General features: G+C 46.6%; 3 protein-coding genes, 1 non-coding gene and 1 pseudogene across 10 annotated transcripts; 1 reads left to right on the top strand and 4 right to left on the bottom strand.

Annotated features, from left to right (window-relative positions):
- Nucleotides 1-11,643: 11,643 nt before the first annotated feature.
- Nucleotides 11,644-50,022, bottom strand: ZBTB8OS (zinc finger and BTB domain containing 8 opposite strand). Of its 5 annotated transcripts, XM_074380463.1 has the most exons (8): nucleotides 49,496-50,022; nucleotides 31,168-31,192; nucleotides 30,357-30,478; nucleotides 28,959-29,041; nucleotides 21,105-21,109; nucleotides 20,728-20,811; nucleotides 20,455-20,491; nucleotides 11,644-13,052 (listed from the first exon to the last, which is right to left on the bottom strand). In XM_074380463.1, the coding sequence occupies exons 1-8, from the start codon at nucleotides 49,590-49,592 to the stop codon at nucleotides 12,966-12,968; spliced, it is 540 nt and encodes a 179-aa protein (XP_074236564.1). In that variant the 5' UTR covers nucleotides 49,593-50,022; the 3' UTR covers nucleotides 11,644-12,965. The 5 variants fall into 5 exon arrangements, with proteins under 5 accessions (XP_074236564.1, XP_039330218.1, XP_039330220.1 ...); XM_039474284.2 differs by lacking the exons at nucleotides 20,728-20,811; nucleotides 21,105-21,109 and adding an exon at nucleotides 25,842-25,894 and having other exon boundaries at nucleotides 49,496-50,007; XM_039474286.2 differs by lacking the exons at nucleotides 20,728-20,811; nucleotides 21,105-21,109 and adding an exon at nucleotides 25,842-25,894 and having other exon boundaries at nucleotides 49,492-49,527.
- A 199-nt stretch (nucleotides 50,023-50,221) lies between these two features.
- Nucleotides 50,222-76,609, top strand: RBBP4 (RB binding protein 4, chromatin remodeling factor). Of its 2 annotated transcripts, none has more exons than XM_039473777.2 (12): nucleotides 50,222-50,390; nucleotides 50,972-51,119; nucleotides 56,632-56,777; nucleotides 63,721-63,894; nucleotides 64,232-64,347; nucleotides 64,465-64,625; nucleotides 64,727-64,853; nucleotides 64,975-65,052; nucleotides 67,570-67,646; nucleotides 67,748-67,805; nucleotides 68,219-68,329; nucleotides 75,628-76,609. In XM_039473777.2, the coding sequence occupies exons 1-12, from the start codon at nucleotides 50,375-50,377 to the stop codon at nucleotides 75,691-75,693; spliced, it is 1,278 nt and encodes a 425-aa protein (XP_039329711.1). In that variant the 5' UTR covers nucleotides 50,222-50,374; the 3' UTR covers nucleotides 75,694-76,609. The 2 variants fall into 2 exon arrangements, with proteins under 2 accessions (XP_039329711.1, XP_074236562.1); XM_074380461.1 differs by having other exon boundaries at nucleotides 50,975-51,119.
- Nucleotides 76,610-77,480: 871 nt separating this feature from the next.
- On the bottom strand, nucleotides 77,481-103,039 carry SYNC (syncoilin, intermediate filament protein). Of its 2 annotated transcripts, XM_039473775.2 has the most exons (5): nucleotides 102,878-103,035; nucleotides 91,830-93,009; nucleotides 81,837-81,961; nucleotides 81,590-81,666; nucleotides 77,481-77,978 (listed from the first exon to the last, which is right to left on the bottom strand). In XM_039473775.2, exons 1-5 carry the CDS (start codon nucleotides 102,928-102,930, stop codon nucleotides 77,968-77,970), a joined length of 1,446 nt encoding a protein of 481 aa, XP_039329709.2. In that variant the 5' UTR covers nucleotides 102,931-103,035; the 3' UTR covers nucleotides 77,481-77,967. The 2 variants fall into 2 exon arrangements, with proteins under 2 accessions (XP_039329709.2, XP_039329710.2); XM_039473776.2 differs by lacking the exon at nucleotides 81,590-81,666 and having other exon boundaries at nucleotides 102,878-103,039.
- Nucleotides 103,040-108,019: 4,980 nt separating this feature from the next.
- Nucleotides 108,020-108,126, bottom strand: LOC120366125 (U6 spliceosomal RNA). Its single transcript, XR_005580875.1, has one exon. It is a non-coding gene; the product is annotated as a U6 spliceosomal RNA (small nuclear RNA).
- A 57-nt stretch (nucleotides 108,127-108,183) lies between these two features.
- On the bottom strand, nucleotides 108,184-109,075 carry LOC104652849 (large ribosomal subunit protein eL6 pseudogene; annotated as a pseudogene).
- Nucleotides 109,076-121,896: the final 12,821 nt, after the last annotated feature.

Consider the following 121,896-nt stretch of genomic DNA (forward strand, 5'->3'; position numbering starts at 1 on the left):
GAAATAGGACAGTTATCCCACACAAAAGGTAAAGAAATTGAGGCTTGGAACAGTAAAGAAACCTAAGGGTCAGGTACAGTGGCTCACGCCTGTAATCCCAGCACTTTGGGAGGCCCAGACAGGTGGATCACCAGAGGTCAGAAGTTCGAGACCAGCCTGGACAATATAATGAAACCCCATCTCTACTAATAATACCAAAATTAGCCAAGCATGGTTGTAGGCATCTGTAATCCCAGCTCCTCCAGAGGCTGAGATGAAAATTGCTTGAACTCAGGACACGGAGGTTACAGTGAGCCAAGATCATACCACTACACCCAGGCTAGATGACAGAGCGAGACTCTCTCACAAAAAAAAGGCGGGAGGGAACCTAGACAATCCAGTGAAACAGCAGTAGCAAAAATAGGAAAGAGAATGATCACATTTTCTGAATCCTAGAACATGAGCTTAATTCACTGAAGTGTATTATGTAACACTCTATTTTATAGATTATTTTATACAAGTAACAGTGGATTGTTTTACAGCTGACGTCATTGTATGTGGATAAATTCTATATAGAATAAACGTTATGTAAAGGATGTGACTTTAGTTATGTCACAGGATCCTTAGGGTGTTGCTTGGCCACCAGCTGGAAATCTCTTGGCTGGCGGCACCTCTGCTTGGGTTTTGCTTGAGCCTGCTGGACTCCTTCTACCCACATGGCATGGCAGGCTGTGCTCCACTGGTGGTATCAGCCTGGATCTCACGTCTGCTGAGGGAGAGCCAGGCACAGAGTGGCAGGTATGTGAGTGAGTGAGAGTGGGGTCCAGCCACTGCACACAACCAGGCACACCAGCTGCAGCAGAGTGGACACCTCTAGGCGCTGGCACAGGCATCAGCTCCATGCAAGGCTGCAGACATACTGAAAGCAGCTTCCGCTGCAGGCACCAGCATCTGGACAAGGGGAACACAGTGATGCCTGAAAGTTCAGAGATATCAGGAACCTCAGAGCCCCAAAGAGCGTATTATAGCATGTCACAGCCCTGGCTCAGGGAGCCCCAAGGTCTGGCCTCAGCTCTTCTCTCCTTGTCACCCACAACATGGTGAGTGGGAGGCATGTTTCAGCCCTGCTTGAGTTACAACTCTTTCAGTCCACCATTCGGTGAGTTCTTTTCCTGCATCCTAGAAGAATGAGATATGCAGACAACTGGAGGGTGAGCAAGGCGGAGAGGAGCTTCACTGAGCAACAGAACAGCTCTCAGGAGACCCGAAGTGAGTAGCTCCTTTCCACAGGGCAGAGAGGAGATTCACTCAGCAGCAGAACAGCTCTAGGAGACCGTAAGTGGATAGCTCCTTTCCACAGGCAGGTCAACCCACAAGTGTCCAGACAACCAGCTCAGAACCGAAAGGATACCTGCAGGCAGGTCCTTTTAAAGAGACCCAAAGCTCTGTCCTGCAGCTGGTAGTCCTGACAGCTGGCTTAGTCTGGCTGAGTCCAGGGATTTTTACAGGCTCAGAAGGGAAGAAGTGCATGCTGCTTGGTCCATGGGTGTCCATGGGCATCCCAGAAAACACCGCAAGTTCTCACTCCAGCCCTGGACTCCCATCAGGAACTGGCAGCCCGGTCCCCAGGCTTCAAGCGGTCCCTGGCTTGAATGTGGTATTTCACTGGGAACCCACCCTTTTCATCCAGGAGCCTGTCTGCCTCCTGCCATCAACATGCCCTCCATGGCACTCAGGTTGTTTGTGCCGAGGGGCACCTGCAGGCCTGAACCAGCCACTCTCATCACCCCCGACTGGCCTCCCTCCCACGCACATGGGCCCCCAAAGTCTAGAGGGGGCTGAGGTGGCAGGGGGCTGGCATGTCAGTGCCATCTCAAGCATGTTCAACCTGGGCAGGTCACAACAACACCTGGGTTTGGCCACAACTTTGCTCTGCAATAAAGTTGCAGAGAGAGGTGCCAGGAGCAGAGAGGGGCCAGGGAATGGGAGCAGCACTTCCAAGCCTATAGGGGCCGGGAGCTTCCCAGGCCCCAAAGAGTGCAGGGATGCCCAGGTCTGGAGCCACAGCTGGGTGACTGCAGCTGTGCCCAGGAGTTTGGGGCTCTAGCCCCGTCGACTCAGTAGGGGCAGAGCTCCTGCCTGTTCCCACCCACCACGGGCTCCCTGGAGCATGAGCCCCAGCTGCATTTTCCCCGCTGCAGCTGGCCTTGAGGCAGCGCTATTACAGATGGGCCACCGATGCCATTAGTTAGAAGAGTTTTAATGATAAAATTCAGTTTATCACAGAAATGCCAGTATATAGCCAGCTGTTTTACATACTGTGAAGTATACATAACATAATTTTGATACAGAAGTTTAACTATTCCTGCTAATGGAGCCATGAATAGGCCAGTAAAATGAGATCCACCAGGATCTATAAACTTCATTTTATGTCAGCCTTCTTCAGAACTGTATTAATGCCACCAAAAAAGTAACATATATAAGTATAATGTCAACAAGTAATAAGCCACACACAGCAAGAGAAGCAAAGCGACTCTCGAAGTCAAAATATTTTGCAATTACTGAAATAGTAGGATAACACTTTTCCCTACACCTTTTTTTTTCTTTCACACCGTCAAAATCCATTGCATACTTTATCATCTTTATATTTATTTATTTATTTATTTATTTATTTATTTTGAGATGGAGTTTTGCTCTTGTTACCCAGGCTGGAGTGCAATGGCACGATCTCGGCTCACTGCAACCTCTGCCTCCTGGGTTCAGGCAATTCTCCTGCCTCAGCCTCCTGAGTAGCTGGGATTACAGGCACGCACCACCATGCCCAGCTAATGTTTTGTATTTTTAGTAGAGACGGGGTTTCACCATGTTGACCAGGATGGTCTCGATCTCTTGACCTCGTGATCCACCCGCCTCAGCCTCCCAAAGTGCTGGGATTACAGGCTTGAGCCACCGCACCCGGCCTTTATCATCTTTAAATCGGAAACCAGAGGCCAGGTGTGGTGGCTCACTCCTGTAATCCCAGCACATTGGAAGGCTAGGGCAGGCAGATTATTTGAGGCCAGGAGTTTGAGACCCAGCCTGGCCAACATGGTAAAACCCTGTCTCTACTAAAAATACAAAAATTATCTGGACATGGGGGCGCACACCTGTATTCCAGCTATTCAGGAGGCTGAGGCACAAGAATTGCTTGAATCCAGGAGGTAAAGGTTTCAATGAGCGGAGATCAGGCCACTGCACTCCAGCCTGGGCGACAGAGCAAGACTCCATCCCAAAAAAGTAAATAAATAAATAAATGAAGAAACCAGAGACCAGGGAAATGCCAGTCACCCCTTTACCTCTGTGCTTAGCTAGACCATTTGCAAGCATGATTTTATACTTTGCCTCCCTCTTTCAGATTTCCAGATACAAAATTCCATTATATGGTTTCTTGATTTTCCCATTGGGAAAACCTTTTATTTCCTTGTTGATGTTACTTACAACTACATATTTCCTTTATTAAAGAGAAACTTATTTTTATTCAGCCCACAAGTGGAAAAGGGGAACAACATTTCTGCCTAGACCAGGGATCCTCAACTTTGGCTACACATTAGAATCACCTGTGGAGCTTTTAAAATACAGATGCCAGCTACGCTTGGTGGGTCATGCCTGTAATCCCCGCACTTTGGGAGGCTGAGGCAGGTGGATCACAAGGTCAGGAGTTCAAGACCAGCTTGGCCAATATAGTGAAACCCCATCTATACTTAAAAAAAAAATTAGTCAGGTGTGGTGGCACACACCTGTAGTACCAGCTACCAGGGAGGTTGAGGCAGGAGAATTGCTTGAACCCGGGAGGCAGAGGTTGCAGTGAGCCGAGATCGTGCCACTGTACTCCAGCCTGTGCAACAGAGCAAGACTCCATCTCAAACAAACAAACAAAAATAGATGCCTAGGCAAATCAATCTCTGGAAGGTGGGGCTTGGGTGTAAGTATTTTTTAAAAGCTAGGCTGGGTGCAGTGGCTTATACCTGTAATCCCAATACTTTGGGATGGAGGTAGGAGGATTGCTTGAGCCAAGGAATTTGAGACCAGCCTGGGCAACATAGCAAGACTCAATCTCTACAAAAAAATTTAAAAATTAGGTGGGCGTGGTGGCACATGCCTGTAGTCTCAGCTACTCAAGAGGCTCAGGTGGGAGGATCACTTGAGCCTCTGGATCACTGAGCAAAGGATGCAGTGAACTATGATGGTGCCACTGCACCCCAGCCTGGATGATACAGCAAGATCTTATCTCTTAAAAATGAAAAATAAAAGCTTCCCATTGTTTGTGACATGAAAAATAGGCCCCATTGAAGATTTCCCTCTGCCATCCCCATATGGATGCTAGGGAGAGGCAATAGGACCATTTAACCTTCCAGTTCACTGGTTTTCAATCATATCACTAAGGATTTTTTTTTTTTTTCTTCTTGAGACAGCGTTTTCACTCTTGTTACCCAGGCTGGAGTGCAGTGGCGTGATCTCGGCTCACCACAACCTCCGCCTCCTGGGTTCAGGCAATTCTGCCTCAGCCTCCTAAGTAGCTGGGATTACAGGCACGCACAAACATGCCCAGCTAATGTTTTGTTTTTTTAGTAGAGACGGGGTTTCACCATGTTGACCAGGATGGTCTAGATCTCTTGACCTCGTGATCCACCCGCCTTGGCCTCCCAAAGTTCTGGGATTACAGGCATGAGCCACCACGCCCAGCACTAAGGAAATTTTTAAAAATAGAGATGCCCAGTCCAGGAAAATATTTATTTTTGTAAAATTTCAAGACACAGTGCATGTTTCATTATCTAAAGTTTTTAATAAAGACAAGTAATATTGATACTCTAATAAAATAGTGAGTAGTCTTAAAATAGCCCATTTTTACTTCGGGATGTATTTGCATTTTAGATTATGGGTATTGCATTCTGGGAATTCACACAGTACTTCAAACCAATAAAAGAACTATACCGTATGATGTATATATGACTGAAATACTACATCCTGAAATTTTACAAGCTTCAATATTTTCTTTCTTTTTTTGTTTTTTCATCATGTTGGTCAGGCTGGTCTTGAACTCCCGACCTCAGGTGATCCGCCCGCCTTGGCCTCCAAAGTGCTTGGATTACAGGCGTGAGCCACCACGCCCGGCCCAATATTTCTTTTAAAACAAAGGAACCAGAACATTCCAAGTACTGTAAAAGCTCAATTGCTGCATAGAGTTCCATAAAATAATTGAACTAAGTCATTCTTTAGTTCCAGTTAAATGGAATACTAGAGAGGCAGGAAAATACTACAGACAAGTTTGGAAACAAAGCAAATTTCTCTTTTGATTTCTTCAAGAATCACCATTTAAAAAAAAAAAAAGCTTTGAAAATAAAACACGACTTCTGGATAGAGTACCATTCTCATTTCTACCTTGAAGGTTATGTTTGCAGTCCATTCATGAGAAGTATATCTCTTCAGTCTCCTAAAGAAATGAATTTTTTCGGGGGAAGGAGAGGGGTCAGGAAAATTTTTTTTTCCAGTGACAAAATGGTACTTTCTTGCGGTTTTTTCTTTTTTTTGAGATGAAGTCTCACTCTGTCACTCAGGCTAGAGTGCAGTGGTGTAATCTCGGCTCACTGCAACCTCTGTCTCCCGGCTTTAAGTGATTCTCCTGCCTCAGCCTCCAGAGTAGTTCAGATTACAGGTATGTGCCACAGGGCCTGGCTAATTTTTGTAATTTTAGCAGAGACATGGTTCACCATATTGTCCCTGACCTCAGATGATCTGCCAGCCTCAGCCTCCTGAAGTGCTAGGTGGTATGAGCCACCACAACTGTTCCATAATTTTTTTTTTCCTTTTACTTTCTTGAATAATGTTAAAAGGTTACATGCTGGGGCCAGGTGTGGTGACTCACACCTATAATCCTAGCACTTTGGGAGGCCAAGGCAGCTGGAACACTTGAGATCAGGAGTTTGAGAACGGCCTGGCCAACGTTGTGAAACCCTATCTCTACTAAAAATACAAAAATTAGCCTGGCACGTTGGCACACATCTGTAATCCCAGCTACTCAGGAGGCTAAAGCAGGAGAGTTGCTTGAACCCAAGAGGTGGAGGTTGTAGTGAGCTAAGATTGAGCCATTGCACTCCAGCCTGGGCAACAATAGCAAAACTTCTTCTCAAAAACAAACAAAATGGTACTGTGCCTTTTGTTGCCCATTTGAATTGATTTAAAAACTTTTTCTATATACTGAGGAAGAAGTCCACAAGAAACCCAGGCATGGAAAACCCCACCTAAAAGTATTAGCACCACCTGTTAAAAAATGAAGGCCTTGAGATATGGCCACATTGACTCACTCCTGTAATTCCAGTGCTTTGGGAGACTGAGGTGGGAGAATCACTTGAGGTCAGGAGTTTGAGGCCAGCCTGGGGTATCAGAGACATCTCACCTCTACAAAGAAAAAAAAAAAAAAAAAAAAAACCCTAAAAATTTAAATTAGGCAGGCATGGTGGCACTGGCCTGTAGTCTCAGCTATTTGGGAAGCTGGGGCGGGAGGATTGCTTGAGCCCAGGAGTTCAAAACGGCAGTGAGCTATGATTCCACCACTGTATCTCCAGCCTGGGCCACAGAGTGAGACTCTGTCTATTAAAAAAGTAACAAATAGGCTGGGCGCGGTGGCTCACGCCTGTAATCCCAGCACTTTGGGAGGCCGAGACGGGTGGATCACGAGGTCAAGGATCAAGATCATCCTGGTCAACATGGTGAAACCCCCGTCTCTACTAAAAATACAAAAAAAAAAAAAAAAAAAAAAATTAGCTGGGCATGGTGGCACACGCATGTAGTCCCAGCTACTCAGGAGGCTGAGGCAGGAGAATTGCTTGAATCCAGGAGATGGAGGTTGCGGTGAGCCGAGATCGCGCCATTGCACTCCAGCCTGGGTAACGAGTGAAACTCCATCTCAAAAATAAATAAATAAATAAATAAAATAACAAATAAGGCCGGGCGAGGTGGCTCATGCCTGTAACACTAGCACTTTGGGAGGCCGAGGTGGGTGGATCACGAGGTCAAGAGATGGAGACCGGCCGGGCGCGGTGGCTCAAGCCTGTAATCCCAGCACTTTGGGAGGCCGAGGCGGGTGGATCACGAGGTCAAGAGATCGAGACCATCCTGGTCAACATGTGAAACCCCGTCTCTACTAAAAATACAAAAAAACTAGCTGGGCGTGGTGGCGCGTGCCTGTAATCCCAGCTACTTAGGAGGCTGAGGCAGGAGAATTGCCTGAGCCCAGGAGGCGGAGGTTGCGATGAGCCGAGATCGCGCCATTGCACTCCAGCCTGGGTAACAAGAGCGAAACTCCGTCTCAAAAAAAAAAAAAAAAAAAAAAAGAGATGGAGACCATCCTGGCCAACATGGTGAAACTCCGTCTCTGCTAAAAATACAAAAAAGTAGCTGGGCATGGTGGCACATGCCTGTAATCCCAGTTACTTGGGCGGCTGAGGCAGGAGAATCGCTTGAACCTAGGAGGCGAGGTTGCGGTGAGCCAAGATTGCGCCACTGCACTCCAGCCTGGGTAACAAGAGCAAAACTCCGTCTCAAAAATAAATAAATAAATAAATAAGTAACAAATAAATAGAAAAGGAGGCCTGGGTTTTTTCTCCCTAAACAATGGATATCACGTTCAAGCAAGTGACCCCTCTATAAGCCCTGATTTTATATATTATTTTCAAGGATGACTACACCAGTGAGCAAGATTAAAGAGTAGGAACTTTTCCTTTTCAGTCCTGTTTTTCCTCACAACTACATTTCCTGGAAAGTATTCAGAGTCTAACAGCTAGACACGGCCCCCTCACCCCCGGGAGAGTCCTCCGATTTACCAGACACCCCTAAAGCTAGATTAGCTAGACTCTGGGGGCGGTAGGGGGAAATAGACATTTTTCTGTCCTATGTAGTGGACGCCTTATAAAAAGCCCACATTTGCCAGGCACCAACTAGATCCAGCAATGTCCTCATTTAAAACAGTTGGAGGGAAAACAACAACAACAACAACAACAAAACAAAACAGTTGTTGGCTGGCCGAGGTGGCTCACCCCTGTAATCCCAGCACTTTGGGAGGCCGGGGCGGGCGGATCACCTAAGGTCGGGAGTTGGAGACCAGCCTGACCAACCTGGAGAAACCCCCGTCTCTACTAAAAATGCAAAATTAGCCGGGTATGGTGGTGCATGCCTGTAATTCCAGCTGCTCTGAAGGCTGAGGCAGAATTGCTTGAACCTGGGAAGCAGAGGTTGCAATGAGCCCAGATAGCTCCATGAGTTGGGGGTTTGTGCAGTGGAATGACTAACCCGGAGCCACGCCACGACTCAGGGGCGGTGAGGACTCGAAACTCGAACCCACGCGATCAGATGTTGCGGCAGGTGCCTAAGACCTCCACCTGGAGCCGAGAGCAAGCCTGTCTTATCCTGACTTTAGGAAAAGTTGTTGGGTGTTACTTAATGTTATGACATTAAAAAAAAAAAAAAAAAAGTAGTCCGGGCGTGGTGGCTCATGCCTGTAATCCAAGCACTTTGGAGGCCAAGGCAGGCGGATCACTTGAGGTCGGGACTTAAAGACCAGCCTGACCAACATGGTGAAAACCCCGTCTTTAAAAAAACAAAACAGGCCGGGCGCGGTGGCTCAAGCCTGTAATCCCAGCACTTTGGGAGGCCGAGGCGGGTGGATCACAAGGTCGATAGATCGAGACCAACCTGGTCAACATGGTGAAACCCCGTCTCTACTAAAAATACAAAAAATTAGCTGGACATGGTGGCGCGTGCCTGTAATCCCAGCTACTCAGGAGGCTGAGGCAGGAGAATTGCCTGAACCCAGGAGGCGGAGGTTGCGGTGAGCCGAGATCGCGCCATTGCACTCCAGCCTGGGTAACAAGAGCGAAACTCCGTCTCAAAAAAAAAAAAAAAAAAAAAAAAAAAAATCCCAGGGTGAGATGGAGGAAATGTTATGACATTGTCACTTGCGTCTCCGACACCCCCAACTCAGCTGTGACTGTGCCGGTGCACTACTCCCCGGCCTCGCCACAGAGGCCAGTAGGAGGTGTCGTCGCCCCAGGAGTCTGCGCCGAGCCAATGGGAGCCGCGAGACGTCCCAGGGCGGAGCCTGGACGCGCGGTGCCAGGGAATCACTCCCGTGGGATTTGGCCAGAGACCTCTGACTTCCTGTCGCACAGGCTGGAGTGCAGTGGCGCTCTCAGATCACTGTGACCTCTGCCTCCCGGTCTGAAGCGATTCTCCTGCCCCAGCCTCCTGAATAGCTGAGATTACAGGCGTGAGCCACGTGCTTGGCTAATTTTCTGTATTTTTATTAGAGACAGGGTTTCACCATGTTGACCAGGCGGGTCTCAAACCCCTGGCCTCAGGTGATCCACCCTCCTTAGCCTCCCAAAGTGCTGGGATTACACCACACGAGGCTAATATTTTGTATTTTTAGTAGAGACGGCGTTTCACTATGTTGGCTATGCTGGTCTCGAAATCCTCACCTCGGGTGATCAACCTGCTTCAGCCTCCCAAAGTGTTGGGATTATAGGCATGAGCCACTGTGCCGGCTTTCATTAACTCTATTTCCTGCTAAATACCCATAGAAAAATAATTGCTAATCCGTTCCTTTTAAATTTACCATACTATGATATTTAGCACCACCCAGTGGCAATTTTTTCTTATGTTCATGTGAAAAAACAGCAATTTTGCAAACTCTTGATCTCAAAAGAGAATACCTCAATCAACAGAAACAAGAAAAAAGGTGCGAATCAAACAAATAATTTCTTTTCTTTTTTCTTTTGAGATGGAGTTTCGCTCTTGTTACCCAGGCTGGAGTGTAATGGCGCGATCTCGGCTCACCGCAACCTCTGCCTCCTGGGCTCAGGCAATTCTCCTGCCTCAGCCTCCTGAGTAGCTGGGATTACAGGCACGCGCCACCACGCCCAGCTAGTTTTTTGTATTTTTAGTAGAGACGGGGTTTCACTATGTTGACCAAGATGGTCTCGATATCTCGACCTCGTGATCCACCCGCCTCGGCCTCCCAAAGTGCTGGGATTACAGGCTTGAGCCACTGCGCCCGGCCTCATTTTTTTTTTTTTAATTTTTTTAAAAGATGGGGTTTCACCACGTTGGTCAGGCTGGTCTTGAACTCCCGACCTCAGGTGATCCGCCCACCTTGGCCTCCAAAGTGCTTGGCTTACAGGCGTGAGCCACCACACCTGGCAATAATTTCATTTTAAAATAGTCATCTGCTTTTAAGAGTTCAGATCGGCCAGTCACGGTGGCTCACGCCTATAATCCCAACACTATGGGAGGTCAAACTGGGTGTATCAGCTGAGGTCAGGAGTTCAAGACCAGCCTGGCCAACATGGTGAAAACCTATCTCAAAAAGAAAAAGAACACACACACACAAAAGAGAAAAAAACAGAAACCCCGTCTCTACTAAAAATATGAAAATTAGATGGACACAGTGGTGCACACCTGTAATCTCAGCTATTCGGGAGGGTAAGGCAGGAGAATCACTTGAACCTGGGAAGCAGGGATTGCGGTGAGCAGAGATCGCATCACTGCATTCACTCCAGCCTGGAGGAGAGTGAGACTCCCTCAAAACAAAAACAAAAACAAAAACAAAAACAAAAAACAGAGTTCAGATCATTTTAAGGTTGTCTTCCTGGCCTCTTGTCTTCTCAAAGACAAACACCTAGGCCGGGTGCTGTGGCTCACACCTGTAATTCCAGCATTTTGGGAGGACAGACAGGGCAGATCAGGAGGTCAAGAGATCGAGACCATCCTGGCTAAGATGGTGAAACCCTGTCTCTACTAAAAATAAAAAAAAAAAATAGCTGGGCATGGTAGTAGGAGCCTGTAGTCCCAGCTACTCAGGAGGCTGAGGCAGGAGAATCGCTTGAACCCAGGAGGTGGAGGTTACGGTGCGCCGAGGTTGCGCCACTACACTCCAGGCGGGGCAACAGAAGGAGACTGTGTCTCCAAGAAAAAAAAAGACAAATAGCTAGATCAGGTACAGTGGCTCTCACCTGTAATCCCGGCACTTTGGGAGGCCAAGGTGGACAGATCACTTGAGCACAGGAGTTCAAGACCAGCCTGTACAACATAGTGAGACTTCATCTCTACAAAAAAATTTTTTTGAGATTGAGTCTCCCTCTGTTGCCAGGCTGGAGTGCAGTGGCGTGATCCTGACTCACTGTAACCTCCGCCTCCCGAGTTCAAGTGGTTTTCCTGCCTCAGCCTCCCGAGTAGCTGGAATTACAGGCACATGCTACTACTCCCAGCTAATTTTTGTATTTTTAGTAGAGATGGGGTTTCACCATATCAGCCAGGATGGTCTCGATCTCTTGACCTTGTGATCTGCCCGACTCAGCCCCACAAGTGCTAGAATTACAGGTATGAGCCACTGCACCCAGCAAAAAAATTTTAAAAATTAGTCAGGTATGTGGTGCATACCTGTCGTTCCAGCTATTTGTGAGGTTGAGTTGGAAAGACTGCTCGAGCCCAGGAGTTCGAGGCCACAGTGAGCTTTGATTGCACCACTGCATTCCAGCCTGGAGGACAGAGCAAGATACTGTCAAAAAAAAGAAAGAAAAAAGAAAAAAGATGAATAGCTTAGGTAGTTCAACAACAACAACAACAAAGAAATTTTTCAAAAATTCTCCTTTTATTCTCTAGTTACATATATATATACTAGCTTCCAAACAAAGTTCTGTATTACAAGGAAAGGTCTATTTGTAAGGCATAGTATTGACTTTTTCTTCTGAGAAAACAGGAAATGTCATCAGTGCTTTTAAAAACGTGAAAGTGGGCCGGGCACGGTGGCTCACGCCTGTAATCCCAGCACTTTGGGAGGCCAAGGCAGGTGGATCACGAGGTCAAGAGATTGAGACTATCCTGGTCAACATGGTGGAACCCTGTCTCTACTAAAAATACAAAAAATTAGCTGGGCATGGTGGCGCATGCCTGTAATCCCAGCTACTCAGGAGGCTGAGGCAGGAGAATTGCCTGAACCCAGGAGGTGGAGGTTGCGGTGAGCTGAGATCGCGCCATTGCACTCCAGCCTGGGTAACAAGAGCGAAACTCCGTCTCAAAAACAAAACAAAACAAAAAAAAAAACGTGTGAGAGAAAATCAGGGCTCTATTTAGAGAAGTCTAATTGTCTCTCTGAAAAAACAATGAATACAGGATAGCTCTGTCCTAAAGCAATCTAAAATACAACCTCCCTGATGTACATACAGAAAATATATGTCTTAACCAACTTGGAAGAAAAACAAAATTCTGGGTATGGAAATATATTTTCTCAAGTTATTCTTTTTTCTTTTTTTTTGAGATGGAGTTTCACTGTTGTCGCCCAGGCTGGAGTACAATGGTGCAATCTCAGCTCACCACAACCTCCACTTCCTGGGTTCAAGTGATTCTCCTGCCCCAGCCTCCCAAGTAACTGAGATTACAGGCATGCACCAGCATGCCCAGCTAATTCTGTATTTCTTTTAGTAGAGACAGGGTTTCTCCAGGTTGGTCAGGCTGGTCTGGGAACTCCTGACCTCAGGTGATCTGCCCGCCTTGACCTCCCAAAGTGCTAGGATTATAGGTGTGAGTCACCATGCCCAGCCACTTTTTTCAAACTGGATTCAGCCCTAGGCTGCTGCTGACATCAGTGCTCCTCTCTGGGGCAAGGCTGGAGGGCTTGCATTGCACTGTAAGGGCATGAGGCACCTGCTGCCACAGCAGAGAATCAGATGAAGGACCATTAACTGCCCCTTGGGGACTGGAGAATTCTTTAAAGTCTGAATACTTAGGGAACACACCAAGGCCCTGACTTTCCATTTCTGGAAAAAATTTCTGTTCCACAAATTTCCATATATCAAAAGATGCTGTAGAATTTAATTCATGGTGTCTTCTCAAGAGGAAGAGGGAAAAAAAAAAAAAAAACCGTTCTTCATAGGATTCTTTTCTTTTTTGGTGTCTTAAATGTCAATGATCACGAAAACTTCTGGCTTCTCTTCATTATAGACCTGCATTGCTGAATATGTTATTGCTTTGACTTCTGTTCCCTAAAGTTGGGGTGAGAGAAAAAAATTAAGTAAACAAGATATTGAAATCGTAATCATTAACTCTAGGAACAATTGGCTGAAAGTCAAAATTTTAACATTTTGAAAATGAAAAACTCACAAGAAACGGTTATCAAATTAGCACAGTATACATGCATCCAAGGAAAATGAGAGGTAACACATGCGCAGGGTAGTAGGGGCACGACACTCTAATCTTGGCTTTGTTTCCACCTGGGTATGGAAACAGTCTGGCCTGTCTGGACATTGGTTTTTCATTTATAAAATGGTTGAATCACATAAAGACATATGCATGGGTATGTTCACTGCAGCACTATTCACCATTGCAAAGACATAGACTCAACCCACATGCCTGTCAACGGTAGACTAGATAAAGAAAATGTGATACATATACACCATGGAATACTACACAGCCATAAAAAAGAATGAGATCATGTCCTTTGCAACAATGTGGATGGAGCTGGAGGGCATTATCCTAAGTGAATTCCTCCTGCAGGAACAGAAAACCAAATACCATGTTTCCACTTATTTTTTTTTTTTTAAGACTGGGTTTCACCATGTTGGTCAGGCTGGCCTTGAACTCCCGACCTCAGGTGATCCGCCTGCCTTGGCCTCCAAAGTGCTTGGATTACAGGCGTGAGATGTTTCCACTTATAAGTGGGAGATAAACACTGAGTACACGTGAACACAAAGAAGGAAATGAGACACTGGGTCTACTTGAGGGTGGGAGGAGAGTAAGGACTGAAAAACTGCCTATTAGGTATTATGCTGATCACCTGGGTAACAAAATTATCTGTACACTAAGCCCCCACAACACGCAATTTACCCATGTAAAAAACCTGTACATGTGCCCCATAAACCTAAAAATAAAAGTTGGAAAGAAGAAAAGTAAAAAGCAGCTGGGCTCACACCTGTAATCCCAGAACTTTGGGAGGTTGAGATGGGAGGATCACGATGTCAGTAGTTTGAGACCAGTCTGGCCAACATGATGAAACCCTGTCTCTACTAAACATACAAAAAATTAGTTAGCTGGGCGCGGTGATGCATGCCTGTAATCCCAGCTACTTGGGAAACTGAGGCAGGAGAATCGCTTGAACCCAGGAGATGGAGGTTGCAATGAGCCAAGATCGAGTCATTGCACTCCAGCCTGGGCGACAGGTCAAGACTCCGTCTCAAAAAAAAAAAAAAAGAAAAAAAGAAAAAGAAAAAGAAAAAAGCTTTTGAGGATGGTTGAAAACAATGGGTTGACTCAAAGAACACAAGCTTTTCTACTATTTAGCTCAGGGCTCTTCCTGAAACCCAAACCATTTCCTTATACTCTAATGTAGGCCCTAGGAACTCAACCTATTCTCTTCTCCTCAGCTGCCAACACTCACTTCACCTCTTGGGACTCTTCTCTTTCCAAGTCTAGCTGAAGAGTAAGATATAGTTTCCCAGGTCAAAAGCTCTCCACATGTCTCTGATACGTGATACTCTGCCCAACCCTGCCCCAGTTTAGAACCACAGGATTAGATGTTCTCTTATGTTCTTTCCAGCTCTAAAAAGAATTTACAATAATTCTGTGCACCATAAAATGTATCACGCATTAGGTGAATGGTATTTGCTAGCCCTACACCTTTTTGTAGCCCTTCCTACAAAAAGGAAGATTTCACAGAAGGATATGAGCAGCAATGCCGTTGCTTTTTCTCCTATGCTACAATCACCCGGCAAAACCACAACCTAAATCAAATTCAACTGTCTGCTTATGGCAGCATACACCATACTAACTGGTATCACCCTAAGTGAATGTCCACACATCTCAAACAGGAATTCAGCAAGTGCAGTAAAATCGCACAATTACCAACACATTCCCCTTTTCACTCTCTGAGACAATTCTTTCTCTAGTGATCATTCCTCTCTCATTCTCACTCTCTATCAACTGTGCTTCCTAGAGAAAGTAAGAGCAAATCAGTAAGAACTGACTCATCTTCCTGCCAAATCTACCATCAATCATGCTGTATCTGTACTCACCCTAGCCTCTCTGGTTGCAATGAATGGCCTGTCCCTGTTCCCAACTCCTATACATGAGTACTGGATCCTATACCCCCTTACCAACTTTTACCAAAGAGGCTGTGGCCCTATCTCTACAACCTTATCTCCTACTACTATACCTTCACTCTCTTAGCTCCACCTTGCTGTTCCCTGAACATAGCTTATCTCATTTCAAGGCCTTTACACCTGTTTCTTCAGCCTGGAAAGTTCTTCCATATTTCTGCTCACTTCTCATCTCTCTTGCCTCTACCCAAATATCACTTTCTCAAACATACTGATATGGTTTGGCTGTGTCCCCACCCAAATCTCATCTTTAATTGCAGTTCCCACAATCCCCATGTGTTGTGGGAGGGACCAGGTGGAGACCATTAAATCATGGGGGCAGTTTCCACCGTGCTGTTCTAGTGATAGTGAGTTCTCAGGAGATCTGAGGCTTTTCTAAGGGGCCTCCCCTTTCCCTCAGCACTCACTTCTTGCCACCATGTGAAGAAGGAAGTGTTTGCTTCCCCTTACACCATGATTGTTAAGTTTCCTGAGGTCTCCCCAGCCATGCTCAACTGTGAGTCAATTAAACCCCTTTCCTCTATAAATTACCTAGTCTCGGGTACGTCTGTATTAGCAGCATGAGAAAGGGTTAATACACATACATTTTCTGACCCCTCATACCCTCCTCTAACCACTCTTACCTTATCCTGATGGCACTGTTCACTGTCTGAAATTATATGTTTACATGTTTGTCGGGCCCACTTCCCACTACATTTTAAACTCAGTGATGGCAGAGACGTCACTTGTCCTATTATGTTTCTACCTCGAGTGCATAAATAAAATGTCTGAAACACTAGAGGCACTCGATAAGTATTTGCTGAATGAATGCATAAGGTCATGGACGGATGGAATATGGATTCATGGAGAGACGATAAGGACAACATTAAAACCAGGAAGGTATTTTTAAACCAAGAAATATTCCAGGAACCGCTGGGCGCGGTGGCTCACGCTTGTAATCTCAGCACTCTGGGAGGCCGAGGCAGGTAGATCACTAGGTCAAGAGGTCGAGATCATCCTGGTCAACATGGTGAAACCCCGTCTCTACTAAAAATACAAAAATTAGCTGGGCATGGTGGCACAGCCTGTAGTCCCACCTACTCGGGAGGCTGAGGCAGGAGAATTGCTTGAACCCAGGAGAAGGAGGTTGCAGTGAGCCGAGATCGCGCCATTGCACTCCAGCCTGGGTAATAAGAGCAAACCTCTGTCTCAAAAAAAAAAAAAAAAAAAGAAAAGAAAAGAAATATTCCAGGAACCACATGTTTTAATAAGCTACTTATAAAACATTCCTTTTTGCTTTGAAAAGCTGTTTCGCTGGGCCCAGTGGCTCACACCTGTAATCCCAGCACTTTGAGAGGCTGAGGCAGGCAGATCAAGAGTTCAAGACCAGCCTGACCAACATGGTGAAACCCCATCTCTACTAAAAATAGAAAAATTAGCCAGTGTGGTGGTGTGCATCTGTAGACCCAGCTACTTAGGAGGCTGAGGCAGAAGAATTGCTTGAACCAAGGAGGCAGAGGTTGTAGTGAACCGAGATCCCTCCTGACACTGCACTCCAGCCTGAGCAAGACTTCCTCTCGAAACAAAACAAAACAGAAAAAAGCAGCACTGGCCGGGCAATGTGGCTCATGACTATAATCCCAGCACTTTGGGAGGCTGAGGTGGGTGGATCACCAGGTAAAGAGATCGAGACCATCCTGGTCAACCCTGTCTCTACAAAAATTAGCTGGGCGTGGTGGCACATGCCTGTAGTCCCAGCTACTCGGGAGGCTGAGGCAGGAGAATTGCTTGAACCCAGGAGGTGGAGGTTGCGGTGAGCCGAGATCACGCCATTGCACTCCAGACTGGGTAATGAGTGAAACTCCATCTCAAAAAAAAAAAAAAAGCAGCACTATAGTTGCTATACCATTTACAGATAACTGGAATCAAACAAATGATGGATTATTTACTCTTTTAAAAAATTTGTGACATACAATCATAGGGGAATCCCAAGTGAAAAAAACAAGAAGGAAACATTCTTATTTTTTGTCATGTGTAAAATACATCTTTTGTTAATATGCATATAATTAATAGTCAAATACTCTGAGACTACTTCTTTTGCTTTTTAAACTGTACATTTTTCAAAATAAATAATTTCACTTCATCTTCTGTATTCAGAAGCCTAGCCATATTCATTAAAGTTCAACTTTATATCAAGGCTCCAATGTTTAAAGTGATTCTATTAGTCTTTTCATATTTACATTTGCTTTCTTTTTTCTTTTTATTATTTTATTTTTTTTGCTTTCTTTTTTCTAAATTAAAAAATTTTTTTAGTTTTGTAGAGACAGGGTCCCATCATTTTGGCTAGGCTGGGCTCAAACTCCTGGCCTCTTCCCACTTTGGTTCCCAAAGTGCTGGGATTAAAGGTGTGAGTCACTGAACCCTGCCTTCTCTCTCTCTACATATACATATATATACATATATATGTATACACACACACATACTTTTTTTTTTTTTGAGACAAAGTTTCCCTCTTGTCACCCAGGCTGGAGTACAATGGTACGATCCTGGCTCACTGCGACTTCTGCCTGGGAGGTTCAAGTAATTCTCCTCCCTCAGCCTACTGAGTAGCTAGGATTCCAGGCAGCACCCGTACCCCCACACCCACACCCAGCTAATTTTTTTTTTTTTTTGAGACGGAGTTTCGCTCTTGTTACCCAGGCGGGAGTGCAATGGCGTGATCTCAGCTCATCGCAACCTCCACCTCCTGGGTTCAGGCAATTCTCCTGCCTCAGCCTCCTGAGTAGCTGGGATTACAGGCATGAGCCACCATGCCCGGCTGATTTTTTGTATTTTTAGTAGAGACGGGGTTTCACCATGTTGACCAGGATGATCTCGATCTATTGACCTCGTGATCCACCCGCCTCGGCCTCCCAAAGTGCTGGGATTACAGGCGTAAGCCACCATGCCCGGCCCTAATTTTTTTTTTTGAAACAGAGTCTTGCTCTGTTGCCCACTAAAACCTCTGCCTCCCAGGTTCAAGTGATTCTCCTGCCTCAGCCTCCCAAGCAACTAGGATTACAGGTGCAGGCCATCATGCCCACCTAATTTTTGTATTTTTAGTAGAGACTGGGTTTCACCATATTGGTCAAGCTGGTCTTGAACTCCTGACCTCAAGTGATCCGCCCAACATGGCCTCCCAAAGTGCTGGGATTGCTAGGCGCGGTGGTGAGTGCCTGTAGTCCCAGCTACACGGGAGTCTGAGGTGGGAGGATTGCTTGAGCCCAGGAGTTCTGGGCTGCAGTGCTCTATGCCGAATCGGGTGTCCGCACTGAGTTCGGCATCAATATGATGACCTACTGGCAGTGGGCGACCACCAGATTGCCTACGGAGGGATGAACCAGCCCAGGTCAGAAATGGAGCAGGTCAAAACTCCCATGCTGTTCAGTAGTGGGATCTCGCCTGTGAACAGCCACTGATCGTACTCCAGCCTGGGCAACTGAGTGAGATCCCATCTCTCTCTCTCTTTTTTTTAATTAATAAAGATGGGGTTTCACCATGATGGCCAGGCTGGTCTTGAACTCCTGACCTCAGGTGATCCACCCAACTTGGCCTCCCAAAGTGCTAGGATTACAGGCGTGAGCCACCGTGCCCGGCCTTTTTTTTTTTTTTTTAAATAAAATAGAGACAAGGTTTCACTACCACATTGGCCAGGATAGTCTCGATCTCCTGACCTTGTGATACGTCCGCTTCGGCCTCCCAAAGTGCTGGGATTATAGGCGTGAGCCACTGCACCCAGCCAAGAGACCCCGTCTCTAAAAAAAAAAAAAAAAGGCTGGGCGCGGTGGCTCACGCCTGTAATCCCAGCACACTTTGGGAGGCTGAGGCGGATGGATCATGAGGTCAAGACATTGAGACCATCCTGACAACATGGTGAAACCCCGTCTCTACTAAAAATACAAAAATTGGCCGGGCGCGGTGGCTCAAGCCTGTAATCCCAGCACTTTGGGAGGCCGAGGCGGGTGGATCACGAGGTCAAGAGATCGAGACCATCCTGGTCAACATGGTGAAACCCCGTCTCTACTAAAAATACAAAAAACTAGCTGGGCGTGGTGGTGCATGCCTGTAATCCCAGCTACTTAGGAGGCTGAGGCAGGAGAATTGCCTGAGCCCAGGAGGCGGAGGTTGTGGTGAGCCGAGATCGTGCCATTGCACTCCAGCCTGGGTAACAAGAGCGAAACTCCGTCTCAAAAAAAAAAAAAAAAAAAAATACAAAAAATTAGCTGGGCATGGTGGCGCGTGCCTGTAATCCCAGCTACTCAGGAGGCTGAGGCAGGAGAATTGCCTGAACCCAGGAGGCGGAGGTTGCGGTGAGCCGAGATCGCGCCATTGCACTCCAGCCTGGGTGACAAGAGCAAAAATTCCGTCTCAAAAAAAAAAAAAAAAAAAAAAAAAAAAACAAAAATTAGCTGGGCATGGTGGCATACGCCTGTAATCCCAGCTACTCAGGAGGCTGAGGCAGGAGAATTGCTTGAACCCAGGAGGCGGAGGTTGCGGTGAGCCGAGATCGCGCCATTGCACTCCAGCCTGGGTAACAAGAGTGAAACTTCATCTCAAAAAAAAAGGTGCTGGGATTACAGGTGTGAATCACCACACCTGGCCTAATTTTTACATTTTTAAATGGTTGAGGGCTAAAAAATCAAAACAATGACATTTTGTTACATTTGAAAAGAGTAAGAAATTCAAATTTCAATGTTCATACGTAGGTTTTACTAGAATACAAGTGAACTCATTCATTTAAGTATTATCTATGGCTGCTTTGGTGCCACAACTGAAGCACTGAGTAGCTGCTCTTCTATCATTCTTGGCCCACAAATCTTAAAACATTTATTATCTGTCCATTTTATAAATAAAAGCTGCCAACTCCTGTTCCAATAGATTTTCCTATCATACAGTGAGGCCGTACAGGTTGGCAAATACAGAATCTAGAGACACACAGAAAGTAGAAGGTATGTTAGAGAACATCTAGTCCAATATCTTTATTATAGGAGAAGAAATCAAAGCTCAAAAAGCAAAGGGAATTTTAAATCCCACAACAATCTAAACAAACTTGAGCCCAATGCTGACTAGAGCCCAATGCTGACTCCTCATCCACCAAATCAGGTGTGTATTATATCACAGGATTTTAAAAAAATATATCCAGACAGGTCAGAGAAGTCTGAGAAAAACCTATGCCTTTACACCAGTTAAAACTAAATGAAGTTTAGTGTCACATATATGAACTTTAGGGTAAGGCAATTTTTAATGTTCTTAATGGCTGGATTTCAAAACATACCTGAGGGTGCTTGGACAAGGAAAATTCTTCTCCCCACCTTGAGAATACAAATTAAAACATGATTAAGATTTGTTCTCTCTTTATATATTTTAAAATAAGCCTTGTAAGTGTGGTTAAGATGCTAGAAAACCAAAAGAGACAGGAGGAGTCAGGAAGCTGTAAGCTTCATTTTGATTTGTCAGAAGATACAGTTTGTTGAGGGACCTGTGTGCAGTGGTCAGTCATCATTTGCTCTCAAGGTAGACAGTTAAGGCTGGGCGTGGTGGCTCACACCTATAATCCCAGCATTCTGGGAGGCCAAAGGGAGGATCACTCGAGCCCAGGAGTCTGAGATCAGCCTGAGCAACATAGGGAGACCTGATCGCTCCAAAAAATAAGAAAAATTAGCTGGGTATGGTGGCACATCCCTGTGGTCCCAGTCACTCAAGAGGAGGAGGTAGGAAGATTGCTTGAGCCAAAGGTCAAGGCTGCAGTGAGCTGTGATTGCACCAGTGCAGTCTAGCCTGGGTGTCAGAGCAAGACTCTGTCTCAAAAAAATTTTAAACAATAGTAGCCAGGCACAGTGGCTCCCACCTATAATCCCAGCACTTTGGGAGGTAGAGGTAGGTGAATCCAGGAGTTCAAGATCAGCCTGGCCAACATGGTGAGACCTCATCTCTACTAAAAATACAAAAACCAGGCAGGCATGGTGGCAGGCACCTGTGATCCCACCTATTCAGGAGGCTGAGGCACAGGAACTGTTTAAAATTTGGGAGGCAGACATTGCAGTGAGCCAGATCACACCATTGCGCTTCAGCCTGGGCAACAGAGTGAGACTGTCTCAAAAAAAAAAAAAATTTTTTTTTAACTTAAAAAAAGGTTGATAGTTAATCTCAAAATAAATGAGTCCCAATATAGTATACCTATAGTGGAATCTCAATAAACATTGTTTAATAAATATTGTTTAAAAACAGAGTAACATATTCAAAATTTTTACTCTCCTCAGAGTTATGAAACTAGTTAAATAGGCTAGGTGCAGTGGCTCACACCTGTAATCTTGGCACTTTGGAGACTTAGGTGGGAAGATAGCTTAAGCTCAGGAGTTCAAGACCAGCCTGGGCAATGTAGTGAGACAAAAAATAATAAAAAAAAAGAATTAGCTGGGCACATGGTGCCATATTCCTATAGTCCTAGCTACATGGAGGCTGAAGTGGGAGGATTGCTTAAGCCCAGGAGCTGCCATGATTGTGCCACCGCTTTGTCCAAGCTGAGTGACAAAGGAAAATCCTGTCTCAAAACAAAACAACAAAAACAAAACAACAACAAAAAAAACTAACTGAATAATATCTCCCATTGGATAAAGCAAGTCTGAGTACCACAAGGCAAAATACTAGACTCTGTAAAGCAGTCTGAACTTGGTTTGCATTTTATAACTTTTCCAAAAATTTCCACAATCTGTATATAGAAGTCCCTAGGAAAGTAACCTAGAACTTGGGATCAGTTTCCTCTCTGTCTTTGACACTAAAGTGACTGAAGATCACAACGTGGTATAGTAGAAAGAGCAAAGTTTTAAACTTATGTTCAAACACATATTAGTAAGTACTTTTAGACAAGCCTGTTTTTTTGTTTGTTTTGTTTTGTTTTGTTTTTGAGACAGAGTTTCACTCATGTTGCCCAGGCTGGAGTGCGATGGCATGATCTCGGCTCACCGCAACCTTCACCTCTTGGGTTCAAGCAGTTCTCCTGCCTCAGCCTCCCAAGTAGCTGAAATTACAGGTATGCACCCATCATACCTGACTAATTTTGTATTTTTAGTAGAGACAGGGTTTTTCCATATTGGTCAAGCTGGTCTTGAACTCCCGACCTGAGGTGATCTGCCCTCCTCGGCCTCCCAAAGTGCTGGAATTACAGTAGTGAGCACTGTGCTCGGCCTTTTTTTTTTTTTTTTGAAACAGGAGTCTTGCTCTGTCACCAGGCTGGAGTGCAGTGGCACGATCTCAGCTCACTGCAACCTCCGCCTCCCAGGTTCAAGCAATTCTCCTGCCTCAGCCTCCAGAGTAGCTGGGACTACAGGTGTGTACCACCACGTCTAGCTAATTTTTGCATTTTTAGTAGAGACAGGGTTTCAGCATGTTGGCCAGGATGGTCTCCATCTCTCGACTTCATGGTCTGCCTGCTTCAGCCTCCCAAAGTGCTGGGATTTACAGGCGTGTGCCAGCGTACCCAGCAAGCCTGTTTCTCTACCCATTAAAAAAAATAAAAATCATGGTCTAGGAAGAAGATTCTTAAATGAAACAAAAAAAGTAAAAAAGAAAAAAAAATTTTTTTTTAAGAAAAAAAGAAAAAAAAGCAGAGGTGAAGATAATAAAAGATCTCACTTTACAAAAAGAAGTTAATGAAATTCAACATAAAATGGAGCCACAGGAGTTGGAGACCAGCCTAGCAACATGGGAAGACACCCTTTCTTTTTTTTTTTTTTCTTTTGAGACAGAGTTTCGCTCTTGTTACCCAGGCTGGAGTGCAATGGTGCGATCTCGGCTCACCGCAACCTCCGCCTCCTGGGTTCAGGCAATTCTCCTGCCTCAGCCTCCGGAGTAGCTGGGATTACAGGCACGCGCCACCCTGCCCAGCTAATTTTTTGCACCTTTAGTAGAGACGGGGTTTCACCATGTTGACCAGGATGGTCTCGATCTCTTGACCTCGTGATCCACCCGCCTCGGCCTCCCAAAGTGCTGGGATTACAGGCTTGAGCCACCGCGCCCGGCCGGGAAGACACCCTTTCTATAAAAAATTAAAAATTAGCTGAGATTAGCTGGGCATGGTGGCAGGCACCTATAATCCCAGTTACTGGGGAGGCTGAGGCAGGAGAATCATTTGAACTCCAGAGGCAGAGGTTGCAGCAAGCCAAGATTGTCATATTGTACTCCAGCCTGGGCAAGAGAGCAAGATTCTGTCTCAACAACAACAAATTCACTGGGCATGGTAGTGTGCACCTGTAGTCCCAGCTACTCAGGAGGCCAAGGCAGGAGGATCACTTGGGCCCAGGAGTTGGAGTACGCCTGGGCAACATAGTGAAATGAGAACCTTTTTCTAAAAAAATAAATAAGAGGGCCGGGAGCGGTGGCTAGAGCCTGTAATCCCAGCACTTTGGGAGGCCGAGGCGGGTGGATCACAAGGTCAAGAGATCGACACCATCCTGGTCAACATGGTGAAGCCCCGTCTCTACTAAAAATACAAAACATTAGCTGAGCATGGTGGCACGTGCCTATAATCCCAGCTACTCAAGAGGCTGAGGCAGGAGAATTGCTTGAACCCAGGAGGCAGAGGTTGCGGTGAGCCGAGATCGTGCCATTGCACTCCAGCCTGGGTAACAAGAGTGAAACTCCGTCTCCAAAAAAAAAAAAAAAAAAAATAAGGCCAGGCACGGTAGCTCACACCTGTAATCCCAGTACTTTGGGAGGCCAAGGTGGGCGGATCACCTGAGGTCAGGAGTTCGAGACCACTCTGGCCAACATGGTGAAACCCCGTCTCTACTAAAAATACAAAAAATTAGCCGGGCATGGTGGTAGGCACCTATAATCTCAGCTACTCAGGAGGCTGAGGCAGAAGAGTCACTTCAACCTGGGAAGTGGAGGTTGCAGTGAGCCAAGATCATGCCACTGCACTCCAGCCTGAGCAACAGAGCAAGACTCTGTCTCAAAAAATAATAATAAGGGCCGGGCGCGGTGGCTCACGCCTGTAATCCCAGCACTTTGGGAGGCCGAGGTGGGTGGATCACGAGGTCAAGAGATCGAGACCATCCTGGTCAACATGGTGAAACCCCGTCTCTACTAAAAATACAAAAAATCAGCTGGGCATGGTGGCGTGTGCCTGTAATCCCAGCTACTCAGGAGGCTGAGACGGGAGAATTGCCTGAACCCAGGAGGCGGAGGTTGCGGTGAGCCAAGATCGCGCCATTGCACTCCAGCCTGGGTAACAAGAGTGAAACTCTGTTTCAAAAAATAATAATAATAATAATAATAATAAAATAAAGAAAAATAAAATTTAAAAGCTAGTAAAAGTAACCTAGGAGTGCCAGGCATGATGGCTAACGCCTGTAATCTGAGCACTTTGGGAGGCTGAAGCCAGAGGACTGCTTGAGCACAGGAATTTGAGACCAGCCTGGGCAACATGGAGACACCCATCACTTCAGAAAACAAAAAAGTCAGCCAGGCATACTGGTGCACTTGGTGGCCCCCGCTACTCAGGGGGCTGAGGTGGGAGGATCTCTTGGGCCCAGGAAGCTGAAGCTGCAGTGAGCCATGACCACACCACTGTACTCTAGCCTGAGTGATAGACAGATCAAGACCCTGTCTCAAAAAAAAAAAAATTGCCGGGCGCGGTGGCTCACGCCTGTAATCCCAGCACTTTGGGAGGCCGAGGCGGGTGGATCACAAGGTCAAGAGATCGAGACCATCCTGTTCAACATGGTGAAACCCCGTCTCTACTAAAAATACAAAAAAAAATTAGCTGGGCATGGTGGTGCGTGCCTGTAATCGCAGCTACTCAGGAGGCTGAGGCAGGAGAATTGCCTGAACCCAGGAGGCAGAGTTTGCAGTGAGCCGAGATCACGCCATTGCACTCCAGCCTGGGTAACAAGGCGAAACTCCGTCTCAAAAAAAAAAATTAAAAAACCTAAAAAATTTAATTAAGTGACTAAAGAAACCTAGAGAAACAAGTCCAATCAAAGTGACCTAATCAGGTGTTTGCAAACTCTGAAAGGAAAAGAAAAGTATAATTCGCTAATAGAGGGAACTGATTTAAATAGGTCTAGAAGTGAGAATGTATGAGAAAAATGTGTTTCCTAAGCTGGGCTTTATGCTGTGCCATTTAGCAATTATATATACTCTCTCTAAAAATCAGCAAATTGGGAATCAGATTTAACAATTAAAATCAGCCGGGCGCGGTGGCTCAAGCCTGTAATCCCAGCACTTTGGGAGGCCGAGGCGGGTGGATCACGAGGTCAAGAGATCGAGACCATCCCGGTCAACATGGTGAAACCCCGTCTCTACTAAAGATACAAAAAATTAACTGGGCATGGTGGCACGTGCCTGTAATCCCAGCTACTCAGGAGGCTGAGGCAGGAGAATTGCCTGAACCCAGGAGGCGGAGGTTGCGGTGAGCCGAGATCGCGCCATTGCACTCCAGCCTGGGTAACAAGAGCGAAACTCCATCTCAAAAAAAAAAAAAAAAAAAACCAATTAAAATCAACTTTATTTTGATAAGTTTCTGGTCTTTCCAAGCCCTTAGGCATCCCACAAAGCTTAATCTGCAAGTCACCCTCAGATTTATGTTTCCATCTGTTTCCGTGCCCATTGAATTCAATGAAGAATATAACTTTAACTCGGTACTTAAAAGTTTCAACTTACCCAATTGATCGTAGTTTGAAATTCCTTTGATCAATACTAATTACTTTCACTTCCTAGAGAAGAAAAAAAATTTTTTAATTAAAAAAAGTTGATAATAAACCATCTTTTTTTTTTTTTTTTTTTTTTTTGAGAAGGAGTTTCGCTCATTACCCAGGCTGGAGTGCAATGGCGCAATCTTGGCTCATGGCAACCTCCAACTCCTGGGTTCAGGCAATTCTTCTGCCTCAGCTTCCTGAGTAGTTAGGATTACAGGCACGAGCCATCATGCCCTGCTAATTTTTTGTATTTTTAGTAGAGACGGGGTTTCACCATGTTGACCAGGATGGTCTCGATCTCTTGACCTCGTTATCTACCCGCCTCAGCCTCCCAAAGTGCTGGGATTACAGGCTTGAGCCACTGCGCCCGGCTTTTTTTTTTTTTTTTTTGAGACGGAGTTTCGCTCTTGTTACCCAGGCTGGAGTGCAATGGCGCGATCTCGGCTCACCGCAACCTCCGCCTCCTGGGCTCAGGCAATTCTCCTGCCTCAGCCTCCTGAGTAGCTGGGATTACAGGCACACGCCACCATGCCCAGTTAATTTTTTGTATTTTTAGTAGAGACGGGGTTTCACCATGTTGACCAGGATGGTCTCGATCTCTCAATCTCGTGATCCACCCGCCTCGGCCTCCCAAAGTGCTGGGATTACAGGCTTGAGCCACCACGCCCGGCCTTTTTTTTTTTTTAAGACGAGGTTTCAGGCCGGGCGCGGTGGCTCATGCCTGTAATCCGAGCACTTTGGGAGGCCGAGGCGGGTGGGTCACAAGGTCAAGAGATCGAGACCATCCTGGTCAACATGGTGAAACCCCGTCTCTACTAAAAATACAAAAAATTAGTTGGGCATGGTGGTGTGTGCCGGTCATCCCAGCTACTCAGGAGGCTGAGGCAGGAGAATTGCTTGAACCCAGGAGGCGGAGGTTGTGGTGAGCCGAGATCGCGCCATTGCACTCCAGCCTGGGTAACAAGAGCGAAACTCCGTCTCAAAAAAAAAAAGAAGGCTGGGCACGGTGGCTCAAGCCTGTAATCCCAGCACTTTGGGAGGCCGAGGCGGGTGGATCACGAGGTCAAGAGATCGAGACCATCCTGGTCAACATGGTGAAACCCCGTCTCTACTAAAAATACAAAAAAATTAGCTGGGCATGGTGGTTCGTGCCTGTAATCCCAGCTACTCAGGAGGCTGAGGCAGGAGAATTGCCTGAACCCAGGAGGCGGAGGTTGTGGTGAGCCGAGATCGTGCCATTGCACTCCAGCCTGGGTAACAAGAGCGAAACTCCGTCTCAAAAAAAAAAGACGAGGTTTCACCTTGTTGGTCAGGCTGGTCTTGAACTCCCGACCTCAGGTGATCTACCTGCCTTGGCCTCCCAAAGTGCTGGGATTACAGGCGTGAGCCACTGTGCCCAGCCTTTAGAACCTTTTCTAGCAAACAATAGCATACAACTTCTGTGAAATAAAGAAAATTAAAATGGTAACTAAAACAAGACAACAAATTAGATATATATACATATAGTTTTTCTGGGTTTTTTTGAGACAGAGTTTTACTCTGTTGCCCAGGCTGGAGTGCAGTGGCATGATCTTGGCTCACTGCAACCTTCACCTCCTGAGCTCAAGCAATCCTCCCATTCCAGCCTCTGGAGTAGCTGGGACTACAGGCATGTGTCACTGTGCCCAGATAATGATGGTTTTTTGGTTTTTCTTTCTTTTTTTTTTTTTTTTTGAGAGAGGGAGTTTCGCCATGTTGCCCAAGCTGAGTATTAAATATATTTCAAGGAAATAAGTTTTTTCTTACAAATTCAAGGGCAGTATTCTTGAAAAATGTACAATCTAAAAATATGAGTCAAAAGAATTTCTCTGCAAGATATATGGTAGAGGGCTACTCCAGGCACACTGCCTGTAGGGTAGCCCTGCTCTGCAAGGAACAGTACCTCTGGCTGCTGCTATAGACTGCCGCTTCAATAAAAGTGGCTGTTTAAGACCGGGGGATAAAAAGATACATGGTGGAGGAGGAGGACATAGGATTTCAATCACTCTGAGCCTAATAAAATACTGGTAGGCACTTGAACTCTGCAGGGTGAGTGACTCAGTTGATAGAATATATGTAGTGAAGCTGGTAACGGAGAGAATGGAAGAATTATAAAAGCAGAGAGTGCCATCTCTGTTAGTCAACAATGACATTGCAGATGTGTTCCCTTCTAAAGGATGACAGCAACAAGCAATCTCCACTTGACTTTTCCTTTTTTTTTTTTTTTTTTTTTGGTTTTTATTTGAGACAAGTCTTGCTCTGTCACCCAGGCTAGAGTGCAATGGCGTGATCTTGGCTCACTGCAACCTCCGCCTCCCAGGTTCAAGTGATTCTCCTGCCTCAGCCTCCTGAGTAGCTAGGATTACAGGCACCTGCCACCATGCCCGATTAATTTTTGTATTTTTTAGTAGAGATAGGGTTTCACCATCTTGACCAGGCTGGTCTTGAACTCCTGACCTTGTGATCTACCCGCCACGGCCTCCCAAAGTGCTGGGAACACAGGCGTGAGCCACCGTGCCTAGACTGGCTATTCCTTTTTTCATATTAAGGAAAACTAAAAGTTGCAATTGTTTAACTTAGGCCAATGTGACAGAGCTATTAAATTTCAAATGAAACAAAAGGAACAAGGGATGGACATATATATAGCTTAAACTTTGGAAATAAAAAAGTGTGGATGAGGCTGTGTGCAGTGTTCACACCTGTAATCCCAGCACTTTGCAAAGCTGAGGCAGGAGGATTGCTAGAGGCTAGGAGTTCAAGACCAGTGTGGACAACACAGCAACACCCTGTCTCTACCAAAAACAAAAACAGAAAAAAGTGTGGATGAAAACTGTAGGTACATTTTTATCACACAATCCTGATTAGTGACAAATACATGAACTCTAAATACAAAATGTTCACACACAGGCAAAGTGAGGTTAACCAGGAAGTGCCCATGGTCATTACAATTTCTGCAAATCAGTATCATCTTATTTGTATGGATTGGTTTTGTTTCACATGTCCTACTTTAAATCATCTGCCTAAGAATCCATTTGCTCAGTAAAAAAGAAAAATCCTTGCTTACCCGGGGTATGAAGAATTCATCAGCACTGAACTTATAAAGCCACTCATCCAAAAAGTGAAACAGAAGAGACTGTAAATCATCTCCTACACAGGATCAAAACAACCATAATAGTATGTTTAATAATTCTGGTCTCTAAAAACATACTTGAATTTAAAAGTGCAATAAATTTCTTAGGTCAGTTTAAAGAGGAAGAAAAGACTCATTAATTTTCTGGTTCTTTTTTTTTTTTTTTTTGAGACGGAGTTTCTTTCTTGTTACCCAGGCTGGAGTGCAATGGCGCGATCTCGGCTCACCGCAACCTCCGTCTCCTGGGTTCAGGCAATTCTCTTGCCTCAGCCTCCTGAGTAGCTGGGATTACAGGCAGGCGCCACCATGCCCAGCTAATGTTTTGTATTTTTAGTAGAGACGGGGTTTCACCATGTTTGACCAGGATGGTCTCAATCTCTTGACCTCGTGATCCACCCACCTCAGCCTCCCAAAGTGCTGGGATTAAAGGCATGAGCCACCACACCCGGCTATTTTCTGGTTCTTATTGTGAAAATATACTCAGATAGGCCGGGCGCGGTGGCTCAAGCCTGTAATCCCAGCACTTTGGGAGGCCGAGGCGGGTGGATCACGAGGTCAAGAGATCGAGACCATCCTGGTCAACATGGTGAAACCCCGTCTCTACTAAAGATACAAAAAAATTAGCTGGGCATGGTGGCACGTGCCTGTAATCCCAGCTACTCAGGAGGCTGAGGCAGGAGAATTGCTTGAACCCAGGAGGCGGAGGTTGCGGTGAGCCGAGATCGCGCCATTGCACTCCAGCCTGGGTAACAAGAGCGAAACTCCGTCTCAAAAAAAAAAAAAAAAAAAAAAAAAAGAAAATATACTCAGATAATGCAGAATACTGTACAATTCTTTTTTTTTTAAAGACGGGGTTTCACCATGTTGGTCAGGCTGGTCTTCAACTCCCAACCTCAGGTGATCTGCCCGCCTTGGCCTCCAAAGTGCTTGGATTACAGGCATGAGCCACCACGCCTAGCCAACACTGTACAATTCTTTTTTTTTTTTTTGAGACGGAGTTTCGCTCTTGTTACCCAAGCTGGAGTGCAATGGCGCGATCTCGGCTCACCGCAACCTCCGCCTCCTGGGTTCAGGCAATTCTCCTGCCTCAGCCTCCTGAGTAGCTGGGATTACAGGCACACGCCACCATGCCCAGCTGATTTTTTGTATTTTTAGTAGAGACGGGGTTCCACCATGTCGACCAGGATGGTCTCGAACTCTCGACCTCGTGATCCACCCGCCTCGGCCTCCCAAAGTGCTGGGATTACAGGCTTGAGCCACCGCGCCCGGCAACACTGTACAATTCTATACGATACTGTATAACAATTTCTTCCTTGTGAATAAATAAATTACCTTGGGTTTCTACTTCAACTGTCTGGAGGGGCTCCACTGTCCCAGTATCTGTCATGTAACCAAACATGGCCATAGCACATTGCTCGAATGCTTCCTCCAGAGTATCTCCCCATGCGTGTAACCTAAAGAAGCATAGTCATGCTCCGTGTAATATAATCTACTGTGAGAAAGAAAACTTGATAGCAAGCAAAGTCAAAGTAAACTCAGTATGATAAATACAAATTTTAAGGCCTCAAACAATTTAATAGCACTAAAACTGGGTGCTTTTATTTTTATTTTTAGAGACAGGGTCTCTCTCTGTCACCCAGGCTAGAATGCAGTGACGTGATCATGGCTCATTAAGCCACTGCATCCACAAAACTGGGTGCTTTTAAACCATCATTGTATTTTTTTTTTTTTTTGAGACAGAGTTTTGCTCGTTACCCAGGCTGGAGTGCAATGGTGCGATCTCAGCTCACCGCAACCTCCGCCTCCTGGGTTCAGGCAATTCTCCTGCCTCAGCCTCCTGAGTAGCTGGGATTACAGGCACACGCCACCATGTCCAGCTAATTTTTTCTATTTTTAATAGAAACAGGGTTTCACCATGCTGACCAGGATGGTCTCGATCTCTTGACCTCGTGATCCACCCGCCTTGGCCTCCCAAATTGCTGGGATTACAGGCTTGAGCCACCACGCCTGGCTAAACCATCATTTTCATGTTGCGAAGGAATCAAAATGAGAGGAGAAAAATTAAAGATAGGGATACCAAGATTAAAACATTCAGTCTTCCCACTGACATGGTTTCAAAGGAATGAACTCCTACTATACTCACTGGACATCTGCTGTATGATCCAAATCTAAGGGAGAGAGGGAAAAACACTTATAAGACACTAAACTTGACTCTCAAATCCCACACACAAAATAACTCTAGTCCTTATTATTAAGAATATCATTTTTAAAGAGCAAGAAAATGTGGGCCAGTCTATCCATACCTTTCGATATTTACTCAACAAAGCTAATTGCTTTGTTGGAATCTTTTTTTTTTTTTTTTTTTTTTTTGAGATGGAGTTTCGCTCTTGTTACCCAGGCTGGAGTGCAATGGCGCGATCTCGGCTCACCGCAACCTCCGCCTCCTGGGTTCAGGCAATTCTCCTGCCTCAGCCTCCTGAGTAGCTGGGATTACAGGCACGCGCCACCATGCTCAGCTAATTTTTTTTGTATTTTTAGTAGAGACGGGGTTTCACTATGTTGACCGGGATGGTCTCGATCTCTTGACCTTGTGATCCACCCGCCTCGGCCTCCCAAAGTGCTGGGATTACAGGCTTGAGCCACCACGCCCAGCCTTAAGAAATGAAGTTTTTTTTTTGTTTTTTTGTTTTTGTTTTATTTTGTTTTTTTGAGACGGAGTTTTGCTCTTGTTACCCAGGCTGGAGTGCAATGGCGCGATCTCGGCTCACCGCAACCTCCGCCTCCTGGGTTCAGGCAATTCTCCTGCCTCAGCCTCCTGAGTAGCTGGGATTACAGGCACGTGCCACCATGCCCAGCTAATTTTTTGTATTTTTAGTAGAGACGGGGTTTCACCATGTTGACCAGGATGGTCTCGATCTCTCGACCTCGTGATCCACCCGCCTTGGCCTCCCAAAGTGCTGGGATTATAAGCTTGAGCCACCGCGCCCGGCCTTGGAATCTTTTTTTTTTTTTTTTTTTTTTTTGGAGACAGAGAGCCGAGAGTGCACCACTGCACCCCAGCCTGGGCAACAGAGCGAGACTCTGTCTCAAAAAAATAAATAAAATAAAATTCCAGCCAGGCACAGTGGATCACGCCTGTAATCCTAGCACTTTGGGAGGCCTAGGTGGGTGGATTTCAAGGTCAAGAGATCGAGACCATCCTGGCTAACACAGTGAAACCCCGTCTCTACTAAAAATACAAAAAGTTTGCCAGGCGTGGTGGCGGATGCTTGTAGTCCCAGCTACTCAGGAGGCTGAGGCAGGAGAATTGCTTGAATCCGGGAGGTGAACGTTGCAGTAAGCCGAGATGGTGCACTGCACTCCAGCCTGGGCAACAGAGCAAGTCCGTCTCAAAAAAAAAAATTCCAAGTTTGTCTCACTTTTTCTTTTACAGCTAACCTAATCCCAGATATCAATTTAGAAAATAAACTCCGCAATATATATCATGAACTTTTTCCTGATATTTCCACAGAAAAACCAGAAACTAACAAATGCTACTACAGCACACTCCAATTGGATCTGCCATCTCAACATTTTCAAAGTCTATTCTTCATCCATATCATAATTTTTTCTTTTTTTTTTCAGACAGAGTCTCACTGTTACCCAGGCTGGAGTGCAGCGGTGCAATCTTGGCTCACAGCAGCCTCTGCCTCCGGGGTTCAAGTGATTCTCCTGCCTCACCCTCCCAAGTAGCTGGGATTATAGGTAAGCACCATCACACTCAGCTAATTTTTATATTTTTTGTAGAGATGGGGTTTCACCATGTTGGCCAGTCTGGCTCCTGACGTCAAGTGATCTGCCCACCTAGGCCTCCCAAAGTGATGGGATTACAGGCCTGAGGTACCATGCCCAGGCCACATCATGACTTGCATCAATTTTTCCCACTTAGGATCACAGAATATTTGAGCTAGAAGGAATTCTTGGAGATCATTAGTATTATTCCTTCACTTGGAATTGCCTTTGCAAAATTGTAACTGAGGCAATTATGACAGTGAAAGAAATCAGACCTAACTAACTCTCTCTTGCTTCTAACCTTTAAGCTGTCGTTTTTCATTTCTAGTGGGGCTAACTAACTTTGGGAAGGAATTCAGTTTAAGGTTTGACTCTGAAATAAAATTGATAACAGCCCTTTCCAGAAAAGACCGCCTTCTTGCTTGGGGACCAGTCTGCCTTTGCTGGACTAACAAATTAGCTACAAGATTAGAAATTACAGTTTAGGGGTCGTGCAGTCTCTGGCTCCAAGAGTCTGAACCTCTCCAAATTATGCCTGGGGATAACATCACTATTGTAAAACCTAAGATCAATGCTTGAGATATTTTGCAGACCCTGTACTCAATGGGATCACTGACACCATCCAGACTGGTGATCTGGCTCAATCAGTTTTTCCATCCCACCCAGGAATAGAAAACAGCAAGAAAACCTTACTTCAATCCCCAATGATTCCATCTCCAACCTGACCAATCAATAGTATTCACTTCCCAAGCCCCTACCCACCTAATTATCTTTAAAAACTCTGATCCCCAAATGTTCAAGGTTCAGGGAGACTGATAAGAGTAATAATAAAACTCCCGTCTCTTACACAACCGACTCTGTATAAATTAACTTTCTCCATAGTGATTCCCCCGTCTTGAATTGGCTGTCTTGGCAGTGGGCAAAGTGAACCCATTGGGCAGTTACACTTATAAGAAAAAACTTGAAATCCAGAGACAGTGTGTGACTTGTTCAGGACTACACTGTTGATTAGAGGCAGAGCTAGGACTAATAAGGTTTTCTGGCTCCCACTTTAGTGCACTTTGCACAATAACACATTATCTCCTGGTGGCACTCAAGGTTCAAATTCATCTCTAATTCTCTCAGAAATATTACTGAAAACTTCAATAAGTTTTAGGCGGGAGGCCGAGGCGGGTGGATCACGAGGTCAAGAGATCGAGACCATCCTGGTCAACATGGTGAAACCCCGTCCCTACTTAAAAAAAAAAAAAAAAAAAAAAAAAAAAAAAATTAGCTGGGCATGGTGGCGTGTGCCTGTAATCCAAGCTACTCAGGAGGCTGAGGCAGGAGAACTGCCTGAACCCAGGAGGCGGAGGTTGCAGTGAGCCGAGATCGCGCCATTGCACTCCAGCCTGGGTAACAAGAGCGAAAACTCCGTCTCAAAAAAAAAAAAAATAATAAGTTTTAGGCACTAAGGGGCAATGATTAGCAGAGATCACAAAGAATAAGAGTATTAACTCTAGAGAAATGAAGGCATGTGTTTGTAAAAAGACATAGAAGACAGTTCACAGCAATTTTATTTCAAAAAATTAAAAATCCAAGCCAGGTATAATGGCACAAGCCTGTGGTCCCAGCTATTCGGAAGGCTGAGGCAAGAGGGTCACTTGAACCCAAGAGCTCAAGTCCATCCTGGGCAACATAGCAAGACCCTGTCCCTAAAAATAAGAAATTTTTAATTAAAAACAATTTTTTTTTTTGAGACAGAGTCTTACTCTGTCGTCGCCCAGGCTGGAGTGCAATGGAGCAGTCTCAGCTTACAGGAACCTCTGCCTCCCAGGTTCAAGTGATTCTACTGCCTCAGCCTCAAGTAGCTGGGATTACAGGCGCCTGCCACCATGCCTGGCTAATTTTTGTATTTTTAGTAAAGACAGGGTTTCACCATGTTGGCCAAGCTGGTCTCGAACTCCTGACCTTGTGATCCACCTGCCTAGCCTCCCAAAGTGCTGGGATTATAGGTGTGAGCCACCGTGCCCAGCCTAAATTAAAAAAATTTAAAACCTAGTATCCATCAATAACAGAACAGATAAACAAAGCAAGGTATAATCATAAAATAGAATACTACTCAGCAATAAAAAAGCAGGAACTTAAAAAAAAAAAAAAGCAGAACTACTGACACATGCATTAACACAAATCTCAAAACATAAAGCTGAGTGAGAACTGAACTGGAGAACTGTTCCATCTGAACCTCTGTACCAGGTCAAATATTAGCATGACTTTTAGAAGAATAAGGTCATAGGCCAGCCTGGGGAAGAGGGAGACTCCATGTCAAAAAAAAAAAAAAAAAAAAAGGCCAGGCATGGTGGCTCACACCTATAATTTCTGCACTTTGGGAGATGGAGGCGAGTGGGTCACCTGAGGTCAGGAATTTGAGACCAGCCTGGCCAACAAGATGAAACCCCAGCTCTACTAAAAATACAAAAAATTGGGCGTGGTGGTACATGCCTATAATCCCAGCTACTCAGGAGGCTGAGGCAGGAGAATGGCTTTAACTCAGGAGGCAGAGGTTGCAGTAAGCCAAGATCAAGCCACTGTATTCCAGCCTGGGCAATAAGAGCAAAACTCTGTCTAAAAAAAAAAAGAGGTCAGGTCCCTAGGATGACCCTTAACCCTCTGTCCGCCATTAAAATGCCTGCCTAAGAAAAAGCATCATGGCCAGGAGAATGTTTGTTCTAGCAAACACCTTATATAGGCCACTGAACTTCCTTACTTAGAGATGTACTAAAAAGGGCTGGCAAATGTGAATAGTTATCTCTTACTACTCAGAAGCGTCTTTCTCAAGAACCCAAGAGACACTCCTTTGAAATGTAATCAACGGGAAGGATGGGGCCTTTGACTCCCAGTCTCTGAGGGAGGAAAGAATCCTAATTTCCATAAATGTCAGCTATCAGACACAGCTATACTTATCACATTAACACTGATCAAACCTTTGTACTTTTTCACTTTTCTGACTCTACTAAGCCCCAGCTCTCTCCTTTCCCTTTAAAATGTCCAATCATCCCCCACACAAATCAGAATGGAGCTCAGCTCTTTTCCCTAAAGTCAGTAGTTACTAAATAAAACCTATTTTCACAGCTCCAAGTAATATCCAGTTGTATTTACCTTTGACATGAAGAAGCCAGACACAAAAGAATCTATACTGTATGGTTCCATCTCATATGAAACTCTAAAATGGGCAAAATTAAGCTATGGTGATTGTCTCAAGGCAAGGGAGTGGAGGATTGACTAGAAAAGAGCAAAAGGGAACCTCCTCTGGTGACGGACATGTGCTATAGATTAGACGGAGTACTGGTTACACAGATGTATCTCTTTATCAAAACTCAGCAGACTTTATCCTGTAAGGTCTGAGCAGTTTACACATGTATAAGAGACAAATTTTTTTTTTTGCGGGGTGGGGGCAATCTTGCTCTGCGGCCTAGGCCAACATGCTAAAACTCTGTCTTTACTAAAAAGACAAAAATTAGCCAGGCGTGGTGATGCGTGCCTGTAGTTCCAGCTACTCAGGAGGCTGGGACTGAATTGCTTGAACCGGGGAGGCAGAGGTTGCAATGAGCTGAGATCGTGCCACTGCACTCCAGCCTGGGCAACAGAGCAAGACTCCATCTCAAAAAAGAAAAAAGAAAGAAAAAAAGGAAAAAAAAAAAAAAGATGGAGTTTCCCTATGTTGCCCAGGCTGAAGCGCAGTGGCTAGTCACAGGCATGACCATAGTACAATATATCCTAGTACTCCTGGGCTCAAGTGCTTACCACCAGCCTGGCCATGCATATTTTTATGAAAAGTAACTATACTGTCAAAAAATTTAGCTATGCCGGGCGCGGTGGCTCACGCCTATAATCCCAGCATTTTGGGAGGCTGAAGCGGGTGGATCACGAGGTCGAGAGATCGAGACCATCCTGGTCAACATTGTGAAACCCCGTCTCTACTAAAAATACAAAAAATTAGCTGGGCATGGTGGCGCGTGCCTGTAATCCCAGCTACTCAGGAGGCTGAGGCAGGAGAATTGCCTGAACCCAGGAGGCGGAGGTTGCAGTGAGCCGAGATTGCGCCATTGCACTCCAGCCTGGGTAACAAGAGCGAAAATCCGTCTTGAAAAAAAAAAAAAAATTTAGCTGGTCATGGTGTCTCATGCCTGTAACCCCAGCAACTGAAGACTCTGAGGCAGGAAGACTGTAAGGTCTGACCACGCCATGAACAGCATGGTAATCTCTGTAGTTCCTGAGAGAAACCATCAACCCCTTCAGCGCCTAATTTGAGACATTCTTCTATTGTTTTCTTTTTTTTTTTTAAAGACGGGGTTTCACCATGTTGGTCAGGCTGGTCTTGAACTCCCGACCTCCGGTGATCCGCCTGCCTTGGCCTCCAAAGTGCTTGGATTACAGGCGTGAGCCACCATGCCCGGCCGTTCTATTGTTTTTTATTGCAGGATCAACTGATAAGGCCATTGGACTCTGTAACCGACCTTGGTCAACCTCCTGATTCCACAACCTACAATACCCTCCCAGCTTGCAAAAATCCACCTAAAGTTACTTCTGTAACTTTCCACTGCCCACCCCAAACCTATAAAACCAACTCCTATCCCTCAGCTCTCGCTTTAGCCCTTTTCTGCCTCAGCCTGCCTGTACCCAGGTGAATAAATAGCCATGTTGCTCACACAAGGCCTGTTTGAGGGTGGGTCTCTTCATTCAGAGCATGCTTTTTAACAAGGACAGCTTGAGGGCAGGAGTTCAAGACTAGCCTGGACAGCATAGTGTGACTCCATCTCTTTTTTTTTTTTTTTTTTTTTTCAGACAGAGTTTCACTCTTGTTACGCAGGCTGGAGTGCAATGGCGCGATCTCGGCTCACCGCAACCTCCGCCTCCTGGGTTCAGGCAATTCTCCTGCCTCAGCCTCCTGAGTTGCTGGGATTACAGGCACACGGCACCATGCCCAGCTAATTTTTTTTGTATTTTTAGTAGAGACGGGGTTTCACCATGTTGACCAGGATGGTCTCGATCTCTTGACCTCGTGATCCACCCGCCTCGGCCTCCCAAAGTGCTCGGATTACAGGCATGAGCCACCGCGCCCGGCGACTCCATCTCTTAAGAAGTTTTTAGGCCAGGCGCAGTGGCTCACACTTTTAATCCCAGCACTTTGGGAAGCCAAGGTGGGCGGATCACCTGTGGTCAGGAGTTCAAGACCAACTTGGCCAACATGGAAAAACACTTTCTCTATTGAAAACACAAGAATTAGCTGGGCATGGTGGCACGCATCTGTAATCCCAGCTACCCAGGAGGCTGAGGCAGGAGAATCGCTGGAATATGGAGACAGAGGCAGCAGTGAGTTGAGATCGTGTCACTGCACTCCAGCTTTGGTGACAGAGCAAGACTCTCAAAAAAAAGTTTTAAAAAACCAGGTGTGGTAGTGCATGCCTGTAGTCCCAGCTACTTGGGAGGCTGAGGTGGGGAGGACTTCTCGAGCCTAGAAGCTGAGGCTGTAGTAAGATAAGAGTGCAGTGAGCTGCACTTCAGCGTGGGCAACAGTCCCATCTCTAAAAAAAAAGTAAAAGTTATTAATTAAAAAAAATTTAGTGGAGACTGGCGCTGTTTTGCATGTTTTCAAGTATTTTAAAAGTCTCGCAATATATTTAGTTGGAGTGCATAAATAAAATCCAACCTCATAAATATGCAGAAGGAAAACAGGAGCATATTAATAGCTTTTTCAAATAATTGTGGATAGGCTGGTCCAAGTGCAGTGATGTTTACAATTAATTCATCATAACCAGTTATAGATTTCTTTGTTCCTTCTCCACTCCCACTGCTTTACTTAACTAGCCTTAAAAAAAAAAGATAACAGTCTTCTTTGATATTATACCAAAACTGAAAACATGGTAGTTTTTTCAAGGTTAGTTGCAACGTGGAATCCGAAACCTTAACAATGAACTTACCATACTGTAAAATGAAAATCCATTGATCTATTATTTACTTAGAATGAATCTTTTTTTTTTCCTTTTTGAGACAGAGTCTCACTTTGTCATCCAGGCTAAAGTGCAGTGGCTCGATCACAGCTCACAGCTCACAGCTTTGACCTCCCAAGCCCAAGTGATACTTCTGCCTCAAGTCTCCCAAGTAGCAAGGACTACGGGCATGTACCACCACACCCAGTTAATGTTCTGTAAGAGACAGGGTTTGCCACCACATTGCCCAGGCTGGTCTCGAACTTCTGGGCTCAAGCAATCTGCCTGCCTTAGCCACCCAAAATGCTGGGATTTAGCTCAGCAGGCCCATAAATTCTAATTTCACTTGAAAGCTTGAATTTTATCATTAAATACAAAAAAAATTTAGCTGGTCATGGTAGTGGGCACCTGTAATTCCAGCTAATTGGGAGACTGAGGCAGGAGAATCCCTTGAACCTGGGAGGCAGAGATTGCAGTGAGCTCAAGCCACTGTGTACCCATAGAGCCAGCCAAATACTCAAATCTGAATAAAAATAGTATGTCTTTCATTTTTTTTTTTTTTTTTTTTTTTTTTTTGAGACGGAGTTTCACTCTTGTTACCCAGGCTGGAGTGCAATGGCGCGATCTCGGCTCACCGCAACCTCCGCCTCCTGGGCTCAGGCAATTCTCCTGCCTCAGCCTCCTGAGTAGCTGGGATTACAGGCACGCGCCACCATGCCCAGCTAATTTTTAGTATTTTTAGTAGAGACGGGGTTTCACCATGTTGACCAGGATGGTCTCGATCTCTCGACCTCGTGATCCACCCGCCTCGGCCTCCCAAAGTGCTGGGATTACAGGCTTGAGCCACCGCGCCCGGCATGTCTTTCATTTTTTCAAGAAAAAGTGTTCCATGAAAAATGCAGCTAGTTCAGCTCACACTTCAGTTACACAAGTTCCTTACCACTAGTAATCAACACTTAACATCCCGCAAAAACTTTATACATACTTTCAATTTTGTTCAACAGAATATTATGAGGACTAAATTCTGACTTTTTTTTAATCTTGCCCAAATTTCTGTTGAAGGTGTCTGGGGAGTCATGCCGTACAAATCATAAATTCTCATAAGATGGTTTTTATTTAACCTGACTTTGGCATAACATTAAAAGACAAGAAAGAGGCCGGGCGCAGTGGCTCACGCCTGTAATCCCAGCACTTTGGGAGGCCGAGGCGGGTGGATCATGAGGTCAAGAGATCGAGACCATCCTGGTCAACATGGTGAAACCCCGTCTCTACTAAAAATACAAAAAATTAGCTGGGCATGGTGGTGCGTGCCTGTAATCCCAGCTACTCAGGAGGCTGAGGCAGGAGAATTGCCTGAACCCAGGAGGCGGAGGTTGCGGTGAGCCGAGATCGCACCATTGCACTCCAGCCTGGGTAACAAGAGTGAAACTTCATCTCAAAAAAAAAAAAAAGACAAAGAAAATAAAAATATTTTATCCCAAAACATATTTCTTTGCCATATCTTGTAATGGCCCTGCAAAGCTGTTCTCTGTGGGGGAGAATTTGCATCCGTAAAGATCTCTATTAACACAATCTTTTTCTTCTAGACCCTCCCAATCCTAAAGAGATTAACTAAAATCTGAAAGGAAACATTTGTCTTCTGTTGTTTCTAAGGGCTGCCATTATAAGAATTCTAAAGAACTTTGTTCTCCACAATCTTTTATCTTAACCAGAACATTCCCTTTCTATATCAATCCCAGGTCTTTAGACACATTCAACCAATTATCAACCAGAAAATGTTTAAATTCACTATCGCTTTAAAGCTCCCTTACCCCCTAACCCTCCCACTCCCCTCACCCCCTGGCTTTGAGTTGTCCCACCTTTCTGGACCAAACCAAATTATTTCTTAAATGTATTTGATTGATGTCTCATGCCTGTCTGAAATGTATAAAACCAAGCTGTGCCCTGACCACCTTGAGCACACATTCTGAGGACCGCCTGAGGGCTATGTCAGGGGCCATGGTCACTTAAATTTGGCTGAGAATAAATCGCTTCAAATATTTTACAGACTATTTTGTTGACAATTAAAAAGGTACATATTCAGAATATTAAAAAGTTAAAATTTAATAACATCAATAGTTCTTACTGATTCATCATGGATATTCTTTTTCTTTTTTTTTGAGATGGAGTTTTGCTCTTGTTGCCCAGACTAGAGTGCAATGGTGTGATCTCAGCTCCCCACAACCTGTGCCTCCCGGGTTCAAGCGATTCTCCTGCCTCAGCCTCCTGAGTAGCTGGGATTACAGGCATGTACCACTATGCCCAGCTAATTTTTGTATTTTTAGTAGAGACAGGGTTTCCCCAAGTTGGTCAGGTTGGTCTCGAATTCCCAACCTCAGGTGATATGCCCACCTCAGCCACCCAAAGTGCTGGGATTACAGGTGTGATCCACCACTATGCCCAGCCAAGGATATTCTTTAAAAAAAAAAAAATTTTTTTGAGACAGTGTCTCCTCTGTCGTCCAGGCTGGAGTTCAGTGGTACAATCTCAGCTCACTGCAACCTCCACCTCCCGGGTTCAAGTGATTCTCCTGCCCTCAGCCTCCCGAGTTGTTGGGATTACAGGCATGTGCCACCATGCATGGCTAATTTTTTTTTTTTAAGACAGGGTTTCACCATGTTGGTCAGGCTGGTCTTGAACTCCCGACCTTAGGTGATCCACCCACCTTGATTTCCTAAGTGCTTGGATTACAGGCGCGAGCCACTAAACCTGGCCTAATTTTTGTATTTTTAGTAGAGGCAGGGTTTCACCATGCTGACTAGGCTGGTCTCAAACTCCAGACCTCAGGTAATCCACCCGCCTCGGCCTCCCAAAGTGCTGGGATTACAGTCATAAACCACTGCACCCGGCCTTCAGGTTTTTTTTGTTTTTTTTTTTTTAAGAAATGGGCACACACTATCTACCAAGATGGAGTATAGTGGCACAACCATGGCTCACTGCAGCAGCCTTGACCTCATGGGCTCAAGAGATCCCTCCTGTCTCGGCCTCTAAGTACCTGGGACTTCTGGCATGCACCAACCACCATGCCCAGCTAATTTTTTTTTTCTTTTTCTATTAAAAAGATGGAGGTCTCATCAGGTTTCACAGGTTGGTCTCAAATTCCTAGCTTCAAGTGATCCTTTCACATTGTCCTCCCAAACTGCTGGAATTATAGGTGTGAGCCACTGCTCCTAGCCTAAGGATGTTCTTTTGTCTTTTGGAGTCAGGGACTCTGTTACCCAGGCCGGAGCATAGCAGTATGATAACAGCCCACTGCCACCTTGAATTCCTGAGTTCAGGCAATCCTTCTGGCTCAGCTTCCCTAGCAGCTGGAACTACAAGACTACAGGCACATGCCACCATGCCCAGCTTTTATTTGTGTTTTTTTGAGATAGAGTCTGGCTCTGTCACACAGGCTGGAGTGCAATGGCGCAATCTCGGCTCACTGCAACCTCCACCTCCCAGGTTCAAGTGATTCTCCTGCCTCCCTAATTCAAGCAATTCTCCTGCCTCAGACTCCTGAGTAGCTGGGACTATGGCTGCGTGCCATCATACCCAGCTAATTTTTTGTATTTTAGTAGAGACGAGGTTTCACCATGTTAGCCAGGATGATCTGGATCTCCTGACCCCATGATCCACCTACCTCAGCCTCCCAAAGTGCTGGGATTACAGGCATGAGCCACCGCACCTGGCTTTTTTTTTTTTTTTTTTTTTTTTTGATAGAGATGTGTCTCACTCTGCCACTCAGACTTATCTGGAACTCCTGGGCTCAAGAAATCCTCCAGCCTAGGCCTCCCAAAGTGTTAGGACTATAGGTGTGAGCCACCTCTCCCAGCTATCATTGTATAATTTACTACCCTGTACTTAAAATCAAAAAAAGAAAAAAAGTCATTTTACTGAAGAATGTCCTTAGGGCTAGGTGCAGTAGCTAATGCCTGTAATCCAAGCACTTTAGGAGGCCAAGGCAGAAGGATTGCTTGAGGCCAGGATTTGAAGACCACCTAGGCAACAGGCAAGACTGCATCTCCACAAAAAATAGTTAGGCGTAGTGGCCAGGCATAGACAGTCGGCCCAGCTACTCAGGAGGCCGAGGTGAGAGGACAGCTTAAGCCTAGGAGTTCAAGGTTGCTGTGAGCAATGACAGTGCCATGGTACTCCAGACTGGAAGACAGAGGGAGACATTTTCTTTTTTTCTGAGACAGAGTCTCGCACTGTCGCCTGGGCTGAAGTGCAGTGGCACAATCTTGGCTCACTGCAACCTCCGCCTCCCAGGTTCAAGCGATTCTCCTTGCCTCAGTCTCCTGAGTAGCTGGGACTACAGGTGCATGCCAGCATGCCTAGCTAATTTTTGTATTTTTAGTAGAGATGAGGTTTCACTATGTTGGCCAGACTGGTCTCAAACTCCTGACCTTGTGATCTGCCTGCCCTGGCTTCCCAAAGTGCTGAGATTACAGGTATGAGTTACCTCGCCTGGCCCAGGGAGACCCTTTCTATCATACAGTTTGGTGCTTCTGCCTGAATTTGTGCTAAGGGGCCAAAAGCTTTTGTTTTTGCTTTTTCTTTCACAGACACGGTCTCACTATGTAGCCCAGGATGGAGTGCAGTAGGAGGAATTATAGCTCCAAAAGATAGAACCTAGCCTTGCTCTGTAGCCCAGGATAGAGTGCAGTGGTACAATTATAGCTTCAAAAGACCAAACCCAGTCTCAAACTCCTGGGTTCAAGTGATCCTCCTGTAAGGTCTGACCACACCGTAGACGGCATGAGGATCCCCATGAACCACAGGTACACCTCTGGAGTGCCTTCTGGAATCAGAAAACATGAAGTAGCTGGAAAGTCAGGAAAAGAGTAAGAAACAATCAACCCCTGAGGCGCCTACCTAACTTTAAGACATTCTCTATTGTTTCTTATTCCCGCCTCAAATGACAAGGCCATTAGACTTTGTAACTGACCTTGACTCCACACTCTACAACCCCCTCCCAGCTTGCAAAAAAATCACCCTAAAGTAACTTTTGTAGCTTTCCACTGCCTTCCCCACAACCTATAAAACCAACTGCTACCCCACCGCCCTTTGCTGATCCCCTTTTTGGCCTCAGCCCACCTGTACCCAGGTGGATAAACAGCCATGTTGCTCACACAAAGCCTGTTTGGGGAGCCTCTTCATTCAGCTCCTGCATTTTAACACTTCCCACCTCAGCCTCTGGAGTAGCTGGGATTACAGGCTGGGGCCAGTTTTATCAACCATTGATTTTGCCCCACCAGTACAAAATACCAACGCAGTGAAAACAATAACATCTCAGTATTATTGTGAAAATAGTTTTGACGCCAGGTGCAGTGGCTCACACCTGTAATCCCAACACTTTGGGAGGCTGAGGCAGGTGGATCATGAAGTCAGGAGATGGAGACCATCCTGGCCAACACGTGAAACCCTGTCTCTGCTAAAAATGCAAAAATTAGCTGGGTATGACAGCTGACCTCTGTAATCCCAGCTATTCGGGAGGCTGAGGAAGGAAAATCCGCTTACATCCAGGAGGCAGAGGTTGCAGTGAGCTGAAATCACGCCACTGCACTCCAGCCTGGCGAAAGAGTGAGACTGTCTCAAAAAAAAAAAAAAAAAAAAAAGAGAGAGAGAAAATAGTTTTGACATCACAGACCCTCTGGAAGGGTATGGGGAATCCCAGGAATGCAGAGATTACATTTTGGAAACTGCTATTATACTAATTACACAAGTATACTCAGTTTCTGAAAATTCACTTATGACATGGGCACCGTTCTGTAAGTACATTATACTTCAATAAAAGATGTATTTTGGCCGGGTGCATTGGCTCAGGTCTGTAATCCCAACACTTTGGGAGGCCAAGGCGGGCAGATCACTTGAGGTCAGGAATTCGAGACCAGCCTGGCCAATGTGGTGAAACTCCATCTCTACTAAAAATTAGCTGGGTAAGCTGGTACACGCCTGTAATCCCAGCTACTGAAGAGGCTGAGGTGGGAGGATCACTTGAGTCCAGGGGCAGAGGTTGTAGTGAGTCGAAATCTCGCCACTGCACCACTTCAGCTTGGGTAGCAGAACGAGACTCTGTCTCAGGGAAAAAAAAAATTTAGATTTTATTTTATTTTTTGAGACAGAATCTTACTCTTGCCCAGGCTGGAGTGCAATGGCACAATCTTGGCTCAAGGCAAACACCACTTCCCGGATTAAAGTAATTCTCCTGCCTCAGTATCCTCTGTAGCTGGGATTACAGACATGTACCACCACACCCATCTAATTTTTATTCTCTTTTTTTTTTTGAGACGGAGTTTCGCTCTTGTTACCCAGGCTGGAGTGCAATGGCACGATCTCGGCTCACTGCAACCTCCGCCTCCCAGGTTCAGGCAATTCTCCTGCCTCAGCCTCCTGAGTAGCTGGGATTACAGGCATGTGCCACCATGCCAAACTAATGTTTTGTATTTTTAGTAGAGACGGGGTTTCACCATGCTGACCAGGATGGTCTCAATCTCTTGACCTCGTGATCCACCCACCTCGGCCTCCCAAAGTTTTGGGATTACAGGTGTGAGCCACCGTGCCCAGCCTAATTTTATTCTTTATTTTATTTATTTATTTTTGGGGTGGAGTCTCATTCTGTCGCCAGACTGGAGTGCAGTAGCGCGATCTCAGCTCACTGCAACCTCCAACTCCCTAGTTGAAGTGATTCTCCTGCCTCAGCCTCCCAAGTAGCTGGGATTACAGGCACGAGCCACCATGCCCTGCTAATTTTTTTTGCTTTTTAGTAGAGACAGGGTTTCACCATGTTGGCCAGGATGGTCTCGATCTCCTGAGCTTGTGATCCATCTGCCTTGGCCTCCCAAACTGCAGGTATTACAAGCATGAGCCACGGCACCCAGCCTAATTTTCATACTTCACTGTAGAGACTGGGTTTTGCCATGTTGGCCAGGCTGGTCTCCAACTCCTGGCCTCAAGTGATCCACCTGCCTCAGCCTTCCTTCTGTGCTAGGATTACAGTTGTGAGCCACCAGGCCTTGCCACAGGTTATTCAATAAAAGTTTTATTTTCAAATGTATATAAGGAAACACAGAAAAATTATTTTAAAATCTCAGAGTGGGCAACACCTTCCTCGAGTATGACATCTTATCTTATCTTAGAAATCATAAAACAAAAGGTTGGCCAGGCATGATGGCTCATGCCTGTAATCCTAGCACTTTGGGAGGCTGAGGTGGGTGGATCATTTGAGGCCAGGAGTTCAAGACCATCCTTGCCAACATGGTAAAACACAAAAAAATTAGCTGGGCATGGTGGTGGGCCCCTGTAATCCCAGTCACTTGGAAGGCTGAGACAGAATCACTCGAACCCAGGAAGTGGAGGTTGCTGTGAGCTGAGGTGGTGCCACTGCACTCCAGCCTGGGTGACAGAGCAAGACTCTGTCTCTAAAAAAAAAGAAAGAAAGAAAGGAAAAAAAGGGTTGGGCGGGTGCGGTGGCTCATGCCTGTAATCCTAGCACTTTGCAAGGCTGAGGCACGTGGATCACCTGAGGTCAGGAGTTTGAGACCAGCCGGTTCAACATGATGAAACACTGTCTCTACTAAAAATACAAAAGAAATTAGCTGGGCATGGTGACGGGTGCCTGTTATCCCAGCTACTTCCGAGGCTGAGGCAGGAGAATTACTTGAACCTGGGTGGTGGAGGTTGCAGTGAGAAGAGATCGTACCACTGCACTCTAGCCTGGGCAACAGAGTGAGATTCCATCTCAAAAATAAAATAAAATGAAATAAAGGGTTAAATAAAGGGGGGTCTCCAACCCCCAGGCTGGTACCAGTTGGTAGCCTGTTAGGAACCAGGCAGCACAGCAGGAGGTGAGCTCACAAAGCTTTTTCTGTATTTACAACAACTCCCCATTGCTCACATTACTGTATGATCTCCGCTTCCTTTCATATCAGGCACAGCATTAGATTCTCAAAGGAGCTTGAATTCTACTGTCAACTGCACATTCCAGGGATCTAGGCTGTGTGCTCCTTATGAGAATCTAAAGCCTGATAATCTGTTACCCCCAGATGGGACCATCTAGTTGTAGGAAAACAAGCTCAAGCCTTCCACTGATTCTGTATTACGGTGAGTTGTAAAATTATTTCATTATATATCACAATGTAATACTAAATTATGGTGAGTTGTAAAATTATTTCATTATATATCACAATGTAATACTAACAGAAATAAAATGCACAGTAAATGTAATGTGCTTGAATCATCCTGAAATGATCCTCCCCAAAAACCCCTGTTGATGGAAAAACTGCCATCCATGATACCAGTCTCTGATGCCACAAAGGTTGGGGACCACTGATTAATGAACCGCACTACATAAAAATACTTTTTGCATAGTAAGAAAAACCAATAACCCAAAGGAAAAAAATAACCTAAGAGAAAAAAGGGCCAAGAATATTAACATGCACACCTAGAATGGGAAATACAAATAGCTTCCAAAACGCTAAAATATTTTCAGCTTCACTTATAATGAGAAAAATGAAATATGCAAATTGGAAAAGACCAAAAAGCATGGTAACAATTAGTAAAAGTGGGAAGAAAGAGGCACATTCATACAATACTACTTAAAGTATAAACTGGTACAACTGCTGTAGAGAGCAACTGTCCAAGTTAAAAATACATACATCCTTTTAAAAAAATGCTTGAGTCTTAACAGTGGAAACAAAAAAAATACATATATCCTTTGGCAAAGCCATTTAATTTTGAGAACTTGATTCTACAGCTGCATTTGCATATGTACAAAACAATGGATGTACAAGTGTATTCAATGCTGCACTGTTCCTAACACCAAAAGAGTAGAAATAGCCTAAATGTCCATCAACTGAAAATTGGTTAAAGACTAGAACATGTAGGTATGTATATGTAAGAAAAAGGTAACAATGACTGCTCTACAGAGGGGACTAGGTGGTTGGGGATCCGGGCTGCTAGAGTTACTTTTCACTGCATATGTTATACTTTTTGAATTTCAAATCAATATATGTGACCTATTAAGAATAATTTTTTTTTGAGACTGAGTCTCACTCTGTCGCCCAGGCTGGAGTGCAATGGCAAGATCGTGGCTCACTGCGACTTCTGTCCCCCAAGTTCAAGCAATTCTCCTGTCTTCGCCTATCTAGTAGCTGGAATTACAGGTGCCCACTACTTCGCCTGGCTAATTTTTGTATTTTTAGTAGAGACAAGGGTTTCACCATGTTGGCCAGAATGGTCTCGAACTCCTGACCTCAGGTGATCCGCCTGCTTTGGCCTCCCAAAGTGCTGGGTTTACAGGCGCGTGAAAAGAGATATGCTAGGGAGGTATGCCAGGTCCAGAAAGCACAGAACCTAGAATGCTATGGTAAATAAGCAGATTTTACAGAGGACGATGAGAAATTAGTTTTGTGATGATACCACTAATATGGTATCATCACAAAATACTGCCAATGAATCATCAAATGCATTAAAAAGAAAACATGAAGATGATGATGATGATGATGACGATGACTATGATAATTTGTAATCTAGCCTTGCTGCATGTAACATGTATACTTGGTCTTGAATTTATTGTACTGATATTAAACAGGCATGCTGGATGTTTTCAAGTTGTGTTTTAGAAAACTTTAATAATATTTAATGAGTAAATACAATTATCATACTTTTCAATTTAAATGAAGGTTCAGCCTTAAAAGTGTAAGAAAAATAAAGCTGTCATTCATTAACTTGAAAAAAAAAAAAAAAAAAAATTTTTAGCAGATAGTCAGATTTGCGCTCCACAAACCCCGCCAACTTTAGGGATGATGATAGCTTAACCTTTAATACAGATTTTTTTTTTTTTTTTTTTTTTTGAGACAGAGTTTCACTCTGTCGCGAGGCGCCAGGCTGGAGTGCAGTGGCACAATGTCGGCTCACTGTTACCTCCACCTCCAGGGTCAGCCGCCCAAATAGCTGGGATTACAGGCGCACGCCACCACGCCCAGCTAATTTTTGTATTTTTAGTAGAGACGGGGTTTCACCATGTTGGCCAGAATGGTCTCGATCTCTTGACCTCGTGATCCGCCCACCTCGGCCTCCCAAAAGTGCTGGAATTACAGGCATGAGCTACCGCGCCCAGCCTAGATTTTTTTTTTTTTTTTTTTTTTTTTTTTGAGACATTGTTCGCTCTTGTTGCCCAGGCTGGAGTGCAAATGGTGCGATCTCGGCTCACGGTGTGTGAGCCACCGTGCCCGGCCTAAAACAATCATTTAAAAAAATAATTGTCATAAATAAATGTCAAAACCAGGTCTTTTTACTAATATGACCAAGGTGAAACGTCAAGTTAGATATCCCCTAATTAGCTTTCTGAGTCCTCTAACCTGGCACACTCTATCTCACTGTTGGGAGATACAAGGGGGCAACAACCTTTCAAAAGCCGGAAAATATAATTATCTTTAGAAATCACCAAGATAAATGTGATCAGGCACATGTGGAACAGGTTCAAGAGACTGCAAATGTGGGAGGCCAGGTTTCGCGACTATTAAACCAGGTGGCTTTTTACTGCAGCATCTCCAGGACAAGTACGAACGAGACTACAGTACGGGACACAATGGGATCATGCTTGAGGCACCCGTGGGGCAAACCAGAAGCAGCAGGAGGAAGCCGCGGGTAAGGAGAGGGGATGCCTGTGTGCCCACGTCTGAAGACAGAAGTAAGCCACCTACTCACACTCGTACTTCCTATTGACTGGCGGATACTTGGCCTTGATCGCCTTCTGTTCCTCAGTCAAATTGTAATCTCTAACATCTTCCTCTTCCTGCGCCATGACTGCCAGGATTAGACATTCTTACTTCCGCCCTTCATCTGCGGGACTTCGGCCCGTTACTACTTCCGCTCTAGACTCCGCCTCTTGGCAGACATCCTTAAAGGGCCACACACCGTTTTCAGACTTGACTGTCGACCTACTTTAGTTCCTACCCTGCCGCTTGGATGACATGTTTAAAAGGCCAAAACCTCATCTTCTGCGCTTCCTTCATTACTAGTTCCTTCTAAAGACTAAGGAAAAGCATTTGAAGGGCACCTTGAATGAAACCCTTCTGGGTCTGAATGGCGAGGTTCTTTTCTCCCTGTCACCCCCAAAATTGATCATTAGACCCAAAGGCATTCTAGATTTTTAATCTCAGTACTCTGAAAGGTTCGTAAGCTTAACAGCCTTCAAGAAAATGGCTGCCCTCGGGCAGCGGGAGTGTGTGGACTAAACCTCTCACGTGATCCTGGCCGGGAGCAGTCCCGTCAACCCCGGCGCTTGCAGTCGCTGGAAGTCGGCTCTGGGAGGCGTGGGGGGAGGGGGGGAGGGGCGGAGAGCGCGCCTCGGTCCCGCGGTACGCTACTCCGCACGTCTGGATAGGTCGCGAACACGGCTTCCCCGCCCACCTGGCCGTTAGGAGCACTCCGATTGGCTGATGTTGGCGCGAAGGTGCGCGAGTCGGACCTTACGCAGGGGGCGCAGGAAACAATAGAGGCCCCGCGCGTAGAGCGAGCGCTTTCAGCCTCCCCGCCCCTCCCGCAACGCTCGACCCCAGGATTCCCTCGGCTCGCTTGCTAGCCATGGCCGACAAGGAAGGTGAGGGTACTGGGACCGCCCGAGGAGGGCAGGGGGAGCCGGGACTGCGCCGCGGCCTCGACACGGCCTAACAGTGAGGGCAGGCCTGAGTTTGCCGAGTGCAGTCTCCGGTACCGAAGGCGTGAGGAGAGAACTCCCCTCCGGGCGGGCTAACGGCGCGCCGGTTCCCTGGGACCGTTGTCTGTCGCCGCTGGCAAAGCCGGCGGTGGGGTCCCCGGCGGGGTGTTTGTTCCTCCTCCCGTCCCCGAATTCGGTCTCTCGGCCTCTGTCCCGATCCTTGGGACCCCGCTTCCTACCTACAAGGCTCGGAGCTCCGGCCTCCTCGTCGGGCTTGTGAGTTTCTGCGCGCGCGAGCGTGCTCGGAGGGCCTGGCGCCGTGGCCTGGAACGGGTAACGGAGTGTCTGGCGGGCATAGCCCGAGTTCCGGCGCCGCGAAGGTGGAGTGTGGGTGTCCGCGCCGTAGGGATTTAGACAAATCCCCTCCATTTCAGAGTCAGGATGTAGGAGTCGTGCTGGTAGCTTTGCAGATGTTTACTCGGCTTCCGTTTGTTTGCTGACTTAATTTGTTTGAAAAATTTTAGCAGCCTTCGACGACGCAGTGGAAGAACGAGTGATCAACGAGGAGTACAAAATATGGAAAAAGAACACTCCTTTTCTTTATGACTTGGTGATGACCCATGCCCTGGAGTGGCCCAGCCTAACTGCCCAGTGGCTTCCAGATGTAACCAGGTGACATGACTCTCCTGAACGTTATTTTGATGTGTCTTCAATGTAGATTTCTCATATTGATTTTCTGTTTTCCGTTCTTCAGTCACCCGGAGAGACCATGTGATCAAAACCTCTTGGTGAAATTTTTTTTTTTCTTTTTTCTTTTTAAAAGATGGGGTTTCACCATGATGGCCAGGATGGTCTTGAACTCTTGACCTCAGGTGATCCACCCACCTCGGCCTCCCAAAGTGTTAGGATTACAGGAGTGAGCCACCGCGCCCGGCCTTGGTGACACTTTTTCTAGGCTGCAAAGTAAGGCAAAATAATGATTTTGTAATTTATCTGAGACGAGAAAACATGTTGGCTTTTCTCAGATACTGAATTGAATAGCTGTAGCTGACCAAATAATAATACAAAACTTGTCAGCTTTCAAGAAGCATTAATTACTGCCAGAAGCAGTGACTCACACTTGCAGTCCGAGCACTTTGGGAGGCCCAGACGGGAGGCTTGCTTGAGGCCAGGAGTTGGAGACCAGCCTTGGGAGCATAGAATCCATCTCTTACCTAGCTCTCCAAAAAAAAAAAAAAAAAAGTGTTACCATGAGTCCAGTCCTTCCAACAAACTTTTTTTTTTTTTTTGAGACGGAGTTTTGCTCTTGTTACCCAGGCTGGAGTGCAATGGCATGATCTCAGCTCACCGCAACCTCCACCTCCTGGGTTCAGGCAATTCACCTGCCTCAGCCTCCTGAGTAGCCGGAATTACAGGCACACACCACCATGCCCAGCTAATTTTTTTGTATTTTTAGTAGAGACGGGGTTTCACCATGTTGACCAGGATGGTCTTGATCTCTTGACCTCGTGATCCACCCGTCTCGGCCTCCCAAAGTGCTGGGATTACAGGCTTGAGCCACCGCGCTCGGCACAACAAACTTTTTTAATTTTTAGAGACGAAGTTTCACCATGGTGACCAGACTGGTCTTGAATTCCTGGCCTCATGATCCATCCACCTCCACCTCCCAAAGTTCTGGGATTATAGGTGTGAGCTGCTATGCCTAGCCCTTTTTTTCCCCGCTTCTTCAGGCCAGATGGAGTTTTACTTTGTTGTCCAGGCTGCAGTGCAGTGGTGGGATCTCAGCTCACTGCAACTTCCGCCTCCCAGGTTCAAGCGATTTTCCTGCCTCAGCCTTCCAAGTAGCTGGGATTGCAGGCACCTGCCACCACGCTCAGCTAATTTCTTTTGTATTTTTTTGTAGAGACAGGATTTCATCATGTTGGACAGGCTGGTCTCCAACCCCTGACCTCTGGTGATCCACCTGTCTGGGCCTCCCAAAGTGCTGGGATGACGGGCATGAGCCACTGCACCCGGCCTCAACAAAACTTAATTTGAATTCTCATAGAATGTCATGGTACCTGCCTTCAGGGAACACAGTGTCTAATTGGAAGTGGCAGATATAAACTAATAATTATAGTGATAGGTGATGACAGTAGTTGTAGAGAGGAAGATTCCTCAGCCTCCCGAGTAGCTGGAATTACAGGCATATACCACCACGCCCCGCCTCCCCAAGCAATTCTCATGATGAATTGAATGTGGAACTCCTGGTCACCATAAAGAAGCTTCTGGGCCTGGCATGGTGATTTCACTCCTGTAATCTCAGCACTTTGGTAGGGGAGGTGGATCACAAGGTCAGGAGTTCGAGACCAGCCTGGCCAACGTGGTACAACCGTGTCTCTACTAAAAGCACACACAAAAAATTAGAAAGGCATGGTGGTTCATGCATGTAACCCCAGCTACTGGGGAGGCTGAGGCAGGAGAATCGCTTGAACCCAGGAGACACAGGTTCCGGTGAGCTGGAGCGCCAAGAGGGAAACTGCGTATCAACAACAACCAAAAAACTTGCTTTGGAAATCCAGGATAATTGGAGTCATTCCTGTCACGTGTTTTCAGTGGTAATTCGAACCATTTAATAACTTATGTCCTGGGCATAGTGGCTTATACATGTAATCCCAGCACTTTGGGAAGCTGAGACAGATGGATTGCTTCAAGCCAGGAGTTCAAAACTAGCCTGGGCAGCATGGTAAAAACATATCTACTAAAAATTTAACTCTTATCAGGGCATGGTGGTGCACACCTGTATTCCCAGCTCCGCAGCAGGGGCTGAGGCAGGAGGATCACCTGAGCCTTGGGAGAGCAAGGCTGCAGTGAGCTGTGATCCTGCTACTGCACTCCAGCTTGGGCTAGAGTGCCACCCTGTCTCAAAGAAAAAGAACTTGTGACAGAGTACTTGATGAGAAATGTACTTGAATGGTGATTCCAGATTTACTATGGTCATATGCTAAATTTTGCTTCTTGGACTAGTGGATCACAAATATTGGCCACCCCATACCTACTAAACACTCTTTTTTTTTTTTTTTTTTTTTTTTGAGACGGAGTTTCGCTCTTGTTACCCAGGCTGGAGTGCAATGGTGCGATCTTGGCTCACCGCAACCTCCGCCTCCTGGGTTCAAGCAATTCTCCTGCCTCAGCTTTTGTATTTTTAGTAGAGACGGGGTTTCACCATGATGACCAGGATGGTCTCGATCTCTCGACCTCATGATCCACCCGCCTCGGCCTCCCAAAGTGTTGGGATTACAGGCTTGAGCCACCGCGCCCGGCCAGTAAACACTCTTGAACCCCTATTTTTCAGAAGCTTTCCAGGTAATATAATGGAATGACTAGCTGCTAGCCTATGGAAGCAACAACAACAAAAAAAAATAAAAAAAAAAAATAGAATGACTAGCTAGGTTTAGAAAGCAAGAATTAAGTACTTAATTCCCCAAGGCTGAAATCTGTACTGTCATCTTAGTTTTTTGCTTTAGCAAATCTAGATAATGAGAATTGTTTCTTTGAGATGGAGGCTCTTGTTCCCCAGGCTGGAGTGTAGTGACACGATCTCAGCTCACTGTAACCTCTGCCTCCCGGGTTAAGCAATTATCCTGCCTTCAGCCTCCCAAGTAGCTGGTATTAACCGGCACCCCTGCATCATGCCCAGCTAATTTTTTGTATTTTTAGTAGGGACAGGGTTTTGCCGTGTTGTCCAGGCTGGTCTTAAACTCCTGACCTCAGGTGATCATCCACCTCGGCCTCCCAAAGTGCTGGGATTACAGGTGTGAGCCACCGTACCTAGCTGAGAATTGTTTTTAAGGCAGGACCTTGTTCTGTGGCCCAGACTGGGTTGCCATGGCACAATCAGAGTTCCCTGCAGTTTTGACCTCCTGGGCCAAGGGATCCCCCTGCCTTTGCCTTTGGAATAGTTGGGACTACAGGCACACGCTACCATCTCTAGCTAATTTTTGAAAAAATGTTCTGCTGTGTTGCCCAGACTGTTCTTTAACTTCTGGGCTTTAGTGATCCTTCCACTTTGATCTCCCCAAGTGCTGGGGTTACAAGCTTGAACCACAGTGCCTGGCCCTATTTTTGTGTTTTTTCTTTTTTTTTGAGATGGAGTTTCGCTCTTGTTACCCAGGCTGGAGTGCAATGGCACGATCTCGGCTCACCGCAACCTCCGCCTCCTGGGTTCACGCAATTCTCCTGCCTCAGTCTCCTGAGTAGTTGGGATTACAGGCACGCACCACCATGCCCAGCTAATTTTTTGTATCTTTAGTAGAGACGGGGTTTCACCATGTTGACCAGGATGGTCTCAATCTCTTGATCTCGTGATCCACCCGTCTCGGCCTCCCAAAGTGCTGGGATTACAGGCTTGAGCCACCGTGCCCGGTCTATTTTTGTGTTTTAAGATGAGGTTTATGTACAAGCAAGCAGCCCTGATGGCAGTGTTTACTTTTGGGTGTGTTCTTATTCTGGTGTTTATTCATATCCATTTCCCCCTTTAAAAAAAAAAAGAAAAATCACAATTGTAGTTCTATAGCATTGTCCTCTGCTTCATTCTTCTTCTGGTTCTTTGTCTAACCTTCTACATGCAGGTAATTCCAATTTGCTATTCATATCCCTCTTTTTATCTCTTTTTTTCTTTCTTTAAATTTATTTCACGGATCATAGGAAACAATTATTTCTGTTTTTTCAATGTATGGTAGATGTTCTCAAAGCTTTGCCTGTCACATCTGTGCAGAAGAATTCCTATTGGTATCTTTAGAACTAACTTCTCCAGAGCTTTTCCTGATTTTTCATCTGCTTGCTGGTATCTTCCCTGATGTATCTTACTGGCTTTCCCTATTAGACATGTTGTAAATGGAATAATTCCTTCCATGAAGATCTTACCCCAACATTCTCTTCATATTTTTCCTATTTCTTTTTATCCTAATTGGCATTTGTTTTTCATTTTCTCTTTCTCCATTTTACAGGCAGTCAATTTATAAAGCTCAATGAATTCTGCTTGTGTAGCGTCTTTCCCATCTCTACCAGGGGTTCTCAAAATTTTATATGCATCATAATCAGTTGTCAGTATTGTGAAACATAGTTGTGCCCCGCCTTCTAGAGTTTCTGATTCAATAGGTCTGGAGTAGATGGGAGAATCTGCATTTCTAATAAGTTCCCAGATGGTGTGGATGCCCTTGGCCCAGTATGGAGTACAGAATGTCTTAAGATTGCGTTCAGGACACTAAAAAGTCAGTTTTAATCAGCTTTCTCTTGCAGTGTGCTTTCCCATATCAAAAGTCAGATTTGGACTTCAGTATACTTCTGCTACTTAGTAGCTATGTGATCTTAGGCAAATTTTAAAATTCTCTCTCTCTCTCTCTCTCTCTCTCTCTCTCTCTCTCTCTCTCTCTCTCTCTCTGTCACCCAGGCTGGCGTGCAGTGGCACACTATCCGCTCACTGCAACCTCTGCCTTCTGGGTTCAAGCCATTCTCATGCCTCAGCCTCCTGAGTAGCTGGGATTAGCCAGCTGAGGGTTTTCTAAGGACAAAAATCATGTTTTAATCATCTTTGTACTTCCATAGCATTTGGAGCAATGTGTCTGTTAATTAGGTATTTAGTAAATATCTGAAAAATTGGTTTGCTTAATCTAATTTTCTCTTTTCCCTTTTTTCATTTTTTTCTATGGATTTCCTTTGCACCCTTTCCCCTTTTTCCTTTTTAAATGAAAGTTTTAGTAAACAAAATTATTAGCATAACCAACAATGGTTTTCTTAACCTCTAACCTGTTGTAGTGAGTGAGTAGTTAATTCATATTTTATTCCATTAAACGTTTTACTTTTTCTCCAGAGTAATTAAGTAGAAAATAAGGCTCCTGGCTGGGCACGGTGGCTCTTGTAATCCCTGTAATCCCTGCACTTTGGGAGGCTGAGGTGGGTGGATCACTTGAGGCCAAGTGTGGTGGCAGGTGCCTGTAGTCCCGGTTACTTGGGAGGCTGAGGCACGAGGATAGCTTGAACCCAAGAGCTGGAGGTTGCGGTGAGCCAAGATTGCACCACTCCATTCCAGCCCCGGGTGAAAAACCCTGGTTGTAATAGTGCTTTTTACATAACATGTATATTGTTGACTTCGTATTTTCTTGATGTTATTAATTTGAATTGTGACCGTATATTGCTGTTACAGACCAGAAGGGAAAGATTTCAGCATTCATCGGCTTGTGCTGGGGACACACACATCGGATGAACAAAACCATCTTGTGATAGCCAGTGTGCAGCTCCCTAATGATGATGCTCAGTTTGATGCATCACACTACGACAGTGAGAAAGGAGGTAGGAATCTTAAAGGTGAAGGAAGTAAACATATATGGAGCATATCTTTCATGTCTTTGAATTGTAAAAGTTATATATTTAGTTTTATAAAGTAATCTCTGACTTTAGAAATAATATTTAAGCTTGGGGGAAAGCCTGAATTTGCAGTGATAGACTTGTAGATGTCAGAAGAAATAACTCAACACATCCTTGGTTCTACCTTTGCAATAAACTTTTCTCAACTGGTACTGGCAGAGGAAATTTCTGTAACTGAAAGAAGGAAAAATATACCATATATTATTGCTGTACTTTTATTGGTAGTGTTTTTTGTTTGTTTGTTTTTTGTTCCTGAGACGGGAGTCTTGCTCTGTCATCCTGACTTGCAGGCAGTGGCGTGACCTTGGCTCTCTGCAACCTCCATTTCCCAGGTTCAAGCAATTCTTTTGGCTTAGTGTCCTGAATAGCTGGGATTATAAGTGCCCACCACCACGCCTGGCTCATTTTTGTATTTTTAGTACAGACGGGGTTTCAACATGTTGGTCAGGGTAGTCTTAAACTCGGGTGAGCCACTACACCCGTCTTTATTTTATTTTTTTATTTTTTAGAGTCTCGCTCTGTTGCCCAGGTTGGAGTGCAGTGGTATAATCTCAGCTCACTGCAACCTCTGACTCCCTGGTTTAAGCAATTCTCTTACCTCAGCCTCCTGAGTAGCTGGGATTACAGGTCCCTGCCACAACACCCAGCTAATTTTTCTGCATTTTTAGTACAGACAGAGTTTTTCCATGTTGGACAGGCTGGTCTGGAACTCCTAACCTCAGGTGATCCACCGCCTCAGCATACGAAAGTGCTGGAATTACAGACATGAGCCACTTCGCCTGGCCCTATTTTAAGTTGTTTGAGAAATCTCCACACAGTGCTTTTCACAGTGGCTGAACTAATTTGCATGTCCACCAACAGTGTGTAACGTTCACTTTTTCTCGGCAGCCTCACCACGTTATTTTTTGATATTTTAATAATAGCCATTCTTACTGGTGTGAGAGGCATCTGTTTTGATTTGCATTTCTCTGATAATTGGTGATGTTGATCTTTTTTTTTCCACGTTCGTTGCCTACTTATATGTCTTTTTTTTTTTTGAGAAGTATCTGTTAAATCTTTTTTTTTTTTTTTTTTTTTTGAGACAGAGTTTCGCTCTTGTTACCCAGGCTGGAAGGCTGGAGTGCAATGGTGCGATCTCGGCTCACCGCAACCTCTGCCTCCTGGGTTCAGGCAATTCTCCTGCCTCAGCCTCCAGAGTAGCTGGGATTACAGGCACGCGCCACCAAGCCCAGCTAATTTTTTTGGATTTTTTAGTAGAGATGGGGTTTCACCATGTTGACCAGGATGGTCTCGATCTCTTGACCTCGTGATCCACCCGCCTCGGCCTCCCAAAGTGCTGGGATTACAGGATTGAGCCACCGCACCCGGCAAATCTTTTTATATTTAGACAGAGTTGCTCTTGTTGCCCAGGCTGGAGTGCAGTGGCACAACTTTGGCTTACTGCAACTTCTACCTCCTGGGTTCAAGCAGTTCTTATGCCTCAGTAGCTGGGATTACTGGCATGCCCTGCCATGCCTGGCTAATTAGTAGAGATGGGTTTCACCATGTTGGTAAGGCTGGTCTCAAACTCCTGACCTCAGGTGATCCGCCTGCCTCTGCCTCCCAAAGTGCTGAGATTCCAGGTATGAGCCACCGTGCCTACCGTAATTTGCTTTTTTGAAAAGGGGCTGGGGCAGTGGCTCAAGCCTGTAATCCCAGCACCTTTGGTAAGCTGAGGTGGGCAGATCAGAAGGTTAGAAGCTGGCAACCAGCCTGGCCAACATGGTGAAACCCTATCTCTACTGAAAATACAAAAAATTAGCTGATCATGGTTGCACTCACCTGTAATCCCAGCTATGCAGGATACTGAGGCAGGAGAATTGCTTGAACCCAGGAAGCAGAGATTACTGTGAGCTGAGATCGAGCCACTGCACTCCAGCCTGGGTGACAAGAGCGAGACTTCATTAAAAAAATAAACAAGTAAAAAGTGATATCTCTAATTTTTAGTCTGAATTATATATGATGAACTATTAATTTAATCATGATCAAATAATTTCTATGATTTACTCAATCTGGTAGAACTTATTTGTAGGCCGGGCGCGGTGGCTCACACTTGTAATCCCAGCACTTTGGGAGGCCGAGACGGGCGGATCACGAGGTCAAGAGATCGAGACCATCCTGGTCAACATGGTGAAACGCCGTCTCTACTAAAAATACAAAAAGTTAGCTGGGCATGGTGGCACGTGCCTGTAGTCCCAGCTACTCAGGAGTCTGAGGCAGGAGAATTGCCTGAACCCAGGAGACGACGGAGGTTGTGGTGAGCCGAGATTGCGCCATTGCACTCCAGCCTCGGTAACAAGAGCAAAACTCTGTCTCAAAAAAAAAAACTTATTTGTAAGGTTTATGGGCTCAAAAAGTGGCTCAGTGTAAAAGTTACAATGGTGAGCCGGGCGCGGTGGCTCAAGCCTGTAATCCCAGCACTTTGGGAGGCCGAGGCGGGTGGATCACGAGGTCAAGAGATCGAGACCATCCTGGTCAACATGGTGAAACCCCGTCTCTACTAAAAATACAAAAAATTAGCTGAGCATGGTGGCTCGTGCCTGTAATCCCAGCTACTCAGGAGGCTGAGGCAGGAGAATTGCCTGAACCCAGGAGGCGGAGGTTGCGGTGAGCCGAGATCGCGCCATTACACTCGGTTACTTGTTTGAGGACATAGTATTGACTGGGAAGGATACAGGTTGTGCCTTCTGGGGTGATGGGAATGTTTTATATGTTGACCTGGTGTATACATACGTATAAATGCATCAAGCTACAATGATTTGTTCACCTTTACTATATCATGTTATACCTCAAGCTTGTTTTAATAATATTTATGTGGAGAGAAGCCCAAAAAATAGGAAAGCAAGTTGATAGCTTAGCCTTTCTACTTCAAATTGCCTTTTTCATATATCAGCTTCAACAGCTATTTATTCATTTATGTTATATTATTATATATGTATTTTTTTCAGACAGTGTCTCACTCTCTTGCCTAGGCTAGAATGCAGTAGCATGATCACAGCTCACTGTAGTCTCAGCCTCCTAAGCAGCTAGGACTACAGGCATGTGTCACCGCACTTAGCCCCCAAAATGTTTTTTAAATGGAATTTCCCATTTTTTTAAAGCCCCGCCAAATTTAACCGTGAGGGGTATATGCAACTTTAGTGACACTAATAATAATAAGTTCTGATAACCCAGTAACATTGGGCCAGTCCAGTTTTCAACTTTGAATACATGGACTTCTTCTTATTGTGGTTTTCTTTATAGTTAAGGAGGCCTACATTTAATATATGCCCAATACTGAAATAACCGACATTATGTAGTGTTTACCCCTTGTTCTGTTGGCTCTGTGCCCCCCGTAGCTGCTTCTTTGCTATTAGTGCCTTCTGGTTTTTATTTTATTTTATTGAAACAGAGTCTTGATTTGTCACTCAGTCTAGGGTGCAGTAGCGCTATCTCTCACTGCAACCTCTGCCTCCCAAGTTCAAGCTGATTCTCCTGCCTCGGCCTCCTGAGTAGCTGGGACTACAGGTGTATGCTACCATGCCCAGCTAATTTTTGTATTTTAGTAGAGATGGGGTTTCACCATGTTGGCCAGGATGGTCTTAAACTCCTGACTTCAGGTGATCCACCCACCTTACACTATACTACACCTTACTACACTATACTGCAGTCTCCTAAGTATGCAATAGCATTATGTCTTTTTTTCTTTTTTTTTTTTTTGAGGTGGAGTTTCGCTCTTGTTACCCAGACTGGAGTGCAATGGCACTATCTCAGCTCACCGCAACCTCCGCCTCCTGGGTTCAGGCAATTCTCCTGTCTCAGCCTCCTGAGTAGCTGGGATTACAGGCACGTGCCACCTTGCCCAGCTACTTTTTTGTATTTTTAGTAGAGACGGGGTTTCACCACGTTGACCGGGATGGTCTCGATCTCTTGACCTCGTGATCCACCCGCCTCGGCCTCCCAAAGTGCTGGGATTACAGGCTTGAGCCACCGCGCCCGGCCGCAATAGCATTATGTCTTAAAAACAATGTACATACCTTAATTTGAAAGTACTTCATTGTTTTAAAAAAAATGCTGCCGGGCGCAGTGGCTCACGCCTGTAATCCCAGCACTTTGGAAGGCCGAGGCGGGTGGATCATGAGGTCAACAGATTGAGACTATCCCGGTCAACGTGGTGAAACCACGTCTCTACTAAAAATACAAAAAATTAGCTGGGCATGGTGGCGCATGCCTGTAGTCCCAGCTACTCAGGAGGCTGAGGCAGGAGAATTGCCTGAACCCAGGAGGCGGAGGTTGCGGTGAGCCGAGATCGCGCCATTGCACTCCAGCCTGGATAATGAGCGAAACTACGTCTCAAAAAAAAAAAAAAAAAAAAAAAAAAAAATGCTGACAGACACCAACTGAACACATGTTGGGAAAATGGCACTAATTTAATCAACACAGGGTTGCTATAACCTTCAATTGGGGAAAAAAATATATCTGTGACGCACAATAAAACGAGTTATGCCTGTACTTAGACTGAAGTTTCTTGAGATACATACCATATATGCCTTTTTTTTCATAGATTGTATATGCTTGTGGGCTGTAGTTATGGAAAAATTGGTTTAATGTGGGATTTTTTTCTCCTTTACAAACTATCTTGAATTTTTATTTTTAGGTTTTTAGCCTGTGTGAAACATTTGCTTTTCAAAAGTTATTTTGAAGTTGAAAGTTATCTAATATGAAAAAATGGAAGTTATCTAATATAACAGCCATATCATCCATGTATGTCCTTGCTTTCTGAAAAGATGTTTGTCCTTAAGAATAACACTAAGCTGGGTGCAGTGGCTCTCTCGTAATCCCAGCATTTTGGGAGGCTGAAGTGGGTGGATTATCTGAGGTTAGGAGTTCAAGATCAGCCTGGCCAACATGATGAAACCCATCTCTACTAATAATAACTCAAAAATTAGCTGCACGCAGTGGCACATTCCTGCAGTTCCAGCTGCTGGGGGGTGCTGAGGCAGGAGAATTATTTGAAGCCAGGAGGCGGAGGTTGCCGTGAAAAAGAATTAACACTATATAGCAATGCGATTGACCGTATTTTTATTTATGAGTTACTAATGGATAAGATATTTGAGGCTCAGAGAAACTGAAGGCTTTCCCTGAATCATCAAACTAAGTAAGTGGCGGAGCCACTTAGGCCTGGATCTGACTCTTACTTAGGACTTGCAGTTATATCGTGCTGCCTTCTGTTATTCTTTGATCATTAAGTATCTTGGTTTATATATTGCTTTGCCAAGATTTACATAATCACAAATTATATTGTCATGCAAATGATACTTGGTAGAACTCTTTTAAGTGCATATAGTAGTCAAGTGTGAATAAAAAATGTTTTCATCTAGTTGTTGCTTAACTGGTTTATTTCAACCAGGGACTTTGGTTGGCACATGTAAATGGGGGTAGCAAAATGGAACTGGCTGCTGTGGCTCTGTTTTTCCTCATTGAAACACTGTAGGGAGAACATAAACAAACGGTATATTGGTGTTTCAGAACATTCATCCCAAACTAGAGCTTCAAACAAGTGATGCAAGAAGGACGCTTGGGTGTCTGGCACACTGTGTACTTGATATTCATTATCATAGTAACATTGATTTTATTCAGCATACTTATTTGTACTTAAATATTTGAAACGCCGGGCGCGGTGGCTCAAGCCTGTAATCCCAGCACTTTGGGAGGCTGAGGCGGGTGGATCAGGAGGTTAAGAGATCGAGACCATCCTGGTCAACATGGTAAAACCCCGTCTCTACTAAAAATACAAAACATTAGCTGGGCATGGTGGTGCGTGCCTGTAATCCCAGCTACTCAGGAGGATGAGGCAGGAGAATTGCCTGAACCCAGGAGGCGGAGGTTGTGGTGAGCGGAGATCGCGCCATTGCACTCCAGCCTGGGTAACAAGAGCGAAACTTCGTCCCAAAAAAAAAAAAAAAAAGATTTGCTTTTGAAGTAGATTTCTAGTTTTCCTTAATTTCAACAGTGATATAATACAGCCATCCCTCAATATCTGTGGGGAATTGGTTTCAGGACCTCGTTTGGATACCAAAATTCACAGATGCTGAAATCTCTGATACAGCATGGCTTAACGTCTGCACATAACCTATGCAGATTTTCTCATACTTTAAAACATCCATCTAGATTATGTGTAATACCTAATACAATGTAAATGTTTTATAAATAGACTATTGTTCAGGGAATAATGATGAGGGGGAAAAGTCTGTACATGTTCAATACATGTGCAGTGTTTTTCTGAATGTTTTCAATCCATGGTTGGTTGAATTCATGGATGCAGAACTCACTGATATGGAGGGCTGACCATCTTTCTTTTTTTTTTTTTTTTTTTTTTTGAGACGGAGTTTCGCTCTTGTTACCCAGGCTGGAGTGCAATGGCGCGATCTCGGCTCACCGCAACCTCCGCCTCCTGGGCTCAGGCAATTCTCCTGCCTCAGCCTCCTGAGTAGCTGGGATTATAGGCACACGCCACCACGCCCAGCTAGTTTTTTGTATTTTTAGTAGAGACGGGGTTTCACCATGTTGACCAGGATGGTCTCGATCTCTCGACCTCGTGATCCACCCGCCTCGGCTTCCCAAAGTGCTGGGATTACAGGCTTGAGCCACCGCGCCCGGCTGACCATCTTTCTTATTAGGTATTTAACTACCTGGAGTCACAAGGGTAGGAAAGGACTTTAGTGCTAGCAAATGTCTGGATTACATCTAGCACATCTGCTAAGGAAAAAAAAAATCCTTTCCTATGTTCTTATACTCTGGGTAACATAGAGTAACTCTTTGTCCTCATTTGCAATTGATTTATTTACAGAATTTGGAGGTTTTGGTTCAGTTAGTGGAAAAATTGAAATAGAAATCAAGATCAACCATGAAGGAGAAGTAAACAGGGCTCGTTATATGCCCCAGAATCCTTGTATCATTGCAACAAAGACTCCTTCCAGTGATGTTCTTGTCTTTGACTATACAAAACATCCTTCTAAACCAGGTACGTGCCCATTTCTATTCAAATACAAATGAGACTATAGGAATTCTTAGTTGCACTCACTCTGAGTTTAATTGCATGTTACTCTGTATAATTTAACATCTTGGGATTTGTTTTGCTAGGTGGATACTTTTCTTCATTTTGCCTGCATGAAAAGTAATGTTATTTTTACGTAGAGCAAAATATAAGTGCTACTTAAGTATTATCTATTTGGTATAACGGTTCCTGTATCATTTATAAACATTAAGCGCTTTAGACATCTTGATCAAAATTCCGTTATGCTCAGTAGGCCCAGAGAGCCACTGGACTGGGTAGTCTTGATGTGTCTGTCACTTTGCAGATCCTTCTGGAGAATGCAACCCAGATTTGCGTCTCCGTGGACATCAGAAAGAAGGCTATGGGCTTTCTTGGAACCCAAATCTCAGTGGGCACTTGCTTAGTGCTTCAGATGACCACGTGCGTATCCTACCCATTTTGAAGCAAATCTGGGCTACTTACCAGTTGGTTTCTTTTTTGGGGTGTGTGGGGAGGTGAGAATCCTCCTTTTATATAATGGTTAATTTTACATTTAAGACCATCTGCCTGTGGGACATCAGTGCCGTTCCAAAGGAAGGAAAAGTGGTGGATGCGAAGACCATCTTTACAGGGCATACAGCAGTAGTAGAAGATGTTTCCTGGCATCTGCTCCATGAGTCTCTCTTTGGGTCAGTGGCTGATGATCAGAAACTTATGATGTGAGTAGAATCCATTCAGAATTTTTTTCTAAATATATTATCTAAGTTTTAAGTTTAGTCACCATTTCAAGATTTTTTTCCTTTATTTCTTTCCACTGAAGTTGGGATACTCGTTCAAACAATACTTCCAAACCAAGCCACTCAGTTGACGCTCACACTGCTGAAGTGAACTGCCTCTCTTTCAATCCTTATAGTGAGTTCATTCTTGCTACAGGATCAGCTGACAAGGTCAGTTTGGTTTATTTTAAAAGAAAACATAATTTCTCCAGTTTCTTTTGAATTGCAGAGATATTTTATTTAAAGTATTTTTTCTTATTTTAAAAAACTGATTACTCTTTTCTTTTTGTAGACTGTTGCTTTGTGGGATCTGAGAAATCTGAAACTTAAGTTGCATTCCTTTGAATCACATAAGGATGAAATATTCCAGGTAAGAGAAACTAATGTTACTAATTTTGTTTTGTTTTGTTTTAAGAACCTGAATGTGTGATGGGCACACATGTGCTGTATGCTGTTGGTAAAAATGGAAATCTGTATACCTATGCTACTTTCTTTGGGAAATTTATTTCTTTGTTATTTCTATAGTTTTTCATACTGGTTATTGACCACCTACATTCTACAGATACTAAGAAAACTAGGCCAGGTGTGGTGGCTCATGCCTGTAATCCCAGAACTTTAAGAGGCTGAGATGGGCAGATCACTTGAGGCCAGGAGTTTGAGACCAGCCTGGCCAACATGGGAAAACCCTGTCTGTCTGTCTTCGTGTCTGACAGACAGACACACACACACACACACACACACACTCTCTCTCTCTCTCTCTCTCTCTCTCTCTCTCTCTGTCTCTGTCTCCCCCCTCCTCTCTCCTCTCTCCTCTCTCCTTCCTCTCTCCTCTCTCTCTCTCTCTCTCTCTCTCTCTCTCTCTCTATATATATATATATATATATATATATATTTGTTTATTTATTTTGATACAGAGTCTCGCTCTGTTGCCAGGTGCCAAGTTGGAGTGCAGTGGCTTGATCTCGGTTCACTGCAACCTTTGCCTCCTGGGTTCAAGCAATTTTCCTGCCTCAGCCCCCCAAGTAGCTGGGACTACTGGCGTGCACCACCATACTCAACTAATTTTTGTATTTAAGTAGAGACGGGGTTTCACCCTGTTGGCCGGGATGATCTCGATCTCTTGACCTGGTGATCCGCCTGCCTCGGCCTCCCAAAGTGCTGGGATTACAGGTGTGAGCCACCGCATCCAGCCTAATTTCTATTTTAGTTTTTTTGAGGAGTCTTGCTGTGTCGCCCAGGCTAGAGAGCAGTGGTGCAATCTTGGCTCACTGCAACCTCTGCCTCCTGGGTTCAAGTGATTCTCCTGCCTCAGCCTCCCGAGTAGCTGGGACTACAGGTGTGTGCTACCATGCTTAACTAATTTTTTGTATGTATTTTTAGTAGACGGTTTCACTGTGTTGGCCAGGATGGCCTCAATCTCCTGACCTCCCAAAGTGCTGGGATTACAGGCGTTAGCCTCCATGCCCAGCTCCTGTCTCTGTATTTTTTGTTTTGTTTTTTTCCTTTTCATTTTTAAAATTTTATTTAAAGACAGGGTTTCACCATGTTGGTCAGGCTGGTCTTGAACTCCTGACCTCAGGTGATCCGCCCACCTTCAAGTCCAAAGTGCTTGGATTACAGGCGTGAACCACCGCGCGCAGCCCTATCTCTATATTTTTTAATAAAAATTTAAAAAGAGAAAAACTAGTGCCTGATTATTTTTTTTCAGCCTTGCTTCTGGCACTCAGTGGTCTCTTCCCTTGTTCCAATATATTCTTCATCCTTCATTGAATGCCACATTATTGGAACACTAAGCATGTGGGAGTTGTTTATCCTACTGCTCAAGGTCATCACCAAGGTCTGATTGCAAGAAATAATTGTTACACTATGTTCAAAGCCTGTTGCTAGGGTACTATGAGAGATTACATTGTAGTCTTTGATGTCCAAGAGCCCTCCTCCCACCCACTGTGGCCCGCCCCGCCTTTCTTTTCTCTTTCTTTTTCTTTCTTTTTTTTTAGATGGAGTTTGCTCTTGCTGTTCAGGTTGGAGTGCAGTGGTGCCATGTCAGGTTGAAGCAGTCCTCCCGCCTCAGCCTCCTGAGTAACTGGGATTACTGGCGCGTGCCACCACAACCAGCTAATTTTTGTATTTTTGGTAAAGACAGTTTCACCATTTGGTCAGGCTGGTTCTGGACTCCTGACCTTAAGTGATCCACCTGTCTCACCCTCCCAAAGTGCTAGGATTACAGGCATGAGCCACCACCATGCCCACCTGTAAAATAAATTCTTTTGGCTCTTAATTTTTTTAAATTAATTTTTATTTTTATTTTATTTAAAAAGAATAGTCAAGTGCAGTGGTGAAAAGGGGGGAAAGAGTAGAACAAGGAGTTCGATCTGTAACTGTGAACAATCAATTGAGATAACTCATTACCTTTGGACCAGCCGTGGCTCTTAATTTTAACAGTAGTGTCTATAATACTTTGACTTCCTCTTCCCTTTTATTTACGATTTTTTTTTTTTTTTTTTTTTTTTTGAGACAGAGTTTCGCTCTTGTTACCCAGGCTGCAGTGCAATGGTGCGATCTTGGCTCACCGCAACCTCCGCCTCCTGGGTTCAGGCAATTCTCCTGCCTCAGCCTCCTGAGTAGCTGGGATTACAGGCACGTGCTACCATGCCCAGCTAATTTTTTGTATTTTTAGTAGAGACGGGGTTTCACCATGTTGACCAGGATGGTCTCGATCTCTTGAGCTCATGATCCACCCGCCTCAGCCTCCCAAAGTGCTGAGATTACAGGCTTGAGCCACCGCGTCCGGCCTGAAATTTTTTAATTGTTAAATATTTTGTGATTTTTTTTTTCCCCTGTATTTTCTGATTCATGGCTTTGCTGTTTCTTTAATTCCTATGTGTAGGTTCAGTGGTCACCTCACAATGAGACTATTTTGGCTTCCAGTGGTACTGATCGCAGACTGAATGTCTGGGATTTAAGGTAATTCATGTATTCATTACTCTGTATATATAATTATTTCCTTTATTGACACTTGGCAAAGGTAATCTGTTTTAACTTTTTAAATTATGCTTTTGTGCTAGTAAAATTGGAGAAGAACAATCCCCAGAAGATGCAGAAGATGGGCCACCAGAGTTGTTGGTATGTTACAAGCATTGGACAGTACTTAAATAGTCTATATATATATTTTTTTTTTTTTTTTTTTTTTGGAGACGGAGTTTCGCTCTTGTTACCCAGGCTGGAGTGCAATGGCGCGATCTCGGCTCACCGCAACCTCCGCCTCCTGGGTTCAAGCAATTCTCCTGCCTCAGCCTCCTGAGTAGCTGGGATTACAGGCACGCGCCACCATGCCCAGCTAATTTTTTGTATTTTTAGTAGAGATGGGGTTTCACCTTGTTGACCAGGATGGTCTCGATCTCTCGACCTTGTGATCCACCCGCCTCAGCCTCCCAAAGTGCTGGGATTACAGGCTTGAGCCACCGTGCCCGGCCAATAGTCTATAATTTAATGTTCTCTCTCTGCATTTGACATCTTTATTTTCTTCCTTCTTACAGTTTATTCATGGAGGTCACACTGCCAAGATATCTGATTTCTCCTGGAATCCCAATGAGCCTTGGGTGATTTGTTCTGTATCAGAAGATAATATCATGCAAGTGTGGCAAATGGTAAGGGTCATTTATTTGGGGGAGTTGAAATGAGAAAGCCATTGAATCAATTTACATTTATATATTTTATGATTACAGCTACCATCTGTGTTCATTTTACTCCCAGGTGTGATTTTAAGGCTTGTCTATACTTTGTCATTTTTGACTGCCTACTTGTATTTGGTTATCCCACTGGTATTTTAAATTCAGCTAAACAAAACTGATTCTCTCTCCCACTTCTCTTTTCTCCTCTTTCCTCCTCCTGTCTTTATTTTTGTTTTGTTTTGCTTTGATTTTGAGACAGAGTTTAGCTCTTGTTGCCCAGGCTGGAATGCAGTGGCGCTCACTGCAACCTCTGCCTCCTTGGTTCAAGTGATTCTCTTGTCTCAGCCTCTTGAGTAGCTGGGATTACAGGTGCCTGCCACCACACGTGGCTAATTTTGTATTTTTGGTAGAGACGGAGTTTCTCCATGTCGTTCAGGTTGGTTTTGAACTCCTGACCTCAAGTGATGTGCCCGCCTTGGCCTCACAAAATGCTAGGACTTTCTTCTTTTTTTTAACATGGCTCCAATATTTTCCCAGCTAACCAGACTGGAAAACTCAAGAATTTTTCATGTCCTTTCACCTTTAGTTCTAGTTCATTCCCAAATTTCATACCATCTGTCTGCAGTGTTTCTCCTATCTTTCCTCATCATCTTACAAGTACAAATTTACATACTCAGAGGAGGTGTGTCATCAAAGCATCAAATACTACCATTTCTCCATGAAACCTAGCTAGATTTCAAAAATATTCCTTTATCTCTACCTCAAAGAAGGTAGTCACCCTCTTCAAATTTTCAAAGCACTTCAGTTTAATAAAAATAACTGGTGTCTCATATTAATATTAAAAAATAGTTACATTCTGGAGATGGTGGTTATGGTTATACAATGTGAGTGTACTTAATGCCACTGAACTGTACACATAAAATAGCTAAGCTGTTAAATTTTATGTTACTTGAAGTTTACCACAGTTTCGGGGTGGAAGAAAAATTCTTCCTCTTTTGTCCAGGCTGGAGTGTAGTGGTACACCTCACTGCAGCTTCCACTTACCAAGCTAAAGTCATCCTCCTACCTCAGCCTCCCTAGTAACTGGGACCACAGGTATGTACTACCTGGCCTGGTTAATTTTTTAAGATTTTGTAGAGATGGGGTTTGCAATATTTCCCAGGCTGGTCTTTAACTTGTGAGTTCAGGCAATTTGCCCACCTCCCAGAGTGCTGGGATTACAGATGTGACCCTGGCCCACAATTTTTTTTAGGGATCGCATAACTTGATGGTTGTCTGGTAAATGAAAATAATTCAGAAGAAACTGTAGATATAGTACCAGAATAGTTTTTGACTCAGCATGAGGAGGGTGGATATTTTAGTCAGTACTTTAATAAAATGGAATAGCACTATTAATTGAAGACCGAAATAAAATGTTTGTGGCCTGCCAGATTAACAGATTGTACTACATCCATACTTTTACCTCCAAATACCATCATAATATCTATACTTTGTAATATTACTATCAGCTTATCAAAAAGAAAGATGATTAGGGACTGTGCTCAGTGGCTCACACCTGTAATCCAAATACTTTGGGAGGCCCAGGCAGGAGGATCACTTGAGGCCAGAAGTTCTAGACTAGTCTGGGCAACAAAGTAAGATCCTGTCTCTTTAAAAAAAAAAAAAAATCGCCGGGTGCGGTGGCTCAAGCCTGTAATCCCAGCACTTTGGGAGGCCGAGACGGGTGGATCACGAGGTCAAGAGATCGAGACCATCCTGGTCAACATGGTGAAACCCCGTCTCTACTAAAAATACAAAAAATTAGCTGGGCGTGGTGGCGCGTGCCTGTAATCCCAGCTACTCAGGAGGCTGAGGCAGGAGAATTGCCTGAACCCAGGAGGCGGAGGTTGCAGTGAGCCGGGATCGTGCCATTGCACTCCAGTCTGGGAACAAGAGCGAAACTCCGTCTCAAAAAAAAAAAAAAAATCAAAAAATTAGCTGGGCACGGTGGCTCACGCCTATAATGCCAGCACTCTGGGAGGCCGAGGCAGGCAGATCACAAGGTCAGGGGTTCAAGACCAGCCTAACCAACATGGTTAAACCCGGTCTCTACTTAAAAATACAAAAATTGGGCCGGGTGCGGTGGCTCAAGCCTGTAATCCCAGCACTTTGGGAGGCCGAGGCGGGTGGATCACAAGGTCAAGAGATCAAGACCATCCCGGTCAACATAGTGAAACCCTGTCTCTACTAAAAATACAAAAAATTAGCTGGGCATGGTGGCACGTGCCTGTAATCCCAGCTACTCAGGAGGCTGAGGCAGGAGAATTGCCTGAACCCAGGAGGCGGAGGTTGCGGTGAGCTGAAATCGTGCCATTGCACTCCAGCCTGAGTAACGAGCGAAACTCTGTCTCAAAAAAAAAAAAAAAAAAAAAAAAGACAAAATTTGGCTGGGCACGATGGCTCACACCTGTAATCCCAGCACTTTGGGAGGCCGAGGCAAGTGGATCAAGAGATCGAGACCATCCTGGTCAACATGGTGAAACCCCGTCTCTACTAAAAATACAAAAAATTAGCTGTGCATGGTGGCACGTGCCTGTAATCCCAGCTACTCAGGAGGCTGAGGCAGGAGAATTGCCTGAACCCAGGAGGCGGAGGTTGCGGTGAGCCGAGATTGCGCCATTGCACTCCAGCCTGGGTAACGAGCGAAACTCTGTCTCAAAAAAAAAAAAAAAAATTAGCTGGGCCTGGTCGTGCATGCCTGTAATCCCAGCTACTCAGGAGGCTGAGGCAGGAGAATTACCTGAACCCAGGAGGCGGAGGTTGCAGTGAGCCAAGATTGTACCATTGCACTCCAGCCTGGGTAACGAGTAAAACTCCACACCGCACCCCCCCCGCCTGCAAAAAAAAAAAAAAAAAATTAGTCAGTCTTGGTGGCATGTGCCTGTGGTTTCAGCTACTTGGGAGGCCAACGCAGGAGGATACCTTGAGCCAGGAGGTGGAGGCTGCTGTGAGTCATGATGGCATGTGCATTTAGTCCCTGCTCTTTGGGAGGCTGAGACAGGAGGATCCCCTGAGCCCAAGAGTTTGAGGCTACAGCTAGCTGTGATTACACCACTGCACTCCAGCTTGGATAACAAAGTGAGACCCTGTCTGTAAGACCAAGAAAGAAGTAGGGTTAAGGCTTAGAAGGTATTCATGTCATGTTGCTAATAGGTGAAAGCAGACTGAAGAATAGCATGATGGTATTCCTTATTTTAAAAATTTTGTGTATTGGCCGGGCACGGTGGCTCAAGCCTGTAATCCCAGCACTTTGGGATGCCTAGGCGGGTGGATCACGAGGTCAAGAGATCGAGACTATCCTGGTCAACATGGTGAAACCCCGTCTCTACTAAAAAAAAATACAAAAAATTAGCTGGGCATGGTGGCACGTGCCTGTAATCCCAGCTACTCAGGAGGCTGAGGCAGGAGAATTGCCTCAACCCAGGAGGCGGAGGTTTTGGTGAGCCGAGATCACGCCATTGCACTGCAACCTGGGTAACAAGAGTGAAACTCCGTCTCAAAAAAAAAAAAAAAAAAGCCGGGCGCGGTGGCTCAAGCCTGTAATTCCAGCACTTTGTGAGGCTTAGGTGGGTGGATCACAAGGTCAAGAGATCAAGACCATCCTGATGAACATGGTGAAACCCCGTCTCCACTAAAACTACAAAAAATTAGCTGGGCATGGTGGTGCATGCCTGTAATCCCAGCTACTCAGGAGGCTGAGGCAGGAGAATTGCCTGAACCCAGGAGGCGGAGGTTGCAGTGAGCCGAGATCGCGCCATTGCACTCTAGCCTGGGTAACAAGAGCGAAACTCTGTCTCAAAAAAAAAAAAAGAATGGCCCCTTGGCCAGGCGTGGTGAATCATGCCTGTAATCCCAGCACTTTGGGAGGCCAAGGCAGCTGGATCACAAGGTCAGGAGATTGAGACCATCCTGGTCATCATGGTGAAACCCCGTCTCTACTAAAAATACAAAAGCTGAGGCAGGAGAATTGCTTGAACCCAGGAGGCGGAGGTTGCGGTGAGCCGAGATCGCGCCATTGCACTCCAGCCTGGGTAACAAGAGCGAAACTTCATCTCAAAAAAAAAAAAAATTGTGTATCTAGGCTATATTTAGAAAGCTGTTTGCTAGCCAGGCTCATGCCTGTAATTCCATCATGCCTATAATCCCAACACTTTGGGAGGCCGAGGTGGGCAGATGATGTAAGGTTAAGAGTTCGAGACCAGCCTGACCGACATGGAGAGACCTCATCTCTAAAAATACAAAATTAGCTGGGTGTGGTGACGGGCACCTGTAATCCCAGCTACTTAAACCCAGGAGGCAGAGGTTGTGGTGAGCCGAGATCTCGCCTTTACACTCCAGATCCTGGGCAATAACAGTGAAATTGTCTCCAAAAAAAAAAAAAAAAATGCTGTTTGTTAAAATGCTGTTGTTTTCTTTTTACCATTCTGTATCGTGGTTTTTTTTTTGTTTTACAAAAAAGATACGTTAAATGTGTAACAAGAAAACAGAAAATTCACCTCACTCTCTTTGTAATAAATCTATTCAGTATTAATACAAAAACTTAATAGCTGGGCATGGTGACACACACCTGTAGTCCCAGCTCATTGGGAGCATGGCATGACCCCAGGAGGCAGAGGTTGCAGTGAGCTAAGACTGCACCGCTGCACTCCAGCCTGGGTGACAGAGGGAGACCCTGCCTCAAAAAAAAAAAAGAAAAAATTAGATTCAAGGTTAAACTAGATCGCTGCAAGGCCATCACCCCCATTCCGGGTTGTTAACTTTATTTGGTGTTTTTAACATTGTGGTAGATTAAGTAAATGTTTGGTCTTTGTCCCACTTCTTGGAAAAGAGCTCCTCAAAAACACTTCGAGTTTGCAGAGTGCTAGGAGTGTCTGTCATTCCTAATGATCCACTCTGGACCACACCTGAGTTTGTTCTACTGTGGGGTGATTTTTGTGGGGCCCTTAGATAGCCTCATAGTGGGTTTAATCAGAAAGGCCAAATACTTGATTTGAGAGTAAAATTTGTTGGCACCACTCATCAACCGTGGGATCGCAGGGCTAGAGATTGAGCTCTATAAAAACTCTTAATTTGGGCTGGACATGGTGTCTCACACATGTAATCCCAGCACGTTGGGAAGCTGAGGCAGGCGGATCACCTGAAGTCAGGAGTTTGAGACCAGCCTGACCAACATGGAGAAACCCCATCTCTACTAAAAATATAAAATTAGCCAGGCGTGATGGCACATGCCTGTAGTTCCAGCTACTTGAGAGGCTGATGCAGGAGAATCCCTTGAACCTGGGAGGCAGAGGGTGCGGTGGGTGGAGGTTGCAGTGAGCCGAGATCTGAGCCATTGTGCTCCAGCCTTGGGCAAGAAGAGTGAAGCTCTTTTTTAAAAAAAATAATAATAATAATTTGATGAGCTTCCAGGTTGCTGAATAACTCATTGACATGCTAGGAGGGTGGTGTGCCTGGAGACTTCATAGAAACTCTGCAGCCCCTCCCTACCTTGCACTATGTACATCTTTCCTGTGGTTCCTCAGTTGCATCCTTTATTTAAAAAACAGTAATAGTAAAAAAGCTTCTGGATTCTATGAGTCATTCCATCAAATTTTTAGACCTGAGGAGGCAGTAGTGAGAACCCTGAAATTTGTAGCCTGATGGGATACAATGTATAGGTAGCCTGGTGTCAAGGACTTGTAACTGGCCTCTGAAGTAGGGACAGTCTTGTCCAAAGCTAACTTGAGGTAGTGTCAGAATAGAATTGACTTGTACTCCCATTTTAAGTGTGCAGTTCAGTAGTCTACAGTGTATTTACAGTTGTGCAACTATCACCACAATTTGAGAAAATTCATTTTAAAAAGAAACCCTGTACGCATTAGCCATCATTTCCTCTTTTGCTCATATTCCCCCAGCCCTAAGCAGCCACCAATCTGGATTTGCCTATTTTGGACACCTTATATAAATAAAATCATAAACTATGTAACTTTTTTTTTTTTTTTTTTTTTTTGCCACACAGTCTCACTTTGCCGCCCAGGCTGGAGTGTAGTGGTGCAGTCTTGGCTCACTATAACCTCCACCTTCCAGCTTCAATCAGTTCTCATGCCCCAGCCTTTCACCATGTTGATCCGGCTGATCTCAAACTCCTGACCTGATGTGATCCATCTGCCTTGGTCTCCCAAAGTGCTAGGGTTACAGGCGTGAGCCACCGTACCTGGCCTGACTGGCTTTTTATTGCCAAATAATATTCCCTTATATTGGATTCAATATATTATTTATACATTTGTTAGTTGATGAATATTTGGATTGTTATTACTTTTTGGTTCTTATTAATGATGTCTGGTTAGGCCAGGCACAGTGGCTCACTCACACCTATAATCCCAGCACTTTGGGAGACCAAGGTGGGCAGATCACCTGAGGTCAGGAGTTTGAGACCAGTCTGGCCAACATGGTGAAACCCCATCTCTACTAAAAATACAAAATTGGGCCAGGCGCGGTGGCTCACGCCTGTAATCCCAGCACTTTGGGAGGCCGAGGCGGGTGGATCACGAGGTCAAGAGATCGAGACCATCCTGGTCAACATGGTGAAACCCCGACTCTACTAAAAATACAAAAAAATTAGCTGGGCATGGTGGCACGTGCCTGTAATCCCAGCTGCTCAGGAGGCTGAGGCAGGAGAATTGCCTGAACCCAGGAGGCGGAGGTTGCGGTGAGCCGAGATTGTGCCATTGCACTCCAGCCTGGGTAACGAGTGAAACTCCATCTCAAAAAAAAAGAAAATACAAAATTAGCCAGGCATAGTGGCATGCACCTGTAATCGCAGTGACTCGGGAGTCAGGCAGGAGAATTGCTTGAACCCAGGAGGCAAAGGTTGTAATGAGCTGAGATTACGCCATTGCACTCCAGCCTGGTCTACAGAGTAAGATTCCATCTCAAATAATAATAATGTCTGGTTAAAGAACTCAAGAATGTTGGTTATGAAGACAAATAGTATCCACACTTCGGTTTTGTGGGAATATCCCAATCTGGCCTGTGGACCAGCTGTCTTTTTATTGGAACATGGTCATGCTAATTAATATTTCATACCCATTGTAGGTTGCTTTCGTCCAACAACGGCAGAGTTGAATAGTTGTAACACAGACTGTGTGGCCCAAAAGCGATATTTATCGTCTGTTTCCCTAGCCTAATCTGTTGTTGAAACCTTGATTTTATGAAGTCTTCATGTTTGCTAAATTCTTTTTCTTGTTTTTGGGCAGGCAGAGAACATTTATAACGACGAAGACCCTGAAGGAAGCGTGGATCCGGAAGGACAAGGGTCCTAGATATATATGTCTTTACTTCTTGTGATTTTAGACTCCCCTTTTTTCTTCTCAACCCTGAGACTGATTTAACACTGGTTTTGAGACACAGACTTTGTTCAGCTATCCCTCTATATAATAGGTACCACCAGTAATGCTATTAGCCCAAACAGTGGCTGTTTTCTAAATATTAATGGGGGAGGGGGGTTTGATTCAGCAAAGCCACAGACTTACATTGAAATTTTCTTCAGGAATTTTCTAGTAACCCAGGTCTAAAGTAGCTACAGAAAGGGGAATATTATGTGTGATTATTTTTCTTATGCTATATCCCCAAGTTTTCCAGACTCTAAGTAAAGGCTAGAATGAATAAGGAATAGAGCCAAATGAGCTAGGTGTCTGAGCCATGAAGTATAAATACTGAAACTTGTCACTTTTATTCAGGAAATAGGGGAGATTCGAGTCGTAGATTCCTACTCAAATCTTGACACCTGACTTTGCAGGATGCACATTTTCATACGTAGACCAGTTTCCTCTTGGTTTCTTCAGTTAAGTCAAAACTACACGTTCCTCTTTCCCCATATATTTTTGCTCGTTAGTGTATTTCTTGAGCTGTCTTCATGTTGTTTCTTTCCTTTCTGTGAAATGGTGTTTTTGTTTTTAACTTGGGACCACCAAGTTGTAAAGATGTATGTTTTTACCTGACAGTTACACCACAGGTAGACTGTCAGGTTGAGAAGAGTGAATCAATAACTTGTATTTGTTTTAAAAATTAAATTAATCCTTGATAAGAGTTGCTTTTTTTTTTAGGAGTTAGTCCTTTACCACTAGTTTGATGCCATCTTCATTTTGGGTGACCTGTTTCACCAGCAGGCCTGTTACTCTCCATGACTAACTGTGTAAGTGCTTAAAATGGAATAAATTGCTTTTCTACATAACCCCATGCTGATGGGTTTTATTTAGTTTAAAACATCCATCAAACACCAGTCTCTGGCTTTAGAAGAGTCATTCAGGTGAAAGACATAAAACAGTGAATCAGAAGTGGCACAGATTAGTCTTTGTTAAGGTAACATTTCTTTGAAGTCCATCTCTAAAGAACTACATGGGCTTTTCAGGAGTGTCAAAGGCAGTTTGGTAGAGAGAATTTAAGGCAAAATTTAAATTTGGAAAAGGTGCTTGAACCTCCCCAGCATGTTTTTCACTGGGGCCTTTACTTAGAGGTTAGAAATAATAGGCTTTGAAAGCCTTTATCACCAGATGCAATAACCAGATAAAATATCTGGTTCTTTACAGTCATGTAGTTTTTTGTTGTTATTTAACTGAGCAGATCATTCTGACCCAAAACCACTTTCATGAGGTAAGATCTTTGGGAAAATCTGAATAGCCGTAACCATTAGGTTCAAATCTCGATTGCTTGCTTTCTTTTAAGTTTAGTTGTTTCAGAGTATAGTGAAAATTACCCTGACACAATTTTTTTTTTGAGACGGAGTTTTGCTCTTGTTGCCCAGGGTTGCAGTGGCGCTATCTTGGCTCGCCGCAGCCTTGCCTCCTAGGTTCAAGCGATTCTCCTGCCTCATCCTCCCAAGTAGCTGGGATTACAGGCATGCGCCACCATGCCCAGCTAATTTTGTATTTTTAGTAGAGACGGTTTCTCCATGTTGGTCAGGTTAAAGTGTCAAACTTCCAACCTCAGGTGATCTACCCTCCTCCGCTTCCCAAAGTACTGGGATTACAGCTGTGAGCCACTATACCCAGCCACCTTAACACAATTTTAAGAGTAAACTATTTGAGTCAGCATATCCTTTAACAAAAAGTAAACTTTGTAAAAGTATTCATTTAATTTATAACGCTCAATGGCACAAAAGAATGCAAAATTGTAAGCCCATGTGCAATGGAAATATGCCTTTTGACTCCACATGTGCCCCTCAATGTTTTTGGTTTGGGTCAACATAAACATTCTTTAAAATACTCCAAGATGCGTCCATACATTGATCATTTACTCAGCACATATGTATGTGAGGATTGCTGCTGGAAGACAGAAGGCTTGTTTTTCCTTTCCTTGATGCACTGAGATTAGTACCAACAGCAGATGAAAAAGAATCCAGGAAAGAGTTGACTGGTGTTCTGCCTCTGGCCAACTCCAGAATCTTTTAAGTAGGTCAGCCAGTATTTGCAACGTTCACAGGATGATTGCTTGCCAAGTTTCTGGCACTCTTGTCTGTTTAGTACGTCCAAAGGGTACTTAGTGACCTTCTAAGAAGTTTTTTGGTGTTTCTGGGTTACAGATTTGGCCATATGTTTCTAAACAGCCCCTGTAAGGTTGAAAGAAAAAAAGTAAGTTTATACTTTCTGCAAGTTAAAATAATACACTAGAAAGTTTGTAACATCTGAAGTTTAGTTAGTACAGGCTTTGTTGAGATTGTTAGCAGTGTGATTTTTGGATGATCAGGAATGACTTTCCCCTAGCGAATATTTGGATGCCTCCTATTTATGAAGTAGAATGAATGGTAACCTGTGTGATGGTGATGGGTGGGATAGTTACATGTTTTCTCTGCTAGATTAACTCCTTAAAGGTGTTACAACGCCTAAAATCCTGTCATTTCGGTTCTTTGGATTAGTCATTGTCTTTTCTGTATTGCCTTTTTTTTTTTTTTTTTTTTTTTTTTTTTTTTTGAGACGGAGTTTCGCTCTTGTTACCCAGGCTGGAGGGCAATGGCGCGATCTCGGCTCACGGCAACGTCTGCCTCCTGGGTTCAGGCAATTCTCCTGCCTCAGCCTCCTGAGTAGTTGGGATTACAGGCACACGCCACCATGCCCAGCTAATTTTTGTATTTTAGTAGAGACGGGGTTTCACCATGTTGACCAGGATGGTCTCGATCTCTTGACCTCGTGATCCACCCACCTCGGCCTCCCAAAGTGCTGGGATTACAAGCGTGAGCCACCGCGCCCGGCCTGGATTGTACTTTTAACCTGATCCACACAAATGCATTTAGCAGATCATTGTCTCAATTGCAAGGTTATAATTTCCCAAACATTAAGCGTAGTGTCAGTCATATGTGGATTAAAACACAGTGTAGGCTATGCTTGGTGACTCACACCTGTAATCCCAGCATTTTGGGAGGCCGAGGTGGGTGGATCACCTGAGGTCAGGAGTTCGAGAATAGCCTGGCCAACATGGTGAAACCCCATCTCTACCAAAAATAAAAAGTGAACTGAATGGTGGCACATGCTTGCAGTCCCAGCTACTCTGGAGGCTAAGGCAGAATTGCTTCAACCCAGGAGGCGGAGGTTACAGTGAGCCGAGGTCCCGCTAGTGCACTGCAGCCTGAGCAACAGGAGTGAGACTCCGTCTCAAAAACAACAACAAAAAACAAAAGAGGCCGGGCGCAGTGGCTCAAGCCTGTAATCCCAGCACTTTGGGAGGCCGAGGCGGGTGGATCACGAGGTCAAGAGATCGAGAACAGCCTGGTCAACATGGTGAAACCCCGTCTCTACTAAAAATACAAAAAATTAGCTGGGCATGGTGGTGCGTGCCTGTAATCTCAGCTACTCAGGAGGCTGAGGCAGGAGAATTGCCTGAACCCAGGAGGCGGAGGTTGCGGTGAGCCGAGATCGTGCCATTGCACTCCAGCCTGGGTTAACAAGAGCGAAACTCCGTCTCAAAAAAAAAAAAAAAAAAAATCCTCGAGGCCTGGTATGGTGGCCCATGCCTGTAATCCCAGCATTTTGGGAGACCAAGGCCGGCAGATTACTTGAGGCTAAGAAATGGAGACTAGCCTGGCCAACATGTGAAACCCTGTCTACTAAAAATACAAAAAAATTAGCCGAGTGTGGTGGTGTGCACCTGTAATCCCAGCTACTTAGGCTGAGGCAGGAATACCACTTAAACCCAGGAAGGGTAATTGCAGTGAGCCCAGATCATGCCACTACTCCAGCCTGGGCAACATAGCAAGACCCCCTATCTCTACTAAATAAAAATAAATTTAAGGCCGGGCGAGGTGGCTCAAGCCTGTAATCCCAGCACTTTGGGAGGCTGAGGCGGATGGATCACGAGGTCAAGAGATCGAGACCATCCTGGTCAACATGGTGAAACCCCGTCTCTACTAAAAATACAAAAAATTAGCTGGGCATGGTGGCGCGTGCCTGTAATCCCAGCTACTCAGGAGGCTGAGGCAGGAGAATTGCCTGAACCCAGGAGGCGGAGGTTGCGGTGAGCCGAGATTGTGCCATTGCACTCCAGCCTGAGTAACAAGAGGGAAACTCCGTCTCAAAAAAAAAATAAATTTAAAAAGAAAATCCTAGACTATTAGAACAACAATTAAATAGTTGCTTGTGAATTTGATGTAAATTTAAGAAAAAATTTACAGGGCCAGGCGCAGTGGCTCAAGCCTGTAATCCCAGCACTTTGGGAGGCCGAGGCCGGTGGATCACGAGGTCAAGAGATCGAGACCATCTTGGTCAACAAGGTGAAACCCCATCTGTACTAAAAATACAAAAAATTAGCTGGGCATGGTGGTGTGTGCCTGTAATCCCAGCTGCTCAAGAGGCTGAGACAGGAGAATTGCCTGAACCCAGGAGGTGGAGGTTGCGGTGAGCTGGGATCGTGCCATTGCACTCCAGCCTGGGTAACGAGCGAAACTCTGTCTAAAAATAAATAAAATAAATTTATAGGCATCTGTATAATGTACAGCTTAACATGGACTTTATTCTTAGTTTCAGGGACTCTGGGACTTTTTATGAGAACATAACAGTAAAATATTCCGGGAGGGATCCTCAATAGGTGATTGGTCAGAAAGATGCCTTCAGTTTTGTCAGTGTCTGAAAGTGAATCTGTGTAATATGAACATCTCTGCTTCCACCCAAAACCACAGCGTTTGAATATTATATAAGGAAATTAATGGATAGATAATGTTGATTGTTTTTGATAACACAACTGCCTGCTATTTTAAGGAAGCTGAAAATAGCAGGTGGGTAGGGTAGGGTTAGGAAAGTATGCCCAAAGCCTAGATGCCAAAGAATTCCTGGTGATAATAAGGCATATTTTGAGTCCTACTAGAAACTGAAACATTCCAAATGAACTTCTGAATGCCTGACTCAGGTATTTTGGAGATAGGGGTTATCCCCTTGTCATTAGGCACACACTTAGGGTTTTTTTGTTTTTGTTTTTGTTTTTGTTTTTTGAGACGGAGTTTCGCTCTTGTTACCCAGGCTGGAGTACAATGGCGCAATCTCGGCTCATCGCAACCTCCGCCTTCTGGGTTCAGGCAATTCTGCTTCAGCCTCCTGTGTAGCTGGGATTACAGGCACGTGCCACCATGCCCAGCTAATTTTTTGTATTTTTAGTAGAGACGGGGTTTCACCATGTTGACCAGGATGGTCTCGATCTCTTGACCTCGTGATCCACCCGCCTCGGCCTCCCAAAGTGCTGGGATTACAGGCGTGAGCCACCGCGCCCGGGCAGGGTTTTTTGTTTGTTGTTTTTGAGACAGTCTCAATCAGGCTGGAGTGCAGTGACGAAATCTCGACTCACTGCAACCTCCACCTCCTGGTTCAAGCCATTCTCCTGCCTCAGCCTCCCAAGTAGCTGGAATTATAGGCACCCACCACTACACCAGGTTAATTTTTTTATTTTTAGTGGAGATGAGGTTTTGCCATGTTGGCCAGGCTGGTCTCAAACTCCTGACCTCAGGTGATCCACCCACCTCAGCCCCCATCAACGTGCTGGGATTATAGGTGTGAGCCACCGTGCCAGGCCTGGTTTTTTTTTGTTTTGTTTTGGGTGGTTTTTTTTTTTGTTTGTTTTGTTTTTTTGTTTTTTGTGTTTTTTTTTGTTTGTTTGTTTGTTTGTTTTGCGTTAATTAGTATTGTTAAGCTAGGAAAGCAGTAACAATGCAAACACCACTCTTCTCTCCACAAGGATCACCTTGAGACTTTGTCTCCATTCCACCTGCCTGAGAAGTGGGAGCATCAGCCTGTTCCAGGTTCTTGGGTAGCATAGCCCTTTAATAAAAAGAGAGCCATTTTCCATGTGTTTGTGTATAAGCACAATGTGAAAATCATTTCCCAAATCCATTTTTTGTTTTTGACTCTAAAGTAAAATTTCCCCTAAGCCCTTCCCACCATCCCCTCAGCCAGTGTTGGATGAGATTTGTGTAGCCGCAGAAACTGACTTATAAGTAGAGAGCTCTTCAGCAAGACTGAGCCTTAGCTGCTCCATCTCTTTGTTTTTCTGTTGCTGGAGTTGCACCCCACTTCTTAACTGCTTCTGGCGTTCTTCCATTTCCTCCAGCTGTTCCTGCATGAGATGGCCAAGAAAATTTCTAATGAACGAAACAATAAAAACCTGATATTGTCCACTCTTACTTATAAAACACTTTTGTTCATTGTTTAATCTTCATAGTAGTATTGAGGCTGGTATTTATATAGCCTCACATAGGTTCCAAAACAGGTTCAGAGAGGTGTCTTGGAAAAAAGTGACAATGCTTTTGAAAATGGTGACATAAAAGGAATCTTAAATGTTTGCCACAGCTTGCTTAGTAGAATTCTGAGAAGGTGATCAGGCACTCAGAGGGACTTTTTAGTATTACAGCCTTAACTTGTCATTGAGGAGGATTTTGGTCTTGAAGTGAGTTGAGAGTTTCATACACCTCTCCATACTGCAAGTTTCTTTTTGGTAAGATAATTGGTAGGGTTTTTTTTGTTTGTTTTTAAGTATATGTGCTGATCAGGTGAGCATGATAATTGGTAGTTTTTTATAAATACTAAAGTTGAAATTAAAAAGTCTTTGTGGCCAGGCGCGGTGGCTCATGCCTTTAATCCCAGCACTTTGGGAGGCCAAGGCGGGCGGATCACGAGGTCAAGAGATCAAGACCATCCTGGCCAACATGGTGAAACGCCATCTCTTAAAAAAAAAAAAATAAAAAGTCGCTGCCGGGCGCAGTGGCTCAAGCCTGTAATCCCAGCACTTTGGGAGGCCGAGGCGGGTGGATCACGAGGTCGAGAGATCGAGACCATCCTGGTCAACATGGTGAAACCCCGTCTCTACTAAAAATACAAAAAAACTAGCTGGGCGTGGTGGCGCGTGCCTGTAATCCCAGCTACTCAGGAGGCTGAGGCAGGAGAATTGCCTGAGCCGAGGAGTCGGAGGTTGCGGTGAGCCGAGATCGTGCCATTGCACTCCAGCCTGGGTAACAAGAGCGAAACTCCGTCTCAAAAAAAATAAAATAAAATAAAAATAAAAAGTCATTGTGGCAACAATTATTAAATATTGGCTAGAATTCTAGGAAAGTTAGAAAATAATTGGCTTGCTGGGTGCTGGGGCTCACACCTGTAATCCCAGCACTTTGGGAGGCCAAGGCGGGTGGATCACCTGAGGTCAGGAGTTCAAGACCAGCCTGGCCAACATTGTGAAACCCCCATCTCTACTAAAAATACAAGACATTAGCTGGGCATGGTGGTGGGGGCCTGTAATCCCACCTACTCAGGAGGCTAGGAGGCACGAGAATTGCTTGAACCTGGGAGGCAGAGGTTGCAGTGAGCCAAGATCGCCATTGCACTCAGCCTGGGCAACAAGACCAAATCTGAGAGGAAAAAAATAAAAAAAGAAAAGAATTGGCTTGTTTAAGGAAAAAGTTTTTGTTTCCAAAGTTCCTTAAAGTCAGATAATTTGTATTTAGTACTTAACTTCATATGCAAATTGATGCTTTAGTGAGGGTGTTGGCTGTCTTAGTTGTTAATTTTCTGCATATTTTAATTTTTTTTGTATAGAGACAGGGTCTTGCCATGTTGCCCAGGCTGGTCTTGTTCCTGGGCTCAAGCAATCCTCCTGGGAGCCACTGCACCCGGCTCATCCTTTTTTCATTACACAGAAAGACTGAATTTGTTCAGTAGTTCTAAGTTGGAAGATGAAGATGCTCTGCACAGGAGGCCCTTCACAGCCCTCAGATAACTCTCTCATTCTTCCAAAACCAGGCTGGGATGCCTTCTGTAAGTTGTCCCTGCCTGGCCAGGCACGGTGGCTCATGCCTGTAATCCCAGCACTTTGGGAGGCTGAGGTGGATGGATCACGAGGTCAACAGATCGAGACCATCCTGGCCAACATGGTTAAACTGTCTTAACTAAAAATACAAAAATTAGTTGGGTGTGTTGGGGTGTGCCTATAGTTCTAGCTGCTTTGGAGGCTGAGGCAGGAGAACTTGATCCTGGGTAGCAGAGGTTGCAGTGAGCTGAAATCACACCACTGCACTGCAGCCTGGCAACAGAGTGAAACTCCGTCTCCAAAAAAAAAAAAAAAAAAAAAAAAAAAAAAAATCCCTTCCTAGGATGTATACCTGAAGAATAAAGAAAGGAAGGGGCCGGGCGCGGTGGCTCAAGCCTGTAATCCCAGCACTTTGGGAGGCAGAGGCGGGTGGATCATGAGGTCGAGAGATCGAGACCATCCTGGTCAACATGGTGAAACCCTGTCTCTACTAAAAATACAAAAAAACTAGCTGGGTGTGGTGGCGCGTGCCTGTAATCCCAGGTACTCAGGAGGCTGAGGCAGGAGAATTGCCTGAGCCCAAGAGGCGGAGGTTGTGGTGAGCCGAGATCGCGCCATTGCACTCCAGCCTGGGTAACAAGAGCGAAACTCCGTCTCAAAAAAAAAAAAAGAAAGGAAGGAAGACATCAGCAAGGCAGTCTCTGGTTTACCTGGTTTACCTGCTAGCTGGCATGGATCCTTAAGGAAGCAGGAGGAGTTGGTATCTTTTTTTTTTTTTTTTTTGAGACGGAGTTTCCCTCTCGTTACCCAGGCTGCAGTGCAATGGCGAGATCTCGGCTCACTGCAACCTCCGCCTTCTGGGTTCATGCAATTCTCCTGCCTCAGCCTCCTGAGTAGCTGGGATTACAGGCACACGCCACCAAGGAGTTGGTATCTTTTAAAGGGACAGTGACTAACAGATTTTGAAGAATACTAAGGAATCCAGTTGGGGTACATGCTATTATTAGAAGGAACTAGATAATTTGTCCTCTTGAGTCATATTTGACGTTGTACCTGTGGCACATCAGTCTGCACTGTTTGATACTCTGGCTGAATCTCAGCTTTCACCATTGTCAAAGGACCTTTTTTAGTACCCAGCCATGCCTAAGGGTGTGTCATCTGAAGAGGGAAGCATCTGCATACTGCTGTTTTGATATCCTAGTCCTCACTACCTACCAGACCTGTTGATAAGGCACAAAAGTACTTGCTTGGAAAGGCAGTCAGCACCACCAGTGATAAGCTATGACAGTGGAACAGCCTCACTGAAATGAACGCAAGATTGCTACAGTGGCATTGAGGATGATCTCTCTTAATCCTGTGTTAACTGCTAGATTAACTTTCCAATCAATTCAAAATCTTTCAAAGGCTTTCCATTTTAGTGGCATTCAGACCCCCCTCTAGTTTGACCCCTGCCTCCAACTTGAACCTCCGTTTTTCTTCCATATGAGCATTTTTATCTAGCACTGAACTAGTACTGAAGCCACTAGTCATATGAGTCATTTCAAATAAGACTAGTCTCAATTGAGGTGTGATGTAAGTGTAAAATACACAGCAGATTTCTAAGACAGCACACACAAAAAGAATGTAAAATACCTCAATATTTGGTACTGATTACATGTTTATATATGCTGGGTTAAATAAAATGTATTAAGGTTAATTTAACCTGTGGTTGTTTTTTTTTAAATAGAGCTACCAGGACATTTAAAATGACATCTGTGGCTTGCAGTGATATTAGCACTACTGTAGCCTGATCAACACAGATCTTTGCCTGTGTTCCTGCCACTTCTTTCACCTACACAGCCAGACCCTTGTTCTCTGCTGCTTTCTACCTACATACTACTCATTTCTCAAGGGCCAGTACATGTCTGTCTACAGTAGCCCCAGCATTTGCATTGACAGCATTCCCAATTTTAATTTTCTACCTAGGCCAAAGACAGAGAAAGGATACATTCCCCAACTCAGGGAAGAGGGAACTGCTATAGCCGTAGTAGTATGAAGTAATAGGTGCTGTGGGAAACAGGAGGGTTATCTGTTGCACACTAAGGATATCGGGTAACTTCAGGAAGAAGTGAAACTTGGGTTTAAAGGATGAGTAAGAAGGCCAGGCTTGGTGGTTCATGCCTGTAATCCCAGCACTTTGGGAGGCCGAAGCAGGCAGATCATGAGGTCAGGAGATGAAGACCATCATGGCCAACATGGTAAAATCCCATAGTCCCAGCTACTCAGGAGGCTGAGGCCCAGGAGGCGGAAGTTGCAGTGAGCCGAGATCACTCCACTGCACTACAGCCTGGGTGACAGTGCAAGACTGTCTCAAAAAAAACGAGTAAGAGTTAAAGGGGAAGAGGTCTAGTCCATTAATAATACTGTAGTAGTAGTAGTAGGCTTATGTTATTATTAATCTCATGTTACATGTGAGGGTGCTGAGCCACAGAGCTTAAGTAATTTGTCCAAAGTTTCCAACTTAGTGATGGAGCCAGGATTTGCCATTGGTTTAGAGCTCATACTCAAGGTAATAGGCTCTATAGTGGTTCTCAAGACTTTTTTGTGAAACCCCAAGAGCTGGCCAAATTGGAGTGTCCTTGGTACTTTTGAGTTAGAGAAGAACTCCACTTTTACCTGTTTTATATATTGGCATTCTGCATTAAATTCTCTGGGGGAGAAGGTCCATGGCTTTAGAGAAAACCTTTTTTGGAAACTCCTGGTGTAAGGAATACATAAAACTGTTCAGTCCCAGCTAGATCTAGTTCCTGCATTCCTTGTTTTGCCACAGTAAGCTCACTTCTCAAAACATCTTTTTGTGTTTCCATGCTTTTGTATGAACTGTTCCCTCTGCCTGGAAGACCTCTCCCTTACCTGCCCAGTGTATTTTTTTTTTTTTTTTTTTTTTTTTTTTTTTTTTTTTTTGAGATGGAGTCTTGCTCTGTTCCCAGGCTAGAATGCAATGGTGCCATCTCAGCTCATTGCAGCCTCTGCCTCCTGGGTTCAGGCAATTCTGTATCAGCCTTCCGAGTAGCTGGGACTACAGGCAGCCTAATTTTTTTATTTTTAGTGGAGACGGGGTTTCACCATATAGGTCAGGCTGGTCTGGAACTCCTGACCTCAGGTGATACCCCTGCCTCAGCCTCCAAAAATGCTGGGATTACAGGATTGAGCTGTGCCTGGCGTGAATTCATTCCTAAGGCTAGCTCCAGCATCCTGTAGAGCCTGAGTATGGGCGTAAGCTAGATTGCTCAGGAGTTACATCCTCGCTCCATCACTCTCAAGCTGCCTAACCCTGGGCAAATCACTGCTCTGCCTTACCTCTTTTTCTCATTTTTCAAATGCCTTTTCACTAACTCATAGAGATGTAAGGACTAAAATAATTATTTTTTGAGATGGAGTCTCATTCTGTCATTCAGGCTGGAGTGCAGTGGCACAACTTTGGCTCACAGCAACCTCTGCCTCCCAGGTTCAAGCGATTCTCCTGCCTCAACCTCTTGAGTAGCTGGGATTACAGGTGCCACTATGCCCAGCTAAGTTTTGTATTTTTAGTTTCATCATGTTGGTCAGGCTGGTCTCAAACTCCCAACCTCAGGTTTTCTGCCTGCCTTAGCCTCCCAAAGTGCTGGGATTATAAGCATGAGCCACCACACCTGGCCCTAAAGTAATTATTTTGTGTAAAAAACTTGAAATAAAGCCGGGCGCGGTGGCTCAAGCCTGTAATCCCAGCACTTTGGGAGGCCGAGGCGGGTGGATCACAAGGTCGAGAGATCGAGACCATCCTGGTCAACATGGTGAAACCCCGTCTCTACTAAAAGTGCAAAAAATTAGCTGGGCATGGTGGCACGTGCCTGTAATCCCAGCTACTCAGGAGGCTGAGGCAGGAGAATTGCCTGAGCCCAGGAGGCGGAGGTTGCGGTGAGCCGAGATCGCGCCATTGCACTCCAGCCTGGGTAACAAGAGCGAAACTCTGTCTCAAAAAAAAAAAAAAGAAAAAAGAAACTTGAAATATATTCTAGCTTTTTTTTTTTTTTTTTTTTTTTGAGATGGAGTTTCACTCTTGTTTTCCAGGCTGGAGTGCAATGGCTCGATCTCGGCTCACCGCAACCTCTGCCTCCTGGGTTCAGGCAATTCTCCTACCTCAGCCTCCTGCGTAGCTGGGATTACAGGCATGCGCCACCATGCCCAGCCAATTTTTTGTATTTTTAGTAGAGACGGGGTTTCACCATGTTGACCAGGATGGTCTAGATCTCTTTTTTTTTTTTTTTTTGAGACGGAGTTTCGCTCTTGTTACCAAGGCTGGAGTGCAATGGCGCGATCTCGGCTCACCGCAACCTCCGGCTCCTGGGCTCAGGCAATTCTCCTGCCTCAGCCTCCTGAGTAGCTGGGATTACAGGCACACGCCACCATGCCCAGCTAATTTTTTTTGGTATTTTTAGTAGAGACGGGGTTTCACCATGTTGACCAGGATGGTCTCAATCTCTCGACCTTGTGATCCACCCGCCTCGGCCTCCCAAAGTGCTGGGATTACAGGCTGGAGCCACCGCGCCCGGCCTAGCTATTGTTGATGTATGAAATGTCTCCTTGTTTGCCCAGGTTTGGGTAGTCATGCCTGTTTTCATCAGGACAGTGCCTCATCACTACAGCTGTTACTGTGCTTACCACATTGAAATGTTTCATTGATTTCAAGACTGACATTTTAACATCTCAGATCAGGATGTATGTTAAAATCAACAGTGCTTAGATTTTATGAAATAAATTCATTTTGTCTGTTTCCTTACTTCTGGATTACAAACTCTTTGAAGGCAATATTCCCCCTCTCACCCAACACACACACACACACAATTTCTTTTCTTTTCTTTTTTTTGAGACAGTCTGTTGCCTGGGCTGGAGTGCTGTAGTGCGATCACAGCTAACTGCAGCCTCCTCGGGGTTTCACTGTGTTGGCCAGGCCGGTCTTAGAACTCCTGACCTCATGACCCGCCCTCCTCAGCCTCTCAAAGTGCTGGGATTACCCTAGTTTTTGTTTGTTTTTGAGACAGGAGTCTTGTCCTGTCACCATGCTGGATGGAGTGCAGGTGCATGATTTTGGCTCAGTGCAACCTCTGCCTCCCAGGTTCAAGCAATTTTCCTGCCTCAGCCTCCTAAGTAGCTGGGGCTACAGGAACTTGCTACCATGCCCAGCTAGTTTTTTTGTATTTTTAGTAGAGACGGGGTTCACCGTGTCCAGGATGGTCTCAAGCTCCTTACCTCATGATCTGGCCACCTTGGCCTCCCAAAGTGTTGGGATTATAGGTGTGAGCCACCACACCTGGCCCCCAGGTTTTCATAATACAGACTACAGAAAGCTTGACAAAATATTCAGTGAAGTCAATAAGTCAATGCAGCCATTTCAACAAGGAAACTTTTTTTTTTTTTTTTTTGAGATGGAGTTTCGCTCTTGTTACCCAGGCTGGAGTGCAATGGCGCGATCTCGGCTCACCGCAACCTCCGCCTCCTGGGCTCAGGCAATTCTCCTGCCTCAGCGTCCTGAGTAGCTGGGATTACAGGCATGTACCACCATGCCCAGCTAGTTTTTTGTATTTTTAGTAGAGACGGGGTTTCACCATGTTGACCAGGATGGTCTCGATCTCTCGACCTTGTGATCCACCTGCCTCAGCCTCCCAAAGTGCTGGGATTACAGGCTTGAGCCACCGCGCCCGGCTTCAACAAGGAAACTTTTTCCCTTAAGGGCATATCAAAATCTCTGGGACATAGATTTTTCAGTTTATCCAGTGGAATGAGTGTTCCAAAAGATTAAAATATTGCTTAGAGCACCACACTATAGTCTTCTCATTAGTGCCCAGCAGCACCTAACTTGACATGTGCTCTGAGCCACGAGTTGCAGAGAGTGATACAACGATAAGTAAAATGTATTCCCTACCTTCTGAAAGCTCACAGTCTAGGAGGGACTACGTAATTGTTTATTCACTTAGTATTTATATCCCACTCTGTTCTAAAAAGGGATTAGAACTGGCTCACACTTAATCAGAAATAACTTGAATACAAGAGAGGTGGGGACAAATGCACATAAAAGGAAAATGAAGATGAGGCTGTTCTATTAAAGTTGCTACAAAATTAATTGCAGCTTTTGCCATTAAAAGTACTTGAGTCCAGGATTTCAAGACCAGCATGGGCAACATGGCAAAACCCTGTCTACAAAAAATACAGAAATTGGCCAACTGCGGTGGCACACATCTATAAATCCTAGCTCTTCAGGAGGCCAAGGCAGGGGGATAGCTTGAGCTCAGGAGTTCAAGCCCAGCCTGGGCCACATGGTGAAACCCCATCTCTACAAAAAATTAGCCAAGCGTGGTGTCACACACTGGTAGTCCCAGCTGCTTGGGGAACTGAGACAGGAGGATCTCTTGAGCCCAGGAGTTTGAGGCTGCAGTGAGCCCCCAAGATTGCACCTGTCTCAAAAAAGAAAAAATTAGCTGGGCATGGTGGTACATGTTTGTGGGCCCAGCTACTCAAGAGGCTGAGGTAGGAGGATTGCTTGAACCTGGGAGGTCAAGGCTGCAGTGAGCTGTGATAATGTCACTGCACCAGCGTAAGTGACAGCAAGACCCTGTTGAAAAAAAACAGCGCACATAACTTTTTGTCCCTAGCATGGGCGTGAATGAATGAAGAATGGAGAAGAAAATTGAGTGGCCCCAGCCAGGTGTGGTGGCTCACACCTATAATCCTAGCACTTTGAGAGGCTAAGGCAGGCAGATCACAATGGCAGGGGTTCAAGACCAGCCTGACCAACATGGTGAAACCCTGTCTCTACTTAAAAATACAAAAATTGCCGGGCGCGGTGGATCAAGCCTGTAATCCCAGCACTTTGGGAGGCCGAGGCGGGTGGATCACGAGGTCAAGAGATCGAGACCATCCTGGTCAACATGGTGAAACCCCGTCTCTACTAAAATACAAAAATTAGCTGGGCATGGTGGCGTGTGCCTGTAATCCCAGCTACTCAGGAGGCTGAGGCAGGAGAATTGCCTGAACCCAGGAGGCAGAGGTTGCGGTGAGCCGAGATTGCGCCATTGCACTCCAGCCTGGGTAACAAGAGCAAAACTCCATCTCAAAAAAAAAAAAAAAAATTACGTCCGGGCGCGGTGGCTCAAGCCTGTAATCCCAGCACTTTGGGAGGCTGAGGCGGGTGGATCACGAGGTCAAGAGATCTAGACCATCCTGGTCAACACGGTGAAACCCCGTCTCTACTAAAAATACAAAAAATTAGCTGGGCATGGTGGCACGTGCCTGTAATCCCAGCTACTCAGGAGGTTGAGGCAGGAGAAATTGCCTGAACCCAGGAGGTTGCGGTGAGCCGAGATTGCACCATTGCACTCTAGCCTGGGTAACAAGAGCGAAACTCCGTCTCAAAAAAAAAAAAAATACAAAAATACAAAAATTAGGCTGGGCACAGTGGCTCACACCTGTAATCCCAGCACTTTGGGAGGCTGAGGAGGATGAATCACCTGAGGTCAGTAGTTTAAGACCAGCCTGGCCAACATGGTGAAACCCCATCTCTTAAAAAAAAAAAAAAAATACAGGCCGGGAGCGGTGGCTCAAGCCTGTAATCCCAGCACTTTGGGAGGCCGAGGCGGGTGGATCATGAGGTCAAGAGATCGAGACCATCCTGGTCAACATGGTGAAACCCCGTCTCTACTAAAAATACAAAAATTAGCTGGGCATGGTGGCGCGTGCCTGTAATCCCAGCTACTCAGGAGGCTGAGGCAGGAGAATTGCCTGAGCCCAGGAGGCGGAGGTTGCGGTGAGCCGAGATCGCGCCATTGCACTCCAGCCTGGTAACAAGAGCGAAACTCCGTCTCAAAAAAAAAAAAAAAAAAAGAATGGCCCCTTGGCCAGGCGTGGTGGCTCATGCCTGTAATCCCAGCACTTTGGGAGGCCAAGGCAGCTGGATCACAAGGTCAGGAGATCGAGACCAACCTGGCCAACATGGTGAAACCCTGTCTCAATTAAAATAAAAAAAAAAAAAAAAAAAAAAAAAGGATGGCGCCAAAGAACAAATTTTTCCTCCTACATGTGACAGTATCCTTCAGCCCCAAAGACCTTGTACTCTGGCCACCCTTTCTCCAAGTTAAAAGACCTCAGTTCCTTTCATGCCCAATGGGCCTACCCTGTACTGCTGCACCTCTTCATCTCGTTTTTGCCTCACAAGTGCAATCTGGTCCTCCAGGTTCCTGTTTTGTAGTCGGAGCTGCCAGGCCTCTGCTTGTAGGGGTCTCAGAGCCTCCTTCATCTCCTGGATCTCAGCCTGGGTTTTCTGCAGAGCTTTGGTCCCAGCTTCTTTCCTCTCTAGGAGCCGCAGGAGCTGGGGCTCGTACTCCTCCTCCAGGCCCTGGCGGCTCTCTGCCATGAGATTTTCAAACTGGGTAGAGAGTCGCCGGCTCTCCTGGAGAAAGTGCCCATCTCTCTGGCTTGGAGGGGCCTCTAGCTGTTGCCGCAACTGCTCCTTCTGCTTCTGATAGGCATCCCGGAGCTGTGCCAGTTCCTCTGAGAGCTGGGCCACCCTCGTAGTCAGTGCTTCCCGGAAATCGGCAAACTGAGCCACTTCCTGCTGGCGGCACTCCAGCTGGTATTGGTAGGCCACACATTCCTTCGTCACCTTGAACAGTTTCTGCTTGACCAGCCGGATCTCCTCCCTTAGCCCATCTCTCTCCAGCTCCGCTTGGGCGTGGAGCTTGTAGGCAGCCAGGATGTCCTGATGGACTTGCTGCACCTCCTGCAGGGCTGGTTCCCGGAGCAACACAAGCTCATGGATGAGCTGATCCCTCTCCTCTTCCAGCTGGGCCACAGCTTGGACACACTGCTGGAAACGCCCCTCTAGCAATTCCAGGTCCTCTATGCTCAGATTCTCCTCCTCCATACTGGGGCTCGGCTCGGCTCTCAGGCTGTCCTCAGGGTTAGATTTCTCCGCCCTTGTGACCGTCTCTCCCTCACAAACAACCTGCTCTGGGCTTGTGGGCCTTCCTGGCTCCATGGGCACCTCCACAAACTGTATCCCATGTGGCTCCATGGTTTCCTCCACACACACTGCCTCTGGATTCCCAGACTCCTCCACATACAGAGCTTCATCTGGCTGCATGGCCTCCTCAATATACAGGGCCTCCTCTGGCTTCTCGGTCTCTTGCACATAGAGTGTCTCATCAATGTCACCTGTGTCCTCCAGGTAGAGAACGTCTTCTAGGTTTAAGGTCCCCTCTGAAGATAGAGTAACTTCTGGGTTCAAGGCCTCTGCCTCATTTAGGGATTCAGGGTTCTCTTGAAGAGGAGAATTGGCCTCTGCTCTTGTTTTCCTGCAAAAGAAATGATTGGAAGTGAAAGGGCAGCCACAATCCCAGGACGGTGCAAACCTGGACAGCAGCCATGGGCCTAGACTACCTCAGGGTCTTAGATGTCAGCAGCCACTTGTCTGCTCCCTCCACTCTGTCAATCCACCCCTCCACACACCCAACCACTGTGTGGATCCCCAGCCAGCAACCTAGCAACATCTCCACGTGCTCTCTTCTTATGCAGCTCCAAGGACTCAAGATACCTGAGACACCACTGTTTGTTCCACAGTTACGATAAAAAAAATTTTTGTTGTTAGGGGGATGGAATCCCACTGTGTCGCCCAGGCTGGAGTGCAGTGGCACAATCTCGGCTCACTGCAACCTCCACCTCCCGGGTTTAAGCAATTCTCTTGCCTCAGCCTCTAGAGTAGCTAGGATTACAAGCATGTGCCACCATGCCCAGCTAATTTTTGTATTTTTAGTAGAGATGGGGTTTTGCCATGTTGGCCAGGCTGTCCTCAAACTCCAGGTCACCCACCTGGCCTCCCAAAGTGCTGGGATTGCAGACATGAGCCACTGCGCCTGGCCCAGTTATAGTAAAATTATATTGTTGAGGTAAAACCTTCCTTGCAACTTTTTTTTTCCTTTGAGATAGAGTCTCCCTCTGTCACCCAGGTTGGAGTGCAGTGGTGCCATTTCAGCCTCTGCTTCCCAAGTAGCTGGGACTACAGGCATGTACCACCACACCCCGCTAATTTTTGTACTTTTAGTAGAGACAAGGTTTCACCATGTTGGCCGGGCTGGTCTTGAACTCCTGACCTGATGTGATCCGCGCTCTTCAGTCTCCCAAAAGTGTTGGGATCACAGGCATGAACCATAGCACCCGGCCCTTCCTTATAACTTTTGGCCACTGGATTTACCTGATTCTTCCTTCTAGGATCAGATATTTCTACCTTCTTGCCATGTAATTTCTGTAAACACTTAAAAAAAATAACTATGGTCAAGTGCAGTGGCTCATGTCTGTAATCCCAGTACTTTAGGAGGCTAAGACCTCTTGAGTCCAGGAGTTTGAGGCCAGCCTGGGCAACATGGCAAAACCCCATCTCCAAAAAAAATAAATAAATAAATAACTAAAAATAAAAACATAAAAATTAGCCAGGCATGATAACGCACACCTCTAGTCCCAGATACTCGGGAGGCTGTGGTGGGAGAATCACCTGAGCCTGGGAGGTTGAGACTGAAGTGAGCTATGATTGCACCATTCTGCACTCCAGCCTGTGCAACAGAGACTCTGTCTTTAAACAAAACAAACAAAATGAGGGGGAGGCAGGGCAAAAATAAAACAAAACAAAATGGTCGGGTACAGTGGCTCACACTTGTAATCCCAGCGCTTTGGGAGGCCGAGGCAGGTGAGGTCGGGAGTTCAAGACCAGCCTGACCAACATGGAGAAACCCTGTCTCTACTAAAAAAAAAAAAAAAAAAAAGATTGGCTGGGCGAAGTGGCTCACGTCTGTAATCCCAGCACTTTGGAAGGCCAAGGAGGGTAAATCACAATGTCAGCAGTTCGAGACCATCCTGGCCAACATGGTGAAACCTTGTCTCTACCAAAAATACAAAAATTAGCTGGGTGTGGTAGTGCGTGCCTGTAAGCCCAGCTACTCAGAAGGCTAACGCAGGAGAATCACTTGAACCAGAGAGTCGGAGGTTGCAGAGAGCCAAGATTGTGCCGCTGCACTCCAGCCTGGCGACAGAGTGAGACTGTCTCAAAAAAATTAAAAAATAAAAATAAAAAGATTAGCTGGACATAGTGGCACATGCCTATAATCCCAGCTACTCAGGAGGCTGAGGCAGGAGAATTTCTTGAACCCAGGAGGCAGAGGTTGCAGTGAGCCAAGATCATGCCATTGCACTTTAGCCTGGGCAACAAGAGCAAAGCTCTATCTAAAAAAAAAAAAAAAAAAACAGGGCTGGGCGCTGTGGCTCACGCCTATAATCCCAGCACTTTGGGAGGCTGAGGCTGGTGGATCATGAGGTCAAGAGATCGAGACCATCCTGGTCAACATGGTGAAACCCCGTCTCTACTAAAAATACAAAAAATTAGCTGGGCATGGTGGCGCGTGCCTGTAGTCCCAGCTACTCGGGAGGCTGAGGCAGGAGAATTGCTTGAACCCAGGAGGCAGAGGTTGCGGTGAGCCGAGATCATGCCATTGCACTCCAGCCTGGGTAGCAAGAGCGAAACTCCGTCTCAAAAAAAAAAAAAAAATCAAAGCCAGCTTATCCTTGTTATTCTGTACATGGCCAGGTTTCCAGCGCCCTCTTCATTTGTGTGATATCCTTGTGACATAAATGACAGCTTTCAGACTGTCACTGTCTTGAGGAATTTTTTTTTTAATTTACCTTTATTCTTAAGTTCCCCCAGAGCTTGAAATTGGGGATGGGTATCAAAAACAGTGACCCAGGGCCAGGTGGGAGGGCTCATGTCTATAATCCCAGCACTTTAGGAGACCAAGACAGGTGGATCAACTGAGGTCAGGAGTTCAAGACCAGCCTGGCCAACATGGTGAAATCCTGTCTTTACTAAAAATATAAAACTTAGAAGGGCATGGTGGTACACACCTGTAATCTCAGCTATTCGGGATGCTGAGGCACGAGAATCACTTGAACCCGGGAGGCAGAGGTTGTAATGAGCTGAGATCACACCACAGCCTAGGTAACAGAGCCAGACTCCGTTGCAAAAACAAAAACAAAAAACAGTGCCCCAGGCATGCTTGAGTAGTGAAGTCTCTGGACACTTTATTCCTGGAAGAATCTGGAGGCAGCAAGGCTCCCTTGGCATATAAGGCAGCTCCATCATATTTTCTTTTTTTCTTTTTCCTTTCTTTTTTGAGACAGTGTCTTGCTCTGTCGATAGACTGGAGTGCAGTGGTGTGATCTCTGCTTACTGCAACTGATGCCTCTTGGGTTCAAGCGATTCTCCTGCTTCTGGCTCCCAAGTAGTTGGAATTACAGGCATGTGCCACCACACCCGGCTAATTTTTATATTTTTATTAGAGATAGGCTTTCACCATGTTGGCTATGATGGTCTGGAACTCCAGACCTTAGGTGACCCACCTGCCTCAGCTTCCCAAAGTGCTGGGATTACAGGCGTGAGCCACTGCGCCCGGCCTCCTCTTCTTTTTTTTTCGTTTTTTTTTTTTTTTTTTTTGAGACGGAGTTTCGCTCTTGTTACCCAGGCTGGAGTGCAATGGCGCGATCTCGGCTCACCGCAACCTCCGCCTCCTGGGCTCAGGCAATTCTCCTGCCTCAGCCTCCTGAGTAGCTGGGATTACAGGCATGTGCCACCATGCCCAACTAATTTTTTTGTATTTTTAGTAGAGACGGGGTTTCACCATGTTGACCAGGATGGTCTCGATCTCTTGACCTTGTGATCCACCCGCCTCGGCCTCCCAAAGTGCTGGGATTACAGGCTTGAGCCACCGCGCCCGGCCTCTTTTTTCGTTTTTTGAGACAATGCCTCACTCTGTTGCACTGCACTCACTGGAGTGCAGTGGTGTGATCACAGTCACTGCAGCTTTGACCTACTGGCTCAAGTGATCCACCTCAGCCTCCGAGTAGCTGGGACTACAGGTGCACACCAACACGCCAGGCTAATTGTACATTTTGTGGAGATGAGGTTTCACCATGTTGCTCAGGATGGTCTTGAATTCCTGGGCTCAAGCGATTCTCCTGCCTTGGCCTCCCAAACTGCTGGGATTACAGGTGTGAGCCACCGTGCCCAGCTATATAACATATTATTGACAAGTGCTGACTTTGACCAAATCCTTAAGAGTTTTTCATACCAAGTGCTTGTAAGCAACAGTTTCTTGTTCCTGTAAAAGTTTATCTGGTTAGAACTGGCCCACCCATGGATCATGAGGTCAGGAGTTAGAGACCAGCCTGGGAAACACAGTGATACCCTGTCTTTACTAAAAATACAAAAAATTAGTTGGGTCTGGTGGTGGGCACCTGTAATCCCAGCTACTTGGGAGGCTTCTGCAGGAGAATGACTTGAACTCAGAAAGCGGAGGTTGCAGTGAGCCGAGATCAGACCATTGCACTCCAGCCCAAGCTACAGTGCGAGACTCTGACTCAAAAATAAAAAAGAACTGGCCCACCCTTCTAGTCTGTCAAAGGTTCTTGAATTCAGATTCTGTCGTTTCAACATGTGAGTTCTTTGACCCAGCTGCCTATTACCTGCCAGCTCAGTCAGTTCCCCTGGGGAGTGCTCTCTTACTGTTTTGCCCCTCAAATTCAAATGGCTTTGATCTTACCTGTTTCTGTTTTGTTTGAGATGGAGTCTCCCTCTGTCACCCAGGCCTGAGTACAGTGGCGTGATCATAGCTCACTGCAGCCTCAACCTCCCTGGCTGAAGCAATCCTCCTCCCTCAGCCTCCCGAGTAGCCAGGCCTACAGGCACGCACCACCATACCCACTAATTTTGTAACTTTTTGTAGAGATGAAGTCTTACCATATTACTAAGGCGGGTCTCAAACTCCTGAGCTCGAGATCCTCCCACCTAGACCTCCCAAGGTGCTGGAATTACAGGCATGAGTCACCGCATCCAGCCATAGGCAAGAAATCTTTGGACAGCTCTTTCCTTCCCCTATATAGCCAGTTCATTGAGAAGGGACCTTTCTTTTTTCTTTTCTTTTTTTTTTTTTTTTTTTTTTTTTTGAGACGGAGTTTCGCTCTTGTTACCCAGGCTGGAGGGCAATGGTGCGATCTCGGCTCACCACAACCTCCGCCTCCTGGGTTCAGGCAATTCTCCTGCCTCAGCCTCCTGAGTAGCTGGGATTACAGGCATGCGCCGCCATGCCCAGCTAATTTTTTTGTATTTTTAGTAGAGACGGGGTTTCACCATGTTGACCAGGATGGTCTTGATCTCTTGACCTCGTGATCCACCCCCCTCAGCCTCCCAAAGTGCTGGGATTACAGGCTTGAGCCACCGCGCCCGGCTCTTTTCTTTTCTTTTCTTTTCTTTTTTTTTTTGAGATGGAGTCTTGCTTTATCGCCCAGACTAGGTTAAGTGGCACGATCTCAGCTCACTTCAACCTCTGCCTACCAGTTCAAGCGATTCTCCTGCCTCAGCCTCCTTAGTAACTGAGACTACAGGTGCACAGCACCACGCCCAGCTTATTTTTGTATTTTCAGCAGAGACTGGGTTTCACCATGTTGGCCAGGATGGTCTTGATCTCCTGACCTCATGATCCACCCGCCTCGGCCTCCCCAGGTGCTGGGGATTACAGGCATGAGCCAACGCACCCACCAAGAAGTGACCTTGCTATCTCAGAAAGACTAGAGTCTCCATCCCTCTCTTTGCTTCCCACTATCAGGGCCCTACTCCAAGTCTCACTGGCACTTTTGTCCTGGTTTTCTTTTCTTTTCTTTTTTTTTTTTTTTGAGATGGAGTTTCGCTCTTGTTACCCAGGCTGGAGTGCAATGGCGAGATCTCGGCTCACCGCAACCTCCACCTCCTGGGTTCAGGCAATTCTCCTGCCTCAGCCTCCTGAGTTGCTAGGACTACAGGCACGCGCCACCATGCCCAGCTAATTTTTTTTTTTTTTTTTTGTATTTTTAGTAGAGACGGGGTTTCACCATGTTGTCCAGGATGGTCTCGATCTCTTGACCTTGTGATCCACCCGCCTCAGCCTCCCAAAGTGCTGGGATTACAGGCGTGAGCCACCGCGCCCGGCCTTGTCCTGGTTTTCTAACAGGACCTCCTCCTCTCCTCAACCCAATCTATTCTCTACACCACCACAGTTAACTTGGTACAACACAGAGTGAACTATTGCTCCACTTCACCAAGAAATACCCAAACTGCTGGGCATAGTTCCAAGGTCCTTAAAGATGTGGCCCAAACATGCCTTTTTTAGCTTCATCTCACATTCTTCCTGCAACCCACCCAATGCTTGACATCCCAGAGCATGCATTAACTTTTTACACCTCCTACTCTTAGCCCACAGTGTCCAGCTGAGAAATGCAGCTTCTCAAAAACCACGTAACTAGAAAACAACCCTGTTCTACCTGGGAAGGCAGAGCTCCTAGAGCCAAGGCCAGGAAGGATGCACCTGTTCCACCAGCCAGACCTACTATGATACTCAATGGTCCCTGCTTTCCCAACATATGGCCTTTGCGTCATTCTCCTGCCGAGCCACCCACCTCGGAATGACTTCACTATGTTCAAGATTATTCAGGCCGGGCGCGGTGGCTCAAGCCTGTAATCCCAGAACTTTGGGAGGCCGAGACGGGTGGATCACGAGGTCAAGAGATCGAGACCATCCTGGTCAACATGGTGAAACCCTGTCTCTACTAAAAATACTTAAAAATTAGCTGGGCATGGTGGCGTGTGCCTGTAATCCAAGCTACTCAGGAGGCTGAGGCAGGAGAATTGCCTGAACCCAGGAGGCGGAGGTTGCAGTGAGCCGAGATCGCGCCATTGCACTCCAGCCTGGGCAACAAGAGCGAAACTCCGTCTCAAAAAAAAAAAAAAAAAAGATTATTCTAGGCATTTTACATGAATACTCATTTATAGAATCCTCATCTATTGGTCGGGCCGGGTATGGTGGCTCACACCTGTAACTCCAGCACTTTGGGAGGCCAAGGCAGGTGGATCACCTGAAGTCAAGAGTTCAAGACCAGCCTGGCCAACATAGTAGAGCTGAAACCCCCATCTCTACTAAAAATACAAAAAAATTAGCTGGGCATGGTGGTGGGGGCCTATAATCCCAGCTACTGGAGAGGCTGAGGCAGAAGAATTACTTGAACTAGGGAAGCAGAGGCTGCAGTAAGCCAAGATCGCGTCACTGCACGCCAGCCTGAGCAACAAGAGCAAGAGTCCTTCTTTAAAAAAAAAAAAATCTTTTTCATCTATTATCCTCATTTTATAAATGAAGAAGCCAATGCACAGACAGAGTAAAGAACTCACAGCCACGTGCAGTGGCTCAAGCCTGTCATCCCAGCACTTTGGGAGGCCGAGGCGAGTGGATCACAAGGTCAGGAGATCAAGACCATCCTGGTCAACATGGTGAAACTCTGTCTCTACTAAAAATACAAAAAATTAGCTGGGCATGGTGGAGCATGCCTGTAGTCCCAGCTGCTCAGGAGGCTGAGGCAGGAGAATAGTTTAACCTGTGAGATGGAGGTTGCAGTGAGCCGAGGTTGTGCCGCAGTATTCCAGCCTGGCAACAAAGTGAGACTCCATCTGAAAAACAAAACAATAGCAACCAAAAACCTCACACAAGTTTCTACAACTCTTTTTTTTTTCTTTTGAGACAGAGTTTCGCTCTTGTTGCCCAGGCTGGAGTACAATGGTGCAATCTCAGCTCACCAAAACCTCTGCCTCCGAGATTTAAGCGATTCTCCTGCCTTGGCCTCCCGAGTAGCTGGGACTACAAGCGCCTGCCACTATGCCTGGCTAATTTTTGTATTTTTGGTAAGAGATGAGAGAGATTTCACTATGTTGGCCAGGCTGCTCTGGAACTCGTGACCTCGTGATCTGCCCATCTTGGCCTCCCAAAATGTTGGAATTATAGGCATGAGCCACCACACTCAGCCTCCGCCACTCTTATAAGTGGTAAAGGCTGGGGAAGGCCTATGGTATTTACCATCCTCCTAGTATAGGTGTGAGGTCCAAAAGAGGTAACTACAGCACATATAATAGAGCCTGGCATGCAGCAGTTACAATATCCTTTTTTTTTTTTTTTTTTTTTTTTTTTTTTTTTAAGAGATGGGGTTTTACCATGTTAGCTAGTAGGATAGGGTTTCGAGCTCCTGACCTTGTGATCTACCCGCCTTGGCCTCCCAAAGTGCTGAGATTACAGGTGTGAGCCACTGTGTCCAGACCCTCCTTTTTTTTTTTTTTTTTTGAGACAGAGTTTCCCTCTTGTGGCCCAGGCTGGAGTGCAATGGCGTGATCTTCGCTCACTGCAGCCTCTGCCTCCTGGGCTCAAGCAATTCTCTTGCCTCAGCCTCCTAAGTAGCTGGGATTACAGGCACACACCACTAAGCCCAGCTAATTTTTTGTATTTTTAGTAGAGCCAGGGTTTTGCCGTATTGGCCAGGCTGGTCTTGAACTCCTGGCCTTGAGTGATTCGCCCACCTCCGCCTTCCAAAATGCTGGGATTACAGGCATGAGCCACTGTGTCCGGCCTCACAATATACTTCTACCTAACAAATTTCATATATATATATATATATATATATATATATATATATATAAAAAATTGCATTTTAGGTTTCGGGGTACATGTGAAGAACATGTAGGATTGTTGCATAGGTACATACATGGTCATGTGGTTTGCTGCCTTTCTCCCCATCACCTATATCTGGCATTTCTCCCCATGTTATCCCTCCCTACCTAACAAATTTCTAATTTTTATTTTTTTAAAGACAGGCTTTCACCATACTGATCAGGCTGGTCTTGAACTCCCAACCTCAGGTGATCTGCCTGCCTCAGCCTCCCAAAGTGCTGGGATTACAGGTGTGAGCCACCACACCCAGCCTACCTAACAAATTTCTACTCATCCTTCAAGCCCTGCTCAGACTTCATCTCTTCCATAAAGTATCTCCCAGACAACCCCATCTGTGTTCTCAGGGCACTCTGTATGCAGCACATCTTCACACTTACTGCTCCAGTTACAAAAGTGCATGTGTCTGTCTCCCTGACAGTGAGTTTCCTAAGGACAAGCAGAGTTCTCATTCCGCTTGCTATCCTAGGGTGGGGCTCAGTAAAGGCAGACAGGCAGAAGCCAGATGAACTCCAAGGAGGAAATCTGCCCAAGGTCGAGTGGCAAAGCTGGAAGTAGAACCCAGGCCTCCTGACCTCCAAACTGTGCAGTTAGCACACATCGTGTTTCCTCCACCACTCACCCATGGTGCCAGGCATCTGCTGGGTGCTACCCTCACATAGCCGATTCTCTTAAACAGAGAGAGAGGAGGGAAAGAAGCAGAGGACAGGAGGCTCGGGGGAGATGAAGCCAGCTTAGCTGGGGCCCCTCGGGCTTCCTTGGGCCCTGGGCCACCCTGCCTCTCTCACTCTGTCCCTGTCCCTAGAGGACCCGCAGAGCTCTCCAATCCTGTTCAGGGATGTGGCTGGAGTGCGTGTGACATGGTGCAAGCAAGAGTCGGTGTGTCTGACTATGTAGCCGTAGGTGTGGACAGCAGTACGGGTGAGTATGAGTGTGTAAGACCGCTCTGTTTTGTGCCCCTGTGTGACAGTGAATGGGCGTCAGGAGATGTGTATTTGCATCCTCACCTCTTGGTACACTGGGAAGTCCCAGGGCCACAGTATGACCTGGGACAGAAATACTTGCCACTCAGCCCAAACCCCTCAGCCACAGGTCCCTTCCCCCACTAAGCCGTGGGCTGCCAGCATGGATAGTGGGGAGGGCCCCTGAATCCTTCCCCTACCCATCCCGGGCCAGACCAGAGAGAACAAGCTCTGACAGTCTTAACTTCAAGCTGGCAGATGCCCAGCCTTGCACCAAGTGGCTTCCACACAGCCATTTAAGCAGGGGAGGCCTCCGTCTCCAGCTGACATTTGCAGGCAGGAATGAAGGCACGCGAGAGTGTCTTTGGCTGCCATGGGCCAAATGGCACTGGAGTGGTGGATGCCCATTCGCTTGGAAGGGTTAATGCTCATGCAGCCCCGGGAGCCGGAGGGGTATTATAAAAAGCCACAGACAAACGGAGGTGCCGGAACCCCGGACGTCCCCTCACGAGGCGGTTCCAGTGCCCCACCCCGGCTGGACCACTACCCCCAGGCAGGCGAAAGACGCCCGAGGGCGGGGGAAGGGAACCGGTCCAGCACCCCCTCCCCAGGGGGGCGGCGACGCGGGCCCGGCAGGGTCCTACCTCGCGGCCTGGGCGGCGCCGTCCCCGCCGCGCCGGGGCTCCGGGCTGGCCATGGCTGCGCGACCCCGGGCTGGCGGCCGCGTTATTAATAGCTGGGCCCGCGGGCCCTTCGCTCCGCCGCACTGCCAGCTGCAGCCGACACCGGATCCCGGCCGGCCCCGAGCCGGGCGCGCCCACTTGGCCAGGGCTCCTGCCGGGGGAGGAGGGAGAGGCCGCGCGGCCTGGGGGGCGGGGAGAGGCCGCCCCTCCCGTACCAGCCTGGGGCGGGGTTGGGGACAGGGGCCTGGAGCGCCCTCTCCAAACTTCCCAGCCCGTGGTCTTCCCAACCCGTCTCCCCACCCTTTCTTTCGTGGGGTCCCACAGAAGAGAAGGGGCTCTGCAGCCCCAGAGAGACCTTCCCGTTCCAGGCTGGGAGGGTAGGGGCAGGGTTGGGCGGGCTGCTTAGAGGGACCCAGCACCCCTCGCCCGTGAGCGTTTGTGGGTGTCCGCTGGCGATCGGTGCTCTCCGATCCCCACCCACGAGGGGAAGGAGCGCAGTCACCCTCTGGGCACTCCAGGGCTGTCTCCAGCAGCTGTCGTGAAGGGCGGGGCAGGGCGCAGCCGGGGAGGAGGGTTCACGGCCACACCTCACGAGTTTGGTGACAGCCTGAAGCCTGGGGGCGGGCTGGTGGCTGGGGTTTGGGAGGACTGCGGAGTTTACGATCACATTGGGTCCATATTTAACCCCGATTTCTGCCCCACCCTTCGAGGCTTCCTGGGGTCTCTCCCCTGCTCCACCTGTCACCTCACTCAGCCCTCTTCTGTCAACATCAAGACATACCTCACCCCACGTCCTCAGCTCACTAGTGTCAGAGTCAAACCAGCACTGACGTATTTCTCCCCAAGAGAGAAGCTGCTGGGCCCCTTCCCAGACTTGGGCCTGATGCATTCTTCCTTTGGATTCCTTTTTCCACTTAGCCGCCCTGTCTGGGGAGGTCTTTGACTCAATCGCAGAAGAATGCCGGCACCACAATGAGCCCCAGGGGTTGGGGTGCCTGGGAGGCCGGTGGGGGAAGCATGAGGTGGTGTTGAATGTGTGTGGGCTTGTGTGCCCCTGTGTGACTGTGGGGTACATGTCTGTGTGTAAGCATGTGGATGTGTGATTGTGTGATCTCAGGGTGAATGTGTGTGGAGATGGTGCCATGTGGAGTGTGTGTGGGGCTGGCTGTTACGACTGTTTGTGGAGCATGTGTATGGTCCCTCGTGTGACTCAGATTGTGTGCTTGTGCGTGACTGGATGTTCATTCATCCTCACGTCTGAGTGTACCGCCTGTGCTGTATATTTATATTTCTCTGTCTAATGCAAGGGGGTAGAAGATTTAACACCCAGGGCAGCCAAATACACCCTTGTAAGGTATGCAGGAGAAAAAGCTGGGTTCTGAGGCCGCTGGTCATTTTCTGACTTACCCCTGAACTATTCCAGGGGAGGAGGCTGGCGAAGCCTCAGCTGCTGGACATTTGACATCTGCTGCCCGCCAGAGAGGAGCTAAGGCAGCAAAGGCAGGCCTGCCAGCGGCTCTGTTTGCTGTGGTGCCCAGCAACAGGCAGCAAGGGTGGCATTTAGAGGAGCTGGCCCTGCCCCTTCAACCACCAGCCCAGGAACTGGCCTTCTGGCCCCCTCCTGCTCTCCTGCTCAGTGCTTCTTTAGGCTGAAACGTGAATTTCCCAGGGTCCCAGAAACTTCCCACCTCCAGGCCTTTGTTGTTTTGTTGTTGTTGCTGTTGTTTCTTTCAGTCGAAGTCTCACTCTGCCATCCAGGCAGGAGTGCAGTGGTGCGATCATGGCTAACGGCAACCTCAACCTCCCAGGCTCAGATCATCCTCCCATCTCAGCCTCCCAAGTAGCTGGAACTAGACGCACACCAACACATCTAGATAATTTTTGTATTTTTTGTAAAGATAGGGTCTCACTGAGTTGTCTAGGCTGGTCTCAAACTCCTAGGCTCAGGTGATCCTCTTGCCTCAGCCTCCCAAAGTGCTGAGATTACAGGGGCGAACCACTACACCCAGCCAGGCCTTTTCTGCTGCTCCTTCTGCCTAGAACACCCTTTCCAGCTCTTCCCAGACCACCTTCCACTCTCCTTCAGGCCTCAGCTTACATTGCACAGAGGCCTTTTCTCCCCATCCCCTCCCCGTAATGTCCACCCACCTATTTTTTGTTTTGTTTTGTTGGGTTTTGTAAAACTTTATTTAGTAGAGATGGAGGTCTCACTATGTTGTCCAGGCTGATCTTAAACTCCTGGCCTGAAGAGATCCTCCAGACTGCCTCCCCAAGTGCTGGGATTATAGACATGCGCCACCATGCCTCACCCCATTTACTGTTTATGCCTGTCACCCTGTTTATTTGCTGTGCGGCATTTATCAATCTCTAACAATATTATTCATTTTCCATTCCTTCTTATTCTGCCTCCCCAACTAGAATAGAAGCCCCAGGAGACTATATGTGTCTTGTTTACTGCTGTGTCCCCAGAGCCCAGCACAGGGCCTGGGATATATTAGGACCTTAAAAAAAAAATTGTTTGCAGGGTGTGGTGGCTCATGCCTGTAATCCCAGCACTTTGGGAGGCCGAGTGGGTGGATCACGAGGTCAAGAGATCAAGACCATCCTGGCCAACATGGTGAAACCACATCTCTACTAAAATCACACAAAAAAAGTAGCTGGGCACAGTGGTGCATGCCTGTAATCCCAGCTACTCGGGAGGCTGAGGCAGGAGAATCACTTGGACCTAGGATATGGAGGTTGCAATGAACCGAGATCATGCCACTACACTCCAGCCTGGTAAAGGAATGAGACTCCATCTCAAAAAAAAAAAAAAAAAAAAAATTATTGCTTAGTTTTGTTTTTTTTTCTTTTTTTTTTTTGAGACGGAGTTTTGCTCTTGTTACCCAGGCTGGAGTGCAATGGCGTGATCTCGGCTCACCGCAACCTCCGCCTCCTGGATTCAGGCAGTTCTCCTGCCTCAGCCTCCTGAGTAGTTGGGATTACAGGCATGCACCACCATGCCCAGCTAATTTTTTGTATTTTTAGTAGAGACGGGGTTTCACCATGTTGACCGGGATGGTCTCTATCTCTTGACCTCGTGATCCACCCACCTAGGCCTCCCAAAGTGCTGGGATTACAGGCATGAGCCACCGCGCCTGATCTACTGCTGACATACTCTGTTGGTCACGGCAGTCACAAAGACCCCAGCCTCTAGCTCATGGGGAAGGAACATAAATGCAACCTTTTTTTTTTGAGATGGGGTCTTGCTCTGTTGCCCAGGCTGGAGTGCAGTGGCATGATCTTGGCTCACCACAACCTCTACCTCCCAGATTGAAGCGATTCTCCTGCCTCAGCCTCCAGTAGCTGAGATTACAGGTGCACAACCATGTCCAGCTAATTTTTGTATTTTTACTACAGATGGGGTTTCGCCATGTTGGTCAGGCTAATCTCAAACCCCTGACCTCATGATCCACCTGCCTTGGCCTCACAAAGTGCTGGGATTACAGGCATGAGCCACCACCACCCGGCCAGATGCCCCCTTTTAATGGGAATGGTGTGTCAAAGTCACAGTGTAAGAAGAGCTTGTGGAATGGGGTATAGTATTGCCTCCATCTTGGGACAATAGAATCTGCCAAAGATGCAGACTCCCATCTTGGTCTTCCACCATCTCCAGACTGTTGCCCTAATCCACACCTGTCCAAGACCAATCCAAGCTCCCTTCTAATGCCTCATTCTATCCAACGAAAGAGAAAAGGAGGGGTTGCTCACTTCACACCACTTCTGATTGTGTCCCATTGCCAGAACTTAGTCACATGGCCATACTTAGTTTAGTGGCTTATTTTAAAGGATACAGATGAAGAGATGTGTAGGACAGAGTTATGGAGGAAGGGGCATGAAGCTTCCATGACCTCCCTGGGCACACCATCCCCTAGGAACCTCCGTGTGTTCAGCTATCTGGAAGCTCCAAAAAAAATTATTGAATGAATGAAGGGAAGAAGGATGGTTCTATTTAGACTGATTCAGGCAACATTTGATGCCTACTGTGTGCCACGTCTGGGCCACTCACCTCTCAGAAACCCCAGTGTACTCAGGGAGACAGATACACATGTGCCCAGATTGCATATACCAGGGCAGAGTGATGTATTTGAGGCCATAAGATTCAGCTCACTTGGCAAACATTGGCACTTGGGCTGTGCTGGGCCCTGTATCAGAGCAAACAGCCTTATTTGGCCTAGGCCTGCAAGAGGCTTTCAGTATAGAGGAAGCTAGAACCATCCCCTGGGGAGAAAAAACCTATGCAGAGAATAATGCTAAATCACTGGGCTGAGTGATGTGATAGACATTGAGAACCAGGGAAGCCAGGGATGGATGGGAGAAATTAACTCCAGGGCTGGGGATGGCCTCGTGAACAAAGTGTCTGGGCCTGGAAGGATGAGAAAAGCTGCTCTGGCATCACCAGGCACAGACTCTGCTTTGAAGGACAGGCTCAGCCACTCTTATCTCTCAGCCCCTCCACAAAGCCACACTCGGGAGGAGGAGATAGGCCCCAGGGCTGGCTACTCTTTGCTTAACCTTCATTCTCAGAGCTGCATGTCCTAGAGCTGACTCCTGTGGCCAGCCTCTCCTGGGCCAACTTGCCTTCTGGCTTCAGGTGGGGTTTGGCCAAACTGGGGACCGTCACAGGAGATCAGACAGAGAGGAGAGTGAAATCAAGATATTTGTTTATTTATTATTTTTTAATTTTTAAAATTTATTTAAAAAATATGGAGCCCGGCGCAGTGGCTCAAGCCTGTAATCCCAGCACTTTGGGAGGCCGAGGCGGGTGGATCACGAGGTCAAGAGATCGAGACCATCCTGGTCAACATGGTGAAACCCCGTCTCTACTAAAAATACAAAAAATTAGCTGGGCATGGTGGCACGTGCCTGTAGTCCCAGCTACTCAGGAGGCTGAGGCAGGAAAATTGCCTGAATCTAGGAGGCAGATTTTACCATGTTGGCCAGGCTGGTCTCGAACTCGGTGAGCCGAGATCGAGCCATTGCACTCCAGCCTGGGTAACAAGAGTGAAATTCTGTATCCAAAAAAAAAAAAAAAAAAAAAAAAAAATATATATATATATATATATATATATGGAACGCTTCATGAATTTGCATGTCATTCTTGTGCAGGGACCATGCTAATCTTCTCTGTATCGTTCCAATTTTAGTATATGTGCTGCCGAAGCGAGCACTATTTATTTTTTATTTATTTATTTATTTTTTTAAAGGTAACTGGTTATTTAATTAGATTATTAGGACATTTAAAATACCAATTTGTGAGGATAAATTCCATTTGTTAGGGCAAACACAGATCGCAGGTAGCCCTGGAGCTGAGGAATAGCTTTGATTTTTGGTAAAATTTGTGAGTCCACAGCTTTCTGATCAATCTCGCGCTGCTCTGTAATCTCGTATTTCTCTTTTTCTGTGTCGAAGATCTCACCTTCCTGGTGTCTGGGCTTTCGCAGCTTCTTCTTCTTGAAGTAAGCATCAGTAAGATGTTTTGGAATTTTTACATTGCTGATATCAATTTTGGTTGAGGTGGCAATGACAAATTTCTGGTGTGTTCTTCGCAGAGGAACTCGATTGAGGACCAGAGGTCCAGTCACAAGTAATAAGCCACTAGCCAGCTGCTTCAGGAAAACCACCCTCTTGCCCCTGTGGCATCCAGTGAGGATGATCAGAATGGTCCCGGGGGTAATGCTGGCTCGCAGTTTTCTCACGTGCTGACTAAAGGGTTTTTTGCCGTGGCTCAACAGCTTTCGAGGCACATCTTCAGTAGGATAATACCTAGGCATTTTGCGAAGTTTAACCACCCGGGTACCGCCGTTTTTGTCACCACCAACTGGTTTTGTAACAGTTGCAAGAACCTTCTCCTTCTTTTTTTTTTCAACCTTGGATTTAGCGGCTGAGTACTTCCTCTGGCACATGGCCTTTCTGGAGTACATGGCAGATCGGGAATACCTGCCGATTCCTCTGACAAGGACAGGATTGCGGCTGCAATGGGGCTTCCCCTTCTTGGGCTTTTTAGCCTTGAGGTGACCCTTTTTCACTTTGCTACCAGCATCAGCCTTCTTGGCTTCAGGTTTCTTCTCTTTAGTATCCGGCTTCTCAACTTTTTCACCCGCCATCTTGCAAGATGGGAAAGAGCTATTTTTATTTATTTATTTATTATTATTTTTTCATCCCCAACCCCCTATTTTTATTTTTTGGGGACAGAGTCTTGCTCTCTTGCCCAGGCTGGAGTGCAGTGGTGTGATCTCAGCTCACTACAACCTCTGCCTCCTGGGTTGAAGCCATTGTCTTGCCTCATCCTCCCAAGTAGCTGGGATTACAAGCGTGTGCTATCACACCCAGCTATTTTTTTTTTTTTTTTAAGACGGGGTTTCACCATGTTGGTCAGGCTGATCTTGAACTTCCGACCTCAGGTGATCCGCTCGCCTTGGCCTCCAAAGTGCTTGGATTACAAGCGTGAATCACCATGCCTAGCTCTCTCTCTCTCTCTCTTTTTTTTTTTTCCAGCTGATTTTTGTATGTTTAGTAGAGACAGATTTTACCATGTTGGCCAGGCTGGTCTCGAACTCCTGACCTCAGGTGACCCACCCACCTCAGCCTCCCAAAGTGCTGGGATTATAGGCGTGAGCCACCGAGCCACCTGCAAGATATTTATTATGCCCCCTCCCCGCCTGTGACTTTGGCAGTAACTATAGTCCTCTGCCAAAAGCCATGGGTTCTGTTGGGTGGCTTGTTCCCATGGGTACAGCTCCAGCCAGGTTCCTTAACAAGACTCCCTCCCCTGTTCCTTCAGGCCCAGGGGTAATGATTCCATCCCACCTTTGCTAGTCCCAGGTGCTCCACCATTCCCGCCCATACCTCTGTGAATGGTCTCTTCATTAAATCCTCTTCTGCGAACACAGAGTGTTTGAGTGTGCCCCCTGTTTCCTGCTGAGACCCCTAAGATAAGAACTGAACCTTAGAAAGCCAGGCCCTGGACAGAGAATTTAGGGAGACTCTCTTTCTAAATACCCCCCTGACAGCTAGCTGTGGTGGCTCACACCTCCAATCCCAGGGAGGCCGAGGCAGGAATATTGCTTGGGTCCAGGAGCTCAAGGCTCCAGTAAGCCATGATCCCACCACTGCACAATGCCCTATTGCCTGAGCCACAAAATGAGACCCTGTTTCCAAAACATACATACATACATAAATCCCCGCCGGCTGGGCTCAGTGGCTCACTCCTGTAATCCCAGCACTTTGGAAGGCCGAGGCGGGTGGATCACCTGAGGTCAAGAGTTCAAAACCAGCCTGGCCAACATGGTGAAACCCCCATCTCTACTAAAAATACAAAAATTAGCCGAGCATGGTGGCGCATGCCTATAAGCCCAGCTCCTTGGGAGGCTGAGGCAGGAGAATTACTTGAACCCGGGAGGCGGAGGTTGCAGTGAGCTGAGATTGTGCCACTCTGCTTGCTTCAGCCTGAGCAACAAGACCTAGACTCTGTCACAATCAATCGATCCCCACCAAAAACCAGAATCAGAAAATTTGTGAACGAATTTCATCCCCCGTGAAGAGTGACCTTCTGGCCGCCACTCCAGGCAGGATCCCCACCCAAGGAGTCCCTCTGTCTTAGGCCTGTAGTTACTGTGGCTTGTAGAATGGGGCAGGCAGGGAGCTGTGAGTGAATGGACATGTGTGTGGGAGGAATGGGTAGATGAGCTGGGAAGTGGAGAGGCGCCAGAGGGCAGCAGGGGAGGCGTGGCCTTGGCAACTGTCTCCCCCCAACCCCAGAGCAGATCCTATATCCCCCTGGGAAGCCAACCTCCCAGAACCTCAGCTACCTCTCAGCAAAATCGTCAATTAACACCCTCTTCACATTTGATTGTGAAATGCAATCAAATGTGAGGCTCAACACATGAGCCACTGGAAGTGAATTTGCTCTGCAAGCTGAGAGTAGCACATTCCCCATTACTACTGATGCAGGTGGGAGCCATTTTGCTCACTTTCTTTTTTTTTTTTTTTCAGATGGACTCTTGCCCTGTCATCCAGGCTGGAGTGCAATGGTGCAATCTCAGCTCACCGCAACAAGCAATTCTACAGCCTCAGCCTCCCAAGTGGCTGGGATTACAGGCATCCGCCATCACACTCAGCTAATTTTTTGTATCTTTAGTAGAGATAGGCCATGTTGGCCAGGCTGGTCTCCAACTCCTGAACTCAGGTGATCAGCCTGCTTCGGCCTCCCAAAGTGCTGGGATTAGAGGTGTGAGTCACTGCACCTGGCCCTATTTTGTTTTATTTTTAAATTAAATTAAATTTTATTTTGAGATAGAGTCTTGCTCTTGCTGCCCAGACTGGAATGCAATGGCATGATCTCAGCTCACTGTAACCTCCGCCTCCCGGGTTCAAGCAATTCTCCTGCTTTAGCCTCCTGAGTAGCTGGGGTTACAGGTGCCAACCACCAAGACTCGCTAATTTTTGTATTTTTAGTAGAGACAGGGTTTTGCCCTGTTGGCCAGGCTGGTCTTGAACTCCTGACCTCGTGATCTGCTTGCCTTGGTCTCTCAAAGTGCTGGGATTACAGGCGTGAGCCACTACACCCGGCCTCTGCTCACTTTCTTTGTGCCAAGAGCTCCAGCAACCCATCTGGAGGTGGGAGAAGGGTGGTACAGAGATGCCCTGGCAGGGCCGTCTGACCCACTATTTCTGTTTTTTTCTTTTTTTGAGACCTAGTCTCACTCTGTGGCCCAGGCTGGCGTGCAGTAGCTCAAAGTCTGCTCACTGCAACCTCCGCCTCCCGGGTTCAAGCAACTCTCCTGCCTCAGCCTCCCAAGAAGTTGGGATTTACAGGCATGTGCCACCACATCCAGCTAATTTTTGTATTTTTAGTAGAGACAGGGTTTCACCATGTTGGTCAGGCTGGTGTTAAACTCCTGATCTCCAGTGATCCAGCTGCCTAGGCCTCCCAAAGTGCTGGGATTACAGGCTGTGAGTCACCATGCGCCGGCCATGAGAGACACTTGACAGTGTTTCTTTTCTCCTTTCTCCCTGCCCTCTGGGACCGCTGTCTGGGAGCCATCGGGGCCTAACCAGTGCTGACCACCGGCCACGGCTTCAGAGGACGCTGCGTTCAGGGTCGTCCCTCTCCGGGCCGGGCAATGCCGAGCACTGCCTCCAGGGGGCGCCGCCACACCGACCCCGCGCCCCGGGGGTTGTCTTTTCCGCCGCGGCCGCGCGGGGCCGCCTGGGCCCTGAGTTTTAGGACCGAGGGCGCGCCGACAGTGGGGAGGTCCGCGTCCCAGCTGAATCAAGGACGTCCTTTGGCACAGCAGTGGTAATGAACACACAACAACAATAATTGCCGCAGACCCACCCATACCGAGCTGCTGGGGTTTAAAGGGCGGATGCGCCTGCTGGGAGGCTGTGGGACTCCGGGAAGGAGCCAAGCCTTAGACTCTGAGCTGGGTTCGAATCTAGATCAGTCGCTCACGCCTCCGCTCTGTACCCTTGGGCTTCTCTGAGCTTCTGCTTCCTGTGCTTTGTATAGTTCTTTTTTTTTTTTTTTTTTTTTTTTTTTTTGAGACGGAGTTTCGCTCTTGTTACCCAGGCTGGAGTGCAATGGCGCGATCTCGGCTCACCGCAACCTCCGCCTCCTGGGTTCAGGCAATTCTCCTGCCTCAGCCTCCTGAGTAGCTGGGATTATAGGCACACGCCACCATGCCCAGCTAATTTTTTGTATTTTTAGTAGAGACGGGGTTTCACCATGTTGACCAGGTTGGTCTCGATCAGTCGACCTCGTGATCCACCCGCCTCGGCCTCCCAAAGTGCTGGGATTACAGGCTTGAGCCACCGCGCCCGGCCCGCATTTCTTTTGTTTTAAAAGATGAAGTCGCGGAGCGCGGTGGCTCAAGCCTGTAATCCCAGCACTTTGGGAGGCCGAGGAGGGTGGATCACGAGGTCGACTGATCGAGACCATCCTGGTCAACATGGTGAAACCCCGTCTCTACTAAAAATACAAAAAAATTAGCTGGGCATGGTGGCGCGTGCCTGTAATCCCAGCTACTCAGGAGGCTGAGGCAGGAGAATTGCCTGAACCCAGGAGGCGGAGGTTGCGGTGAGCCGAGATCGCGCCATTGCACTCCAGCCTGGGTAACAAGAGCGAAACTCCGTCTCAAAAAAAAAAAAAAAAAAAAAAAAAAAAAAAAAAAATTTAAAAGATGAAGTCTCACTCTGTCGCCCAGGCTGGAGTGCAGTGGTGTGATGTCGGCTCACTCTGCCTACTGGGTTCAAGTGATTCTCATGCCTCAGCCTTCTGAGTTGCTGGGAGAGACTACAGGTGTGCGCCATCGCACTCAGCTACTTTTTGTATTTTTACAAAACTACTGTACTCTATTGGCCAGTCTGGTCACTATATTAGTTTCACTATATTGGCCAGGTATTGAACTCCTGACCTCAGGTAATCCGCCTGCCCCAGCCTCCCAAAGTGCTAGGATTACAGGTGTGAGCCACCACACCCAGCAGGATTTTTTGTTTAGTGCTTAATGTCCCCTCACTACAGAACAAAGCCCTCGAAAGCAAGAACCTCATCGGTCGAGGGCTCCATGTTATGCCCAGGGCCCTGCCCTGTGACTGGAGTAGAGTGAATTCTGGGCAAATGTGTGTCTAATGAATGAGCGATTCCACACAGCTGGGTCCACACTCACCAAGCCTTCTCAACAGCCTCAACTCAAAGGCACGTACACAGGCACACACACTCACGGAATCACAAATGGTGCACAAATACGCAACAGGCTCATGCACAAAGCTGAATTCGTCTGATTCACCGGTGCTCACTGCTCCTCTGTGTCCTGGGTGTGTCTTCACTCTTTTTGTTCTTTCTTTTTTTTGAGATGGAGTTTCACTCTTGTTGCCCAGGCCCAGCACACTGCAACCTTTGCTTCCAGGGTTCAAGCAATTCTCTTGCTTCAGCCTCCCGAGTAGAAGGGATTACTGGCATGCACCACCATGCCAGGACCATTTTTGTATTTTTAGTAGACGAGGGGGGGTTCTTCATGTTTGTCTCAAACTCTCAACCTCAGGTGATTCGCCTGACTCCACCTCCCAAAGTGCTGGGATTACAGGAGCCCTGTTGCCCTGAGGTTTTTTTTTTTTTTTTTGAGACGGAGTCTTGCTCTGTTGCCCAGGCTGGAGTGCAGTGGCACGATCTCAGCTAACTGCAACCCTCCGCCTCCCAGGTTCAAGCAGTTCTCCTGCTCAGCCTCCTGAGTAGCTGGGGTTACAGGTGCACACCACCACACCTGGCTAAATTTTGTATTTTTTTTTAGTAGAGACAGGGTTTCACCATGTTGGTCAGGCTGGCCTCATGATCTGCCCGCCTTGGCCTCCCAAAATGCTGGGATTACAGGCATGAGCCACTGTGCCTGGCCACTCTTTAGTTTTGTGACTTGGGTCCCTGAAAACAAGAGGTTTTTTTTTTTAGGCGGAGTTTCACTCTTTCGCTCAGGCTGGAGTGAAGTGGAGCTGTCTCAGCTCACCGCAACCTCTCCCTCCCAGATTCAAGTGATTCTCTTGCCTCAGCCTCCAGAGTAGCTGGGATTACAGGCGCCTGCCACCACACCCAGCTAATTTTGTATTTTAGTAGAGACAAGATTTCCTCATGTTGGCCAGGCTGGTCTCGAACTCCTGACCTCAGGTGATCCACCTGTCTTGGCCTCCCAAAGTTCTGGGATTACGGGCATGAGCCACCATGCCTGGCCAAGAGTTGTGTTTTTTTTTTTTTTTTGTTTTTTTTTTTTTTTTTTTTTTTTTTTTTTTTACCAGCCTAGGAGTCCCTAGAAGAGGGCAAATAGCCCCGCTCAGACTGGGAATCCCAGACAAATGCTCTGTCTCCCCAGATAGTTTGGGGATCTGCGCTCAGGAGTGTCTTCCTTACCAGCCCAGGAGCTCCAGGATCAGGCCGCCTTCTACTTCAGGTTCAGAGCCCTTGCGCCATGGTTAGATCTGCCCACTAAGTAGCCTTGGAACGGCAAGAGCAGAATGGGCCTTCCTTGATTCAGCCAGGTACTCCGGGAGCCGAGCTGAGCCGGATCTCCCCCAACAGGCTGGTGGCTCCCGAAGGCATGGCTATGACTCCCTGACCCCTCTCCACCCCTGCTGCTGTCACTGCCTGGAGCCTTCTACCTTAATGCAGCAGTTAGGGCTGTGCTGTGCTGGGCTGTGCTGGGCTGCCAGGGCTTTGGAAGCAGCAGCAAACCCAACAGCAAACCACACTGTGAGACAGGTCCTGTGGCATCCCCTAGGAGGTGGCAGGATCATCGAGGCTGCAGCAGGGGTGACCTGGACGCCTCAATGTGTTGAGCAACTCATCCATATATCTAGTCACTCACCAAACCAGTCCAGAGTCGCTGGGCCGGGGCCTGCAGAGCTCTATGTCTGTTATGTAGTTACATCGTCTCATCAATCCTGTGAGGTAGGTGTGATCACATCGTATTTACAGACACGGAAACTGAGATTCATAGAACGGGAGTGACTTGCCGTAAGCCACAGAACTGGGAAAGAGCTGGCTGGCTGCCTACAGCATCTCCTACCCAGTTCAGGAAATGTTTAGGGATAGATTCCACAGGTAGAGAGAGGTGGGTGGTAGCGGGATGCCCAGGTTTCTGGCTTGGTTTTCTTTCAGGAGGGTGCTGGCTCCTGAGACAGGGACTGCCAGAGGGTGAGAGTGCCTGTCAGGGAGTTGGGGAGGCATCAGTTGCCTAGCAGCCAAACAGGGCAGGCAAGAGATGGGTCTGGAACCCAGGCTTCCCCATTCCCAGCAGGAGCATCCCCTGCCTACTCGGCTCCCCACCCAGCTCCTGGCACTGGAGTCCTGGGTTCAAGTCCCATTCTCCATCTGATCCTATCTGAAAAACATGGGCACACTCCCCTTGTGGTCAACACCTGGGATTCCTGCTCCTTTAAGCCTTTCCCTGTGGAGGGTGTGGCCCTGGCTGCAGGTGAGCGCTGTTGCCGCGTCAGCAGGGTGAGCCCTGCCCTGCCCCTCCCCCAGCTCCGGAGGGAGGCTCCAGAGGCCCCAGAGGACGGTGGGAAGTGGGTGGGGAGAAAAGGTGGAGCCTACTTGGCTGGAGAGAAGGGGAGGGCCCTAGGGGTGGGTGAAGGCACCTGAGTGTTGAGAACACCTGACTGTACCAGCCTCTGTGTCTGTAAGGATATCTGTGAATGTTCCAGAGTGCACAGGAGTGTGTACGAAATAAAGGTGCGCTTTTTCTTCTTCTTTTTTTGAGACGGAGTTTCACTGTTGTTGCCCAGGCTGAAGTGCAATGGCATGATCTTGGCTCACCGCAGCCTCTACCTCCAGGGTTCAAGCATTTCTCCTGCCTCAGCCTCCTGAGTAGCTGGGACTACAGGCGCCCACCACCATGCCCGGCTATAAATGTGCGCTTTGACCGTGAGGGTACAGGGGTGTATACAAGACTGCATGAATGTTTCGAGTACCTCTTTTGTGTGCCTTTGTGTCTGTGTGGCTGTCCCTGGGTATGCAGGAGTGAATGTGAACGTGTTTGTGTGTCTCCAGGGTGCCTTTGTGTGGCCAAGTGTGTGTGTGACCCTCTGAATAAGTCTCAGAATAAATCTTGAGCTTTTGTGAGTGCACATCTAGAAGCACCCCTCCAACTGGCCCTGGGCTTATGGAGGGCCTGCCCCATCCTTCAGAAAAACCCAGCCCCTGTGCCCCATCCCTTCCTGGTGACTTGCTGCCCTCACCCCTTGCCCCCGCCTCCACAGCCTCCTGCCTTAAACAGTAGTCCCTGTCTTGCCCAGCGTGTCCTCTCAACACTCAAAGAAAGGCTCAGTCCCCTCCTCTAGGCGTGCTTCTGTGACCAGGGAAGGGGGACCTAACATTATTTGCTAAGCATCTTTTATTGTACCCCCACTTGACAGGTGATGACACACTGCCCAAAGCCCTGCATTTACCTGCTGCAGGTGGGCATCTGTGTTTGATTCCACGATTTTTTTTTTTTTTTTTTTGAGACGGAGTTTCGCTCTTGTTACCCAGGCTGGAGTGCAATGGCGCGATCTCGGCTCACCGCAACCTCCGCCTCCTGGGCTCAGGCAATTCTCCTGCCTCAGCCTCCTGAGTAGCTGGGATTACAGGCACGCGCCACCATGCCCAGCTAATTTTTTGTATTTTTAGTAGAGACGGGGTTTCACCATGTTGACCAGCATGGTCTCGATCTCTTGACCTTGTGATCCACCCGCCTCGGCCTCCCAAAGTGCTGGGATTACAGGCTTGAGCCACCGCGCCCGGCCAGCCCTGTCTTAAAAAAAAAAAAAAATTGCCTGAACCCAGGAAGCAGAGGTTGCTGTGAGCCGAGATCGCGCCACTGCACTCCAGCCTGGGTAACAAGAGTGAAACTCTGTCTCAAAAAAAAAAAAAAAAAAAAAAAAAAAAGACAGGGCTTGCTCTATCATTTAGGCTGGAGTGTAGTGGTGCAGTCTTGGTCATGGAAGCCTTGACCTCCTGGGATCAAGTGGTCCTCCTGCCTCAGCCTTCCATGTAGCTGAGACCACATGTGTGCATCACCACACCCAACTAATTTTTATTTCTTTGTAGAGACAGGGTCTCATGTTGTTGTCTGGGCTGGTCTCAGACTTCTGGGTCAAGTGATCCTCCCACTTCAGCCTCCCAAAGGGCTGGGATTACAGGTGTGAGTCACCGCACCTGGCAATTCCATGACTCTTAAAGCCTCCCTGGGCGTGTCCAGCCCCATCAGTGGCCCTAGCCCAGGGATTTGGACCTGGAAAAGAGAAAGGAAACGGACACTGAGTGAGCCCCTCAGCCGCTTGCTTGGCCCTTCCCATGTGGTCATTTTATTCCCTGCAGGCTTGCTCAGAGAGAGGAGGCAGCTTACTTAGGGTCACACAGTCAGAAAGTAGCCAAGCTGGCCAGGCTCAGTGGCTCATGCCTGTAATCCCAGCACTTTGGGAGGCCGAGGCGGGTGGATTACGAGGTCAGGAGATGGAGACCATCCTGGCCAACAAGGTGAAACCCTGTCTCTACTAAAATACAAAAAAATTAGCCGAGTGTGGTGGCGCTTGCCAGGAGGCTGAGGCAGGAGAATCACTTGAACCCAGGTGGCGGAGGTTGCAGTGAGCCAAGATTGCGCCACTGCCCTCTAGCTGGGCAACAGAGCAAGACTGTCTCAAAAAAGGAAAGAAAGAAAGAGAGAGAGAGAGAGAAAGACAGAGAAAAAGAGAGAGAGAGGTAGAAAGAAAGAAAAGAAGCCGAGCTAGGATTTGAACCCAGGCCTTTCTGGCTCTGGAGCTCATGCTATTAGGTATGGGGGGAGGTTGGGGATGGGCTGGTTCAGGGCTGACTGACCGCTAGTTGCAGAGAGAGGAAAGTATGATGAGGCACAGGCGGAAATGGAGAGAGGGCTGAGGTGACACAGTCTCATGTGAGCCCCATCAGCAGCCCCAGCAGGGCTTCCTGTTCCAACCAGAATCCAGCTCCCTGTCCACTGCCCCTCTCCCCTAGACCCAGAGGGTTGGGTTGGGGGAAAACGTGACTAAATCAGCCCAGGCTTGAGTAATCTCCCCACTGGCTAGTCACAAGTGTTTGGAATTCACCATTCCAGTGACCCCTGTCCCTTTTACGCTCTTCTTTCAGAACCACAGGCTCTCGGGATGTGTCTAGTCCCCAGCCTCGCCTCGGAAACCTGGCTAGAGCAGAGGGCACCGGATTGATGGAAGTCCTGGATGCTTTTCTTGAATAAGAGTGGAAGCAGTGGTGTTGGGACAAGGCACCAGTGGGAAGGGCAGGGAGTGGGAAGGGCAGGCCTCTGGGAGGCAGATCACAGCAAAAGCAGGACTTGACTTTCACCTTTGAACTTCAAGTCCAGGACTTTTGTTACCATATGTGGCTTCCACTGGATATCAGGGCTGACTTTGGCTATGGAAGAGGTCAGAGAGGCAAAGATGTGAGAGGCAGAGTTCACTTGGCTCTCTTTTTTTTCCCCAAATAAGATTATCACACACACACACACACACACACACACACACACACATTATGACACTTTTTTGTTCTTTTTTTTTTCTTTTTCAGAGCTATTGGAAATCAACATTTAAAAAAAAATTTTTTTTTTTTTCCACTTTTTTTTTTTTTTTTTTGACGGAGTTTCGCTCTTGTTACCCAGGCTGGAGTGCAATGGCTTGATCTCAGCTCACCGCAACCTCCGCCTCCTGGGTTCAGGCAATTCTCCTGCCTCAGCCTCCTGAGTAGCTGGGATTACAGGCACGCGCCACCATGCCCCGCTAATTTTTTTTTGTATTTTGAGTAGAGACGGGGTTTCACCATGTTGACCAGGATGGTCTCGATCTCTTGACCTCGTGATCCACCCGCCTCGGCCTCCCAAAGTGCTGGGATTACAGGCGTGAGCCACCGCGCCCGGCGTTTTTTTTTTTTTTTTTTTTTAAGACAGAACCTTACTCTGTTGCCAGGCTGGAGTGCAGTGGCATGATCTTGGCTCACTGCAACCTTTGCCTCCCAGGTTCAAGCAGTTCTCTGCCTCTGCCTCCCAAGTAGCTGGGATTACAGGAGCCTGCCACCATGCTTGGCTAATTTTTGTATTTTTAGTAGAGAGGGGGTTTCACCATCTTGGCCAGGCTGGTCTTGAACTCCTGACCTCGTGATCCACCCGCCTAGGCCTCCCAAAGTGCTGGGATTATAGGCATGAGCCACTGCACCTGGCTACTTTTTTTTTTTTTTTTTTTTTTTTTTGAGACGGAGTTTCGCTCTTGTTAGCCAGGCTGGAGTGCAATGGCGCAATCTCGGCTCACCGCAACCTCCGCCTCCTGGGCTCAGGCAATTCTCCTGCCTCAGCCTCCTGAGTAGCTGGGATTACAGGCACGCGCCACCATGCCCAGCTAGTTTTTTGTATTTTTAGTAGAGACGGGGTTTCACCATGTTGATCAGGATGGTCTTGATCTTTCGACCTCATGACCCACCCACCTCGGCCTCCCAAAGTGCTGGGACTACAGGCTTGAGCCACCGCGCCCGGCTTTTTTTTTTTTTTTTTTGAGACAGAGTCTCGCTCTGTTGCCAGGCTGGAGTGCAGTGGCATGATCTCGGCTCAATGCAACCTCCGCCTCCTGGTTCAAGTGATTCTCCTGCCTCAGCCTCCTGAGTAGCTGGGACTGCAGGCCAGTACCAGCACACCCAGTTAATTTTTGTATTTTTGTATTTTTGTTTGAGATGGAGTTTCGCTCTTGTTATCCAGGCTGGAGTGCAATGGTGCGATCTCGGCTCACCGCAACCTCCGCCTCCTGGGTTCAGGCAATTCTCCTGCCTCAGCCTCCTGAGTAGCTCGGATTACAGGCACACGCCACCATGCCCAGCTAATTTTTTGTATTTTTAGTAGAGACGAGGTTTCACCATGTTGACCAGGATGGTCTCGATCTCTTGACCTCGTGATCCACCCACTTCGGCCTCCCAAAGTGCTGGGATTACAGGCTTGAGCCACCGCACCCTGCCAATTTTTGTATTTTTAGTAGAGACAAGGCTTCACCATGTTGGCCAGATGGTCTCGATCTCTTGATCTCAAGATCCGCCCACCTCAGCCTCTCAAAGCGCTGGTATTACAGGTGTGAGCCATCTCGCCTGGTCCTTCATTTAGCTCTTTTGGGGACCAGAAAAATGCTCACCCAAGGGCTTCAGGAGATAGGGCCTTGTTGTGAGGCTGTTTGGAGAAGTAACGCAGGCAGGGATGGTGTCGCTTACTTCTAAGCCTCACGGGGTCTTCATGGATGTTCACAGAGCAGAATAGCTCGACCGACCTGGATGCCTCGTCTTTGCCTTGGCTGCAGGCGCCTGATGCTCCTGAGTCTGAGGCTTAGTTGTCGCAGAGACTGTCACACTGAGATGTTGCTTCTGTCCTTCCTGTACATCCTGCCTGACCAGCTTCCTTGCTGCCTCTTGGCTCCTGCTGCCTCGTGGTCCTGTCCACAGCCTTCTCTGGATACTCCCTCCTCCCCAACAGAGGATCTACTGTTGGGGAGGAGGATCCAGTGAATCTCATTCTTTTGGGGCAGCTTCAAGCCAGATCATGTCATGGGCCACTGGCCAGCTGAGAGAGGGCCAGGACCTGGGTCAGCCCCACCTCTGGTCCAATTAGTGGCAGGCCAGTTGGGTCACTTAGTGACCTACGAACTCCTTAGAAAGGATGGTGAGCAAGGCAGGCACTTAGAGCATAAACCATTTCCTTGAATCCAGACTCTGGTTTCTTTCTTATTTATTTATTTATTTATTTTGTGAGACAGAGTTTCGCTCTTGTTGCCCAGGCTGGAGTACAATGGCACAATTTTTGGCTCACTGCAACCTCTGGTTCAAGTGATTCTCCTGCCTCAGCCTCCCAAGTAGCTGGGATTACAGGCATGTGCCACCACGCCAGGCTAATTTTGTAGTTTAGTAAATACAGGGTTTTGCCATGTTGGCCAGGCTGGTTTCAAACCCCTGACGTCAGGTGATCCACCTGCCTCGGCCTCCCAGAGTGCCGGATTCCAGGCATAAGCCACAGCACCTGGCCCTGATTTCAGCCACTTCCACAAAGTATCCTTTGGTATCTTTGCCCCTATGCCCAACACAAGGCTGGCAGAGTTAAGCATCAGAGACTGTGTTCATGAACAGCCAGGGGAGTGAAGGTCGCCAAGGAGTACTGAGGCCCTGTTGAAGGCCAGGGCTGTACAGTGGGGTCTGGGACGCCAGTATCCTTGTCTGGGGCTCTCCAGGATCACCATCATCCTGAACCTTCCTGCCTCCATGCCTGTGGACTGAGGTCCCTCACGTGGATCTTCCTTTCTGTGTCCTGGAGATGCTGGGGCGCTGGAGCTCTCTGTTGCCACTCCTGCCATACCAGACTCTCAGATGTAAAGACACAGCTTCTCTCTGCCTGCAGGTCTGACTGTACACCCTGACCCTG

The sequence above is a fragment of the Saimiri boliviensis genome, chromosome 11 (genome assembly GCF_048565385.1).
Source record: "Saimiri boliviensis isolate mSaiBol1 chromosome 11, mSaiBol1.pri, whole genome shotgun sequence".
Taxonomy (NCBI): Eukaryota; Metazoa; Chordata; class Mammalia; order Primates; family Cebidae; genus Saimiri; species Saimiri boliviensis.

What these genes read in the sequence shown, in the direction of transcription:
- ZBTB8OS (XM_074380463.1), bottom strand. Translation starts at nt 49,592, where the DNA reads ATGGCGCAGGAAGAGGAAGATGTTAGAGATTACAATTTGACTGAGGAA. An exon ending in CCAGAATGCTGGGATTATAG is followed by an intron (nt 20,492 to 20,727) that starts GTGTGAGCCACC and finishes TGTATTCTCAAG; the next exon opens with GTGGGGAGAAGAATTTTCCT. An exon ending in CCTTGTCCAAGCACCCTCAG is followed by an intron (nt 13,053 to 20,454) that starts GTATGTTTTGAA and finishes CCCCAACTTTAG; the next exon opens with GGAACAGAAGTCAAAGCAAT.
- RBBP4 (XM_039473777.2), top strand. An exon ending in CTACAGGATCAGCTGACAAG is followed by an intron (nt 64,854 to 64,974) that starts GTCAGTTTGGTT and finishes TTCTTTTTGTAG; the next exon opens with ACTGTTGCTTTGTGGGATCT. An exon ending in CTGAATGTCTGGGATTTAAG is followed by an intron (nt 67,647 to 67,747) that starts GTAATTCATGTA and finishes CTTTTGTGCTAG; the next exon opens with TAAAATTGGAGAAGAACAAT.
- SYNC (XM_039473775.2), bottom strand. Translation starts at nt 102,930, where the DNA reads ATGGCCAGCCCGGAGCCCCGGCGCGGCGGGGACGGCGCCGCCCAGGCC. An exon ending in AAGAGGTGCAGCAGTACAGG is followed by an intron (nt 81,962 to 91,829) that starts GTAGGCCCATTG and finishes CATCTCATGCAG; the next exon opens with GAACAGCTGGAGGAAATGGA. An exon ending in GAAGAGCTCTCTACTTATAA is followed by an intron (nt 81,667 to 81,836) that starts GTCAGTTTCTGC and finishes TTTTTATTAAAG; the next exon opens with GGCTATGCTACCCAAGAACC.